Here is a 138,298-nt window from a genome sequence, read left to right as displayed (position 1 = left end):
AGGCAAACAGGAGAGGGGATGGGAAGGGGGAAGCCCCCAGCATATTACAAAGGAGGCAACAAAAGAGCGAGGTGCCTCGATCTCAAAAGCTAGCTAAAAGGGATATTCACCAGCACCACTGCCCTGTCCAGTTTTCCCATAAAGGGCACTCATGCAAAGAACGTATTTTCTTTAAACATGTAAGATTTCAGCAACCTAACAAGAGTTTTCCTACGTGAAGGGTTCAGTTGCCACTGCTGACCTAACAACATTCATCTCCAACTGATTCTTCACGTGTCACCAGCTACATTTAAGAGTCAAGGCCTGAACTAAGCAAACAGGGGTGTTAGTGCAGAATGCTCTCACTGCTCCCAGCAGATAAAAAACAAGGAGGAAGTAGATAACAAAATATTGCAACACCTTTGCAGGAAACTACTTGTTTATACAGTTCACCAGGGAAACAGCAACACCCTCAAAAAACCTCCCTGCAGCATGCAGCACAGGGTGGGGGAACACGTTTGCCAGAACTATCATAATCTTATTCTCACTGCAAAGAATTTTACCTGCCAATTAAGTTGTCTACAGTTTATACGAGGTAATAAATTAATAAAGACTCCTATCATGTTATTTTCTGCTTCAAGCAGGAGATAACACCCAATAGTAAATGGAAAGAGGCCTTCTGTTTCAGGCACTAACAAAGACTCAGCAGTTCTTCCTGGACTTCCAAAAGGTTTTTTGCAAAACCTCCCAAGATCCTAAAAACCTGATTCTGCAGAGGAAAACAGACTCGTTTCCAGGCACCAAACGAGGCAGATTTTCTCAGGCCACAGACAGGGAGTTTCTCACGTCACGCAGAGGCCAGCAAAACAGGGGGGCAGCCTGGTGAGGGCAGGCTCCCCAGTGTCGACTCACCTTCCTGCTGAACTGCATTGGCCACGGCCTTTTTCACCCGTCCCGATTTCACGACAGCTGGGTCTGAGTTAGCGTAATCTGCCACCGTCACTGCAGGAGAGTCGGGAGACAGGGCATCAGCGGGATTACGGATTATAAGGGAGGGGACAGGGCGGCTCAGAGCCGCGATCCCTCAAGGGGACACTCCCCAGAGGGACAGAGGTTTGAGCAGGAGGTGCACGAGCACTAAAATGAGCCCCAGCAAAGAGGTGCAGGCCAGGAGCCCCCAGTGGGCTGCTACCCAAGCCCATGGGGCTACCAGGTGCAGGGGATCCACCCGCCTGCCCAGTTCTCCCTCTCCCAACACCAAACCCCACACCCCCTCCCCCAGCCTGGCTGACCCTCCAGGCCCGGCTCCTCCTTCCCACACCAGGACGGCTCATTCCCTCACTCCCAGCTCGGCCGGGCCCCCCACCTCCAGCCGCAGGCAGCTCTCTCCCTCCGAAAGCCCGAGCGGGCCCGGCTCCCCTCCCGGGGGAGACCGGACCGTCCCGTCTCCCCTCCCCCCGGCCAAGCCCGAGCCCCTCCGGCGCTTCGGACCCCAGGCCCCGATGCAGGCCGAGGCGAGGCCCGTGTGAAGGCGCTCCTCTCCGGCCACCCGGGCCGCCATCCCCGCGCAGGGCCGGGCCCCGCTCCCCCTCCCGGGCCCCGCTCCCCCCCGGGCCGCCGCCCCCGTTCTCACCGCGCTCGGAGCACACGTCGTCGGCGCGGAACTTGAGGCGCTTGCGGGCGCCCCGCTTGGGCATGGCGGCGGCGGCGGGGCGGCCGCGCGGGGCCATGTCCCGCCCGGGGCCGCAGCGGGGCCGCGGGGACAGCGGGGCCGGCACCGCCCCCGCCCCGCGCCACACCATGACGTCACGCGGCCGCGACCCTGCCGGCGCGCAGCTTTGACGTCACGGCGGCGGGGAAAGGGGGAGCTCTGCGTGGCGAACCCCTCCCGGTGAGAGCGGCCCCTGAGGCGGTCAGCCCGGTCCGACCGGTACCGACGGCTGCGGGTGACCGCCTCCCAGTCCTCCCAGTAACGGGGCTCTGGAGGGACTGCCTCCCCCCAGTAACGAGGGCCTCTGAGGTAATCGCCCCTCACAGGGATGAGGGCGTTGGAGGGGATTTCTCCAGCAATGAGGGTCTCTGAGGGGATTGCCCGCCAGTCCTCCCAGTTACAAAGGCCCGTAGGGTAGTTGGCACCCCAGTGCTCCCAGTCATTAAGGCCTTTGAGGTAATTGGACCTCCAGTCCTGCCAGTAACAGGGATCTCTGAGGTAATTGCCCCCCAGTCCTCCCAGTAATAAGCCTCTGAGGCAATTGCCCCTCCCAGTAATGACTCTCTGGTGCCCGAAGCCCCCTGAGCACTTCCCCAGTGCCAATGCTGGCGTGGTCCCCTTCCCGCTGCCCCTCCAGCCCCGGGGCATGCCCCTGACCCCGGGTGTCTGCCCCCACCCCGGGTACCCCCGCAGAGCCCCCTCCACCCCCCTGCAGATGACAGCCGACCGGTGCCCGGGAGTGCAGCCCCCGCCGCTGGCTCCCGGTGCTCACTCCACGCCTTCATGGTGGGCGACCATTCACCTGCCGGCGCGGTGACGGGTGGTCACCAGCTGTAAACTGTGTTTACTGTTTCTTTTAGGGCTCAATCGGGTGCCCAGTGCTTGTGGAAGAAGTGATGCCACCTCCCGGGGCAGGAATCGCTCCAAGAGGATCTGCAAAGGGAAAACAGGAGCAGCAGCCCAGAGCCTGACAGAGATTCCAAGGCCTGGGCTCCCCCGAATGCTCATGCCATGCTGAAACAGGCACCACCAAGAGCAGGTGCTGGTTGGGATTCCCAGACAGTCCTGCGGGTGCCTAAACCGGGAGGCTGGTGGGGTCCTGCTCCCCTCCTTTGGGATTTACACAATGGCAGAAGACCCCTCGGGGGTCACGGAACAGCTGCCAGTGTGTGTTTTCCAGCTGCGCTCCTTGACTCCAAGCCCACTGGAGATGATCCGGCTCTTGGGAGGTCGGGACCGCAGCAAAGCACTTTCAGAGCTGTGGCTTCAGTTCCCGCCTTTCCAGGGTGAGGGAACGCGCAGGCTACGGAGAAATTCCCGTTTCTTCTGTTTTCCAAGCGTGGCCAGGAGCGAACGGTGTGTATAACTCCCGTTCCTGACCGTGTTTCTTTCTCTCAGTGTTTCTTAAAATATGTTCAGAGCATTTTATCAGCACTGACGATTTTATCACTCTCTGACGATTGAGCAGACTTTCCATGTCCCAGCCAGGAAAGGCCATTCCTTGACAGAAATGCCGTTTCTAATCCATCTGTTTTAAAACAGTGGATACGAATTAAGGGCAGTGGCAGTTAATGCGACCAGATCCGGGCACTGATGGCTTTACCCACCTCTTTGGTACTTGAAAATGTTTTCTTTGGACTATGCTGTTCACCATTGTTATTTGAGGACTGTATCACAGTGTTATTTTTAAAAAGTAGAAGTTGTCTCGGCTTGGAAGACTCTGGCACACAGGAAACAATTTAAATTTTACCAGAATGTGGCACAACCAACGCGAAGGCCGTTGTTTCCGAGTCTGACCGGCGCTCAGATCCAGCACACTCACTCCTCCAGCGGGTCGGTGCCGTTCATCCGAGACCTCCCCAAAGTCCTCCAGCAAAATTGCTGAGGAATGAGCTCCATGTCCCCAGTAAGCCTGGTGAGATGAAACAACCGGTGCAGCTTCAACCAGTGATCCCACGCGTTCCCAGCTGCATTCACTGGGAAGGACTCTTTGGTGACAGCCTGGGTGAGGGATGCCCGAGGGATGCTGATGGCTGTGTGAGAGCAGGAGCAGCATCCTGTGGTTCCAGGGGTCCCAAATTAATCGCGTATCTGCTAATGACACCTCCCAGTGCTGGGCAGGGTGCTGGGGCAGGTGTGCCCTCTGGCTGCTCCCACTGCAGTTCCTGTCTCAAATCCCGTTTTAGGCTGACGGAGACTCCCCAGGGAGGGAGCTGACAGTGATGGGTTTTGCCAAAACCAGAGGGGCGACACGCCCCGGCCCCCCACAGCCCGGGGCTGCTCCTGCCTCCCTGCCTCTAGGGCTGGAGGAGGCTCCCGGGGGGGTCCTGCCCCCCCAAGGGGCTTCCTGCCCCCCCAGGGAGGTTATTTCCCCCCGGGGGTTCCTGCCCCCCCCAGGATTCTCCTGCCCCCCAGAATCTGCCCTGTCGCCCCCGCCCCCCCCGCCCCATGCCCCCCACACCGCGGGGCGTGGCCAGAGTGGAGGGTGTGGCCGGGGGCGTGGCCAGGCGTGGCCGGTGACGCAGTGGGCGGGGCGGGGCGGTAGCGGCGCGGCGGCGGCGGCGGCTTCCAGCGGCTTCGGCGGCCGGTGAGTGCGGGCGGGGCCGGGCGGCTCCGCGCCCCCCGCGGGGGATGCTGTGCCCCCCACGGGGCCGGGAAGAGGATGCTCCGCCCCCGTGGCCCCCCGGTGGGGCCAGGCAGGGGGTGCTCAGCCCCCGCTTCTGCCCCTCGGTGGGGCTGGGCTTGGGGGGCTCGGCCCTTTTAGGCCGCCCCGGGGAGGCTGTGCGGGACTGGGCTGGGGGGGCTTTGCTCCTTGTTGTCCCCCGGGTGGGGCGGGAGTGGGGATGCTCTGCCCCGCCGTGCCCCGCGGGGATGCTCTGCCCCCCGGGAGGGGGTACCTCCGTTCGGGGGTGCTTTGTCCGCTACCCCGTTACGCCTTGGAGGGGGTGTCTGAGTCAGGGGCTGTGCTGAGCTCCCCCGTTTCACCTGGAGCGAGTCTGGGCTGGGGGATGTCATCCTCCTCCCCCCCAGCTGGGTCGTGGTGGACTTGCTGTCCCCCGACATTGCCCTCACGCCAAACATCTGAGCCCCCCACACCGCTGGTCCCTGGCCTGGGGCCTGAGCCAGGCAGAGGTGCTGCCCCATCCCTGCTGGGTGTGCGGGCGGGAGGGGTGAAGGGGTGGGCACGTGAACCCTCCCGGGGGCTGCATGGTATGGGGAGGGGCAATGATTCCTGTAACCCAGGAGTGGGGAAGGGGGTTTCCTTGATTTTCAGCTGCTCTCTGCCCCTGACACCCCCCCCTAGTATGGTCTCAAGCTGTCCCTTTGCATCCCCCTTCACCCCCATGCTTCCACCTTAGACTGAGGGGGAGGGCAGGCATCCTGGTGAGACTGGTCCTAGCCTGGCCTTCTCCTGCTCCTCTGGTTTCCCAGCACTGTGTCCTCCTGCCTCCCTCAGTACTGTCTCCAGCCCTCGAGCATCCACCCGGTGCTGAGCTCTGGGCTGTATCAGCCTCAGTGAACATCTGCCTGGCACCAAGCTCCGGGCTGGACGGGCTCATGGGGATGCTTGCTAGACAGATACTCATGAGACTGGTTCAGGCTGGAGCTCAGCACCAGGTAAATGCCCACCAAGCTGGTCCAGCTCAGAACTGGGCAGTTGCTCACCAAGCTGATCCAGCCTGGGTGTTGGCACCGGGCAGATGCTCACTGAGCTCAGGGCTGGACCAGCCCAGTGAGCATCCAGCCAGCTTGGCTAGCTCCAGCTGTGCTCACTCTGTTTCCCATCCTCTGTCAGCTGGTGCCATCTCGTCATGGCGGTGGCAAGCTGCCTCCAGACACCGTGATTTTTCTCCTGAATAACACCAGCCTTTAAGGGCTTGTTTATCCCCTAAATTGCATCATTAGCACAGCAATTGGCTTAGGAAGCTGGGTTTTGTTAAAGCTGTGCAAAACCTTCCGGGACGCCCTGGTTTTGGCCAAGTCAGGATTGGCAAAGTATTCACTTAAGCTCGTTTGCCACCATCTGCTTCTACACTGGAATGAGGTTCTCTTGGTGGGTTTGACACCCACCACACCACTTCACGAGCACAAGCTGGTGCAGAGGCAAGGTGTGAGTTGGAGTTTGGTACCTGGATGAACACGCCTGTGTGGTTCAGGAGCTTCTTGGTTGTGGTGCTGCCTGGGCTTTAGAGGAGCTGGAATGTTGGTGTCTTCGTTGCTCCGATGGGCTGGGAGTCTCGGGTATCTGTGCTCTTGAAGATGTGCTGCCCCTTGCGTGGCATCAATGATGCTCGTTGGGAAACAGGACTGATCTCTGGGGACTTCCCTGGAGATGTGTCAGGGAGCTGCCAGCACAGGTCACTGGTGCTGTCCCCCTGGCACCCAGAGGTGCTCAGGTGCATGGATGACTTCCCAGCTTCAGTGCAGGCTCCTCCTGCATCTCTTTTCCAGAAGACAGACTGGATGTTGTCCAGGACCTATATAACCAACTGAAGCATAGTGGGGAGCCCCTAAACTAGCAGGTTCCTGAGACAGCGGTGGTGGGACTGATGGATGGATCTGGCTTTCCGGGGTGGCCAGCTCAGTTGTGGCTTGGCAGATATGGGCTTGAACAACTCGTCATCTCTGTGCAGCTTTCTGGCCTTCGTGGCGAGGGTGAGCGGTTCTTGCTCTGCACCGGTGGCTCGGTCCAGCTGTGCCGCGGCGCTCGCCAGCAGTTGAAGTGCAGATGCTGGAGGATTGAACCTGCTGGAGATTTGGGTTCCTGCCTGTCTCGATTGTCTCAGAAGGTGCTGGGAGTAAAAACCACCCTGAAACCTCCCTGTCTCTATCTTTCGAGGGCCGTTTTTGCAAGCTTTGTCCTTTCTGGCTGCTCCCGCTGGGGTGCAGGGCGACAGGGATGAGTATGGTGGTGGGAGGAGGAGGGGGCTGAGTGAGTGCGAGCTGGGCAGGATGATGGGGTCGTGATGTGTTGGGTGGGGAGATGTGGCCATGAGTCAGTGCTGGGAAAGAGCCTGGCGTGTGTTAGAGGTGGGAGTTCACACTGAAGATGGTGCTTAACCCAAGCTGGGACCCAACTCGAAATGCTTCTGGAGGTCTTCACTCTCTGGAGACAGGGAGTGACTTTGGCCTGAGTGTCTGTCCACTGCCTGGGTGGTGCCATTTCACGTTTTCCAGCAAAGCAGAAAGGTACTAGATTCTTTAGCAAACCTTGGAAGTTTATTTTATGATTAATTTCCCCCTAAAGAATGCTTTGGTGAGCCTGAGGTTTCCCAGATGGCTCCTGAAAGTGAGCTGGGAGGTCTCTGGGCTGTTACCTGGAAGGGAAGGAAGATGGATCCGTTGGCTTTTCTTCCTAGAGAGATGTTAAATGCAATAATAACCCCTCCACTTCACAGATGCTTTCTGTGAAATGCCAAGCGTGGGAGCGGCAGTCCTGACCAAGGGCTCCGCAGGTGAGTCCGAGCCCTGGGTGGGCTCCTGAGGGATGTGGTCGGGAGTTTTCAGCACGCAGAGGGCTCCTCTGTGAGCAAACGATGCCAAAAGGCTTGGAGGTGGGTGCACGTGTGGGTGTGCTCGCAGAAGTTGGCATTTGGGAGGGAAGGAAAATATCACATGGAACAACTGCAGTGTTGGGGGACAGGTCTGCGTTCGGGCCCGTCTGGAGCAGAAGTCATGGAAGATGATTCAAGGCTCTTTGCTAGAAAAAAGTTGTGCTGATATAATTGTCTTTTCCTTCTCTTTGTGCCGTGGTCAAGCAGGTTGAAGAATCCTTGTGGGGACACCGTAAAGCCCTCTGTTTAGTTCACGTGGTGGAGGAAGGCATGAAGCGGGTGTTCAGGTCTCTCTTTTTTGTGCGGAGCTGTGCACGGAGCAGCCCTCGCTGCCCCTCAGCCCCTGTGCAGCGCTGGCAGCGCAGCGATTTCCATCCTGCAGGGGGGAGCTGGAGCGATCTTGGAGCAAACCTTCTCCAAAAGACAGGACCAAAAGTCACCGGCCAGGAGGGGCCTGACCCCGTGTCCTCCACGTTGCTCTTCCATTCCTGAATCTCCACCCTGGGGTTTTAAATCAGCTCACAGGTCGCTGTCTCCAGCGCTGTAATCCTGCAGGACTGACAAGGCTGGAATTTATCTGAAATGCAGATTTTTTAAATTTTTTTTTTTTCAGCTCCCGGTTTTCAGTTTCTGCCACGCTTCCCTTAGCAAGCACGAGGAGGTACCGGCTGGGTGGCTGCCTTTAATTGCATCCAAAGAAAAAAAAAAAAGAAAACAAGTGGCAGATGAGAGCTCATTTTCCTCATCCTCCTGTCCGTTGCGACCGATTTCCAGGAGAGGGCAGTTCCCAGGGATTTTTGCTGCGTGATGCCTCTCTCCCCTGCAGCCTCTGAGCCAGCATCAGCTGTGCCGATCCCCTGCCGCTGCGTGCTGGTGGGTCATGGAGGCAATGCCACACCGGGAAACGCCAGGGCACCGACCCAGCTCCTCCACGGGGAGGTGAGACGTTGACAGCGTGCGGCTGATTAAATAGCGAGCGCTGTGCCGTGGGGATGTGCAGCAGGGAAGGATGCTCTTCCCTCCTGGACTCTCCATCCAGCCTCCTGGAGAGGAGCCAGGGCAGGATGGCACAGCAGGGGAAGAGACCCCCTGCCAAAATCGCTGCCCATCCACCAGGTGTGTTAATTTAATCCTCTCGTTTTCACCCTCTTTTGGTAGACATGAATTTTCTCCATAGTTACAGGTGGGTTTTACCTCCCTGGCTAGCATTGTTTGCGATGTGGCTAATGTGCTGGGCCAGAAGAAACGCGGGGCTGGCAGCCACACGGTGCCCTGGGGCGTTCAATAGCCAAGAGGTAAGAGCTGGGCTGCACATCAGATGGCCGGAGCCTCAGAAAAGGGGGATGTTTGGCCATGCTGCCAGCCCAACGCTCACCTTTCTGGGTGTCTCATTAGAGCAGTGCATCCTCAAACGGATCCTCTTCTGCCAAAGCTTGGCCTTTCCGGCTTCCAAAATCAGGAAGGGTGTTTATAGCCTTGCTGTGGCGTTAACACAGGTGTCATAAACCTGGTCTCAAGCTCTTAATCATGAATTAAATAGGCTTTGTGGTGGTGCCCGCTAGTATTCCCCATGCAGAAATTCATGGTGCCAGGGGTTGCAGACAGTGAGGGGAAAGATGGGCTTGTACAAAGTTTACAGCCTCAATAATCCAGTTAATCTGCTCCGTAATTCGGTGCCTGGCAGCTGTGCTAACTAGATCTTGGCCTCTTTCTAGCATCCCCCCAAAACTGTTTTACAGGAAGGAGTCAAAAAAGGTCCAGAGGTTATTTTTGGCTGTGGCTGACTTCTTCACATGCTGATCAGCCAGGAGAGGAAGTTATTCTGGTCCTAAACTGTCCCACATAATGTGCAAGTACCTTGTGCGAGTGTGATTTCTGCGGATGAGGTTGGGAGATGACGTTCTCGTTTTGGGGGAGCGAGCTCTCATAAAGCACCTCGATGGCTCGCTGTCCTGCCAGCCCACTCGGGGGGCTCAAATCAGGCCAGAGCCCCACAGCCGGGGGATACGGGTTCTGCACCCAAACTCGGGGAACAGACTCGAGCCCTGTGTCCCTGCGGTGGTGGAAAGCACTACGCCTTGAAATTCCTGCTCCGGCCAGGGGAGCACCCGGCTACATCATGGGTGTCCTTGGGTAAGACTCAGGTTTGGGGAGTGCAGGGCAGAGTTTCAAGGCTTGTTCAGACCCAGCATCATGTTGAGGCTCGAGAAGCACGGCGGTGTCCTGAACAGTTTCTCTGCAGGGTGAAGTAGTTGTGGTGCTGATGAAGATCTCCCTGTGTTTACTTTCCCTGGCAGGCTGTGAAGCTGAGCTCCCCACTCTTGGGTGGTGGGAATGAAATGTGAGGGAGGCATGGCCAGATCCTGCTTTACTCCTGTGTCTGCATGAGGGATTGTTTTCATGGGACTTCCCAGTGTCACCGCAGCTGGTTTCTGGCCAGGGCTAGTGTGGGGGTCAGCCAGGGTGGGCATCACTGGGATGTGGTGCTGCCAAGGCCTTTGCCATCCTGTTGTGTCCGTAACGTGTTTCTCACCCTGACTGAGGATGACACCGCTGTCAGCTTCATCCCCCTGCAGAAGTGCTGGTTGCAGCGGGGATCCTGCCCCCATGCCACCCTCCTAGTCGCTGCGGGCTGGGGGCATCAGTGATGGTGATGTCCGACCATGGATGCACTATTGGCATGGACGAAAGGAGGCCTGATCCCCACATCTCCTGCAGCGAGGAGGCAGGCAGGGCTGAGACTGCGTGGTGAAAGTGAGCCGGGTGTTTGGGCTGAGGCAGGCTGGGGAGGGCAGGAGGCTTTGTGGGGCAGAGGAGCTGTGAACTCAAGCCCCTGAAGGACCCATGGAGGTGTAAAGCAAACTGAATGTTGGCTGCTGCTTTGCTGCTTGGAAAACCTGGCTCTGCTAGAGGGTGGATGGGTGAAAACCCTGGAGATTCCCGTCTGCCCGTAAGAGTTGCTGTCCTCACTCCTCACCAACATCGCAGCAGGTGCCTGTGAGCTTCATTGGGACACAGGGGACGGAGTGGAGTCTTTAAAGTCACTGCCAGCATGCCTTGGAGAGACACCTCCCTGAACCCTTCCAAGGCTTGGGCTCTCCAGTCATCAGGTGCAGAATAACATAGAATCATGGAACCGTAGAATGGTTTGGGTTGGAAGGGACCTTCAAGATCATCCAGTTCCAGCCCCCCTGCCATGGGCAGGGACACCCTCCACTGCACCAGGTTGCCCAAAGCCTCATCCAACCTGGCCTTGAACACTTCCAGGGATGGGGCAGCCACAGCTTCTTTGGGCAACCTGCTCCAGTGCCTCACCACCATCATTGGAAAAAATTTCTTCCTTAGATCTCATTGAAATCTCCCCTCTTTGACTTTAAAGCCATTGCCCCGTGTCCTGTCACTCCATACCCTTGTCCAAAGCCGCTCTCCAGCTTTCCTGTAGCCCCTTTAGGCACTGGGAGGTGCTGGAAGGTCTCCCCGGAGCCTTCTCTTCTCCAGGCTGAACAGCCCCAACTCTCTCAGCCTGTCTCCATAGCAGAGGTGCTCCAGCCCTCGGATCATCTCCATGGCCTCCTCTGGACCTGCTCCAACAGCTCCGTGTCCTTCTTGTGTTGAGGACTCCAGAGCTGAACTTATGGCTTAACTCATTTTAACCCATTAAGTGTTTAATTGGAGCCAGAAGGCTCATCGCTCCTGATCTGAGCTGTCCTTCCTTCAAGCCCAGATCCAGAAAGAGTTTGCTTTGCTGCTGTTACCTGTCTGATATCCAGATGTGCCGCCGAGAGAGCAGCTAGTGTTTGATGGAGAGAGACTTCTCTTTCCTCCTCCCTAGCATCAAAACCTGGATGATAATCACTTGATTATTGCCAACTCTTTGGGACTGCCATGTTAAAAAAAAAAAGAGCATTTTTTTCTCCCTTTTGATCATTTGCTTCCAGTTAATTTAGTTACAAGACTTTTGCAGTGGCCATTTTTGGAGATGGCAATCAGAGCATCTCTGCAAGTAGAAATGGCTTTCGTTCGTCTTGGCCTTTGTGTTTACGTGTATATAAAGAAATTTTGTCTCTTAAAATGAAGCTGAAACAAGCCCCAGCCGTGCTAATCACTGCACGGCTCTTCACGAGGGCTGGTGTCGCTTTCAAATCGCACGTCGTCAATAAATCTCATTCTAACTGCCCTGCAGCAAATGGCATCAGCCTGCACTTGGAGATCTCTCCCACACGTACTCCTGCTGCCTAAAAATACCAGCGCTTTAATTTTCAAATGACTTGGCTATTGCACAGCCACCGTTTTTTATTTAAATATTGCTGCATGGCTCAGTGCAGGACATCTGTTACGCTACAAAGGGTAAAATTCTGCTCTCGAGATCTGGTCTTTAAGTAATGCAGCAGCCGTGTCGATCTTTGGGGTAAATGAACATTTATTACTTCTGCTCTCCATGCTGTGAGGTGTGTGAATTGGGAGTGGAGCAGTTTTTAGGGAAGCAGGGTCTGGGAGGGGAGACTCATCCCCAGGGTGGTATCAAGTGAAATACTCCCCCAAAACTCATCCTTTCACCAGTGGCTGCCACAGAAAATGCCATCGTTGCTGATGACCTTCCCGGGGAAGTGTTGGCCAAGTGTGCTGGCAGTGGCCAGCGAGGGCTGTTCCCATCTCAGGCCAGGACATGGGAAAGGCACTTCCAAAATCCCTCCCAGCCCATCACAGAGCCCTCCAAGGCCCTGAGCTGTCCCTGCAGAGGAGAGCAGAAGTGAACGGGCCCGCCTGGCCCGCGTTCCCCGTGAGGGTGCTCTTGTGCCCAGACAGCTTTAGGGGCTGTCGGAAACGCAGTGCACTGCGCTTCGTCCCTGTTAACCCTCCCCGGTGTGTCCCCGGTGTCTACTCCATCCTCTTTGCAGCAAATATATAATTCATGTTCCCATGTCTGGCTTTTGAGATGTGGAATGCAGGGAAGGGGACTGACTGCTTTGGGTCAAGCAGCTGGGTCTCTCTTTAACGGGTGAATGCCGAGGGCATGCCGGTGTTTTCAGTTCATACAGGGCACTGGGCATACTGGTGTGTAACTCAGAAGCAAGCAGGCTTTTTTGTCCAGCAGATTGCTGCCTCTCGACCTTACTGGCTTGCTGGCAGGGCAGGGAGAGCTCGTCATTTGGTCTAGAAGTGAAGCCAAGGGCTAATGTCACGTGCTGAGATCTTGGGGTGAAGTGGCAAACTGGCTTTGTGGCATCGACTGGGGGATTCTGGCGCAGTGCTGGATGCGATGGATGTGAAAACTGAAGTTCAGCATAGCTGGGAGGTGCTGAGGCTGTAAAATGTGAGTGATGCTTTAAATGGATATGTTTCTTTAGGAGACTTTGGATTGAAGGTATTTGGATTTTCCTCTCTCCATCTCCGAGCGATAAACTCTTGCACTGCTGGGAGGGTTCGTTGCTGAGCTGTAAACGCAGCCTGGAGCAGTGGGGGAGCACAGGCTCAAGCACACACCGCTAACGGGGCCGGCTGGTAGCTAGGAGTCCTACACCCTTCTGTGGTATGGCTGAGCGTTGATAATTCCCCAGTCTTGCAAATAATGTATATTTTGGAGGCTGAAAAGGTGAGGAAACCAGCTGCCAACTCCATGTAGCTGGCAGACGCTGGCCACTTGATTTCCTCCTCTCTCCACTGCAAGCAGGAGGAAATCCAAGCACTGGAGATGCCAGGGAGGTGCTACCACTGCCCCGAGGTGGGAACGAGTGTAGTGACCCATCAGGAAGAGCCACCCTGCTCCATCAGACCAAGATGTGGCAGGTCCTCCATCACTCAGTGCCCAGACTTTCTCCTTCCAAGGACTCTCGGCTCCACGTGGGCTGACCTGGTGTGCCTCGGAATGCCAAAACCTGTTGTGGAGAAGGAAGCAGAAGGATCTTCTCATGCCGCTACCTTCACCCTGAGCTTTTTTCTCCCTCTTTCCTTCAGTGCAGGTGTGTACGTGAGGAGAGTGACCATGGGTCAGCTCCTGCATGGTTGCTGTTGAGCTCGAGGTTTGCCTGAGCCTGTTCTTCCAAAAGCATGAGATTTTGCAGGACTTATCCCCAAATAATTGGGAGCTGCTTATGAGCAACAGGTTAACCAGTCTGGGGCAGCTGTTACCTTTGTGGTCTCCTTTTACTCCCCTCCATCCCCATTGGTTTGGATTGAGGGCACTTGGTGGTACCCAAAGCTTTTGTAAATCTGTGAAGACTCATGGGCACCAGAGTGGGTTGGCTGGGGGGAGCTGGTCCAAACTGGTGATGGTGGGAGAGTGCTGCTAAGGAGAAGGCGATGGTGACTGCTGTGACAGCTTTGTTGCCTCCGTATCCTTCTCCAAAGATGAAGGTTTGGGTGCAAAAGAGTCCAGCCCCTGCGCAGCTGCAGCTCCCGGCCCTGTCCTTGCTCCGGCAGGGAGACGCGTGCAGTTTGGCTCTCGCTTCTTGTCATTTTCCAAAAAGCGAATATCGTCGGATTCAGACCAACTCTGGCCATACTGGGCGCGTGTGAACGCGGAGCCAAAGCAAGGCTGGGCACGCGTGCGTCTGCCCCCGTGGGTGGCTGGGGTGGGAGCTGGGTGTGTGCCCGTCGGGGTCGCCGCCGGAGGGGTTCGCAGGGATGTTGTCTGCCAGTGCAGCTCACGGACGGCTGGGGAAGCGGCGGAGAGAGGTGCCAAGAGGGGAGGCTGCTGCGGGGAATCTGAGTCTCTCCCGCCTGCAAACTCGCGCCGCCGCTGCGTGTGAGATGCCGGAGAGGCGGATCGGCTGGGGAGGGCCAGCTCGTCTCTGCGCTGGGAGCAGGAAAGGGGCTTTGTGTCAGCGCTGGAAGAGCAAGAGCAGCAGGATTTCAGCTCAACCTCCCGCGCTGGGATGGAGCTGCCTTTACTCCGGAGCAGGAGCGCCCGCAATGCTGCGTGACACTGATACAGCCCAGACACTCCTCTCCTTGGCCGTCACCGCGGCAGCCTGAAAAAGCCGGGGCCGTGCGAGGCCACGCTTGCCTAACGCGGCCACCGGCTGCTGCTGGCTGCAGCTGGCGGCCGCGGCTCTGCTCGGCCCTGGCTGCGGATGCTCCGGCTCAGCTCCTCTGAAGGTGGGATGGTCCCTGGGGTGTGGGTGTCCCCTGGCAGGGTGATGCTTGTGGGGCTGCTGGAGGGACTGCTCGATTTGCTTTTGCGCTTAAGGTTCTGGCAGCTGGGTTCCTGGTCGTGCTGATGGTGCTGTGAGCACCCGGAGAAAGCGAGGCAGCGTCCCCGCTCCTCTCCTTGAGCAGTTGGAGCAGGGACCTTGTGATGTGCTACAGCAGCAACGTGGTCCGGGAGTGGCAGGAGAGCGGGATGAAGGCCTCTGGAAAGGATGCTTCAAAACGTAGAGGCATTTGATCGCAGCTCCCAGGGGACTCGCTGGTCTGGGTGGGGTGAGGACAGCCTGGGGCTGCCTTCTCCTGCAGCTGCTGTCACCCTACTTGCCAGCACAGCATGTCAGCACCCCAAATTTCTCACAGGTCACCCCAGGCCTATCTCCAGAAGTCAGCCCACCACTGTAGTCACCAGGGTGGCTTTCAGGGGCGAGCAGAACCATCCTAAGGTGCTTTCACCCCATCCTGCTTGTTCTCCACCTGTTCCGCTTCCCCTGCCATATCCCTGTTCTCATCAGTCATTATTTCTCTCTAGGTGAAGGCTTTTTAATAACATCTGACATTTCAGCCATTTTTGAGTCATTTCCTTTCTTCCACTCCAATTTTCTTCCCCTTCTTCATAAGTAGGAAGCCTTTCTTTGTCCTCGGCCAGAGGGGAGGTGTCTGTTATTGCCTCTGTTATCATATTCCAGAAGGTTTGATCGGGTTAATGAAAATCCTTCTCTCTCTCTTGTGTCACTCCCATCTTCTTTCGCGTGGTTTCTTAAGGAAATGAAACTGAAGGGTTTGTGTTGTCACGGCCTTTTCTCTCCCCCCCGGCTCCCTCTCGAACGTGTTGGTCTCTCTTAGCAAATCTAATGGGGTGGAGAGCTCCAAACGCTTGCTGGGACTTGTGGTGGCTGCTGTGGAGGACAGAGCTGGGTGATGCCCCGGAGGGGTGAGCTGCAGGGGGCTGGTGGTGGTGCAGCGAGTTGGGGCCCATCACCCAGACAGCAGGGCTGCGGATGCCAGCGCGAGGGCTGCCGGGGCTGTATCCCCACGCCCCTTAGCTGGATAACGGGCTGCATCGCCTGGCTGGTTTTGCTGCCCAGCTGCTTTTCTTGTGTTGGGGAAGGGAACCAGAGGCGGAGAGTCGCTCCAGCCGCGCAAACGGAGCATTGGGCTGTGTTTTGGGAGACCCGGGCTGTGCTTCCAGCCGCAGACTCGCGCGTGGCTGTGCTCGAGGGCTCCTCCTGCAGCAGCAGGAGCTGCAGCTGGTTTGAGCTGATCCGCTGGAGTGTGAACTGCAGCGACAGAGGAGCCAGTGGAGATTTTTTCCGTCATTTCCCGTGCTACAGCGGGGAGAGGTGGTAGAGCTTTTCCAGCGGCTGCTGCAGAATCTGGTTCCCTGGTAGTGAAATGGGGATTGTAGCACTGTTGGTGAGGGAAATCTTGAGGGTCCTGGGAGAAGCACAATGTGCAGTTGGTAGTTCAAGTGCATTGGTGAAAAGGACCAAAGTGCTTCTTGGTGTGTCTTTGGAGCTCGTTGCCCTCTGCAACAAGGGATGGGGTATCTCATGAGCGTGTCCCCTCCTTTCCCAGCCTAGCATGAGGAGAGGGATCATGCCAGGCTGGGAGGAGGGTTTGCTGAAGTTCTTCAGCATGGAAATGGTCTGTCCATGTCTCTCATTGGGGATGCAACCTGTCTGCTTGGCAGTTTAGCCGGGGACTCAGCTTTTCTGTGAGTGAGTTACTGCTCATTGGCACCAGATCGTGTTGTAGAGCTGCACTCTGAAGGTTTCACCCTCGCTGTGCCAGGTCCTTCACTTTGCAGGTACATCTGGTATTTCTTTTTGGCAGCCTCTTCTGCTGTTCTCTCTTCAGCCTTTGTCCCTCAGGCCTGGAACCTTGCTGAACCTCAGCATGGCACCTGCCCAGTCCCACTGCTGGAGAAGGAGACTGGGCTTGCCATCAGGAGCCATGCCTCGTTCTTAGCCTGGTCCCACCAGGCACCTGCCTTCCCCTCTCCCCCGTGGTCCTTCCCAATTTGAGGGCGGCACCAACCCTGCAGAGAACACAAGGACATTTGTAGCCCAGCAATGAGTGGGGTCCTCACCAGGTCCCCATGGGCTCCCTTCTCCTAGGGGATCCCCAAACATGCCATCCCATTGAGGGGGACGCACAGCAGTGGCTCAGTGTCCCAGCTTATGGTGCAGCCCTTTCACGTTGCTTGGCCTCTCCACCTACTTCTGGTCTGCTGGGTAAGAAGGCTTGATGGTGTGAAGACAAGACCAGCCTTGATGCCACCATGGTCATGCATGATGCAGATGTTTGGCATGTATTTTGAAGCTAGATTTCTTAACCAACTGTGAGACATGAATAAAGGTAGGAGAAGGGCTTGGCAGTGGCCCCTGCTCAGGAGCTGGGTGCTTGCGTGGTTTCTTTTCCCAGGAAGAGTTTTGATTTTCCTTTGTTCCCTCCAGCCTTTCTTTTGATGGCGGTGAGGTGGGCTCTGTAATTGAGGAGATCCCAGCTGAATAATCCACTGAGGAAGCTGCTAATTTGGAGACATGTCTGTAATAATTAAATTGTTATCTGGAGGGAAGTAGAGAACAGATACCGAAACGGGGCTAATTAAAATCCAAACCCAGGATGACTTGGGCTCCGGGCCAGAGCACAGCATAGTCTATTGGGGATGTCTTCATGTGTAATTGCTTTTCAGAACATCAGTCCCACCAGAAAACCCATCTGTTCCCCCTCACGAGACCCAAGACTGACCCAGAAACCCTCTTGACTTGTCCTGTCCCATGTTCCCCAGACCCGACACAGCTAGAGGATGGCCATATGCTTCACAAAGGACAGAGGGGATGGTGAGACACGATCTGGGAGGATATTCAGTTCTAGGGCCTCAGGAACTAGATTCCTCCATGTCTCTGGAAGATTTGGCCCTTATCTTCTTTCAGCTGTCAGGCTTGGCCTATGCTCTTTGGAAATCTCTTGAGATCTCGGAGCAAGATGGGCTCATATCTACACCTACTCCATGCATGGAAGGATTTGGACCTACAAAAATGCCACAGGATCCAGTGCCTGGGAGGAAGGTGGCTTTGGCTGTAGGAAGAGATGAGTCTTGTTCAAGCTGACTCCACATCTGGGTGGGAGCACCCTGGGAGAGGTTTTGTGTGCTGCATCGCCTGTAAGGATGCCGTGCACTGCTGGATAAGAGCCCAGCCCGTGAGTTATCCTGGGGTGTCAGCTCTGAGCAGGTCCAAATAGGTGGAGATGGCTCTGCCAAGATGAAACGTCGTGCCCGGCAGGTGTGGTTGTGATGTTGGAAGGGAGAAAGGGTCTTTGGACAGCACTTCATGCTGTGCCATGACAATGGCAGATCTACAGGGTGGCTGTTAACGTGTATACCCAGAGGTGCTGTGAATGTTTTGCCTGAGGCTGCTCAAGCTTGAAGTCCACCACTTGGTCCTTCAGCATGGCCAAGCCCTTGGGAAAGGACAATGCCTAAAAATCCCCCCTCCTGTTTTCAGAATGCTGGGACCAGGATAAATTCAATCCTTTTGTGCTCCTACACTGACATGATTTCTGCGTCAAGGAGGTGTTGCTGCTCTGTCTGCGTAGACTGAAGGTCCTAATGTGGGTGGCAGCAAGGTGAAAGCCAGCAGCAAGCATCGCTTCACACGAGCTGGCCCTGAATCGCTGTATTTCAGCAGGGAAGGGCTTGCAGCTGTCCAAACCAGGCACCTTCCAAAATGGGTTGAGATAAATTGGTGCCGTTACCTTGTGGAGACAAGGTCAGGGAGCTCTGTCTCGATCAGGTGTGCACGTCCTGAGCATCACTCGGCGAGTGCCCCTGTGTCGGCACGGCAGGTAAAGTTGTCTCAGGTGGGCTGGTGGCTGCAGGCAGCACCTGAACTTGGGAAGGTGGGAGGAGGGCACGACATGGGAGGCTGGGCAAGGAGCCACTTCTGCTCGGGTGAGCATCCCACCAACTCCTGACACATGTTGGGTTTTTTTTTTCCCCCTACGTTGCCCTGGAGGGACTGCAGCATTGCAGCAGCACAGCGCTGGCACTGCGACGATGACGTGGTGGATCTCAGGGACGGGCTGCTCCAGGCTGAACCATCCCTAAGCCAGTGCTGGTGGAGCTGGCTTCTGCTTGGTCTAACATCTGCAGGGCACTGTACGATGCCCAGGGTTCAAAATCATGTCGTAAAGAAGGCAGAAATTTAAAGCTGTCTGCAAAACAGTCACTAAACCTTCTAGAAAATGTTGGCTCAGCTGCTGTGTTTGAGTTGTGTGTGGAGAGGGACTCCCAACCCCGTGTGAAAGCTTGTGACCTTCAATATTGTGCTTGCTTTTAATAGAGAGCGTGCACAACATTGTCATCTCAGGCAGCAGATGTGTTGCCAACGCATTGGGCCACCCCCTTTCCTTGATCCCCACTCCGGGGATTTTAAGGTTTCCTGGCCACCATGTTGTTGTGTGCTCACAGGAGCACGGCTCAAGCAGAGGGCCCAGGATGGAAACCACCACACCTGTGTCTCTTCCAGCCAGTCGTGCACTAATGTAATTACCTACATTTAATTTCTTTAAAAGCCTGCTGGGCTGCAAACGTGGTTCCTCCCTCTTCTGGTGATGTCTCACATGGGTCCTGCTCTCATCTCCTCCTGGGGTGGTTCTGGAGATCGTGGGATCCCCTCCTGGGATTGTCCCTGGCACCAGTGCTTGGCCATGGGGCCACTTGCCATTCCAGTACCTAAAGGGGCTACAGGAAAGCTGGAGAGCGGCTTTGGACAAGGGTATGCAGTGACAGGACACCAGGCAATGGCTTTAAAGTGAAAGAGGGGAGATTTTGATGGGATCTAAGGAAGAAATTCTTCCCTCTGAGGATGGTGAGGCACTGGAGCAGGTTGCCCAGAGAAGCTGTGGCTGCTCCATCCCTGGAAGTGTTCAAGGCCAGGTTGGATGAGGCTTTGGGCAACCTGGTGTAGTGGAGGGTGTCCCTGCCCATGGCAGGGGGGTTGGAACTGGATGATCTTGAAGGTCCCTTCCAACCCAACCCATTCCATGGTTCTATGAACTCATTGTGTGCAGGAGCTCCTCAAAGCTGGGAGGGATCGCGAAGTGCTGCGTCAAGGGGCTTTGTGCCCATGGGCGTAACGGGGGTGGATGCTTCTTGGACGCCCATTGGGTGTGCTGGAAACACGGGCCAGGCTCGATGATGGCACGGTTGAGGCTACCACCTTTGCTGTCTTCTTGAGCCAGCTGGGCATGGCTGTGAGACCTTGCGGGAAGCACAGTGGGGACAGGGGCACAAGCTCCTGGGGCTCTCAGTGCCAGGCACGGGGCTTTGCCCGGGGTGTGCTGGATGCTGCCAGTGAGGACGCAGAGCTCACTGCATTAGTTTAGCTCCATGGAGCTGACATTTAAGAGGGAACGAGTTGGAAATTGAGCTGAACTAATGCCCAGTACTGGTTTTTGTGACAATAAAAGCTCAGATGAGAGCTCTGCTGCCACAGAGGAGAGCTGCCACCTCACTGCAAACCACGACCCTCCCCACGCTTTCTGGAACAATTTTATGTTAGTTCCCCCAACCTGAAGCTTGCACTGTTTTTTCAAATCCCCAAACCACGGGAGCATCCCTAGATCGGATGTGGGTGCAGAGGAACAAGGATGAAGGCAGGGCTGGGCGTGCACCATTGGGACTGTGGCAAGCGAGATGGGTGCCAGGATCATGGAATGGGCATGGTGATATCGTGGGCTGGAGCACGCTCACTTATCCCTGGATGCCCCATAGTGGCAGCACCTTCTCTGGCCTTTTTGGGGACATCTCGAAGGGACAGTTGGCCTGTGGCATCCCTATCCCTCCCCATTGATATACCCAGGCTCCCGGCTGGCACAGGAGCCCTGTCCCCACTGGGACTGTGCAGGACAAGGAGCTGACCGGTGTTGATGGCTGCTCTGCCCTCCAGGCCACCCAGTCCTGCTCTGCTTGCCTCGGCTGTGGGAGGTGGCCTTTCTGCCCCATAAGCCGTGGAGGTCGTTAGCTGGGGTAGAGGGGTGCTAGTTAATGAAGAGAGAGGGGAAGGAGGGGGTGGTGGAGCTGAGTGAAGCCCTCAGGGGCTCTGCTCAAAGCTCCCTGCTGGGTCTAACACAGCTCATGACCTTCACAAAAAGCCTGATTTATTCTTCCTGATCTTCTCCAGTGCTTGGGATCTCTGGGGGGAACCAGACTTATATCTCCCTTATATCTTCCTCCTGGACTATATCCAGGAGTGATGAGCTCCAGATGGAGCTTTTTCCATGGCAGGATATTTTTGAGGTGCTCTTTGTGGTTTCTCTGATGGCTAAATAAGGGTTGAGCCTAAAGGGCTTCATTCTCCTAAAGGGGAATGACTTGGATTTTCCTTCTCAGTTCAGTTCTCAAAGCAACAGCATCTTCAGGATCTCCGCTTGCTGCTGCAGTGAGCTGGGAACATAGTCCTCTGCTTCACGGTGTTTGGGGACGTGCAGGGGCAGAGTCACCACCAAAAAGTGCTGCTTGTGAGAAGCAAGGCTTAAAATGCAAGACAAGTGCAGGAGAAGCCTTTCCTGCAGCGCCGTCCGGCCAAGGCCACCACTTGACGCTGTTCTGCCGCTATGGTGGAGGCTGTGTGCCAGGTGAGCTTCATCCAGGGCTAATTTTGCGTGATGAAGAGTGTGGGTTGAAGACACGGACTTGCTCGGCGCAGGTTGGACAGAAGCAGAGGGAGCTGGAGTGGCTGTGCCTTGCCCCAAGCGCCTTTTAAATGTCACTGTCCTCGGATGTGCCCGCTGTGGCTGCCATGCCATGTCCTGTCCTGTCGCTCGTGGTGAACCGTAGGGATGAGGCACCGGGGTGACACCCGGCTGCCTGGGCCCTCGCCGCACGGGCACCGCGGGAGCGACAGCGGGGTTATTCCAGCCTGGGGTGGCGTTGGACAGGGGCTGTGCTGCGGTTTGTCTCTGTCTGCTCCTTGCTGGGACCAGTCCTGCCTTCTATGCTCCTCTGCCAACTTCATCCACCTCTTCCAAACCGTGTAGGGGGATGGCCAAGATGCCAAAGCACCACAACTTGGCCAGGGAAGTCATCCATGAGGATGCTTGGCAGGAAGAGCAGGTTTCAACCAGGTGGAGATTTAACCCCACGATCCTGCCTTGCCCTACACAGAGCTGAGCACCACAAGCTCTGAGCTCCCACCCACGTATCCCAGTGGGAGTGGAGATGCATGGGGTATGTCTGTTTTTTTTCCCTGTGGATGTTGCAGGGCTGTCCTGGTGCTGGATCCTCATCATCCTCGGAGCCTGATTGCACAGAGCCAATAATCGTGCTGATATCCCGCTCCCCACCAAGGCACATCTGCAGCTGGGCAAAAGCTGTTTAGAAGTTAGCTGTGCCATCAGCAAAGGGATTAATTAGCACAAGGAAGGGGATTAATTAGCACAGGGAAGGGGAAGCAGAAGGGATGTATACAAGGATGAACCTTCCACATCTCTTGAGTTACCAAAACCATCTGAGTTGCTTCTGGTTGGGGTCATCTAATGCCAAAGCCAAGATGTTGGCGCTCTTCTTGACTAGGAAAGACTAAAGCCTCCTGTGTTTTGGGAGGATGGAGGAAAGTGATGTCTTGATGCATCTGGGGGAACCTCTCGTTGCTTGCGGTGGGATGGGATGCACGGGGAGGGCTCAGGGTGGTGGTCTTACCGCCACTGTCTCTGCTTGTGTGCTGAAGTGGTCAATGGTGGACTGCTGAGCTCTGGGGCCTCCCCATGGTGTGGCTCGTGCTCTAGGACCATTGCATTTCCCTTTCAGGTCGTGTTGGCTGCAAAACCTCTCTGAGCGTGGCGCAGGGATGTGTTCCTGAGTCTGCTGCGGTCCGAACTGGAGCCAGCAGCACTAGGCATCTCCCCAGTCTGTCCTCTACAGCTCTGAATACCCACTAATAATTCCCAAATTTCACATCAGAAGGCCAGGCTGCCTCTTCTCTGACCCTCCCAATTACCTCCCATGGCTCTTCCTCAACACTACTCAAAATTTGTGGTCTGGTGAAGGAGAGTGACAAAATGCTTCAGACCTGCCTGAGCGGGGCAGGGAGCGGGTGCTGCTCTGGACCCCGGGGTGCTCACGGAGCCACTTTCCCTTTCCGCTGTTCATGGAGTTGGTGGCCAAATTTTATAATGGGAAACGGGCAGATGTGCAGCAGATGTGGGGGAATGATTAGTATTGCTGAGGCTGGTTGCACAGAGGGTTGTGCTCGGGGTGCAGATGATGCTCCTGGGGTGTGGAAGAGATGCCAGCGAGCCAGGTGGTGCGGTGGAAACCCTGGATCTTGGGCAGACGATGCTGCTTAGGGTGAGCAGCCGCTGTGTTGGGATGCACACGGCGTTTGCCACGGGGTTTCTTTACAGGTCGTGGTGGCCTTTGGTGTCCCCTGGGCTGGGCACGCAAGCCCAAGCTGCCCGTGCAGCGTGGGTGCCAGGACCTGGGTGAATGAAGAGGCACCCCTGCATCTTTTCATGGGGCTTGGGTGCACCCGCAGCGCAGATTTCAGCAGCTCCCCTTCGTGCTGGTGACTCTTCCTCCATCGCTGAATAAATTAGCACCAGCAAGTGCTCACGGTGTGTGACTAAAGCAGGGCAGGGGCTGGTTTGGCAGTGACGAGGACAGCCCCCGGCTCCGGGGCGTCAGGCTCCCAGATGAAATAACTCCTCATCAAAAGTGTCGTGGGGGTGGGAGGGATGTACCCATGGCAAAAGCTCAAGTGAAATGATGGAAAATCACCAGTTACCCCTTTGACTCGTGGCAACGTTGACGTTACGCCCTGGGCTCTTCCCTTCAGTCCCCACTGCTGAGAGTGGCTCAAGATTTCACCCTGCTAGTGGGGAAACTGAGGCACAAAGCCTCCCTTTCCCAAAGGTGAAGAGACTTTTGCAGTGATGCTGCCTCTGTGACAAGCGCACAATTTTCTCCCGATGGTTGTAGACTGCTTCCCCGTGCCTTGTTCCCTCTCAAAGGAGTTTGCATCCACCTTGGGCTGGAGACCAGTCTGATTGCTGGGGTCTCAGTGCTCACCTTCCCTTGCAGATTCATCTAAGGGCTGCCTCACCTCGACACTGCTTCTACACGAGCCGTGGCTATTGCGTTTCCCTCTGCCGCGTGTTTAAACTGACCTTGACTGAAGCAGAAGTCAAAGGCTTTGTCCTAACAGAGCAGAGGACAGAGGTTTTGGTTGCAAAGTTATCGGAAAAAAAAAGGGTGAAACAGCCACGTGCACATGGACAGCGAGCGGACCAGCTGTTGAGAAAGGAGATGGTTGTGACCAGCGTTGTGGCTTTTTGTGTTAACGCCCCTCCTTGTCTTTGTGGATGGATCGGAGTGCGGACGGCGGCCTGGAAGAGGGATGGGTGCGAGCTCGGTGTCATGCATTAGGCACATCCTTCTCCTCCCTTCCAGGGAGTCCTGCTCACAGCACAAAGTGGTTTCCCAGCCGCTCACCCGCTCAAGGAATCGGTATTTCTTCGGCGTTGCTGGCAGTCCCGGCGTTTGAGCGATGCTGCCGGGTTTTTGTAAAAATCCATTACAAAACGTTACCGGTGCAGGTGACTGGAGTGGGATTGTGGTGACAGGATTTGAGGGATTTGGTGTGCATTTCTAATGGTTTTGAGTAACCTCTTCTGCCTGCTGGAGCAGGTCTGCAGCAGGGTGAAATCCAGCTCATGGGCTTGTTACGGTAACCATATGCCCTTGCTTCACCAGTACACTTGCTGGGCACCCACTTGAGCTCCTGGCCACACTGGGATCCTCATGACTTTAGCAGCAACTTCAGACCTGTTGTCCTCTCTCCTCTCCGTCGATGTTTTTGGCTGTTGCAAACCCAGAAATGAAGCTCAAAGGTGAGTCTGGGCTTGCTGAGTCTCTTGCCAGGCTTTGGGATCCCACTTGTCAGAGGGGTCCTCCAGTTTGGAGCCACTCCAATGCTCGTTCCCATCTCTCATCTCACCCCAAAGTGCAAAAGCAGGAGGTTTGCGTGTTGGTCTGTCCTTACCCCAGCGGTCCCTTCCCCTGCCAGATTTCTCCTTGCAATAAGCTGAGGTGACACCTTTCTCTGGGGTCAGTTGAGGACACGTTGCCCATTTTTCGGAACAGGGAAGCTGAGTCATGAACCATAACATGACCCATTCAACACTCTACAAGGGTTAACACGGTCCTGTAAATTGGCACACGGGACTGAGTTTAGGTGCCAGCCCCCGTTATGGGTATTCGCTGTCGTCCGCGCTGCATCCGCGCCGGAGGACCAGCGGAGATTTCGGCTCATCGTCTGACGAGCTTTTTGTTGCAGAACAATTGTGTTTCTGCACAATGGCGAGGAGCAGGTGGCTTTCTGAAAATACCCGCTGGAAGTTGTGTGTAATGCCTCCCCTCCCACTGGGAACTATAAATATCAGTTGAATACTAACACTTACTTCTCCCTGCAAAGAAGCAGCCAGATCTGGACGTTTTTCCTCCTGGTTTCTCCTCTGGCTGAGTGACTTGGAGAGAGCAAGGGCTGAGGATGGGATCTGCTTTTTGGTTTTGGAGCAAAGCTGCAGGGCAGAAACGTGCCCGTTAAGGTGAGATATTGGGAGCAGCTATCTTTTATTGCTTGCAGGGTCCTCTGTCCCCATGATTTAGGGGCATCCGCTACTTCCCCGCCACGTCTGAGCCAGGCTCCGAAGCCTGGGAATGCTGTCCAAACATCCTGTCCTACCAAGGTTGCATCTCCAGCAGGGGACAAGTTTGGCTTTGTCCCCTGGAGAGGGAAGGACACGTTACTGCAGGTGTGGGGACTCCAGGTGACTTCCCAGGCCTGGGTGGGAGATGAGGCACTGCTACATCTTTTCTCAGGGCTTAATCACATCCATAGCCCAGATCTCCGCAGTGCTGACTCTCCCCCTGCGAATCCATCTCACCTTTTAGTATGTGAATCTAATCCTTTGCTGATAAAAATTGGCACCTTATTTCTAGCCAGAATGCCTCATTTCCCTTTTTATCCCTGGGTGTCCTGGCCACGGGATGTCCCTGGCATCAGCCGGGTACCATCTGCGCGGTACCCTGCCGTCTGCGGGGCTGCGTTAGGGAATGTGGAGGCACCAACACCATATGGGCCCCATGGTAATTTGGATTCTTCCTTGTCCTTCTCAGGGGACTGGAGGTCCCAGAGGCCACAGTGCATCCCCAGAGTAAATGTAAGGATCCAGGAGAGATGCTGGGATGAGGCTGTGTCTGTTGATTGATTTTCTTATTGAAATGCAGCTTTTTTTCCCTGTGGATTGCCCAGGATGCAGAAGCCAGGGTGCTTGAGCTTGCAGACAGGGCTGCTCAGGTCCAGGCTTGTAAAACGAAGAAACCTGTGGAGCACAGGGGTCTGTGCCCAAGCACGGGGATGGGGTGAGGAAAGGAAGGATGGAAAGGTGCCCTTGGAGACTGTGGGGCCGGAGAGAGGGATGCGAGGAGCTCCTGGCAGACGTGGATCTCAGCTGGCCCTCTCTGATGCACACCAGCCCCATCCAGCCGCCGTGGCACGAGCAGCAGCTCTTCTGCAGTCTCAGGGCAGAAGCGCCTCGGGAGGTGAAATCTCAGCCTGTGGCCTGCACGAGCGTGTGGCAAAAGCGTCTCCGAGACGTGCCGCGGGTGGAGATTTCCGTTCCTCGGCTCTGCGCTTCGAATGGTAATTTCCACTGTTGAGCCAGGGCACTCCAGCATCCTCTGTGACTTGTGCACAGGAATAAGCTCCATTTTTCTCAGCCTCTAATTACCATGTCTCCCACCAAGGGTAAAATGGGAAGCGGGCTCTGTGGCCTGATGGAGATCTTGAGGATGTTCCTGCTCTGCCATCCGCAAGCTGTCCCGTGGCTCAGTGGGTCAGGAGTGACCTTTCCCGGGGCAGACCAGGAGGATCCAGTGGCTCAGCATGTCCTGACTGCTCCAAAGTGATGTCTGACTTCAACGAGGGCATTGGCTTTGCCAGGATGTGGCTCCATCTGCGGGAGCAGGGATTGGGATGAGCTTGCTGGAAATGTCAGGATACGAGCGTTTCGTAGCCTGTCCATGTAATCATGTTTAACGCAGCATCAGAAGGAAAAGGTGGGAAAAGAAGTGCTGAAGGAAAAACCAACAGCAAAAGGGCATCACCCTCCTCCTCCCTCCCAGGTCTGGCTGGGAAGGGGTCAGCGCGGGATGCTGGGAGCCCGTCCTCAGCTGGTTCAGTGGAGGGGAAGCCATCCTCCCGTTGACGAGCTGCAAGTGACTGCCCCTGGCATGGGCTCTGCCGCCAGCGTGGGCTCTGCCCCTGGCATGGGCTCTGCCCTGGCGTGGGCTCTGCCCCTGGCATGGGCTCTGCCGCCCTGACTGCGCTGCTCTTTCGAGGCCAGGTTGGGCAGCTGACGAGGATTTTCTAGGAGTGGGAAAGATCAAACTGACGTTTTTATGGGATGATCAATCTCTGTGAGCTTGTTGCCCCCGAGGTGCACGTTAAACCCTCTTTGCCAGCTGCCTGCTGGGGTGATGATCTTGCTGACGGAGCCACGGAGGTTTTTTTCCTTTCTCTTGTCAGGGCTGAGATGAGAGTGAAGCTGTTCAGAGAAAAACCATGAGTCTGGCTCTGCCTCGGTGCACAGGCGGTTTTGTGCAGGGGTAAATGCTGGATGTGCTTCTTGCCTACGTGGAAGAGGGAAAGCCAGGGTGCTCCCTGGGTGTTGGGTGGGTGCCACACCCTGCCCCGTGGACTGAGCATCCCACAGGCAGCTTGGCTCGCTACAGAGTTGTGCCAAGCAAGTAATCAGCTGAAGGGCAAAAAAAACAACCCCTGGGCTCTCCATCAGCTGCTCCATGTCTGGGCACTGTTGTTGCAAGCCGGCCTCTCCAAGCAGGCAGCGTGTGACTGTGCTGTTCTTCATCCCAAAGAGTGAGGGAAGCGTCATTTTGGGGTGGGAGGGGGGAAGGGATAGTAAAGCAAGCGTGTGTTCACTGGCAACAAACCTGCTTCCAGCAAGTCTGTGCCTGGCAGCCCCACGGGACTAAAAATACCCAGCAAAGGGCTAGAGCTGCGCAGTGTCTGTTTTCTCAGCTCACCAGCTGTCTCCTCGCATCCTCGCTCCTCTACCCAATGATTATCCCATCAGTTAAGGCCCTCTGAACCCAGGAAGAAGCATGTACGTGGTTTTACTAAATCCAGTTGAAGGGTTGAGGTTCACAGGCAGCGTTCTGCTGCTAATTGCGCGAAAGCCCAGACCCCTCCGACATCCAGCGCCGAAGGGCCGCTCTTGGCCTGGCCTCGCTGCTGCTGAAGTCACTGGCATGCTGTGTGATGTCCTCCCCGCTGACATCCTCAAGGTCCTTAAAAGTGGCCGGTTGGACAGGCAGGTCTGCCTAAGAAATGCTGAGCTTCGCTGCGCGGGGCCGGCGTCTCGTGCGTGCAACCGGCAGCTCCCGGGGGAAGGGGTGCCTGGGAATGGGTGATGTTCTGTTGGTTTTGGAGAACGGAGAAAATCCTGAGGTTCGAGGTGGTACAGAAATGAGGGGATGCTCCTGTCGAGGGAAGCTGAGCCCAGTCAGGAGCTTCCTGCACATACATGTCCCTGCATGTATGCACATCCCTACTCACGTGCGTGTCCCTGCACGCGTGGATGTTGCTTCATGGGTGCGTGTTGCTGCGTGTGCGCGCAGCCCTGCACGCTGCCCCGTGCCTGTTGCTCACCGAGCACGCTTCCCGCTCCAATAGACTTGAAGACAGCAGGTGTCAAACCCAGCCTGACCCTGGCTTCCCCACTTGGCATCACAAATAAAACCGCCCTGACCCCGCATGATGGTCCTTCCCATTAGCTGGGCAACTCCTGGGGCTTGTGGTTTTGCTGTGGCTCTGGTTTTGCAGTGAAAGCTGCTGTGGTTGAATCCAGAAATAATCGCTCCTGAGTCTGTGGGGTAGGAGAGTGGCTCAGTGGTCATTGATGGCATGACTCTGCAATGGGGATGCTGGGCACCCGGGCTGGAGGCAGCTCAGTGTCTGTCCATAGCGGTTATGGTTGTGACCGGTGCCTCCGCAGCGCAGGGTGTTCTCCACTCTTGGGATCTGCCGTGGTTTCAGCCAGGAGATGGGCACACGTGGCTGAAATGTTTCCAGAGCCACGCTCAGAGGTGGCAGAGCATCAGCCTGGATTTGCCTGCCAGGCACCTGCTGGCAGAGGGATGCTCACGGTGCAGTGGTGTCATGGGGAGTGCGCAGAGCCCTGGAGACCCTGGCTGGCTGCCCTCCACCTACCTGGGGGCTTCAGGCCAGGATGAGGAGGGCTCTGGCTGATCTTTGTGGTGGTAGGAAGTCTCATCCCTGCTTGTAGCGCTTCTTCAGCTGCAGAGGATTGAAGCAGCTCTCCTTGTCTTACACCACAGTGTGTACACCCACGCTTGGTGGCCTGGGATGCAAGGGGGGCATGTGACCACCCTCCAATGAAAACATCCCCCAAGCCCTGAGCATGGAGGAGCTTTGAGTCACTAAGTGTCGCCGTGTCCTGAGCAGTTTTATGCTGTATCACATCTTTGCTGAGCATGCTCAGGGGAGCAGAGCACAGACCCTTTTGGGGACCAGCGAGATGGGATGAGTCAGTCCTGGACCAGCATCGGTGCCATGTGAGGTCTCCATGATCCTGTGGTCACCGTCTTCAGGCTGAGGAGTCCAGGCTGTGTTTATCAATCCCAGCCTCCCTTCCCAAGCACGGCAGATGTAACAGGATATAACTGTGCAGGAGCAGGTTGCAGTGAAGCAAAGTAACACATATGGACTTAACCCAAACCGCCCCAACTGCCCCCCGTGCACAGGCTCGACTGTGGGGGAAGCAAAAAGAAAATTGGCCCTTGGTGATGCATCTGTGTCACCTGCTGCACCGAGTGGGTCCAGCCCCTTGGATTACCTCCACGGGGTGTGGGGAGCTGCCACGGCCCTGCTGGAACCGGCATCTGCAGTGTCTGCTTGTGGGAAGCGAGTCTCTCTTTTGCAGGCGGGATAAATTTCCATCTCATCATCACTCCTCTCAGATTTATGTCTTGGCCGTTCCCTGCAGCATTTCCTCTCCCTGAGTGCCCACGAGGCTCTTCCCTCTATGCCTTGATAGATGTTTCTTGATCCACCTGCTAATTCATGCAATTCCTTGCCAGCAGCCGAGGTGAGGACGTGGCCACGCGGCTGATTTTGCCATTCACGTTATGCTCGTGGGGCCGTCTGACTTTCCACGGTGTGGACGTGCTTTCTCCACGCTCATCCCACAAGCAGAGGCACAGGAGTGAGATGGGGCTTGAAAGTCGCCTCGTTTGGGTTTTGCAGCCAAATTAATAGGGCTTAGCTGTGGGGTAAGGCTGATTTCTGCTCTTCTTGGCCCCGAGTCTCCCTAGAATGTGGGGCACCTGCCCTCCAGGAGGGCTGGCAGCGTGGCTGTGCTCGTGTGCGGGTACTGCTGAGGCTGCTAATTAGGGGAAGGAGGATTGGAAAACATTTTGTCTGCTTAATTGTGGGGATGAGGCTCATGTCCAACTCAACCCAAGGAGAGCAGGGGGCTGGAGCGGTCCCTCGCTCTGTGCCTTTTCCTCTACCAGCCCCCTTTTTGCAGGTTTGCTGCAGGGATGGGATGTCAGTCGCAGTTATCCCCATCATCCATGTCCCAACGGCCAGGAAGGAGTGTGAACATGCCACAAAATTACAGGACAGTGTTAAGTGCCCGTAACAGGTTTTCTCCCACTCGAGGAAGGCAACTTAAAGGGGAAAGAGGGGGGACAGACACCTGCAGAACACCGTGTCCCACGTCCCCAGCACGCCGGAGTTGGCTTCCAGTGTAACGTGCTGAATGCACACTGAGGGGCTGGGTGCTTTTGCCAGAGCTTCTCTATTTTAGAGAGGATTTTTGTGTCAAACTTCCCATCAGCTGATGAGCCAATGTCGTCCCAAGAACGGAGCTACGGTTCCCCCGGCCCCAGCAGCGTGCATCTCCTTACGCATGCCGCCTTTGGACGGGGAGCAGTGCCCCGTCGTGCCACCGAGCTGGTTGAGACACGAGCTTTTGTTCCAGTCCAAAGGGCCAGAATGGGCTGATCCGGCCCGTGGCTTCGTGCAGGTCCTTTTTGTCTGTGTCAGTTTGAAAGGAGGGTGAAATGAGGATATTGAGACCGAACCTCCAGCGTTTTAGCTTAAAAAACTTAAAGGGGACAATCCTGTAACCGGCGTTAGACCAGCAGCCTTCGCACTGAGCTTGCCACGTCGTGTTTTGCTGCTTGGTTTGAGCCTTGCCCGTGCAAAGACGGTGAGAAGGGGTGGGCAGGTCCTTGGGGTGGCAGTGGCACAGCGACCCTCGCTGCTGGGGACCCTCGTCTGGCTGTAGCGCGCTGGAGCTCACCCGAAAGGCTGCGTCCGTAGAAATCTCTGCCTGGCATCTCGCTTGCGGCTGGGATGGGGGACATGGCAGCTTCTCGTCCCCGTGGTTTTGGGCTGCGGAAGTGGAGGTGAGGCTGCGGGTACTAGCATCACCCTGAGCCCACTGCAGGTCCAGACATGCTTTAATCCAGCCTAAATCCAGTCTGCTGCCCAAACTGGCAGCTCTGCCTCTCCCCTCCGGCCTCTCATCCCTGGCACAGGTGGGGGAACTGTGCTTGGCCTTGGGCAGTAATTCGGGGTTGCTAATGCCACCGTTCCCCGGGTAGAGGTTTGGCCGATGAAGGATGTGCTGAAGTTCAGTTAACACAGAACAGCCCGTCCCACTGCGTCTGTCCCCACTGACGCCGCAGGGAGAGGTGGGCTGAACGTGACGCTGATCGTTCAACTCGTTTGTTGCCGTGACTTCACACCAGGCTGGGGCCAAGCTCAGCTTTGAGTCTGATTTTCTGCAAACAGAGAGTTTCTGGGGCTGGAGGATGCTTGGGCCATGGGGTCCATCAGCTCCCAGGTGCCCTATGGAGGGCACAGGTCCCTGGCCCAGGATATGTGAATGCCAAAGACTATTGCACGATTTTGGGTCCTGGGGATGCTGTTGCCTGCAGCTCGGTACCATACAGGATGCAGTATGGTGACCACATGGGTGCAGGGTGATACGACCTAACACAGCCCATTCCTGTGGGTGCCAAGCCCACCTTTTGCAGCTCCTCAGGGTTTGACACAGGGCAGAGTGCTAGTCAGGTGCCCTGGGCATTTTTGGGGGCAGCAGGAGGGATCTGATCTCTGTCCACTTTCTCGTAGGTCACCACTTTGTGTTTGAAGAGCTGTGATGCCAAACAAAGACACGTTCCTGGACCAGCAGTGACCATCTCATCCAGCCTTGGGGAGAACAACCCACTGTCACCAGATTCTTCCTTGGCATGCCTAGGCAGCCGAAATGTCCCGTGGACCCTCCCTGTGCTGCTGCCAGCTTGGGCTTCCCATCGGGATGAGTCCTTGAGGGTCGCTTTTTCCCCCTCTGAACATCCCCATGGCGCATTGATGCTCCAGCCCCTCTGAAAGGCGTCAGAGAGGTGACACAAGGGACCCTGGCAGTGACAAGCAGCCAAGCAGGGAAATTTAAGACTGCAAGGGCCTTATCGGTGCCAAGGACGTCCCTCCGTCCCTGCTGGAGTGATGCCAGCTTCTGTTTAGCAGCCAAGAAGAAAGGATGGGGGATCCCTCCACCTTCACCCTGCCGTTGCTCCCTCCCGTGCTGGCTCCTCTGACCCGCAGGAGCCCGTAGCGATGTGATCAGGGCCCCTCAGCTTGACAGCACCCACCACCCGCCCCACCGGGCACCTCCAGGACCCTCACCCACCCATCGCGCCCCGTCATGATGTGCGAGGTGATGCCCACCATCAGTGAGGGGGACCCTCTGGGTCCCCCACAGGGCTCCGAGGCGGATGCCGACTTTGAGCAGCTGATGGTGAACATGCTGGATGAGAGGGACAAGCTGCTGGACACCCTGCGGGAGTCTCGCGAGACACTCTCTGTCACCCAGAGCCGCTTGCAGGAGACCCTTCGGGAGCGTGACCAGCTTCAGAGGCAGCTCAACTCGGCCCTCCCGCAGGTAAGGATCTGGCCCTGGGATGAACAGGAGCCCTCATTGAGGCATACGGGCCACTCGGATGTGATTTTTAGCTCGTGCCTCTAGGAAGGTCAGCTTGGTGTGATAGCGGTGATGCTGCTGGGTGTGTTGGAACTCATGCCAATAGTGAAACCTGTAGGTTTTCCTAGGCCAAGCCACAACCAGCTGGAACGTCTCCCCTTCTCTGTATCCCTTGTTGGTCTGTGAGTCCACGCAGAGAGGTATGGGACTGTAATCCCCCCAAGGGGCAAAACCTTCCTGAGGATGCCCGAGGGCCACAGGGAGGCAGATGCAGAGCCCATCCTCGCCCATTGGCACCGAACAGTGCTTGAGTAGCAGATCTGGCTTGCTGCCTTGAGCCAGCTCCTTGGGACATCAGGTGGTCCTTGGTTTCATGAGTCCCCACTGGCACTTACAGAGAGCCCAAATGGGGACGTTAACCACATTCCTTCCCCACTGCTGGAGGGAAGCCCCTTCTCCCTGCCCCTTCCCTCGCAGGGGGTGATTCTTTCCAGCAGCCCTGTTGCCCTGGGGAGCACTGGGGAGCACGGTGGGGCAGTGGGACTGTCTTTATCTCAAGCTCAATCCCGAGAGGGGACGCTGGAGGCAGACCTGAGTGCAGCGAGGGGATCTGGACATCAGGATGGGCTCATCTGTTCCCTGAGCTGGAGCAGACAGACAGCAGGCAGGGAGACTGCCAGAGGTCTGTGCTCAGCGAGTAGCACAGGGCACAAGGAAATCAGGGCTTGCCATGCCTCCACTGGGGTTTCTGGCTCTGCTGAGAGCCTGGTGTTGCTCTGCTCCTGGCTCCGTCACCTGCAGGTCCCACTCCAGGTACTTCAGAGACCTGGACTTGAGCTCGACCTCTGCAAACAAAGATGCTCAAGTCAGAAGAGGATGGGGGGAGTGAGTGTTGCTGGGCTGTGTAGGGTGGATCTGAGCTGCCCACCTTCCCTGTGGGATTTTGTGGGGCAGCACACAGTGTCCCAGAGCCCACACTTGGGGGAAGCAGGATACAGGAGGCTCTTGCACCACTCTGTTGTGGTTGTGATGTGGGGAGAGCCAGTGAGGAGCCCAGAAGCCAGGGGAAGCAGGAGGCTTTGAACATTTACGTCTGTGTTCACTGTGCAGGTGCTGAGACCATAGATCCTCCTGCCTTGCCTGGGTGCTGGGTTTTGGGGCACCCCAGGGAGATGAGAAACAGCTGATGGATCCAAACTGGTGGCACAAACTATGACATGACAGAGCTTGGGCTGGTCCCTGGCCAACTCTTGGCATCCCCCCTCTGCTCTAAACGGAGGGAAAGCAGCTCGGGAGGAAGGCAGCCCATGTCCCCGTCCATGGAGCTGGCCTCATCCTGGCTCTGCCTGGGCTGCCAAAATCAAAACACCCGGCAATGCTTCTGCGGCATCTCCTGGAGTTACTCTCTGCTCCTAGAGATGCGCCGAGATGTGCCCAAGTGCTGGGTGCAGACTGGGCCACCACCACCTCCCCTGTGCTGGGAGCTCACGTCCCCTCTGCTCCGGGTGCTCCTGGCTCCCCGGCCGGCTCGCTGGAGAGAGCAAGCCAGGTCACCCTGCGCACACTGCCCGCCCCGCCGCAGCCGCCTCGGATTAAGGGACCGTGCGGATTTACTCCCTGCTCCTGCTCCAATAAAGGGTCCTCGGTGCCTCGGCACGGGCAGCGTGCAGACGGGGCAAACTGGGTCAGTGCAAAGGGACTCGGTGGCAGCGCCCGCACCCACGAGCCCGCCGGGTGCTCCGCTCCAGCCGGGGCTGCCTCCGGCTCCCTGCGCCGCGCCGAGGGATGTGATCAGGGTGGGTGGCAGATGGGGAATTTCCCTGAGCTCCCGCTGCCTCCCGCTGCCCTGCCTGTCCCCGCGCGGGCAGGGGGGCTCTGCGCCCAGGCACGGCCGCCCCCGGTGCCCGCTGTGCCGCTCACCCTCGGGACTGCACCGACCGCTCTCGTGGGAGATGAGGGCTCGGCATGAATGCGGGGAGCAAACCCAACGGCGCTCACCTGCCCAATGGGATTAATCCAGCATGTGCATGTACCAGGTAAGGGGGACGTGGCGGGTCTCTTCCCCAGGGTGCATCTTGGGGGCATTCCATGGGCCTGTCCCATCCTCTTCCTCCTCCTCTGTGAGCCCTTTTGCCCAGGAGCTCTCTGCAACGTGTCAGACCCCATTGGGACAGGATTCAAGCTGGGTTACTTGAAGAAACCCCATTTTTGGGGCAGGGTTGGACACCCAGGCTCATCGGGGGCCACCGATAAGGGGTGACAGCCCTTCCCCGGTGTCACCCAAGAGCCAAGCTGTGACTGTGCGGAGGACACGCTGCCTGGGGAGGTGAGGGTGGTGAGAATGGTGGCTGGGGGATCTGGTGACATCCTTTCAGGGCACAGTGGCAGCTGGAGACCGTGTTGCCACAGGATCCAGAGAGCCGGGAGAGCCATCGATGGGGCAGGCAGGGAATATGTGTCCAGGGCAAAGCCCTGCATGGGGCAGGCAGGGATGCTCCAGGGATGCTCCTGCCCTTAGCTCCTGTTCCCCCTCGCCCATGTGGGGCTTGGCTGCCACGTGGCCAAGCTGTCCCCTCCATAGGGGCATCCCTCAGCCCCCAGAAAGGCAGAACTCCAGGGCGATTTCCCAGGAAAACTAAGCTGCCTTAATGCTTCTTACATGATTTATTTATTCATGTGGGAGCGCTGAATGCGACTTAATCGGGCTGAAAGCTCTCGGCTCCAATCCCTCTGCTCTCCCTGCTTGCGCAGGGGCGTGCGCCTGAGGACCAAGCCCTGGCCAGGGTCTGGGTGCTCTCAGCAGCACCCCAGGGCCCCGACATGGCTGCCAGCTCCCTCCTGCCCAGCCGCTCAGCTCAGCTCTCCCTCTTCTCTCCTGGGTGTAGGTGCCACCCGGGAAAGCGACGTGTAGGGCTCCAGGTGTATCCTGATGTTTTCCCGGTGTGGGGTCCCGCGTGGGATGGCACTTCTCCCTGCCCTGCCAGGGTGAGGGGGTTTGGCAGGAGTCTGTGTCCCCAGCTGTATCTGGGGTGGAACAGGCTCCCAGATTTCGCAGAGGCTGCTGTGCTGGGGGCTACCGACGGTCGCAGAAACCTCCCGCAGCTCTTCCTTCCAAGCCTCACTGTGCTGCACCTTGGCTGCCTCCTGCGGCTGCCCAGGAAGCCCAGAGCTGGGCTTTTTGGGGTGGGCAGACTCCCTAAGACTCACCGAGCTCCCTGGAGGTCCTCCAGGAGCTGGGAAGGGTCGTGGCATCAAGCAATCACCCCAAATTCCTCCCATTTAACTTAAAAATTTATCTAGAGTGAACACTTGCAAATAGCAGCATGAAAATACGAACCCCAGCAGCTCCAGGCTGGGGGAAAACACCCACCGGGTGAGACCTTTAAAGTGCCTCAAGATTTTGGGGCAGGATGGAGGGATCTGGTGGCTCAGCATTGAACCCTTGGATCTGGCCATCCTTCTACAAGACGAGGGTGCTGAGATGTTGGATTGCTCGGCTGGATGATGCTCTGGGGTGGAAATACACCTCGTGTCCACGTGTTGAGAGGCGAGGACACCGATTCCCCATGGATGGTCCCCATAGAATAAGGATGCTGTGGCAGAGAGCTCCAGGACGTGCCACCACACTGCTCAGCGCTGAGGGTGGGTGATGGTCGAAGCCCTGGGTTTACCCAGCAGGATTTAATCTTTGTAATCCCGTACTACGCACTGCTGGGGTTGTGTTTATCCCCTCAACTGTGATTTGGGCTTTCTCATAATTCTGCACTGCTCCTGGGACAGCAAAGAGAAACCAAGGTGATGGAGCTGCCAGCTCCCAGCGTGGACAGACGGACGGGTGGGGCTCCATCCCTCACGTGCTGAGTCAGCAGTGCTGATTTCCTGGCACCGGAATCTTTCCCACATCACCCTCCATTGCACGCCTGGCCCGTCAGGAGCAATCACTCCAATTAGGGGGCTTAAAATGCCATTAATCCCGCAGGCGGAGCCAGTTTGTTCCTGAGGCTCCGGTGTGTTGGAGCGGGAGCCGCGCTCCTGCCACAGTCGGGGGAATTTTGCTCGCTCTGGTGCAATCTCACTGCATCCATGTCTGTGCTGTGGACGGCACAGGGAAAGGCAGATGGTGGCTCTGGGCTGAGAACTTCTGCGTTTCAGCTTTTTCATGCTACCAGCCTTCTCCCTCTGCATTTCCTAAACCTCTCCTTGTTTTCCCAGCCGTCTCCATGTAGCTGGTTTCTGACCTCCCTCCAGCTCTTCCCTGTGCCTTCCCCATTGATGCAGCCCAGGGAGAAGACCCCGAACCTCGAACGTGCCTGACTCTGACCGAAGATCTGAGCCATAACGCCCCATTTCAATACCTCCTGTGGGGCTCCGGGTCTCCCTCCCTGCTCCGACGGTGAAAATAGCATCTGTCCACCCCGCTCCCTCCTGCCTCGGGGCTTGGGGCTGAGCCCAGCCAGTTGCGCTTTGGGTGGTTTGGGTTTAATCCAAATTAGCTGCTTTTCGGGCTGCTGGGCTGCCTGCAGGGCTCCCGAGGACTCTCCCAGTGTGGTGTCTCATCATCCATCCTTTGATTGAAGGTCAGGCACCTCTCCTTCACTTTCTAATCCGTTTATAGGTGTCCCTGCTTAGTTTAAGAGCTTATCGGAGCCAGGGGCAGGCACCTCTGCGTCTCCTGGAAGACTCCTTGGCCGTGGCCAGGGCAGAGGAAGATCACCCGGATCCTCTTTATCGCCACTTGGCTGGGACTTATGGCAATGGCATACCTGTGGATAGGGGTGAAAGCTGTGCACCACGGCGTGACACTGCAGCTGGGAGCTGGGGACAGCTTGTCCTCATGGTCCCCAAGCTCGCCTGGTGCCCACCAGTGACCCAGAAGCAAGGTGGCAGTGCCAGGGCAGACGTCTGGCACAGCTGGGGCTGATGGAGGTAGCTACAGGCGGGTGCTGGATTGATTTATTCCTATAGTTTTATTCCCAAAGCATCAAAATGAGGCTTGCAAGTGCCCCCAGCCCTGTGTACTCAGCTAACCCTTACCGCTGTCCCGTCTCGCTGCAGGGGTGTTGCTATTTTTGGTGGTAAATGCTCCTTTTTGCGGCCTTTCCCCAAGGAAGGACAGTTATCGTGGTCTGTTTGCCATGGGATGCTCCTGGCCTGGCAGCCTTGCTGGGGCACACAGCACAGGATCCAGCCAGCCATTCCTGGCGAGGTGGAGGGCTCGGAGAGGAGCACCCCGACAGGATGGAGTCAGGCAGAAGCTTCAGCTGTGCCCGGAGTGAAGCCACCACCACGCTTTCACTCACTGACCCGAGGATTGCGTTGGGCTGGCCGGGGTGGGGGCTGCCTGTCTCTCTTTTCAGCGGATTTTCTCTCTTTTAATCTCCTTGCGTTTCGGGATGAAAGCCTGATTGTGGGTGCAATCTGGACATGCAGGCAGCGCGGGCTGAGGAGGGCTGAGTGCTGGTGATCGCCGTCCCCAGCGTGGCATCCTTCTTCCTTGCTGCCTCCAGTGCCTTGTTCTGACCATCCCACACCACCCCATTCCTGACAGTGTTCAAGGCCAGGTTGGATGAGGCTTTGGGCAATCTGGTGTAGGGGAGTGTGTCCCTGCCCATGGCAGAGGGGTTGGAACTGGATGATCTTGAAGGTCCCTTCCAACCCAAACCATTCCACAATTCTATAAAGCCGAGTTCACTCCAGCAGGGAGAGCATCCACATCTCCAGCCCCAGCTTCCCCTGCCAGCCATGGGCCAGAGCAAGAGGTTTCCAGCCTTTGCAGATCTGGGAGCTTTGGATCCACAGGGTCCCTGCCCCGGTGCTGGGAGAGAGTCCACAGCCAATGTGTCACCCACCAGTACAGCTCAGGCTGCTGAAAGATGTTCCTGGGGCCGTCACAGCTGCGAGGATGCTTTTGCTGAGCTCCTTAAGCCTTGCTGCTTGTCTCCTGGCATATTGAGGAACGGGGGGGCAGTGACAGATCCCAAAATCTGAAGCAGCCAGCGGTGCACAGACATCTCTCGCTGCCGCTCTCACACGCTTTCCGCTCACCGGCGTTCCCAGCCCCGCTCTAATCCATGGGGATGCTGGTGAGCTGCTCGCTCCTGCGTGCAGCCGTTGCATAACCCGGCAGCGCGCACGCACATGGCCTGTGCCGCGCCGTAATCCCCACCGGCTGGGAGAGCACCACTCCGGGAAAGGCTTGGCTGGCACAGCGATCTCCCGGGGAAGCCGCTCTGCAGTGGGGGTCACTGCGCTTTGGGGGGCTGTGGGGTGATCCGAGAGCCGGTGTGGGATGGTGCCTGGGCACAGCAGGGGCCGGCGATGGAGGCTGGGGGGGCTGTGACCCATCTGGGGGCAACTGATGGGGACAGGGGTGACCCCAGGACTGGAGCGGTGCCTGGGAGAGTGATGGGGCAGGAGTGGGGCTGGAAAGAAGCCGGGGGACTCGGGCTCTGGGGCAAGGCTGTTGGGTGGCAGCAGCCCTGAGGCACGGTGATGGGCAGAAAAGCAGCTATTTATAGGGATGATGACTGACTTCAACCGCTGCGATTATTCTTGCTCTCCCTTCACGTTGTGGCGTGCTCAGGTCCTGACCTGCTGTGGGGTCTCTGCATCACCAGTGACACCACCATCCCCACTGAGCCCAGGCTAAAAACCACACCGGTGCGAGCAGTTTGGGGTGGGAAGGGAGAGGGAAAATCTAGTTGGGACCAACGGAGATTAAAAAGCTCTTGGTTTCTTGGAGGGACGTCGGCTGGTGCAAGAGGTTTCACTTGGAGCTGAGCAAAGTATTTGATTCAACCGAAACCTCAACGTTTTGCTTCAGTTTGAAGAGTTTTTATTTGTTTAACCTGAAAATTAAAGTGAAAGAGAATTTCACACTATAAAACCGCTCTCAGCCTCCAGTCGAAATTTGGGTTGTTAATGCTCAATCAAATCCTTCTCAGCTTCTTCTGAAACCCTTTTCCTTTTTAAGTTCTTCTCCACACCATTGTGAAACTGGTGTAAATTCATGAAGCGTTTCCACATTTGCATTTTTCACCCCAAAAAATCTCAGTGGCAAAATCTCGCTCGGTCCTGGCATCACTTGGCAACCAGAAGAGCAACTGGGAGCAATGGGAGAGTGCTCCTGGGCTAACCCAGGTACTTGGTTTTCATTTTTTAAGGGAAAATGAACCCTTCTGCATCCTAGGAACTTCACTGCAGGTTTCCTTTCCCCTCCAACACGATCACGAGTGCGACTGCTCTGTTTCTGAGGAGCCTGTCATATCCCAAAGGATGTGTTGGCTTTGCAGCTCTGCTTTGGCATCACTCTGTGCACGGCTCTTCCTTGCCAGCTGGCACCTCCCTGGAGGGAGTGGTGGCTGGAGTAAGGACCGGTGGCACCTGCCACATCTCCTGCTGTGCCCTCAGCTGTGATTCGGGGCTCGGGGGTGCCCCATAAGGAGCTCGATGGAGCCCCACATGCTGGACTGGGGCAGTCTCCTTTGGAAGGAGATTTTGGATGATGCCAGGTCCTGAGGTCATGGCAGAGGCTGGCTTGGAGCCAGGGGACCCGTCCTGGCCAGCTGTGGCTTTGCGGTGAGTTTTAGCCCGATGGGATGCTCCGAGGTGGGTGCTCTGCTGGGTTGCATCAAGGGGACAGTGGGGATGGGAGCATGCTGGTGGCCTTGACTGGGATGCTTTAAATGCCATCGAGCACCTCTGGAGCTGTAGAGCAGTTTCTTGTGCCGTTGGGCATCAAACCAAACAGATAAATATTAGGATGCTGTGTTCTTCCTTGTCCAGAGCACTTAGGGGAAGCCAGGAATAGATCACCTTCCAGCCTGGCTGTGCTTCTCCACTGATTTCTCAATGTTCCCTTTGTGTCCCTGTCTCTCACTGGTTGGGTTTGGATGGGAAATGCTCTGTCCTGGAAGTCCCAGCAGTGGGGCTGGGACACTGGCTCCGTCTCCATCCCGCTTTTCCTGCTCACGGCTGTGCTGATTTCTGCAGGAGTTTGCAACGCTGACGCGGGAGCTCAGTGCCTGCCGAGAGCAGCTCCTGGAGAGGGAAGAGGAGATCTCGGAGCTGAAAGCCGAGCGCAATAACACCCGGGTGAGCACATAAAACCTGCCGGCAGGCTTTCGGTCCCCGGAAACGTGGGACGCCGCAGGCTGCTGGGCCGATATCGGCATCACCAGCCCCTGGGATGGTGAGTGCCTCATGCTTAACCTCTTGCAGCTCTTGCTGGAGCACCTGGAGTGCCTGGTGTCGAGACATGAGCGGTCCCTGAGGATGACCGTGGTCAAGCGTCAGGCCCAGTCACCGTCCGGGGTTTCCAGTGAGGTCGAGGTGCTCAAGGCACTCAAGTCACTCTTTGAGCATCACAAGGCACTAGATGAAAAGGTGAGACAGGCTGCTAGGACCTCTCTCCTGGCTCGCTCCATGAGCATCCCCTGCTCAGAGCTGACCTTCTCCCAACCGTCCTCCTCCCTCCTGCTGAATGCCATTTTTTGTTGTTAAGCTGGGTGGTGACATGGTGTCCCTCAGGAGGAAGGTCTTGGGTATCCAAAAGCTGCAGCACCCTCATTTTAGGAGCCAGTGGAGCTCCCGAGTGGATGCTGTAGGTTTGAGGCTGTCGGGGACGGGGATCTTGCTTCCCTGGGTCACTCACATGGTGGTGAGCACTGGCATTTGGCACCCTGGTTCAGTCTTTGCGTTACAACTCGTATTGTTCCTCCTGATTCATTTACCTTGAGCAGCTCCTTGCTCTGCTAAAAGCCATCTTCAAGCTGTCCCAGCCATGGGTCTCTTGCAAGAATCACTTTGGTCTGGGCTGTTTCTCTCCAACATGCTTTTGCTCTCCCAGACGATGGGCTGGAGCATCCCTAAGCCTGTGTCCTGGACGTGAATCCACCTGAGCCTGGCTGTCAGCCAGAAAAAAGGGGCTGGGAGCTTTGCCTAGGTCCTGGGCACCCTCATCACGGATAAATAACGGCTTTTCCTGTTGTTTTACGTGACTGCAGGTCAGGGAACGCTTGCGAGCAGCTTTGGAGCGAGTGGCAACCTTGGAGGAGCAGCTCGTGGATGCCCATCGGCAGGTAAGAGGTATCTGGCAGCCAAGCCCGGGCCCTTGCTGGGGCACCCACGGGGCTGGGACCGCTCTGGGTTACATTTCTTAATTCATGTGGAATTTGCTGAAATACCACCCTCAAATGATCGTGCAGATTGGAGAAGTGGCGTTTGGGCATTTTTAATGTAAGGCTTTTATTCTAAAATTGCTGTTTACATGAAGTCTTGCCTGTGTTTAAGGAAACCTTGTAAATATTCTGAAAACTTTTGTCTCACGGGCAAGGTTGCCTCTGTTGTTTTGCTGTTTGGTTTCATTTGTTTCATTTCACTGGCAGAAGCAACCTGAACTTGAATCATTTAAGAGGGCTGAGAGTGACTTTGCTTGTTGGCTTTTCCCCTGTTGGCACCCCGTCTTACATCCCTCATTTCCTTCCTAGCTCGGGGACTCCGAGGGGGTCATGGGGAGCTGGGAGCTTTGTCCTGGCAGGGGACTCCTCTGTCCCCAGCATTTAGCCCTCTTCATCTTGGAGATGGTGAACCACTCTTTCCTTCCTGAAGTTTGTGCCCAGCCACCACCGTCGAAAGAAAAGAGCCATCCCTATAGCCTCTGCCTGGCCAAATTTTGCTCCTCTTTCCAGTTCCCAGGATATATCTCACGGTGCCTCCCTTCGGCCACCTTGCAGGGACCTTTCCCATCCTCCCCCAGCAGACCAGAGTGCGATGTCAGTGTTGATCCTCTGCTTTTTCTGGCTATGGCTATGTCTGCACCAGGTTTGGAGTCTGGCTGGCTGCAAACTAGTTTGATGAGCTGGGAGGGAATCCTGGAATGCAGGTCTCAGGTGCCCGAGGGCTCACCAGGAAAACTTTACTGCTGGGATTCAGGCTCTTTGCAAGATGTGACTTCATCCTCCGTCAGTCCTGAGCCTTCACAGCACCTCTGCCTTCCCCTGTCTTCTTCACCCTGTCCCTCCAGTTCCCCCCAGCCATAGGCACTAGCTGAGTATGAGGGTGGAGGAAGCCAGCGGGAAGCCGGTTGCAGACCTGGGTGCACCAGGGCTGGCCTCACCCACGGCTGGACCAGCTGGTCTCATCTGCCTTCGCTCATGCATTAAGCCCTGTTGTCGTGCAGGTGGCGGCTCTGCAGCAAGGCACCGCGCGGGAGGTCCCGGCGGGTGAGAGGGATGAGAGGGAGCCCAAGGAGCCAGCACAGAAGCTTCCCTGGAAGGTGAGAGCCCCAGAAACCCCTGCCCTGATCATGCTTACCGAGGCCGTTGTTTCTCCAACCCCCTTGTCACTGGCTCCAGGGTGCTGAAAACTTTTTTCCCTCTCCCCTGCATCCATCCCTCTGGGAAATGCCCTTCCCAGTGGATACAGGCCATTTCTGAGTGGAGGGGAATTTGTGCTCCTGCTTGGGTGCTCCTAGGGGCTCTGCTTCCCAGAGACGCTCGGGGAAGCCTTCAACCATCCCTATTCCATCGTCCCTGTGAGAAGCCACATCCCTAGCTAGTGAAGACTGTTGACGAGGGGTCCCAGAGCCCCACGTCCCTGCTCCCCACCACCTCACTGGGTCCCTGCAGGGCCGTGTTCCCCCGTTGAGTAGCTGCAGGCAATGCCAGCCCGTGCTCTGGGGCAACCCGGCATCCACCTCCCTCTCTGCTGCCTTGCAGCGGCTCTCCAACGGCTCTGTCCACCCGGACGATGAGGCAGGGCGGGTGGTGGAGCTGCAGGAGCTCCTGGAGAAGCAGAATTTCGAAGTGGTCCAGGCCAAGGAGCGCATCTCTGCGTTGGCTGCCAGCGTCGCCGAGCTGGAGGAGGATCTGGGCACCGCCAGGAAGGATCTGATCAAATCGGAGGAGATGAGCAGCAAGTACCAGAGGGACCTCCGAGAGGTTAGACGCTGCCCTCACACACTGCCAAGCCTGTTGCAGATGCAGAGACATTCACAGCAGCTTCCACACGCTCTGGGCTGGGAAGGGATTGTAACCCCTGTTGTATATAGGGTGCAAGCCAGTGTTCTCCAAAAGAGACCACTGCCTTTGAGAGGTTGTCCCCAAGTCCATCAGCAGGAATTCCATGAGATTATAAGCAGACACCGAGATACTCAGGTGTGCTGCAGACCTGGGGCAGTGAGCTGTGTCTGTGCTAGAATGTTCTTCTGTGATTTCCTGACTCCCTTTATTCGTTTCCCACTCTGCTGTCCCTCATTCCTGTGCAGAGCAGGGTTTGCATTGCATGCTTCGACTTGGGGCTGTCCCAGGCTCACAGGAGCTGGGTGGCCCAGTTATTCCCAAATGAGTGGTCACAGACCAGGATGTGACAGCCCCATCACTTCCCCAGGCCCTGGCTCAGAAAGAGGACATGGAGGAGAGGATCACCACGCTGGAGAAACGCTACCTGGCAGCCCAGCGAGAAGCCACTTCCATCCATGACCTCAATGACAAGCTGGAAAGCGAGTTGGCCAACAAGGAGTCCCTGCACCGCCAGGTACCAAAACTTGGACCCAAGACTCCCCACCACCCTGGGGACCTGGGAGGGAGAAGCAGGTGCTGGGGATGGGGCAAGCAGGCAAGCCTTGGTGCCAGGCACCCATCCTGCCCTGCCCCACAGTGCGAGGAGAAAGCCCGGCATCTGCAGGAGCTGCTGGAGCTGGCGGAGCAGAAGCTGCAGCAGACGATGCGGAAGGCAGAGACGCTGCCCGAGGTGGAAGCGGAGCTGGCCCAGCGCATTGCCGCGCTCACCAAGGCAAGTGTGCGGGGCGCTCGGGGACGGCCGGGACAGGAGAGAGCACAGGAGCCAGAGGAAGAGGCAGGTCTGGCTGCCTCCCCTGCAGCGATGGAGCCCCTGCCCCAAGGCACCCTGCTGGCGCTCCCAGCCTCTGAGCTTTGCTGTCCTCTGCCTCCCCCATGGCTGCAGGGACAATACACAGTTTTTAAACCCCTGACGTGTCCTGCACGTGCGGGGTTTCCTCCCTCCCCTCAGCTCCTTTCTCCAAGGCAGATATGGCTCTGTCAATCTGACCAGCCTTCAGCTTGTGCTGGGACCACTCTGGGATGAGGAGGAAGAGGAAGGACCCAGGCTGGATGTGGGAGGGTGCAGATCTGGAGGGAGGTGTGGATATGGCTGGCCCTGCCCTTCCCGGGCACTGCAACGGGTGCCAGGTCACTCGCAGAGCACCTCCATCTCCCACCCCCTTGCTGGCAGGGCTGTTTTGGGCTCACAGCACATGGTGGGCCATGGTGGGGATGCAGGCAGTGGGAGAGAGCACCGCATCCCGGGGAAGAATGTGGATGCAGGGGTGGAGGGAGGAGTGCAGGAGTGCATGGTTTTGGAGAGCATCATCCGAGAGGGCTGCTCTGCTTTTCCCAGGCAGAAGAGAGGCACGGGAGCATCGAGGAGCACCTCCGGCAGCTGGAGAGCCAATTAGAGGAGAAGAACCAGGAGCTGGCCAGGGTAAGCGCTGCTCAGCCTGGACCAGGGAGTCCTCACAGGTCCTGATCTGGCCTTGACTCTACTTTGCCGTGACGGCTACATGCCTGGGCCCACCATGAAGGGTGGGCTCACTGGTGTCTCTGAAGCAGGATGGGGAGAAGGACCTGGTTAATCCTTTCCCATCCAGGATCTCTTAATCTAGAGTCACCCAGGAGCTCATGACACTCTCTGCTGTGATTTCCCTCTCTCTCAGATTCTAAGTCTTTCTGTTAGTGTGCCACATCCACTCCTCTCCCAGCAACACCTCCCGGGGCAAGCTGGGACCCCAAATGCAGGGTGGAGGGGGAAGCTCTTCCCCCCAGCCTGGATCAGCAGCAGGGTGAGACTGATGGGCGCTGGGAGCAAAGGGTGCTGCCCCTCAAAAAGGCAGGGATGTGGCCGGTGTGTCATGGGGCACAATCCCTGCTGTCTTCCTTAGCCAGTGGCTGGGCTGTCCATGCAGGCGGTTGTGATGCCTGTTTCTCAAGTTGCCCAGGTGGCATTACAGTGTGTGCCCTTGGGGAAGCCCCTGGTTGTTTTGGCCTAGGGCAGACGTTTTGAAGAGACTTTTGCAAATCCAGAGGATTGGCACCCTTTGGGGTCTGGAATGTGCCCCCAGTGTGGCTGTCCCTGGCAGATACACAGGTGAACCTTCCTTGAGGATCAGGCAGGCAGGCAGGTTCTCTTTGGATCCTGTCCTCTCTGCTGTTCATCCTTGCCTGGGAAAGGGTGGAGACCAGCAGAGCCCAGTGGAGGGTCCGATCTGTGCTGTAAGAAGTGGATTTGTTCCCAAAATCTGAGCCTGAGAGATCAGCTCTGCCACCACCAGCGGGCATGGGATGGCAGGAGGGCACTGAGCCCCTCATGGCAGGAGGAGCAGATCCGATGGATCTGACGTGGCCGGTCGCTCGCTGCCGTTGCAGGCCCGCCAGCGGGAGAAGATGAACGAGGAGCACAACAAACGGCTCTCGGACACCGTGGACCGTCTGCTGAGCGAGTCCAATGAGCGGCTGCAGCTGCACCTCAAGGAGAGGATGGCGGCTCTGGAGGAGAAGGTAGTGGCTGGGGGGCAGGGGGTCCTGTGGGGGGCTGATGGGGGGGTTGAGGGGTCCGCAGCCCCTCCGACACGGAGCCTCGGCCAGCCACAGCACAGGGGTTTGGAAGTACCTGTGCAGGGATGCAGAAACGATCACATGCAGGATGCCAGCCAGGTGCTGGGGCTGGTGGGAGCGCAGGGACGCGTGATCTGCATCGCACCCTCGCCTCCAGCCGGCCCTCGCCCGGTGAGACCCGCTCCCCATCGCCTTTCCCCTCCCGCAGCAGCAGGGTTTGTCCTGCTCCGTTCTCTCGCTTCCCTGTGTCTCTCCCGGCGCAGCCTTGCCTGCAGCCCGCGCCCAGCCGTCAGAGCAAAACCCTGCTGCATTTTGCAGGAGAAAATGCAGCGTTCATCCTCTCCCACCTGCCCATCTCCTCCACATGCTGCCTTGAAACCGTCCTGTCCCCCAAGCCTGGACTGATTTGCCTTCTCCAAGCCAGGGCAGAATCCATGAGCAGCCTCCCAGCTCCCACCTCCCTTCTCCTGGGGAACTGGGCTTTCCTTTGTGGAGCCAGCTGGAGTTGCTGCTGCCCAGCGTGAATGCAATTAGCTGAGAAAGCAGGAGGCTCAGAGCAAGGATTAACCTCTCAATGCCAATGGGCTGTCAGGCCTTGATAATTCACCTCGATCTGGGTTCCTGCAGGCATCAGGCTGCCCTTAGCAAGTCAGAGCACAGAGGGGTCGCATCCCCCAGCTGATGGCTCCAGGACTGGGTCTGTCTGCCCTGCTGCTCTGCGCCTCCTGTCTCCAAGCAGCCCTGGCTGTGCCAGCGTGTCTGTGGACCCAGCATATGGGGCTGAGTCCAAATTCCCACCCCAGCAAGCAACAGGGACCAGAGCAGTGGCACCTTGTGAAGGGGCATCATCTCCTCCCCAGCCTGCTGCTGGCACTGGCACACTCAGAGAGTTTCTGCAGGTCTTCCATGGGCAAAAATGATTCTGTTTGACTGCCAACACGTCCCAAAAAGGAACACTAGGTCAGGCAGCTGCAAACACATCTTCTTTTCCCCCTGCCTCTTCCCTAGCTTAGATGTAGGGGACATTTTTGCCCTCGATCCTGCTGCTTGAGGAGTTGATCTCCTCTCAGATGCATTTCCTAATCTTGGAGCCCTGTCCATCAAATCTCTAATCACCACTTGCCCTTCGTGGCCATGCCCCGGCCCTGGTGTTGGGCAGGAGTTGAGCTTGAGGAACAGGAGGTTTGCAGAGCAGACTGGTTGGCAGGCGGGTATGTGAGGAATAGATCAGGGAGCCACTGCCAACCCTCCTGCCAGGCGTCCGTCACACTGTCCACGCAGCAATTCCGCGCTGGCCATTCCCGGGAGGCCGCGCAGCCGTTTTCTAAACGGTCTCTCTTTTTCTTTCCTGTTTTTGTTCCCTTTTCTTTTGTTTTGTTTCTCAAAGAACACATTGTTACAAGAGCTGGAAAATACCCAAAAGCAGATAGAGGAACACCAGCACGACAAGGTAAATGCTGCTGCAGGGAGCCTGCCCTAATGACCGTGCTTCCTCGCTCCTAATCCCCGGCTAGTGGCACTCACACCTCCTAAAATACCCTAGTTTCGGAGGAGCTGGGATCCCAAAGCACCCAGCACCAGGAGGCCACAAACTAACCCACGCAGTGGCTGGATGGAAGCTGCCACCCACCTCCCCGGAGACCCCCGGTTCGGTTCCCTAACAGGCACGTTCAGTCCCGTCTCCGTATTTTTATCACGCTCATCCATCCCTGACCCCCCGCCGAGGACAGCAGCGAGGCCGGGTGGCTTCGCCCGCGTGTCTAGAGGAGGGTTTACCCCAGTGCTCCTTGATGCAGCCTGGCTGCTCAGGCAGCCACGTCCCCTTCGCCCCCGAGGCTTTCTCAACCCCCTCACTCAAACTGGGGGGGAAGATCTGCTCTATGCCCAGCGTGCAGAAGGCCCCGTAGGTCTTTGCACCTTCCCTGCTCTCAGATAAAGCATCTAAGTAGGGTCTGCAACACGAGTCCACGTTGACCTGTGCTGGAAAGCTGGAAGCTTGCAGCTTTTTGAAGCAACAGGAGCTTTGGGGATGTGCCCCATGCCTTGTGCATGGTTGGGGGGACTGGGGGGCTCCTTTCCCCATTGCCCAGGGCCTTACTCTCCCACATGCTCCCTGCCCAAGGCTGCTTGGCTCCAGGCAGAGGCAAAGCTCGGAGACTCGCATGACGCTGCCTGCATGTTGCCGACCCCGGTTCAGCCCGTTTACCCACAGGCCTGGATCTTGGTGTGCCTGGAGGGTCCCATCTCCCCTGCCTCCCTGCCTGCCCGCAGCCTCCCCCCTCTCATCTCCCGCAGGACAGCACGGCCACTTAGCACAGGGGCGGGCTCCCGATGAGGACAGGACTGGCAGCGGAGGGGACAGGGCCACCATCAAGTTTGGCTAGCAGGTCCCTCACTGCCAGCCCATTGCCAAGGCGAACGCGCACGTGCATTCTGGAGCAAAACCAGAGCATCTTAGCGGGACCGATTTTCCTTCATCTCTCAAACCAGCATCGCTTCGAGCACGCGTGTGTGTCTGTCTGTCCGGCCTGCCATCACCTCCTCCCTTCGCGGCATCGCCCCGGCATCGTCATTCACTGTCGCCTGCATGAGCTGTTTCTTTACCGATGTGTCAAAGGTGCTTTAAACCTGGGCTGGGGGTTTTTAAAGGGAATATAAACCTGGAAATAGCTAAAGATGTGGATTGCCCCAAGCCTGACTGCCCTTCAGAGCAAAACCAACCCCTGCCTGTCTCTTGTCTCGCCCTGAACAGCGGCGGTTGTCCGATGAGATCGACAAACTGAGGCTGGAGGTCGATCAGCTCAAGACCAGAAGCGGGACATTCGTGGAGAGTGTGCACGCGAGGTGAGGGTCCCCACCAAAACCCCGCCAGCCTGAGCGCACCCTGCTTGCGTCCCGCACCCACGGCTCTGGGGGCCTTTTGCTTCTAACGTCCCGAAACGCTGCTGGCATCAGGCGTTTCTGGTTTCACCAAGCCTCCGTGCAGGGCTGCAGGGTGGTTCATCGCACCTGTGCTGTCCCCACCATGGATTTGTCCTGGGGTGGGACACAGACTGTTGCAAATAGCCCAGCCCAACTGAATAGCCCCAGATTTGCTCTTCTAAGGGTGAAAAAAACACTGGGCATCGAGGTTTTTTTCTGCACAAAGGTCTTAGGACTTAATTTTCTGTGAAAGCTGGATGTTCATCAAATGCCTTCCCCTGTGGAGTGCTGGGGATGGGCTGGTGGAGAAGGAGGAATCTCTTTTGAGGTGTTGCAGGCAAAGAATGAACTTCCCCCACTTTTTCCTCTCCTTTCTACAATGGTCCTCCCACACCCTTTCATTTAAAGTCAGCTGGGAGATGAGGAGGTCCCAACCCAGAGCACCAGGAGGAGAGGTGAGTCTGTTGGGTCTCAGCCTCCGGCACTGACCGGGGTACCCAGCACGGCTATGGGAACCCAGGGGATTAGAGAAGGAGGGTGCCAGCACAACGTGCACCCTACTGCATCGCTGCGGCCGCCTGGGAGACCGTGTCCTCTCCTGAATGCTTTCGATGTGGGTTAGAGGCAGCAAGGGGTCAATGAGAACGAGGACCAGTGGGGAAAATTCCATTCTTGGGAAGGCTGGAAAAGATGGAAAGGAGCCGGTGTAACCAGCTTCAAATCTGTCAGCAGCTGGGGCAGAGAGGAGAAGGCCTGGAGGCCCTGGATCGGTCTTGGTGAGAAGGAACAGGGGAGTGAGGAAGAGCTTGTGAGGATGAAGGATAGTTGAGTACCAGAGGAGTGTATGGAGCAGGTGCGGGACCTCTTTGTAGGGGTCTGTAAGAACAGGATTGGCCAATTTTTATTTTTTTTTTTTATTTCTTGGAGGGAAAATCAGCAGAAAGCTTGAGTTACAGAGGCCGGAATAATCCCCCAGCTGAAATGTCAGCTTTTGTCTGAGGCACCTTTATCTGTTTTTAGCTTGGGAGCAGCTTGTCAGCGACTCCACAGCTTAAATCCCCTTGAAACTTGGGCTGTGCCTTCGTCTGCAAACACCAGGCTGACGCCAAGCCAAGCTGCTCGCGTTAGCGGTTTCGTCTGGGCTTGGTAGGATGCTGGGGTGGGGAGCCTGGACCTGTATCTGCTCTCGAAACCAGACCCATCGTGGTGGAAAAACACTAATCTGCCTCGGACAACTGCTTTCATCATCTTAAATCAAAAAAACCTCATGCCTCTTATGGCTGTGTATCTAGGGAGTAATGACCCCGTGCTGCGAGAAGGCGCTTTGCTCAGCTGCGTGGTTGGGTCTTCAGGGTGAGGAGGAGCAACCAGGCAACGTGGAGATACGCGATGAGTACCACGAGTGGCAAAAAGTGGCCTCGTGTCCAACAGCGGCCACTGCATTGCTCAGCCTGGCATGGGGACCTGCTCCCGAGCACCAGCCCGAGCACGGAGGAGGAGGATGAAGAAGCGCCAGCAGGTTTCTGCTGGGAGATCCCAGTCAATGCTCATGTCCCTGCACCTGGAACATCGATTTCAAATGAGATTTTATTCATCAGGGTTTTTTTTTCATGAAAATGTTGAAGAAAACATAAAAGGAAGGAGAAAAGCTCCCTGGCTGGCCCCTGTTCCATACCATGGGGATGGAGAAGACAGGAAACGTGCTGTACATATTGAGAAGTGCAAACTGTTCTCGAGAGGGGAGGACAGGAGGGGACTGTTGAGCCCATGGCTTCACAGCAGACCCACTGCATGGGGTGGTTTTGGTCAGACCTTGCTGGATGCCCCAGTGGGTACTGCAGTGAAGGGGGAGGTGGCAGCAGGATAGGGCCCAGGGCTGAGCTTCCTACAGTCTGTGAGCACATCTCCAGGGCCAGCCGGGGGGAATGGGGCACCTTTCTCCAGAGCCTGGTTTTCCATTATTTCATGATGCTGGGGTGGGCTTCCCAGAGTAGCCTCATCCCCCACCTCTGTGCTGAGCAAGCCTGGGCTGCAATGGGAGCAGCCCAGGGTTGGGGACATCCTCGCATGGAGCAATGTCCACAACAGGGCTCTTTGTCCCCAGGTCCCATATGGGCAGCGCCACGGACCTGCGCTTCCCACTGAGCGCCGTGGTCCATGCCCCCACCGAGCCCTTCGGGACAGCCCCGGGCCTGCCTCGGGCGCAGAAGGGCCGATTCGCCGCCCGGCGAGAGGAGCCAGCCAAGGTAATCCATCTTCATGCCAACGTGGCACCAGGATTGGGGTCAGGGTCTCCTCCTGCCTTGCGCACAGGTCTCACCTGGCCCTGATTTGGGGGCGTGGGGCGATTTCCTTCGCCTGGTGCGTGGATGGGGGAAACATGGTAGGAAGAGTTTTCCATTGGGATTGTGTTGAGGTATGACTGTTGCTTGGAGGCCTCCAGTTTGGCTTTTGGAGACATGAGGGTGTTGTGTGGGACCAGTGGACCTTGTTCCCCCAGGACTGGGAGCAGACCCAGGCAGGCAGTGTCCTGGCCACGGGGCCTCACGCCTTTGACAGCGACCCCGAGATCTCTGACGTGGACGAGGATGATCGCGAGACACTCTTCAGCTCTATGGACGTGCTCTCTCCTGGTGGGCACTCGGATGCCCAGACGTTGGCCATGATGCTCCAGGAGCAGCTGGATGCCATCAACGAGGAGATCAGGTAGTGGCCATGGCCAAAATTCACCACTGCTGTGCTCTGAAATGGCTCCAGGGGGGGCAAAAATTAAGGTCTTGGTCCAGCTTCAGCAGGGAAAATTGCTCCAGGACATCAAGGTGCAGGGCTTGGCCCTTCCTGCATGTGGCTTCCTGTCTTTCAGCTGCACCAGTGCTGGCTCACAGAAAGGATCATCATTTTAAAAAAAAAAAAACCCTCTCATGAATATTAAAAGAAATCAGGGTCCTCCTCAACTCTGGTTTGTGCAGATCCTGATGGATCTTGCTGCCTGTCTTGGAGATCGAGGGCTTGAGTCACAGCACCCAAGGTGCATTTCCCCAGGGTAGGGAGATCCTACAGCTGAGAGGTGTGAGATGACTCCCCAGGAGCCCTGAGCCCTGCTACTCCCCCAGGATGATCCAAGAGGAGAAGGAGTCCACCGAGCTCCGCGCGGAAGAGCTGGAGACCCGCGTCACGAGTGGCAGCATGGAGGGCCTCAACCTCACCCAGCTCTGCAAAAGGGCTTCCATCCCCACCTCGCTGACGGCCCTGTCCCTGGCCAGCTCATCCCCCCCGCTCAGCGGCCGCTCCACCCCGAAGCTCTCCTCCCGCAGCGCCGCGCAGGACCTGGACCGCATGGGGATCATGACGTTGGTGAGGAGACGCGCGGGGCAGGCGGGGGGGGCTGGACAGGGGGTGCGTGTGGCTGCCTGGGGTGGGAGCCACGTCCTGGAGTCCGCATGGGTGTGCGGGAGGGTGATGTGGAACGGGGGTGCCCGTGTTTGCTGTCTCCCAGCCTGGCACGCCTGGCGCCGGGGCTGCTCTGTGGGGGGGTTCTCCATTAACTGCCCCCCTTTCTGTGTCTCTCTCGCTTTCCCCCTCGCAATCAGCCCAGCGACTTGAGGAAGCACCGGCGGAAACTGCTAGTGAGTGGCTCCCATCCCGTTGGGTTTTGTCCAAGCCCCTTTTCCAGCCTGCTCCTGGCTTTGTCCACACCAGGTCAGGGTGCAGCAGGCGCGGGATGGAGCTGGGGACCCCAGGGATTCTGCAGGAGGATCATGGGGATCCTGTAAGGTGCTTGGAGATGTGCCGGCTGGCAGCCTGGGGGGTTTGGCAGGACATGGGGAGGTTCAGAAAGCCTCTGGGTCCTCAAACATTGTGCGTCCCCTCTGGCGACAGGGTGTCTTTGGGACATTCTCATCTGTGCTCCTCAAAGCCCTCTGGTGAAGGCCAGCAGCTTCTGTCCCCATACCTTGACCTGGACCATGGGGCTACATCCTCTCTCCTCCCTGTTCCCAGGATCTTGGCCATACGGCCACATCCTCCCCATCTGCTTGGGCATCTCGAGCCATTGCCAGAGCTCTAGTTCAGGCCAATCCTGGAGCGTGGCAAAGCCTCAGGGCCCTGGTGGCTCTTTTGACCATGCCTCCATGGAGCAAGAGAGAGGCAGGCAGCAGGGCAAAGATGGAGCTGGGCTTTGGCCACCCAGCCTCATGGCTTCTCTGCTTGTTCAGTCGCCCGCAGCTCGGGATGAAAGCCGAGAAGATAAAACCACCATCAAATGCGAGACGTCCCCCCCATCCTCACCCAGGACGTTGCGGCTGGAGAAGCTGGGCCACCCCGCGTTAAGTCAGGAGGATGGGAAGAGGTACGTGGAGCACCCTTTGGATGTCACACCAGTGCCCGCTCCTTTGGTTTGAGGATTCACACAGGGCGAGCGTGGGATTATGGGATGGGCTGGGGTTTGCCATGGCTTGTGCGCTGCTCGGGAATAACCTAAAGGCTTTGCTGTTCCTCTCCCTCCTCCGTCCCCAGCTCGCTGGAGGAGCAGGCCAGCAACCCCAGCAGCAACAGCAGCCAGGACTCCCTGCACAAGGGCTCCAAGAGGAAGGGGATCAAATCCTCCATCGGGCGCTTGTTCGGGAAAAAAGAGAAGGGTCGCTTGATTCAGCTGAGCAGAGAAGGGGCCACGGGGCAGGGTCCGTGAGCAGCCCTACTCCTGTGCGTGCCGGGCGGGCGTCCTCTCGGGCCAGGCTCTCTGCACGCCGCCGGGCACTGTCTGGCTTTGGGGGGATGTTGGGGTGACAGGCAGAGGAGCAGGGACACCCCTGCTGGTTTGGGAATGCTGGGACCGCTGGCTCTGGGCTCACTGCAGCTTCAGGGGAGTTGGGTCCTGGTGCTTTCTGCCCCACGGCCCCTTCTGGCCTGAGCGTGGTGTCACTCCTAATGCTCTGCAAGAGCTGCCATGAGGATAGTGACCCCCCCCCCACCTCCCATCATCACTGTATCTTATCTTAATGTCCCCAAATCTGCTTCCCTCCCTGTGGGACCTTCTTGATTTTGCACAGCCCGTTGGTGGGAGCTGCTTTTTCCCTCCTAAATCCTTTACTGCTTCGATGTTGAGCGTCTGGAAATGGGAGGGATGGCAGATGGGGATCCCCTTGGGCTTCCCAGGGATGCAATGGGGCTGCGGCGGTGGGTTGGAAAGGAGACTGTCACCTCCTGTGCTTGCGATTGTGCATCGCCAACGCCCTGGCATGGGGACTGTGGCAGTGCCCACGCTGAACCCATGGGATGCCCCACTGACCTGAGGATGTCTTGCTTGCTCAGTAGTGCTGCTGACTGACGTGGAGGTGGGCATGCAGGACACCCTGGGACTTGGCAAGCTGGGTGCTCAGGCTGAGAAGGATCGGCGTCTGCGGAAGAAGTGAGTGAACCTCCTTCCCTGTCCCAACAAGAAAACGTCCTGCCTGATGACTAAGAAGCATTGGCATAGGACTGGGAATTGCTGGAAAGCCTTCTCATCATCACCCTCTCTTGAGCCCTGTTACCTCCTTTATTGCTTGGCTGCCAAGCTGGTTATTACTGCCCGTGGTCTGTTCCCTTTCAAGATCTGCTTCCTTCCCCTCAAGCCCCCAATAAATCGCTCTTCTGCTTCTGTTCCCTCCAGGCATGAACTCCTGGAAGAGGCTCGGAGGAAAGGATTGCCCTTTGCTCACTGGGATGGCCCCACCGTTGTCTCCTGGCTGGAGGTGAGGCAGAGTGTGCCCGTACATCGTCCCCATGCACCAACGGCCTTGCAGTCACCACCGGTCTGTAGTGTGCTCCCCCGGCAGCGGTGCAGCATCCCGCAATCCCACCATGCTTGGTCCGTGCACAGAGTTGGTGGTTGCAAAATCTGGAGGAGCAGAGCAGATCCCCAGATCCCTCACATATTCTGTAGAGTTGTTGTTTGAGTAGAGCTTTGAGTGGAAAGGCTCAGTGGGTGGTCTTTCGCTGTGCTGTGTGCATCAGATCCAGGGATGCTGGGCAGCCCGCAGGCCATCTGTGCAAGGTACAAATGCAAAAGTAGCCCCACATGGGTATCTGACTTCGATATTGAGCTTCAAAGTGGCCTTGATCCTACCAGAGGAAGTTAGGGTAGGTCAACCAGGCAGTCACTGGCTTTGCTCCATTTTGGCAGCTCTGGGTGGGGATGCCGGCCTGGTACGTTGCCGCTTGCCGAGCCAATGTGAAGAGCGGAGCCATCATGTCAGCCCTGTCTGACACCGAGATCCAGAGAGAGATCGGCATCAGCAATGCGCTGCATCGCCTGAAGCTGCGTCTGGCCATCCAGGAGATGGTCTCACTCACAAGCCCCTCGGCACCACCCACCTCCCGGACGGTAAGCGCTCCATGCCATGAACCCACTCTTTCCCCAGACAGATCCTCCATGTCGAGGAGGGGGGGACGACACACTTGTTCCCCTCCTTTCCCCATCTCCTTGGGACCACAGTGGTCCATCAGTCCCCAGGGAGTCCCAGTGTCACAGGCAAGTGTGGCTGTGGAGGGGGTGACGTTCCCTCATGGATTGATCAAACCACCGGACACTTGTCCTTTATAACACCACAAGTTATAAAGGCAGCCAAAGGGCCAGTGGTCCTCGCTGCGCTCGCCATGGCTGCATGGACAACCCGGGATCCTCACGGGCAGCGTGGTGCCACCAGCCCAAGCTGCAAGCACACTGCGAGATCCCATGGCCTGATCCTCCATCAGCCCAAGCCAAGTTTGTTTCCAGCACAGTTGTGAACCAAGGCCACGGCTCTGTGGTGGTGTGCCCTGACCACTGTCCTTTTTTGCCTGCAGTCTTCCGGAAACGTCTGGGTCACTCACGAGGAGATGGAGAACATGGCAACTTCCACCAAGACGGTGAGGCTGGCCGGCCCCACCGCCGCCACACGGCGTATCGGTTACCGCGCTGAGCTCCGGGCGTGCATTAACGCGCTAAACCCCGGGAGGGAAGGGGATCTTTGCTGCATCTCATGTGTCAGCTCTTGGCTGGCACCATGCACCTGTTTAGAAACCATCTTTCAACCTTTAATATCCCAGCAATTTCCAAAACTGGCTTAAAAACCATCAGATGCATTTTCTTTTGTCAGGCGCCTGTGGGTTTTGCTGGGTTTCTAGAGTAGCTCGTCTGTCAGTTGTGAGTTAGAGGAAAGAAACCGAAGACAAAAACAAGAGTGATCTCAAGATAGATCCATGAGGTTGAGTCCCACATTGGTCATTCTGCACACAGAGGAGTCACTGTCTAATCTCCCGTTGACTTTAGCTCACCCAAATCTGTCCCCACTGTCTGTCCCTACCACTGGCTGACAGCTTGGGGTCCCTCGGAGGGATGTGTCTGTGTTCCCAAAAGCTCTGACCCTTTTGGAGAGCTGTAGCCATGCTCCCCTCTCTGCAACTTACTGACCCCATGTCCGTGTCTCAGAGCAGGGGCAGAATTTTGGATTTGTTATGTGAATTTGGCATTTTATTGAAGCTTTTGTCTGCTGGTCCTTAACTGGAAGGTGTCTTTTGGGGAAGGAGAGCTCAGAGTTTCAGCAGGGACGGGACACTTTCCTTTGGCAGGTTTTGTGAGGTTGAGCAAAACCAGCACAGGTTGACAAGGCAGGAAATAGCTACAAAATCGACAAATTGAGTTGTGACCTGTGAGCTGAAGCTTGGGTTTCTCTCTACATCCATCTGTCTTTGGGGGACCCAAGAAGTACCCGTATTTCCCAGGAAGGATACGTGACCCCCAGTGTCTGTGCCATCTCCAGCCCAAGGCCCACGAGAAAACCCTCGTCCTGTGTCCTCCTCACTTGTCTGAGAGACGGGGTGAAACCTGAGCCCAGTGGGTTGGGGTGTCCCCAGCACCCTGTCACCAAGGCTGAGCTCCCTGAGCCGTGAAAACGAGCCCCATCCCCTCTGGGTCGCGCCGTGCTGAAGGGTCCCACACTCAACGCACGTGGCACAGGCTTTCACGGTGCGGGGCCGCTGGGTACTGACTTTACCTGTCCTTTCTGTTGACATGCTGCATGTGTCACGCTTAGGACACAGAGGAAGGCAGCTGGGCACAGGTGAGGTCCCCGTGTCACCGTTTTTCGCGGGCGGTACATGGGGTGGTTGTGGGAGGGAGAGCTGGACATCACAGGGCACCCAGGGGATGAGCTTGGGCCATCAGCATTCACTAAGTCCTGCCTGGAGTCTGAGCCTGCACCCTGTGGTTGCTCCTCTGAACTATCTCTGGAGCATGAGGTGGTCCTCCAGAGACCTTGCATCAAGCAGCATCCTTCTCTGCTTCAGGCAGAGTGACTTTTTCTGTGTGGGACACAAATCCTGTGTTAAAACCCCAACGTAAGAGTGACCAGCCACCCTGCATGGGAGGCAGATTTCTCACTGCATAGGCATTTAGTTTTCACTTTTTTTTTTGGCCCCAAGTTCAGGATATAGACCATTTTCTTGAACTGAAAAGGTGGGAGGAAAAAGTCCTACTTGGATCCATCTCCTCTGGTTTGCATCACTCTTAAATGTTTTACTTTTCTTCTGGTGGATTTTATTTCAGTTTTGGACCTGGAATCAGCTTGCAGTGAAAGTGAATGGATGTTTTTCTGCCCAAAACTGACATTTTTTTTCATTTTGAAGTCATAAAGTAGATCTTTTGGTGATTTCTAAGCTGCTTAAAAATCAGTTGTGAATCCACTGAAACTTATTTCGTTATTTCAGCTTTCGTAACTGTGTTTTTTTCCAGAAGAACCAGGTCATAAAGTCCAGCCATCTCTTGTGCTTGTTTTTTGGCTACTGCCTTGTCTCCTTGGGGGACATCAGTAGGACACAAACCATGGCCAACGGGACTGTTCCCTCCAGCTTATTCAGTACAAACTAGGGTTAAACTTCTCTGGCCCAGGTTTGGTCCTCAGGACAGTGACCTCTAGGCTGCAGCACTGAGTCGTCACTGGTCTCCTGGGAGTCGGCAGCTCCACCAAGCCCTGGTTTCTTCCTAGCTTCTCCATTTGCTTCTCCACAGACACTGGCGTATGGGGACATGAACCACGAGTGGATTGGGAACGAGTGGCTGCCCAGCTTGGGTCTCCCGCAGTATCGCAGCTACTTCATGGAGTGTCTTGTTGATGCACGGATGCTGGACCACCTCACCAAGAAAGATCTCAGAGTGCACTTGAAGATGGTGGACAGCTTCCACCGGTGAGTCCTCTCCTTTGGGAGATCCCTGGGGTGCAACATCTGCACATGGAGCAGAAGGTGGAGCAGTTTGAGGGATTTTCTCCTGTCTTGACCGGTCCTGGTGCTGGAGGATGGCTCTTCCAGGCTAAACTCAACCACCTGGTCTGGGGCAAATCATATGGGTAAATGTTCTCCTTCAGCACACTCCTTGCAGCAAAATTGCAGAGGGCCAAGCCCTCTCCTGGCTGTGGAGCAAACCATGGGCAAAAGTAAAGGCTCGTCCCACCTGGTACCCCACTGGCAGGCAGAGCAGTCATCTGCCAGCAGCCCAGCTTGGAGAATGTTTATGCCATCCCAGCCACCTTGTTCAAGCACCAGTATCCAGCGCTGTCGTGGGGTGCCACCATCCACCTCGACCTGTGAGGTGGTCTGTGGGCCTGCCAGGGCCCTCCCTGCTCTGGGGATGACATACCCTTCAGCCTGGAGCAGCCCCCATGGGCTGGTTCTCCCTTCCCTCTCCAGCCACCAAGCACCAAGTATCATTATTTGGATCCATGTGCTCTCAGGCAGGTAGAACAGGGTAAAAACGATGGAGTGGGGAATTACCATGGAAGGGATGGAGGGTCATTCCCCGTTTTCTGGCCAAGATCTCCCCTTTGGGTTGTGTCTGTCCTGTCCTAACCCTGAACCAGAGCATGTTTTGGGCACATGGAGAGCAAGGAGGGAAGTGAGTCCCTCCAAGCCACCTGCCCCATGATGCTGAGCCCTCCTGAGGGCTGGGTGACATCTCATGTCCTTGCAGCACCAGCCTGCAGTATGGCATCATGTGCCTGAAGAGGCTCAACTACGACCGCAAAGAGCTCGAGAGGAGGCGAGAAGAGACCCAACATGAAATCAAAGGTCAGCAGCCACAGAACACGCTCCAGCTCTGGAAAAGGAGATGAGAAACCTCTCAAGAAACACCCAGTGATGGTCTCTCTCCTGTCCCTTATTTTTAACACAGCATTCGCCCAGGGAGAAATCGTTATTTCTGAGCAACCGTGCCCACAGGGCTCTTCTCCAGAGGGGACCTCCCTGCAGTATTTCCCCAACAGATTCCCCTTTATGCAGCTTACCCCAGTCGGGCATGAGGAGGGAGGAAGGGTGTCAGGAAAGATCCGGTCTGAGCATCAGATCATCTTCTCCTGCCCATTTCAGATGCTCAGGACATCCCCCAGCTTGCTCAGCCTCCCCTTCCTCATTGGCTGTCCTGAGATTCCCTGTGCATCTGGCTGCTGCTTAGATTACATCTCATTATGGGTAATGCCCCTAATTACACCAGCAGCCGTGGGTTCTTAGGATTAATTTTCACAGTTGTTTTCCGCCTGTTATTTCAACATTCCGTTTGGTAAACTGAAGTGAGCTGTTCCTGGCATGTGAGCACCCGGTGTTGAAGCCTGGGGCTGTGCCAAAGAGCTTCAGAACATCATCAGGTCCCCACACGACCGAGAGCGTGGTCTGAGCTGGCTCTAAGACCTGCCCTTGCTCTTCTGCAGACGTGTTGGTGTGGACCAACGACCAGGTCATTCACTGGATCCAGTCCATCGGGCTTCGCGAGTACGCAAACAACCTCGTCGAGAGCGGGGTGCACGGGGCGCTCCTGGCCCTCGATGAAAACTTCGACCACAACAGTCTGGCGCTCGTGTTGCAAATCCCCACGCAGAACACGCAGGTACGAGCATCGTGCGGGGGGGATTTTGGAGGAGAGTGGCCAGCACGGGGACACGGCTGCAGTGAGACTCCACCAGTCCCACCGACTCAACTCTGCCTTTCGAAGCAGAGCACCCAGATGGGCTCTTTCTCTGTCAGTCTCAGGGTTTCCTGGGATGGGGGTTTGTACTGGGAACTGTTCCCACCGATGGAGAATGCTCATCTGATGTTGTTTTCAGGCTCGACAGGTGCTAGAGAGGGAGTTCAACAACCTGCTCGCCTTGGGCACGGATCGGAGGCTGGACGATGTGAGTACAAAATCTCTCCCATGTCCAGATCATGCTGAGCACCTGTTCTTGTGCAAGAAGCAGGAGAGACAGGACCTCTGCTTTCTCCCTCCATGTCCAGGGGTGTCAAATAGTGCATCACAAACTCTCTCTAGAGCAGTTGCATGAGCAGCATCAAGGGAATAAGCTAAAACTAGTAGAGAAGGCCATGAGGAATGTGCTGCCAGGCTGCGGAGGCAGGTGAGGAAGGGTCTTGTGCATCATTTCTAGCCTCATGCTTGGTGGGCTGAATTTCAAGTAGACTCACCTGGCATTCCTTGCCAGCTGTTTTAATGCTGCCTTTTAGAGTCACAGATGTCCTGGGCATGACACATCTGCAGCGGGTAAAGCTGGTGGGTTGGAGATGCCCCTTTGGGCAGCCAGAAAGCTCTTCATGTTGAGTCACTGAAGGTGGGAATTCATCTAAATCTCTCCTACGTATAGCCTTCCTCCGTGAGATATGATAGCAGAGCTATTCAGGGCTCTTTTTGGAGCACAGAGAGAAGGAGGCACTTCCAGGTGCCATTATCTGGCTGAGGTTAGATGCATCCCTTGAGGTCTTTGTTGGAGCTTGTGTGTTGATGTCTCCAAGGCGTCTTTGCAGGGAGGCTGGAGAGAAGAGACAGGCAAGCTGGAAAGGACAAAGCCTATGTCATTGGATCCCAGAGAGGTCTCCTATGTCCTTGGACCAATTTGATCACATGCTTCTGCACTGTTTGAGTTGATCTCCATGTACAGGCACACTCTTAGTTAGGTGGAAGCAGTGCTGGTATCTCACAGGGGTGGAAGGTCCTGCTGCCAGGCCCATAACCTGCTCTTCCCTTACAGGGTGATGACAAGACCTTCCGTCGAACCCCATCCTGGCGAAAACGCTTCCGCCCACGAGACGTTCACAGCATCAACATGCTCAGCGGCTCGGCCGAGACGCTGCCCGCCGGCTTCCGCGTCACCAGCCTGGTGCCCCTGCCCCCTCCGTCTGCCCCTGCCAAGAAAATGCCCCCGGAAGGTAGGTCACCCCCTTCTCCCCACAGTCCTCTCCCACCCTTGCTCAGACCTCATGGGGAATGATGTGCCACCAGGAGAGGGAGAGAGGCTTCTGATCGCCCGTCATGCTAAATCCATGTGATCCTTGAGCCGTTGTCTGCTGTAAATGTTTCTTCAGCAGGTTTATTTCAGACTCTGCTCTGATGTGCGGTTTCTTTGTTTCAAACTGCCATGATGAGGGAGAGGGCTGGATGAGAGCATGAAAAGGGGACGTGTCACCCGCCCTGGCTTTGGCATCCAGGTCAGACAGAGCCTCTTGGGGTAGTGTTGGGGGCTGTCAGCCAATCTGGGCCAGTCTCATCCATCCTGCAAAGGAGACCGTCCCCAGTGGGACTGAATTAACCAGCTCGATGCAGTCCGAGCGCTGCTGAGCCGCTCTCCCAGGGCTGGCAGGGACCTGCTTTGACACACTTGCTGCCCGTGCTGCTGGCCGTCATGTCATTTAGCTGAGCGCACGTCCCACACTCTGCCCTACCACCACACGACTCCTTTCTGAAAGTTATCTTGGTCCCTTCCGAAGCTGTAGGGAGGCACGAGCTCCAGCCAGGTCACCCCAGATATCCTGGTCCCACTGTCCCAAACCTCCTGCCACATCCCCAGTGGTGCAGGGCTGGCTTCAGCAGGCTCAGAAGTGAGTGTATAAATGAGAATTAAAAATTTGTGCTGTCACTTTCCGGCTCCAAGCCCCAGGCTCAGCTCTCCTCCTGTCTCCAGATTTGCTCAAATTTCACAGCTTTCCATCCAGCAGTTTGGATCAAACTTCTGCTCCACTTTTTTCACGCCCTACCTGGAAGCTGCATTTCCCACCCAGCTGAGGACAATGAAACCTGAGACAAAATCCCTAGGTCTGACAGCATCCAGACATGGGTAGCAGGGTGCTCGCTGCCCAAAAGTAGGGATGGATCAGATGATCCGAGGGCTGGAGCACCTCTGCTATGGAGACAAGCTGGGAGAGATGGGGTTGTTCAGCCTGGAGAAGAGAAGGCTCTAGGGAGACCTTCCAGCACCTCCCAGTACCTAAAGGGGCTACAGGAAAGCTGGAGAGGGGCTTTGGACACGGGTGTGTAGTGACAGGACACAGGGCAATGGCTTTGAACTGAAAGACGGCAGATTTAGATCAGATCTAAGGAATAAATTCTTCTCTGAGGGTGGTGAGGCACTGGAGCAGGTTGCCCAGAGAAGCTGTGGCTGCCCCATCCCTGGCAGTGTTCAAGGCCAGGTTGGATGAGGCTTTGAGCAACTTTATGTAGGGAAAGGTGTCCCTGCCCATGGCAGGCGGATTGGAACTAAATGATCTTTGAGGTCCCTTCCAACCCAAACCATTCAATGATTTTATGATGGTAAGTGGCAACTTTCCAAATACTCTGGAGCCTTGGAAGCATCAGAGCTGGGCAAACATGCCTTTTCCTTTGACCCTCATCTTCATGTGGCTTCAGTGCGTAGATGCTGCTTAATAAATAGAATTTTTATGAAAAAACATTGGAGCAGTCACTAATTGCACGTTCTGCTCTTTGACTCACTTCCAGTTGGTGCCTCTGGGTCGCCAAGGCTGGAGACCTCCACGGTCCGGACGTACTCCTGCTGAGGGTCAGCGTGACGGGAACCAGCCCAGCCCTGGGTAAGTGCGAGGAGGACCGAGGCCTCAGAGCTGGATGGGGACCGAGAGGAGAGCGCGAGGCCCAGCGTCCTCTGCCTGACATCCCCCAGGCAGTGTGTCTGCCTTCACCTTGCCATGGAGGACCATGGAGACCTCCATGGTGGAGGAACAGCCTGCTGCTGCTTGAGGCTCACAAGACCCTGAGATGATGCAGAAGGGATGCTCGGCATCCCAACCACGTACAGTTTGTCCAGTCTCTGGACAGACAGCTTCACTGGGGACCCCAGGATTGGGGTAGGGGGTCTCACTGGGATGAGGGAAGGATAGTCAAGCACTTCAGAGGGTCTCCTGGGACCCCTGGGACATTGTTCCCCTGTGCCAGGAGGATTCATTACCGACTCCGCCTGGGTTTGTCGGTCTGTGGATGCATGAGCGGAGGTGAGCCGCCATCCTCACAGGGCATTCCCCACTTCATTTCTCAGCACATCCCCACAAAGGCCACGTGCTGGCTGCCTTTCAGGACAAGAGCCCAGCCTGCGCCTCTTCCTCGGCCCAAACCAACAGACGCTGCAGTCTCGCTGCTGTGGACCGAAAAGGATGCCCTCCCTTCTGCTTGTGCACCCCACCGCTTCCCCTGGCTCCCCGTGGCTCCCGCCTGTGGCTTGTCCGCTCACCCCTTCCCATGCTGGCCGGGCTACGGATGTGCCCGTTGGGTGCCCACTCCGTCACTGGCAGAAGCGTGGTGCGATCCGACGGAAGCGACAGAGACACCCCAAAAGTGGGCTGCAGTATTTGGAACCCTTTCTCCTGCCTGGTTCTTGTTGCCAATACACCGTGGGCTGCTGCACTGACTCACCCACGCCCCGGGCATCAGGGACGCTGCTGCCTGCAGGACTCGAAGCCAAGGAAGATTCAGGCTTGTGAAAATCCTCACGCCAGGGCGGCCGGGCAAGGAGCTGCCCCTGGGGAAACCGGGGCCAATGCCAGGGTCAGCACTGCACAGAACGGAGCAGGGACTGGCCATCGTGGGGGCAGGGAGAGTGGGTGCCCAGAGGTGGGAGGTCGGGGTGCTGCGTTTTGGGGTGCTGCCAGACGCCACGCGGGAGGGAGGCTGCGCCTGCACGGCGGGTCCACGAAGGGCTGCGTGGGGAAGGGCTGGAACCGCCCCATACGGCTCGCTGCCGGCCGGGACGGTACCCGGCACCCACGAGACAGAGGACCCTCCTTGGGCGCCCAGGGAGACATGACTGGGGCACCCACCGCCCCGGGACGTGCCCATCCCTTCCCCTCCAGGTGCAGAGGAGATGCTCTCCCCTCCTGCCTCCAAGCTATGGGCAGGGTCAATCCAGGAGGTTCTTAACTCTTCCCATTTCTTCCCTGTAGGGTAGGATCTCTTCATCTCCTCATGCCACGTTTGCCTTGTGTGGCCCCTATTTCTGATGTGATATTTATTGATGGCTGGAATGACCTTATACTTATCATGTGCTGTCTGGAAGTGCAATATCTGAGAGGCTCTACAGTCACCATGTCTTTTCGGTGTATTATTTGCCTAATACAGTATTAAATATTTTTTTAATTTGAAGAGTCGGTGAGCCCTTTATATCGATGCCCTATTTCTTTCGTCATATTATTGGTACTGCATGGACTCCAAACCCTGGATCGGGTCAGGAAAGGATGTATGTGTGTTCCAATAAACAGGATTTTAAAACAGCACTGGCTTGAGCCTTCTTTCTAGAGCCCAAATTTAAAAATATAATTAATCTTTAGCTCCCTTGAGAGTTTTTGGGGTACAGGACTGAGCCCTGGTTGAAAACGCTGGGCTTTGCAGGGCTGATTGAAGCCTGGGACATCCAGTTGAGTGGCCACGCTGAGGTCCAGTTGAGTTACCACGCTGAGGTCCAGCTGGATTTTCTAACATGGAAAGCTCCACAACCTGGGAATTAGGGGAGACCTGTGCAGAGGAGGACAGCGGTAAAGGAAGCCTCGAGCCATTCAAACAAGAATGCCTTTATTTAAAAAAACAACAACCAAATTCCAAATAAGTTAGCAAAAATAATAATTAAAAAAAAAAAAAAAACACAAATGGCAACTCCACACAGCGTTCAGTAGAAAAGACGGCGCGGGCAGCCTCCGCGGGGCTGGGCGCCGTGGGACACAGCCGGAGAGAGGCGTTGGTCAAAGAGCATCTTGGAAAAACAAAAAATCAGCAAGCGAACCCAGCACACACATTGGCCCCCAAAAACCCATCGCCCCCGGGCGGGGAGCGAAGCAGACGCCGGGCGGCCGCCCTCGCTGGAGCCGGGGCTGCCGGCGCCGCGGCGCTGCCGAAATCCCACCTCTCCCCATCGTTTTTGTTCAGCCGGCCAAGCGGGAGCGTTTGGTGAGAGCGGGAGAGGAGACGCGTGGTTTCAGCGGTGCAGTCCACGACGCCGGAGGGGTAAAGACGATTTCCAGCGGCTGGACCCTTCCAGCATCTTATTCCCACCCCGTTTCCAGCTCAAAGTGTCGCTGGGGTTTGCGCCGGCTCAGTTTTGAACCCGTTCCTCCTGGAACGTCACGGCCACGTCCTCCACGGCGATGCTCTCCACGATGGAGGAGAGCGAGTGGAGGTTGCGGTCCTCTGCCGCGTCGTCGGCCAGGAGGTGATCTGCAGAGAGCAGGGGGACGGTGACTGCTGGGGTCGGGGCCGTGTGCTGGGGACGGCTCCTGACTCCACGCAGGAGACACCTCACCATCTCCCACGTGGCTGGAGTGACCCGAGCACCCGCTCCCCACTCCCACCCTGAGCAGGGATGAGACCTTCTCCTGAACGGGGCAACAGGGAGTAAAACTTTTGGACACTTTTTTAGGTTTAATTCTCTGTTGGAAAAGGAGATTTAAGTTTCTACCTTCTGGAAGGAAAAAACAGGTGGATTTGGGGGGAGGTGACTGCGATAATGGAAAAAAATTAGCAGCTGCAGAGGGGCTGTGGGGAGGGAAAGGAGCCCGGGACAGCGATGCTCAGCGCCACGGCGGGCAAAGCCAAGGGACGATGATGGGGACCCTCGATGGGGAGACCAAGGCGCTGGGGCCCAGGGCTGCTGCAGTCCAGTTCTTTGGCTCACCAGGAGCAGGGATCTCATGGAAATCAGGCAATGGGAGAAGCCTGAGCTCACTGAGCAGCGAGCCAAGGAAGCGCTGGAGGATTTATGAGCTCGTTTCTCTGCAACAGCGGGGTGGGGAGAGAAGGACAAGGCTCCTTTTGTCCTCTGCTCCAAGCATCTCCTGCTTGGAGGGGGTTGGCTCTGCCCGAGGGCTGTGGTGTCCCCCTCTGCTGTCTCCCCACCCAAAAGCCCAGCGAGGCTGCAGGACATCAGGACGAGGCGGGGAGGACCTTACCCGCAGGGTTGGTGCCGAACTCCAGCTGGCTGCTCCACTCAGGGCTGCAGGACGAGCTGCCGGACCCGCACTCGCTGGCCGCCTGCAAGGAGCCAAGATGCCAACCATGGGTCTCACCTCCTCCAGCCTGGCCAAACCCCACCAGCCATCCCAAAAACACCCCGAGGTGCCCCATCACCGCAACACAACGGCCCTACAGAGATGGCCACATCCCTCCTCACCCTCCCTGCAAAGCTGCTGGGGGAGGCAATGACATTCGGGGTCGCCAGGACCCATTCACGGTTGGATGCTTCGTTAACCATAAAGGCTGGAAAAACTCTTTTTTGGGCTCTGGAAACAGGAGAAATGGGGCCATTTGTGCTCTGCAGGTAAAAAAAGTGTCTCTTTACCCCGTGACTATGAGAAAGGGCTAGAGACGGATGAACATCCTTGGGCAGAACAGCTTTTTGCTGAAAATCACCTAATCAGGCTCATAAAAACCGAGAGACGGGCTGGATGCCCTCAGGCCATCCCGAGGGGGTTTCTGGGGAAGATCTTTCGGCAGTTTGATTTGTGGATTTGGGGCTGCGCGGCTATTTCAGAGAACAGAGCTGACAGCCTGAAAAACGAGCGCGTTACTCAGCAAAGCTCCGAACTAACTTTTTTTATGTGTGTGTCTTTTTCTGGAAGTGGATGCCAGCTCGGATTAAACCCAAAATATGATTTATAGGAGCAACTCCAAGGACCCAACTATTTGTAGCAGCCTAGAAGTGGTACTTTGGGTCTACAAGCTCATGGCAGCACAAGCTGATTAATTAACACTTGGATTTATTTCCCACTGAAGTAGGAAATTCTTGCAGCTCTAATTTTTCTTTTTCCTTTTCCCCAAATATTGGGGTTTGTTCTCGATATGTGAACCCCTGGCTACGCCTGGGAGAAAGGACAGCTCGGAGCAACAGTGCCACAGGAACAGCTCAGCGCCGTTTGGGGCACGTTTGCAGGTGCAGCCAACAAGTCCACTCGAATCAAACCTAAGTGGATATATGGGGTTTACACTGGGAATTCCCAGGAATACACAGGATGGAGCCTAAAAGCTGTTTCAGTCCTTTATTCAACTAGAAATGTTGGGCTGCCCGGGCACCTGCTGTTTTGGTCTTTAAATTCTATAGTCTGAAAGGAGCTGGATCTCTGTGAATCCCAATTTCTGTGACTCTTATGAAGTCCTACATCCATAGCCATACCTATACCATCTATATCTATCTCTGCATCTATCCATATAATCTATATATCTATATCATCAATGCCTATACCTGTATGTACATCTAAGTCTACATCTACATGGAGATGTACATCTACATGGAGAGGGGCTTTGGACAAGGGTGTGTAGTGACAGGACACGGGGCAATGGCTTTAAACTGAAAGAGGGGAGATTTTGATGAGATCTAAGGAAGAAATTCTTCCCTGTGAGGGTGCTGAAGCACTGGAGCAGGTTGCCCAGAGAAGCTGTGGCTGCCCCATCCCTGGCAGTGTTCAAGGCCAGGTTGGATGAGGCTTTGGGCAACCTGGTGTAGTGGAGGGTGTCCCTGCCCATGGCAGGGGGGTTGGAACTGGATGATCTTTGAGGTCCCTTCCGACCCAAACCATTCCATGGTTCTGTGATTCTATGATCTATTTATATAATTTTTCTCCGTATGATCTCTAGCTGTATCACCTATAGCTATATATCTATATATTTCAATATACAAAGCCTCAGAGCAGCAGGGAAGTGCACGCTCGGACATCTCCCCAAATACCAGAGGGCGGATAAAAATGTCTCCCAAAAACTTGGTTAGACAACCAAAATCTTGTGGTGTGACGGAAACCTGGCTTGCAGTATCTCCACCCGGGGCTGCAGCAAGACGCAACTGCCACGAGCATCCTCGCTGGTTCTTGAATCGGCACCTTCGGTCCCAGAGACCAGAGGTGGCCCCACACCGACCCCCTCAACCCCTGCCCCGTCCCCTGCTCAGATGTGCTGTGTCACGCCGACCGTCAGAAAAAGTCCCCGTGGCAGGGGAGAGGTGGGGGAGGCTGCAGATTTTTTTATATTATATTTTATTTCACTTTATTTTATTCTATTTTATCTTATTTCATCTTATTTTAATTATTTTAATTTTATATTACTTATTTCATTTTTGCCTTTGTTATCCCTCCCAAGCCCAGACACACGTGCCACGCTCAGTGCAGTGGCCAGCACTGGACCATGCAGCCCCCACTACATCCATACACAGGGAAAGACCCCCCCTGCGATCGACCCTTTTGTCCGGGGATCTGAGCACACACCTGGGGCTGGATCATCCCTGCCCTGAGCCGTTATGCAGGACACGTTCATCAGATCACAATAGCGGCATCTACTTTGCCACCAGGGCTGGGGAGTCTTGCTTCCCCCAGCAGGACCCAGTGCCCCAGAGCTGCCCATGATTCCTTTGACGGGGATCACCCTCACAGAGCAACACCCCCATAGAACATCACCCCCATAGACCATGACTCCCATAGAAGATTATCCTCATAGGGTATCATCACCCCCATAGGGCATGATCCCCATAGACCATCACCCTCATAGGGCATCACCCCCATATACCATCACCCCCATAGACCTACATCACCCTCATAGGGCACCTCCATAGACCATCAACCCCATAGGGCATCACCCCCATAGGGCATCACCCCCATAGACCATCACCCCTATAGACCATCACCCTTATAGGGCACCCTCATAGACCATCACCCCCATAGACCATCACCCCTATAGACCATCACCCTCATAGACCATCATCCCCATAGACCATCACCCTCATAGGGCACCCCCATAGACCATCACCCCTATAGACCATCACCCTTATAGGGCACCCTCATAGACCATCACCCCTATAGACCATCACCCCTGCGCTGGTCCCCAGCCCACGTTTGGGGACCCCAGGGGATTTGCTTACCCCGGGCTGGGGAGCGGCAGGGCGGAAGCGCAGGTCCCTCTGCTCCCGTTCCTGCTGGTTGAGGGTGCTGAGCAAGCTCTGCAGGCGCTCGATGTACTGGATGGCGCTGCGCAGGATCTCCACCTTGGGCAGCCGCTGGTTGGGGTTGAGCAGGGTGCTGCGTTTCAACGCCTCGAAGGCTTCGTTCACCTTCTTCAACCTGCGCTTCTCCCGCAGGGTCGCTGCCCGACGCCGGTCCATGGAGACCGTCTTCCGCTTGCAAATCTTGCAGGCCCAGGGCAAGCATTGCCCGGGACAATGCTCGGGCAGGGCTGAGTCCTTCTCCTCCAAAGCCACCCTGCCCTCGGGACACAGGGCCACCTCGGGCCGCTCGGGGAAGGCCGCCGGCTCGTAGCCCTGTAAGCGGGAGCCCAGGAAATTTTCCCCATCGTAAAACCTCTGGTCCGGGAAAAAATAAGGGTTGGTCTCGAAGAGCTCCATGGGCGCGCGGGCAGCTCGGGGACGTGTGCGCGGCTCGGGGACGGCTGCTCCTTCTCCCCACGCCAACTGGTTGGTGCCATTTAAACCCCGGCGCTGGCATTAAATCACGGAGATAAATATAGAAAACCTAAAGGAAACCTGAGCCCGCCCTAAGCTGCTGCCTCACATCAAAACTTGTCCATCTGATTTCATGTGCTCTCCCCGCGGGGATTACGCTGCCCGGACCGCGGCCATGCCGGGCGGAGGGGGGGTCTGGGGGAGCTGGCACGGCGGGGAGGGCGGCTTGGCTGCCCCACGAACGAGGGCTTTGTTTGAGCCCAGCGGTGCCAGCGGGGACGGCGGGTGGCTGCCGGCTCCCCCCGGCATTCCTGCATCATCTGGTCCCTTCAGTTATGGCTGGGCTGGGGGGAGCCCACGGTGGCCTCGTGGTCAGCCAGCCCAGCCAGGGCACCCTCGTCCCTTCGTGGTGTCCCCCGCTCCATCCCATGGCACCCCGCATCCCCACCGTCACTGCGGTTGGACCCGACATCAGCACAGCGATCTCCGCCACTCGGCCTTCCTCCCCGCCTTGCTCTTCCTCGCACTGCTCCCACTCACGCCCGTATTTCCCGTGGCCTCATCTTGCTTCTGCTGAAGCCGTGGGGAAGGGGAGGAATCCAGCCCCAGGAGGGACATCCCGATGCAGGGAGCACCCCGGGGTCCAGCCCGTTCCCCGTGGGCACCCCTCGCCACGCAGCGTCCGTCCCGGTGCCCATCCCTCCTGCCTGTCCTGCAGGAACGGAGCAGGCAGGACAGGGCCAGGCTCAGCCTTTCCTCCACCATGGCCTTCCTGAAGGTCCTTGGCCAAGTCTCTTATCCCAGAGTGGCATTTTTGATGCAAAATCCACATTTGTGGCTTCTCCCATGCACCAATCCCAAGGGACGCCTTGTCCTGCCTGTCTCCCTGCCCGCCCACCCCAGCTCCAGTTCATCTGAGCTGGTGTCCGGTACCAGCCTCTGGATAACCAAAGGCCCCTCGCCATCTTCTCCCAGCAAAGACACATCGCTCCCACCTTCCCAATGGGGAAACTGAGGCACAATCACAGACCCTGCATGAGCAGCAGTGTGGGTGGAATTTTAACCTGTCCCCGGCCCTTCCCTACTGACTCCAGCCGCATCTCCAGCTTTGTCTTTTCCAAAGGGATTTTTTTTTTCCATCAGGAACGTCAGAAACTGTCTCCCATCTCCTCCTATTCCTGCTCCCGGCCAGATTCCAGCCGAGGGATCGGTCAGTGGAAAGAATGTCAGCAAAGAGCACAGCCAACCCTGCCGGGATTTTCCTTCCCCAAATCCCCCCTCCCTGGAGAGGCCGTGCCCCAGTGCATTCCCTGCGCCCACTGCGGGCACCCTTACTCACTCTGAGTTGATTTCTAGCCTTTTTGGAACCCACCACGACGCTCTTCTCTTTGCAGGGATTTCTTTGGGGCCAGTGGCTTTACACGGCATCCTCGCCCTGATTCCAGCTCTCTCGGGGTCTCAGTCCTGGGGATCTGCTCTCCCCACACTTTTAGCACCGGTAAAAAATCTGCAGCGAGGGAAGCAGGACCCCCAGCCCCGAGATTCACCCTCGGCACAGCCCCTGAGCTCCCTGGGATCAACCGAACCCCAAAATACTCAAAAAAGGAGAGAAATCAGGGCGCTGGCTTGGCCCCTGATTTGGGTGAGAGCCCTGAAACGGTCCGGAAGAGGCAGGATTTGTCCCTGGGAGCGCGCAGAGGAGCCAGCGGCAGGCGTGAAGCCGTCGGGAAGGGATAACCTGAGCCTGAGGGCTTCACGTCAGCTTCATGTCATCACGTCACGCAGATTGACTCGCTCCTGGGGACCTTTGTCCTTGGCACGCGCTGGTGGGCAGCACCCCGCGAGCCCCTCGAGCTGCAGCCGGGTCCCCGGGCGAGGGGCGCCTGGCAGGACCACCCCGGCTCTGCCGTACAAATGGCGATTCCAGATTTGCGAGAAGGTGTTTGGAGGACGAGGAGCCCGGCGGTGACATAACGGGCTCCGCGGGGCGCGGGGCGGACCCGTCCGAGAGCGGCCAAGCATTTCGCACTCCATAAAAGAGGGGCAGCACCGGCGGCGCTGGTGCCAGCCACCACGGTGGCCGTTCCCCAGCCAGGAGAGGGGTAGGGAGGGATGCGGGGCGAGCCGGCCCCAACGGGCCACCGAGGCCACCGTGTCCCTGTGGCCGAGCGGATGGTGGAGGCAGGAGGCAGCCCGTGGAGATGGGGAGGGAAGGGCACCCAGTGCCAGTGCGGGATGGGGACTGGGGAGGAGGGACCCCGTGCCGGGGTGGCAGCCCCAGCTCCTTTTGGGGGGTCTCATCCACGCTGCCACCAATACAGGGAGCTGGGATAACGCTGTGCCCAGCTGGCAGCGCCTCTGCTCATCCATCAGACCTTCTTTGCCAAGGATGACCCTAATCCCGGACTCCTTGCAGGGACACAGCGGGGTCTGGGGTCCGAGGGTCCAGCGGGCTCATCCCAGCGGGTATCAAACCGGGTATAATGATAACCGCTGGGCAAGTAGCCGTCACCGATGGCCACCAGTGCCCAGGCTACTGAGGGGCTCTTGGCATGGCCCACATCACCCTGAGCACCCCGCACAGACGGCTGCTGGGGGACGGAGGGGTGAGGTGGGTTTTCCCAGGTCCCATGGGTGCCCACGGCGGCTGCTGGCTGCGCCCCGGGTAATTCGGAGCCGGCGGGGGATTAGGGCTCCGCTGCCGGCTGTCAGGTTAAGCCGTGATGGATGGGGGCGGCTGGGAGGCACACAAAGGCGACGCTGTGCGAGCCCCGGGGCAGAACGTGCTGCCATCCGTCACGGGGTGACCTTCCCCCGGCTGGCGGAGGCCTCGCAGGGACGGCTCACCCCGTCACGGCCAGCGGGCACGGGCGGCCACCAGGCCCGAGCTAAAAATACCCGTCCATTGAGAAAAATCTCCGCCAGGAGGGTTTGTCCGTGCTTCTCTGGCTTCCCAAGCCAGTGGCCAGGTCCGTGGCGCGGGGTCATGGAGAGACGGCCGGGGGCTGCCCCGGCTGGTTTGTTTTCCCACCATGGCCAATGGTCTTGATTTCCTGAGTTTTGGGGAAGCACATAAGCGTGTTGCAGCTCAGTGCATGATCCTGCCCAGTGCACGGAGCTGCACACACTGGTCGTACATCCCTGCTTGGTGCACGGAGCTGCGTATACGGTTGCACATCCCTGCCTGGTGCACAATGCTGCAGTCCCAGCACTGGAGCAGGGGTGGTGGAGATGGTGGCAGCTGGCTCCTTCCATCGGAAAAAGTGGGAAAAGTAGCAGGTTTTAGGGGTTTGGCAAAGGAAGCCAAGTGATGGAGGCAGCATCTACACCCCTGGGGTGTGGGCACCATCCCAGTGATGGGGAAAGCAAGGCCAGGGGTGGCCAGGACCCATCAAAGAGATCATCCCACTGGGATTTCAGCACGGGAAAAGAGTCCCACCAAAACGGCACTTCCAATGGGACCCACCTCCCCGTCCCCCCTCCCCGGGCACCCCACTGCCCCGTGTCCCCTCTCGCTTTCCAGGCTTGCCAACATCCCTTCCTGCCGCGGTGACAAGTCGTAACATATTTGGGAGCAGCTGCAGGCGGCGGGGAGATGCTTGGCCCTCTCCCCGCTCCCGGTCGAGGAATGCGGAGCAGACCTCTCCTCCGACACCCGGGATTTCCGACGTGCCTGCTCGCCGGAGATTTGGGACGGCGACAGCTGCTCAGCCGAGATGGGGCCACCACGGCAGCGCCGGCCGTGGACCCTGTCCCCGCCGGCCGGTAGCTTTGCGCGGCCACCGCTCGGTCTGCTGGGGGTTCAGGATTGGTTTTAGGTCCGGCCGGTGGGGAGCAATGGGGGACGGTGTCCTGCTGTCTGTCCCCAGCTGGGATGGCAGCAGTGACAGCAGGACCAGCCAACAGCACTTTCCTCACCTGTATGTGCCAGCTCGCCCGGTTTGGGTTCACTGGTGGGTTGGGAGGATGGTGGGATGGAGCGAAGGTGGGATGGGGCTGCTTGTGCCCCAGTGGCACCGTGTCCCCACAGGGCTTGGTGTCCTTGGCCCCCACCTCGCCCCTCATCCCCACAACCCCAGACGCCAGCCTCCGTGCCTCAGTTTCCCCATCAGGAAATCAGGGATAACGATGGAGGTAAAAAGTCCAGTTGGGAAAAATTTTATTTTATTTTATTTTATTTTATTTTATTTTATTTATTTTATTTTATTTTATTTTATTTTATTTTATATTTTATTTTATTTTATTAACTGTCTTTACAGGTTTGAGCTGGGACGGGGGGGCTGGGTACCAGCAGAGAGGTCCTGGTGCTTGAGCAGCCCTCAATGTAGGGACAATACCGGGTGCCCCAACGTACCAACCCACCAGATCTCAGTCTGGGGCTATTAGTGGGCACCCTGTCCTACAGCCAGTTGGATCCCAGTTCAGGAACCATCCTGGGTGCTCTGACTCATCAATTGTCAGGATCCAAGTCCAGGGACCACGCTGAATGCCCTGACCCCCTCCGCTTGCCTACACTCTTCTGGTGACCCTCTGCCCACTACCAGCCCTAAACCTCCTGCCATTCTGCCCCACCATGGCCTCCCTTGCTCCATGACCCCCATGGCCTGGACACAGCTATTCTCCTTCCCAGCCCCAGCCCCAAATTGCAGCTGGAGGAGGGATTCAGCCAGCAGGACCCTGCACTAACGAACCCCCACCATGGGTTCTCCCATCCAGAGTCCCTCCCATGCCAGGGGCATTCCCCGGCATGCAAGAGGCTGCTCTTCCATCCCCGGCATGGTGGCACCGGCTGGGCTGTCCCCACATGTGTCACGGAGGGACTGGGGGGGTAGGAGGGGGGACTTGGGTTGTCAACAAGGGGCTGTTTTCCCTGGAGTGGGTCTGGCTTCGACAAGCTGGAGGACAGGTGGGTGTTTGGAGGAAGACCATGAATGCAAGGGATTCAGCAGTGACATATGGTGGCTATTCGGCCCCCCGAGAGGGACAGCTGTCTGGGCCAGGGGGATGGCACCAGGCCCAGGGACGGGACCTGGGGACAGTGGTGTCCCTCGGCAGAGGACAGCCCTGAGATGGGACACCCAGAGCCCCGCAGAGACCATGGAGGGGTCTGGGATGGAGCTGGGTGGCTGCAAGCCAAGTCCCCTGGCTGGGGGACCATCACCTTGTCCCCATGGCGGGGGACGTTCCTGCTGGGGCTTATCCAGCCCCTATGGCCCAACTGGGGGGTGATTCTACAGGATCAGGGTCCAGTGAACAGGGATAAAAAGGAGCCAGTGATGCTGATCTGGGACTTTCAGGACATAAACTGGTGACTCCTGCATTTTTCTGCCCCCACCCCATGGGACGGCAGAAGGAGGGGTGACTCCCCCCATGTAGGGCACATCGTGGCAATGTGGAGAGCCAGGGAGGGAGCATTGTGGGCATTCTGTGGCTTCAGGGTGGGATGGCCAAGGGGAGAAGGGACAGCAGACCCTCCCCATGACGTGCCAGCAGCGATGCCCGACAAGCCGGTCCCCAGGGAGGGGCACCCAGCCCTTCCGGAGGGACCTCACCCTGCAAATTCCCATCACTGTGGTGGGGGGTGAGGCTGCCCACCCACCCCTCCAGGCTGGTTTTCCCCTTCGCTGGGTTGTTCAGCCCCGTTGGGGGGGGTCATGCTCAGCAACACCCTGACTCCCACTCGCGTGCTCAGCTGTCGGCCGCTCCGGCACGCGCTGTCGGGACTGGTCAAGAGTCTGGAGGATAATCCCGACCCCACAGCGGGAAGACCCGGGGCTGGGCAGGCAGCGCTGCACCCCATGGGGGTCCCCGGGCCACCCACCCCGGGGATGTCCCGCACCCTACAAACTGATGGAGGTGGACCGCAGCCATGGGAGATGAGAGCCAGGAGGATGAAGAAGGGCTGGGAGGGGTGAGGAAGGCTGGTGGGGTTTGGCGTAGGGAATAAAAATGGGGTAGATGGTTTTGGGGTGCTCCCCACACCCCATCGCAGGGGGTCGAGCCCCTTCCAGCCCCTCTCAGTCACGGAGCAACCAAATCTCCTGGCTTCCTGCCAGGAAAAATGCCTTGAAATGCAAATTTTCAGAGCCCTGAGGTTGTGACCCAGGATAACCCTCCCTCTTCCTTGGCCGGGTCACCCGAGGGTCCCATGGGGCCGGGGGGGGGGGGCCGAGGTCACCCATTCCTTGCCAGGAGGGATGCAGAAACCATCAGCCGCCGCGGCCGTGCGGTGCGGCCGACGGGAGAGGGCACCAGCAGCCCGGTTATCCGCACGCCGAGTCCGGATTTGGGACTGCGCGCCCCAAGTTGGAACTCCCCCTTTTTTTTTGGGGGGGGGGACCCCATCACCTCCCCATGCAGGATCCAGGGTGCAGACTCAGCCCTTTGCCTGGGGGCTGAGAGGGGGGATCAAGACGTGGGAATCCTCGGGGCGACCCCCCCGTATCCAGCACCGATTCCCCACCAGGGATGAGCCCAGTTATTCACTTCCCACCCCTCGGGGAGAAAATCTCGACGTTTGTTTTTTCCTGCGGCGTAATGACCCCAGCAGGTGCTTTTCCTGCCCAAGGACTGAAAATAGCAGCCAGGGTTTGGCTTCCTCCAGTTCCTGCCCTCCTCCCAGTCCTCCCGTTCATCTTTCAGATCCAAACATCCCAATCCGGGGAGGGGAGGCTCCGGGGACATGGGGGGACTTCCCGGAACCCCTTTCCTTTGCATTTTTGTGCTCGGCTGGAGCTGAAACCATCCCGGGGAAGGAATTTTTGGCCTCAGCTCCAGCAGCAACACTTGCCCTCAAGTCTCTCCTGGGGAGCAGCTCAGCTTTCACCCCGTCGGGAGAGACGGGAATGTGCCTTGAGAGGGTTTTTTTCCTCCCTTTATATTTCTCCTGTGTCACATCTGGTCCCTTTGGCCCAATGGATTTAATCGTTTTTGGGGAGCGAAATGGCTGGGGGGGAGCCAAACCCCTCAGCCGCCGGCGCCCGTGTGGGTCTCTGCCTTATCAAGAGCATTTATTTAGGGAGTTTATCCCGGAGCCCCAGTTGCCCCTGGGGCTGGGCAGGTGCCTTGTCCCCAGGAGGGGACCCTGGGGTGCAGCTGGGGCCACATCTGGATTTTCCTTTCCTGCCTCTGGCTGCTCTGGGTCTCGGCTCCTCTTTAAACCCAGGGGATACGCGGAGGCACAGCACCCCAGCTCCTCGCCCCGATACTTGGGGAAGGCCCAAAATGCAATGGGGTTTCACCCTCTTTCATCCCCAGAGGATAACAGAAGGGATGGGGCCATGGAGGGGAGCTTCCTTCCCCTGCCCCATCCCTGCACCTCCAGCCTAGATAGAGGAGATGGACACGGCCAGCAAACACCGCTCCAGCCAGGGTTTTTCATGGGAAAGGGCTTCTCCTGGGGGAGAGGAGAGGAAATTTGGGGTTATGCACCCAGCTGCCTTCACAATGCCTGTCTGAGGTCTCTGCCCTTCAGCTCCGTGCTCTCCTGGTCCATCCCTCCTCTCGGCCTTTCCCAGCAAGGCGATGTCTGCATTCCCTCTCACCACTTCTCTCCCCCCTCGGAGCTGGAGAGCACCTGGGGGCTCTCAGCGCCCCAAAAGCTGCAGCCAGCCAGCTGACTTCTGCAGCACCGAACCTCCAGGGCTGGCTCCCCACTTCTCCATCACATCCAAGACCTGGAGCCATGCAGCATCGCATCATGGCGGCAGGTCCACGGGGCATCGCTGCACCGAGTCATCTCCTCCCAGGGCATAAATTCATCCAAGGGCTTCCCACCAGGAGGCTGGGTGAGCCCCAAGCTGGGTCCTGCCCCCAAAATCCTCCCCACCCGTGGGAGCAAGGGGAGGACAGGCAGCCTCCGCGTCCATCGAAGCCGATACGCTCGGAGCTCACGGCAGAGGACTTCTGCTCACATGTCCCCAAGGAAGGCAGCCAGCTGTGGGAATGTCGCCGCCGACCATCTCGGGGTTGCTCCGTGCAATGCAAAATGTCACATGTCCCGCTGCAGCGTCACCGTCCCGTCCTGGAGAAGTCATCCCCTGGGGATAAGGGACTGTTTTCACCGGCGCTTGGATGGTTCGGGTGATGTTTGTGCTGCTCTGGGACCAGGGGGAAAGAGTCCCAGCTGGAAGAGGAGAAGGGGAAGAGGGCAGGAGGTGGATCTCCTCTGCTGATAAGGAATTTTCCATGTCTTCAAGAGGAATCTATAGGTTTAGGCATGTGGGAAGGGTTTAAACAGCTTTTCCTACAATATAGATCACCCACCCAGTGAATTTCTGTCCTGACTTAAATTCTGGAAATAAACCGTTTCAGCTGAGATCGGCTGGAAGGAAATAATTTGGGTGGCAGCAGAGCACCGGGCCTGGAGGCTGCAGGAGCCGGACGGAAGAAAAGCTTTTGCGCTGGCGGGCAGCGACGTGGTCACGGTCCGTAAGTGTCAGCGCGGGGAAAGAAACGCCGTCACCGAAACCGCGAGCTGCCCGGCCCGCTGAGAGAGGGGCAGCTAAGTGACAGCTGGAAGCTAAAAGTGAAGAATTTTGAAATAAAAAGACGGGATGTGTTTCTACGGCGAGGAATATAAGCTTGGGGAGCAGCGGCCGTGGGGACGTGGCTTTCCTTTATGCCCCACGCGAGGGGGGACCGCTCCGTCCTCACCCCGGAGGCACCGAACCAGCCCAGCCCGGTCCTCCCCGGCTGCTTCCCTCTGTCGCTGTCTCTCCTTCATCCCCTGCTCCTTCACCTCAAATCTTCGCTTCCCTATGGAGTACGGGGGGTAGGAGCCCATGTCCTCAGGTCACCACAGCTCCAGGTCTGGGGCTGGCCCCTGAGGTCTTCCAGGCGCAGAACCCGCTTGGCTCTTCATCCCCTCCCCAATATTTCCCCCCAAAAATCGATCAGAAAATGATTACACCATCTCGGAGATCCGTCGAGGGAGGACGATCCCCTCATTCACCTCTCGTAGCAAACCAGGACTCGCAGCAGCCACGTTTTTCCTTTTATGTTTTCCTCCCTTTTTTTATTTTTTTTCCCCTTCCTTTCCTGGGAAGTCGCTGTTTCCTCACGATTCTTTGCCCCAGAAAGATCTGTCATCACTTCTGCGTGCTTCGGAGCACTTACACCACCAGCCTCCCTCCTCCCCCCCACGGCCACGGCTCAGTGCCCACGGGGCTGGAAGTAGCAAGCCCCATCCTGCCATTCCACGGGCCATTTCCAATAAAAAGAGAGGCTGAGCAAATTTTGGGGCTTGTTTAAGGGGTGACCAGGGAGGGGGGCAAAGGATTTTAACCATCTCCTCTAAATCGATTTGCAGCAATGGAAAGGTTGAACCCCCCCCTGCGCCGCCGAGCCTGACGCAAGGGGTGGGCAGGAATAGCTCTTGGCTGGCAGCCCGGCTCGATAACGCTCCCGGGGCTCCCTGGGGATTAAAATAAACCCAGCACGTGGGGAGGAAGATCCAGAGGTGAAGGGTTTGGATCAGGGCGCAGGGACGGACGCCGGCACCCAGCTGCGGTCCCGGCCGCACTGCAGAGCCGGCGAGCGGGGCGGACCTCTGCTCTACCCCGCTGCCGCGCCAAGGACAGTGATGGTGAAGAGCTCGCCGGGTTTTGGACGTGTTTTCTCTTCCATCGAGTGATGTCTCAGTCGTTCCTCCCCACCAGGGAAGCTCAAAACCCCGTTAGCGTCCTGCTGTGCTGAGGCACCCAGGTTGGCTGCAACCCAACTGCCTGCGGGCAACATCTGGCTGGCATCTGGCAAGGCACTGGGCAGGATTTGGCCCTTTCAGCCATTTTGTGGGAGCCACCAGCCTCATGAAGGTGGCATCTACCCAGGGCAGAGGGGAGCCAGGACATAGAATCATAGAATCATAGAATGGTTTGAGTTGGAAGGGACCTTAAAGACTATCCAGTTCCAACCCCCCTGCCACGGGCAGGGAAACCCTCCACTACACCGGGTTGCCCAAAGCTTCATCCAACCTGGCCTTGAACACTTCCAGGGATGGGGCAGCCACAGCTTCTCTGGGCAACCTGCTCCAGTGCCTCAGCACCCTCAGTGTAAAAAATTTCTTCCTTAGATCTAACTGAAATCTCCCCTCTTTCAGTTTAAATCCGTTGCCCCTTGTCCTATCACTACATGTCCTTGTAAAAAGTCCCTCTCCAGCTTTCCCGTAGACCCCCTTTAGGTACTGGAAAGCATGTACTTGTGCCAGCACCCGCTTGCTGAGAGACCACAACCACCATCCATGACTCAGTTTCCCCCTCAGGGCACAGGCAGTGCTGCCAGCCAGCATTAAAACCCGCTCTGGGCAGCAGGACTGAGATGCCCTTGGTGGAAAGGGTCAGTCCCCGGGGAAGTAGCCATTCCTCCGTCCATCCTCTGGGACTCACTGGTTTAAATTATCTCCCAGGACTTTTTTTCTACACTGCTGAGTATCTGCTGCAGAGCGCAGACGGGGCTGCATCGCCCTGCAAAAGCGCGGTGCTCCTCGCTCCCCAAACGGCTTCCCGAGGGCCTTGTATCCCGTTAAACGGGAAAGAAACGGAGCACAAGTCCTGGAGCAGCCCCTGTACCCCGAGTGCCCGCCGGGGCTCTGTGCCACCCGGCACACACAGAGCGGTGGCCCCAGGGCTGGTGCTATGGGGTGGGCATCGCTCCGCAGCATCTCAGTGCCGCAGAGGTGTCCAGGGAAAAGCTCTGGGTTTTCCCTGTGTTCACTCCTTCTTTTTTCGCCTTGTGCCATCTTGTCTGGAGCCACCGGACCGTGGCATTCAGGAGGTCACTCATCCTAATTAATATCTCGCGAAGACGTCAGCCCTCTAAGCACACAGCCCTGTGCTGCTGGCACCAGCCACGCTCCTAATTAACTTTCCTAATTAAGAGGCCCCTTTCTGTGACCAGAAGGGTTGTGGGATGGGCCCTGTGATGGAAGAAGCAGAGCAACTCTCAACTTCTCCTGCTCTGAGCACCTGGGATGGCAGCATGGAGCTGCTCTTCATGTAGGTAAACTGAGGCAGGAGGGGGAAAGCTCAACCCCCCAAGAAAGGTCGCAGAAGATATGGGTGGAAATGAGCTCCCCATGCCCTGACTTGTCTCCTTGGAAAAGCATTTCTTGGCTGCTGACGAGCCCTGGGGGTGTTCAGTTGGGGTTTGGTCTCATCAGTCGAGCAGGTTGGCTCAGCCGGCCCCAACACGCCAAACCCTCCAGTGCATCACGCTGGCACGGAGCCAGACGCCAACCGTCGCCTCCTGCCGTGGCCTGTCTCACAGGGGGTGCGAGGTGGAAAAGCTGGTGCAGGAATATTGAAGCCACAGCATGTCCCCTCTTTGTTCTCCTCCATTCCATTTCTCCTGCTGTGCTGGGGATGGCAGCGGGCATTTGCCCACAGCAGCATCACCCAATGCTTCTTCGGCATGATAGAATCATGGAATGGTTTGGGTTGGAAGGGACCTCAAAGGTTATCTAGTTCCAACCCCCCTGCCATGGGCAGGGACACCTTCCACTACACCAGGTTGCCCAAAGCCTCATCCAACCTGGCCTTGAACACTGCCAGGGATGGGGCAGCCACAGCTTCTCTGGGAAACCTGTGCCAGTGCCTCACCACCCTCAGAGGGAAGAATTTCTTCCTTAGATCCCATCGAAATCTCCCCTCTTTCAGTTTAAATCCATTGCCCCGTGTCCTGTCACTACACACCCTTGTCCAAAGCCCCTCTCCAGCTTTCTTGTAGCCCCTTTAGGTACTGGAAGGTGCTGGAAGGTCTCCCCGGAGCCTTCTCTTCTCCAGGCTGAACAGCCCCAACTCTCTCAGCCTCTCTTTAACATGATCATCACGACCTGTTACAACTCTCAGGCCATTTTTCTCCTTCCAAACCCCAGGAAAAGCCTGGAAGACCCAAACAACCAGCTGGGTATCTGATGTTCACCACAGAAGCCCCTTTTACGAGTTTTTAAGGAATCTCCAACACTTGCCCAACACTCGTCCAGGAGGACGAGCAGATGACGCCACGTCTGTCAGGAACAGACTCTGCTCAACCACCCGCAACGACCAGCAACCACCTTTGCTGGCCCAACCTTTGCAGCCTTGGCCAAAGCCCTGCGCCGGTTTGTTCGGGCTGGTGGGAGAGCTCCTACCCCGCTTTGGTAGACCCCCAGCCGCCAGCTCATTTGTGGCCTAATATGGGGGGGCGGGGGGGGTTAGGGGTGCTGCTGAAATGAGGTACGCTGGGGCGTGAGTCCAGGGAGGGAGAGCAAACCGCAAACCCACTAAGGAAAAGGAGTGGGTTTAACGGCTGTATTTGGGCGATTTGCATACAATTAGGCGGGGACCTGCCCGTGTTTGCTTCCGCCTTGCACTTTGGTGAGGAACCTGCCGGTTCTCCTGCTCTGCTCCCAGCCAGAGGCTGATTGCAAGGACACTCACCTGGGGAAACCTGGGGGGCGAGGGGTTTCAGGGCTCTCTGGGGATGCCTTTTTTGCTCCTGGTACCCTGTCCGAGCACCCTCATCCTCTTCGTTACCTCTGGCTTCAGGACTTGAGCCCTATATTGGGGTAACAGTTTCCTTCCCGCAGTGGAGGATGCGTGAGGAGATGCGCTGGGAGATGCTCCAGCAAACGCCTCCCATAAATAGCCCAGTGTCTACACGACCCCACTGTCCTCACTTTATTTTTTCTCTCTGCAGAGCAAACAGATCACTGAAATCCAAATAAGCTCTCCTGGCCCTGCTGCTGGCACAGCCAAATGGCCAGAGGTGGCATGTTGCCACAGTCAACAGCCAGCCCTCAGGTGCTCAAACCCCCCAGCTCTATGCTGGCCACTTGGCCAAGGAGGTGAGGAGGAAGCCCACAGGCCACCAGTTGATGGAAGAGCCCAGCACTGGGTTTGTGATGGTCCCACAGCTGTTCCTTGGGGTGCTGCAGGCTCTGATGGAGGAGACAGTTGAGCATCAGCCTCAAGGGGCAAATCCAGGTGTTGGGACATCTGTCACTGAGGCAGAGCAGAACAGGAGGGGACAACTCCAGCCCCAAGTCTCACCAGAGGAAGGAGAAAGGATGGGGAGAGGTGCAGATGGTGTTTGGAGAGTCCCCTTGCCCCAGATCTGAAGTCGTAGGTGCTCCTGGTCTCTGCAGCACACGGATAAACCAGCCCTGCTCCTGGGGAGCGACTTACGTGGGACAAGCCTTGCAGGTGGGTGCCTGGTCCACACCTGGGGGGGCTTGGAGGGCTCAGCTGGTTCAGATCCATCTTAGATCGAGCCCCAGACCTGTTACCTCTGCACTACCCAGCCCAGGGGGGAAATTTTGAGGGTGGCCATTTTCCCCCAAACTTCTCCAAGGACCTTAAACGGGGTCCGGTCCAGCCCCTCCACCAGTTTGGGGCCACTATTCATCCACACACCGTACCTGGAAAGACCTTCTGCCTGCCCCAGCAGCTCTGCTTCCCACTGGCACAGCCCCACCCCAGCACCCAGGGGTGCCGTTCGGAGGCTGAAGGGTGCTTTGGGGCTCACCCCTGACCCACCCCTGCAGTGATTTTGGGGGAGCCCCCCAGCTCTTTGGGCTGATTTGGGTCTAACTTGGGGTGCTGGCCCCATCCTGGGGTTGAACCCAGAGCAGCGGCTGCTCCGTGGCCGGGTGATGCGCTGGGTCCTCGCTCACCCCGAGCTCCGGCTCTGCCTCCGTGCTCCCCCCACCATCCCCTCCCCGCATCCTCTGCTGGCAACCGGCCCCCCAAAACCTCTTCTGCTGCTAAAACCGGCACCGGACCCGTGTCGGGAGCCGGGGGGGGGTGGCGCTGGCACCGGCTCCGCTGCTCCCACCTCTGCCACCTCCCACCCCGCTCACCCTCCCGGCCCTTCCCCCCTCCCTCCCCCCCCGGTTCCCCCCGCCCGGTTTTTCCCGCGCCCGGCGCACCCCAAATGGGGTCAGTCGCTCTTTAAACGCCTGGAAGGCGGCACCATGTGATGTTCCAGCTCCGGCTGGGAGCTGGCAGAGCCTGCGGGAGCCGAACGGTGCCGGGAACCGGGCACCGGCCACTGGGCACCGGGCACAGCCCCGCTGGCCGCGGCGAACCCGGTTCCCAGCGCCCCGAGCATCCCCCCGCCCCCCCCCCCCCCCCCCCCCCCCCCCCCCCCCCCCCCAGCATGTCCCCCGCCTTACCTGGCGGGTGAGAAGCTTTCGCTAGTTTGGGGTGAGGGCACCCCAAAACGAGCCCCGGGCTTGCAGGACAAGGTGAGGTGGGTCGGGGCCGGGCGGGGCCGGGCGGCTGGGGCCGGGGCGCGGTGCGAGGTCGGCGGCAGGAAGCGGCTGGGGAAGGCGGTGGCGGGTGCGGGGAGGAGGAGCGGGCGGCCCCGCTCCGGCTGCATCGGCCCCGAGGGGCTCCGGCAGACGCCCCCGGGGCGGCCCCGAGGGGCGGGGGGGCTCCGCCGCTCTCCCCGGGGCTGGCCGGCGCTTCCCGCTCGCCCCGCAGCTCCCGCAGCCGTTGGGAAGCGGGATGGAGGTGGGTGCGGGATGAGACTCAGGGGGCTGGGACGGGGTGGGGGGGCTGGAGCCCCAGGGGATGGCACAGACAGGAGAGGGGTTGGTTTTTTCCCACCCCCCCACCCCCCCGCCCTCCCCCCCGCACAGGCTCCATCCCGGCTCGCAGCGCAGTTCCCGGTGCCGGTTGCCGATCGTCCCCCTGTGCCTTTGCAGGTGACCGAGGGACCCCAGAGCGAGCGGGGAGGGGACCGGAGCATCATGGCACACCCCGTCTCAGCCTTCCAGGCTGCCTACATCTCCATCGAAGTCCTCATCGCTTTGGTGTCCATCCCAGGGAATATCCTGGTCATTTGGGCTGTGAAGATGAACCAGGCGTTGCGGGACGCCACTTTCTGCTTCATCGTCTCCCTGGCGGTGGCCGACGTGGCCGTGGGGGCCTTGGTCATCCCCTTGGCCATCATCATCAACATCGGACCGCAGACGGAGTTTTACAGCTGCCTTATGGTGGCCTGTCCCGTCCTCATCCTCACCGAGAGCTCCATCCTGGCACTCCTGGCCATCGCTGTGGATCGATATCTGCGGGTGAAGATCCCTGTCAGGTAGGAAAACACCTCGGGATCGACTCTGCGGTGGCCACTGTGGGGATTAAAAGGGAGCAAGGATGCCCCAAACTCTCGGAAGAAGCACTGGGATAAAAGTCTTCCTCCACGCTGCACATCTGGCTGCAGCAGCAATTGGGGCGGGCTGGGCTTGGGGGGGTCCCAGAGCCTCCATCAGCTTTAATTGGGGGTTCAGGGGGGTGCTGGGCATGTAGGCAGAGATTTCAGTGTGGCAGCAGGCAGGCAGGGCAGCCTCCGTCGGGGTTCCCGAGGCCGGGACAAACATGTCCCAGCACACACAGGAGAGCGCAGAGGGGTCCTCAGGGAGTGGAAAGGGGATCATAGCTTTGTCTTCAGCCTGGGTTTTCCCTCGCCATGGGGATCCCAGGGGTGATAACCTCCTTGCTCACGGACATGTGGGACACGGCTTTGGGGTTCTGAGGGACCAGAGGTGACAGCACAGCATGTCTTATGGGGCAGGCTCACCCAGGAGAGACTCCCTGGCTATGGGGCTGCCCCACAAATGACTCCTCTCCCTATTTTTCCCCTTCTCATCATCTGTGTCTGTTGTCAAAGCCAAGCCCAGAGCAAATACTTGAGGCGTAAATGTGGGGAACGCACTTTATTTGAATTCTGCTGCTCCTGGAGGATATGTTTAACTGCTTCATGGCCGGCTCCCTCCCCACCACTGCGGTGCTGCAGTCCCTGGGGCTGGGGGGAAACAGCCACGGGACCAGGGTGCCACAGTGGGACCGGGGGTGTCAGCGGGGCTGGAAGGGGATGTGAGACCTGATGTTGGTGCCACTTGAGTGCAGCCCACACATCCCGGCTCAGCCTCTCGCTGGTCCCCCTTGCTCTGTCTGAGGACATGCCTGGGCTGCAGGGACACCTTGGTCAGGCTTGTTGGCTCCAGGAAGGCTCCCGCTGCTGAGACTGTTGCTGGAAAACTCAACCCAGCCAGGACAGCTGAGCACACACCCAACTTGTGTCACCCCACTGATCCCTTTGCAGTTCAAACACGAGCTCCAGCCCGTTTGCTGGAGGGGTCTGCAACCCTTCGTCAGCACAAAAACCCTCCAAAAGGGATCCAGCCCCCTTGTGTTAGGTGAATGGGTGCAGGACCCTTCCCAGGGCAGGAATCCCCTTGCTGTACAAAGAAACAGGGACAGGAGGCACCTGCATCAGGATCAGCTGACCGGGCAGGAGTGCTCGGTGTGCCAGGATCCACTGGATCTGGCCAGAGATCCGTTATTTCAGGGATTTTCCCCCAGCCGTGGCCAGCACAGGCTGCTTGGTGAAGGAGCATAAGGCAGAGGGGAGGGGGGCACAGGATAAAACCATGGTCCCTGCCTACCCGCTCCGCCACACACGATTTCACAGGCAGTTCCCAACTTTCTCCTGAAGTGTGATTTTTTTTTGTGATTTTTTTTTTTCCCAGCCTGAAAAATTCTTGTCTTCCAGCCCGTCAGTGGAACCCAAGCGGTTCTCACCTCGTTGATGCTCTCGGTGCTTTTTTGGTCCTCCCGCATCCCCTGCGCGGCGGGAATGGGTTCAGGAGTGGGAGGACTGTGGCTTTATACATAGCAACGCTGCCTAGCTCGCGTCTGTCATTTCTTCTAACAAGCCCAAGCTTCTTTTTTTTCCTCCCTTGCTGCCTCTGAACATGAAATGGGCATTTTTGGGGGAAGATTTCTGCCCTGAGCCCAGGAGCTTTCTTGGGAGTAATATTAACTTGGGGCTCCCCCCATTCTGTATACAATTTAGGTGTTTTTTGCTCATGGAATATTGACCCTGAATTTTGTCATCCTATTTTGTGCCCAATTTCTTGGCATTGTGAGATTTTCCCCTGGCTTTTTGTAGTTTTCTTTAAAATTGAAAGGCTTTGTAGTGTCAACAAGAAGGGTTCAGCTTCGCCAGCTCTCCTGTTCACTTATCCCTGGATATTTCCTTCTTTCCCCTGTGTGAATTCCCAGCAGTTGGCAAATGCAGTGATTTTAGGTGGGTTTTGCACCCTTGACACGGCAGCAGCAAAACAACATCAGAGATCACGAATAGGACAGAAAACCCCACTAAAGAACATTCCTGGAATCCAAAATGCCTCAAGTTTCTCCCGACTTGTTGCTAGATGCTGAAAAGATGGTACTAAAAACGTTTTTACAGCACTGACAGCTCGAATCACAGCTCCGTGGTGTTGTTCCTCACCGTGACACCAAACCCACCGGTGTGTAAATGGGTGCTGGGTGCCGAGTGTCACCTCGGTGGGACTCGGGTCCCTGGCGAGACACCCACCGTGGGGCCGTGTCCATCGCAGGTGCCCTGCAAGAGCCCAGCTCCCTCTCTAGCAAAGCTCCCCCCAAACCCATCACCTTTATATTTGGGCTCTGTGGTTCTGTGGCTGTGGACAGGACCAAGCAGGGCCCAGGGGTAACACCACAGGAGAAGGGGATGCTCCGTGCCCACGCGTGGCTGCTCGTGCATGGGAGAAGCCGGGGAGAGCTGCTAATTACCCAGAGGTCCGTGAGCAGAAGCCATCCTGGGCAGCAAAGATAGCCCACAGAGATTTGCGGGCAGGTGGGGAGCACCGGGGGTGGGTCTCTGCCCTGGCACATCCCTGGGGCAGCCAGGACACAGGGCAGGGACATCGCCTCCGGCACGTGGCCCATCAGCATCAAGCACAGAGGGGACAGAGTCAGCAGAAAACGGGCACACCACAGCCTGCGCCTGTGCCAAAGAAGGTCCCCAGATAAGCCTGGTATGGGGGGGTGCTCGCCAGTGTGACCCACACACGGCCGAGGGGGTCTTGCTCCATCCCCATGCGGACCACCCCGCAAATGCCGTCTCCACTCTGGGGGTCCCCAGTGCGTCCCCACTTGCATTTCAGGTGCCACGAAGGGATGCACAAAGGTTTTGACATCCCTGGCACGTACTGGCCGACTTGGGGGGCGAGAAGTCAACAGGACCATTGGCTGGGAAGGGTTGTCTGAAGGAGAAGCAAAGTCACCACTGGATTTTCTAGGCTTTCTATTTAATTAGGCAGAGCGAGGGCTGGGTGCGCAGCTTGGCAGGGAGAGGGGGACATGATGCATCGCGGCCCGGCTCCGGCTCCCGGCTGCCCGTGCACATCCGGGGGCTGCGAGCCTGGGGGAACAGCCGACAGGTTTGCTCCTTCTTCCAGCAAACACGTGGACCCGTCCGCTGCCCGTACACCTGTCAGAGAGTGAGACCTGGGGGGAGATCAGGAGCTTTGTGGTCCTGGGGGGTGGGTGTTTGCCGAGCAAATGTTGGCCTGAGACATTTGTAATGTATCTTGAGATGACAGCGGGAGATGCCCCAGTGGCACCCGATGCTCTGTCTTGGGCATTCTCCTCGCTCCCACGGCCATGTTTCCCACTGACACAAAGACAGAGGAGCGTGAACCACCTGTGCAAGGTGGAGGCAAATTTTGGAGGATGGAGAGGGGTCTTGCGTGGCTTTGAGTTGGCACCTCCTTCCTCCTGCTCCTGGAGGTAAACCCAGTGCACACCCAGCATGGTGAGGGGACGGGAATATCCCACCGACCCCCTCCCTCTGTCCCAAACCCCTGGCTAACATCCCTCCTGGCTGCTGGGGTCTGAATGATGCCATCCCCCACCCCAAGGGGCCTTTTCTCAGCTATGAAGGGATGCAAGAGCATCGCTCGGGTTGAGCAGATTGGAGCAGAAGGTACCACGCTCCTCAACCTCCACAGGAACTGCCATTAACAGCTGGAAACCACCTAAAATAGGTTTGCTGCCTTCACTCTGGCGGAAAAAACTCCCATCTCCCTTCTCGCATCCTTCCTTCCCGCCCGGCGGCGAGGCAGGAGCCCGTCCTGTCGTCCCCGCGAGCCGGGCGCAGCAGGGTCCCTCAGCCCAAACTTCCCTCTCACAGCCACGCTCGAGGAAGATGAGTTCAAAGGGAGGGGAAGCAGCCGGCCGGGGGTGTCCGGCAGGAACCGGCCCCTCGGCATCCCCGCGGTGGCGGTTGGCGGCAGGATGCTGCGGGGGGGACGGTGCTGGAGGGATGTTTGTGGGGGGACGTAGCTCCTTTGGCACCAGCCTCTGCTCCAAGACTGATTTGGGGGGTTCCAGCTCTGCTCTGAGATGTCGTGTTGGGCTTTTCAGAGGGGTCCATGGCTGGAGGAGTCCGTGTCCTCGGGACACGCTGAACCACAGCCCCTGGGCCGGGGACGCTGGATGCACAGATGCAGCCTGATCCCAGCTCAGGGATTCCTTGGGGGTCCTACCCATCTGCTTGTCTTGGACCACCATTTTTTTTCCTCAAATGATTTGCAACATGCACCAGGAAGAGAAAACCTGGACAAACCTGTTGGTAGCGAGAGCCCTCGTGTTGCTCACCAGCCTGGGCTGCGGCACCAAGGACGCTGTTACATCTTCCGCAGCCAGGAGGAAATGGCCTGCCTCTTGTAGGCAGGGTTGGTACCTTGAGTTGATTAGTAATTAGTTCATTATCTCAACTCAGTCCAGCTGGGTAACAATGACTGGATGCCATACCCTCGTACGTGGGGCCTCTCACTCTGCGACGGGGACCCCCACCCTCTGTGCCTGGGCCACTGACGTTAGAGTCGTGTCCCCCCCAGCCCTGCCCTTCCCACCCTGCGGCATCCCGAGGAGAATCCCATCAGGGCAAGCTGCAGTTTGTGTTGCTGATGGTTTCGGACACACATGTGAGGTTGCAGAGCCATGGAAATTAGACCAAACCGGGCTGGAAATTGCTAGGAAATGGAGGGGACAGGAGGCTGGGAGCAACTGGGGGGAAGCCAGGGTAAAGCAGGGTCTGTGGGTGGCTCTGCGGACGGTGCTGGTGCTCTCCCACGGTTCAGAAGTCCCCTGTCCTGAGCCTTTCTGAGATAAAACAGCTCAGGGATGGCAGGAGCATCCCTCAGCCCTGGAAGGTGGGAGGTGAGGAGGACTTGCAGATAGGCTGAGGGCTCTCGGATGGACCCGGCGGTGGAAAGGAGAAGCTTTCTCTCCTTAGCCCTGCTGTTTTTCAGGCTTCTGCCTGAGCTCGGGCTCTTGCCATGATTGCAGCGCTCTTTCCCCTTCTCTCCAGGTCTGCCAAGAGCCGCAGGCGTGGGGCCAGCTGGGGCTGGGTCACAGGGAAGTCTAGAAAGTCCCGTCACCCTCAGCCAGCTGGGTCACGGAGCAGGGCATGCGTCTGACATGGTTTTCTCCCCTTTCCTCCACCGAGAGTTCAAGGAGAGTCTTGGCAGGAGAGTGGTGGGCACCCCTCTGCCATGGGGTGGGGGATGAGGAGGACGTTGGGATCAGACCCTGCTTTGGCCCAAATTCCCAGGCACCAGAGCACCTAAGGCCCCATGGGAAATCTTTCCAGAACTCCCAACACTAAGTGCCAGGAAACCTCCATAGTCACTTGGGCTCTGAGACCCATCAGATGCGTCCAGGATGCAGATGGGGAGGTTTTGGAGCAGGCTGGGATGTGTGATGGCCCCAGCACCTGTGGGAGCTGGTCTCCTGCAGATGGTGCCCACGGAAATGGGGAGGTATCAGACCTCAGAAGCTGGCAAAAGGGTTACAACCTAGAGCAATGGAATGGAATTAAGAAAAGGCAATGTATGCCGCATCTGAGGGCAATCTGGCAGCCAGGTGATGGGTCTCACATGTCCCCAGCAAGGCAAAGGTGGCTGGAGAAGTCTCTCGCCTGGCCAAAACAGCAGACAATAAATGAGAGCAGCAACAAGCGATCCTGCCCAGCCAGGCAAGGGAATAAACCAAACGGTGGCTCTTCTGAGGCTTATTTTTAAATTTGGAGGAAATATTTCAAAGAATCACAGAATCATGGAACGGTTTGGGCTGGAAGGGACTTCAAAGATCATCCAGTTCCAACCCCCCTGCCATGGGCAGCGACACCCTCCACTACACCAGGTTGCCCAAAGCCTCATCCAACCTGGCCTGGAACACTTCCAGGGATGGGGCAGCCACAACTTCTCTGGGCAACCTGCTCCAGTGCCTCACCACCCTCAGAGGGAAGAATTTCTTCCTTAGATCTGATCCAAATCTCCACTCTTCCAGTTTAAAGCCATCACCCTGTGTCCCATCACCCCACACCCATGTCCAAAGCCCCTCTCCAGCTTTCTTGTAGCCCCTTTAAGCGCTGGAAGGTGCTGGAAGGTCTCCCTGGAGCCTTCTCTTCTCCAGTCTGAACAACCCCAACTCTTTCAAATTCCAAAAGCGTCCAGGTGACTCAGAACGGGAGCGTGAGCTCAGAGAGCTGCGGGGGGGCTCTCGTGCCCGCGAGCTCATCTAGGTTTCTTTCAATCAATTAAAAGATGCCATCCATCCTTACAGACCCTGCCTCTGCAAAAGATGACTGCATTTCCAAGGAAAACATTCCCATTTTTCCTAAACTAGAGAAATTTTGGGCACTGGCAGGTCTTTGCAGCCGCCTTTTTCTCAAAGCGATTTTTCTCTCTGCCCTTGCTGCCCTCCACCAGGTATATTTTTAGCAAACGAGGGTGACCTATGGAGACCTTCATTCCCAAGGAACAGGCAGAACTGAACCAAGGATGGAGAATAAAAGGCAGAAATCACAGTCCAGAGAGGTTTGCTGGAGACTTCAGACTGTTTCCAAGCTGCAGTTTCCAGCACCTGGCATCAGCTCAGCGTGTGGGTGCTAAATCACAGCCAGCGTTTCACACCGAGCTCTACCCAAACCACATCCGGGGCGCACGGACGAGCTGTGCTGGTCCAGGACCAGGAGCTCAATTCTGGCATCACCCAAATATTCAGAGCCTTGGAAAGGGGCAGGGATTTACCAGCAGGTTATATCGGTCCCATGATCCTGGTTAACAGCCAGGTGAGCCGGTTTGCGGCACGACTCCGTGATCCGCAGAGTGATTTTCGGCTCCGAGCGCGCTAAGGCAGAGATCAAAGCTCCGGGGGCTCTTCCCTCGGCGGGGGGACGTCTGGATCGGGCTCGGCGGGAGCGCGCGCAGCTGCCGCAGCGGCACCGCGGGACGTTTGCCCCCGGCCGCAAAATCAGGTCACTCGGAAAAGCTCCAGACGCTGCCACGCCGGCCAGCGGGAAGCGATGGGGGCTGTGAGCAGCGTCCTCGGCTCCTGGGATCTTTGGGAAAACGTTAGGGTTGGCGGGTGTCCTCCTCCTTGGGACACGGTGAGGGGCCGACCGTGGGATGCTCCGATCTCGGAGCACAGAGGGAAGAGGAGAAGAGCGGAGAATCCTGTGCAGGGATGCTCCGGGCTCATGGATATTTGGAGTTAATTCCCCAATTTTCTGGATTAAAAGGGCAGGGGGAGATGCGTGACCTCCAGAGACCCTGGCTGGGCTTCCCAGGCAGCAGTGCCCGGTCTCATCCCAGCCCTTCTCCCGTGGCTCCGAGCAGGGCGAGACGTGGGCTGCGTAATCTGCCCAGGGCGTCGTTCTGTCCTGACCCCGTTAGCTGCGAGCCGACATCTGGCCCCGTGGCAGAGCTGGCGAATGGAAACCAGCTCCTTCCGGCTGGTGTTCGGCCGCTACATGCTGAAATCATGCTCTGGGAATATTTTCTTTTTTTTTTTTTCCCCATTTCTACCAATTTTCAAGCTAAAGCATTGACCCTTGACAATGCATCACCAGTAAATTCAAAGGCATGTTCCCAGAAGAAGCAACAGCATGTTTGCAGACAGGGAAACTGAGGCACAGAGCAGCACCGTGGCTCATTCAGGGTGATCCCACCAGGAAAGGACAGAGGCTGGGCCACCACAGCAGGTCTGGAAGCTGAGATATGCCAGGACTACCTGGCCTTTCTGGTCATGCACTGTGCGGCATGACCCAGGGCACTCGGCAGCCAGGTTCCTCCATGGTCCCAGCCCATGCCATGGTGATCCATGCAGGAGTAACTCAATGAAACGAGGTTATCCAGGAGGCCAAATGTTCCTCCTGGGCTGCAGGTCTCCGATTTGCAGAGCCTGGAGTCAAGAATGCCAAAAGTCACCTTTGTTGGCAATCGGTCCTGATTAAAAGTGACAACATCTCCATCCACTGCGACACGTCTTTAGGGACAATGCCTTTGGTGAGGGATGTCCTGCCTGTGAGTTCATCCTGCAGGGAACACAGATGTGAAACCAGGTGGGGATGGGTGGATGGAACCCAGCATGGCTCTGCAACCCTCATAGCAGTGATTCGGATGTCTTGGATGCCATCAACCCAAGAGGACCTCCTCTACAAAGCGGGCAGATGGGACAATCCCATGGCAATATAAACTGACCATGAGGTCCCCACTGAGCAGAAGGTGAGGAGCACCGACAGCCAGGACCACCCAGATGTGGTGGGATGGACAGCAAGGTGTCTGCAGTGAGTAAGGTGAGGTGTCTCACTGCAGGTGACAACCTCGTGTGCATGGTCCATCAGAGCTGTGGTTGAGCAGCAGAGCCCCTGAAAACACCTGGGAACACCCAGATGGCCTCTGTCACACTTCTAACAGCACCACTGAGCACTTTGGAGATAGTTTTCCCTTTTCTGAAGTGACTGGGGTCTTTCCAAGGGTGCTGGGTTGGTGGAGGAGATGGTGATGAACATTAAGGCTTGGTGTCCAGTGCTTTCCAAGGACCTTGTGCAGCTGCTGCTGGCAATGAGATGAGTGAAACACTCTACAGAAGGAGGCTCTGCCAAAGCAAAAGCTGCTGATTCAGCCTAGCTGGTCCCCGCCAGCCCAGCCCGGCCCTGCAGGCAGCATGTCAGGAGTGAGTCAGGACCAGCTCAACATGGTGTGTGCCATCATCACAGCCATCTGGTGCTGGTCCTGGCTCAGGGCATGCAGGAGCCCATTGATGGGGGTCCTGGGTCTTCCCCCACCCCTGAGATGGAAGAACGTGACTCCATCAATGGAAGGTGTTGTCATCACCTGGCCTTTACAGAAATGGTTCTCACCTCTGCTCCACACCAGAGCAGATGATAGAGCAGAAATAAGTGACTCACGGTGTCAGGGCTGGGTGTGCAGGCAGGCTCAGGCACTGCTCGGCCGCGGAGCCAGCTCTGGAGCCGTAGGCTGGTCTCCATGTCATTGCCCAACCCTTGGTATACGCATATGATGTCTGGCTCGCTCTGGTCAGACATTTGGCATGTGGCCACCACCAGCCAAGCCACCCTCAGCGCCTTTTACACCCCAAGGTGCATCACAGCAGGGTTTGTCTCGCCCATTCGTGGCGTTAGGTTGAACTTAAGTGTGTCTTAAAAGTGGCAGGTTGACTCTGTTGACCAGAAAGGGGATTTTGGCCATGAGCTTGGATGGAGACAGTTGGCACAAAGCCCACCAGGCTCCATTTCCAAAGTCTGATCTGAAGGGACCACCAGATCCACAGCCTCAGTTTGCAGTCAGTGAGGCTGGACCCAACAAGATCTCCTGTCCAGGGCATCTCAAAGCAGCTTGTACCCAAACACAAGGGACTATTGGGCATGGGGACGGGCTCTGAAGGGACATGGGCAGGCAGGGCTGGGCAAAGGCTCAGAGATGGGGGCCACGGAGCCACTGCATCCAAATGACCGTGCTCGACATCAGCTTGACAGTGAGGAGGAATGACTCCTCCCAACGGTCACAGCATGAACCTCAGTATGGAGAGAAGGTTCAGTGGGACCGGTTGGAGCAGATGTGAGGGAGTCAAGAGGGATCTGAAATTCAGAAATTTGGCATATTGGCAGGTCTATATGCTGGTGTGGAGGAGGAGGGGGATAGCAAGGTCACTACATCACAGAGAAGGATGATAAAAGGGAGGAAAACGTGGTGGGGTCACCAGGGTGAAAAGACCTGGGAGATGATTTTGTGACACATGGGAGTCATTTTAGAGTGGAAACTGATGAGCTGGAAGAAAAACCTTTGTCTGGAGGAAGGATAAGGAAAAAAACCCTGCAGGACCCTGCCCACAGGGGTGTGAGGGAAGCCCAAATGCCCCCCCAGATTATGGGGGTTGTGGTCCCTGCAAACAGCAGAATATGAAGTGTGGAGGAGATCACGCAAGAGACTCCTGGGAGGGACGGGGACAGCTTGAGAGACTCGTCCCCTCGGGGACAACAGCACCGTTTCCGAGCCTGGGGAAATGACAGCCAGCCCAGATGAGCTAATATGAACCATATTGGTTTATCCTGGAGATAAATTGATGATTTTTCAAGGTGATCCCACTGGATGCAGCAGGGATGGATCCAGGAACAGGGAGACCCCAGCGTGTGGGTTGCTGATGGGCTGGGAGGAGCAGTCCCAGGGAGCTGGTCCTTTTGGGACACATCTCATCCAAGGTGCCCTGAACTTTCAAGCCCATGAAATGGGAAACCAGCCATCCCAGAGGCTGTCCAGGCTCCTGGCAGGGAGATACCTTCTCTGGCAGCACGACTGCCCAGCTGCCGGGGCAGGCGCGCAGCTCTTGCGTGGGATGCCCAGTTGCAAGAAAGAGCTATTGATGCTCTCCAAGACGGCCACAAAAAGGCCCCACAGCCAGCGGGGTGTCCTGCAGAATAGCAATGAGCCGAGCACCCCCTGCTCCGCCAGCACCCAGCCCCACTGCAACTGCCGCCGGGCACGTAGCCGCCTTTCCAGCCGGAGGGCGGCTGGACGGGCAGGTCTGGGTATTGAGGAGACATCATTGGTGACACCATCAGTGCAAGAGTATGAAATAACCCCGATGGGTTGGGATCCTCCTTCCCATAGAGCACAGGCAGTATCACCTATGGACTAAGAGCCAGATGGGTGATGGGAGAAAATAGGGGAGGAAGGACCATTTTTGGTGATGTAGGGCAGCGCAGAGCGGGATCAGCCACTGGAAGGTTTTGGGGCATCTGGGTTTGTCCTTCATCACACCAAGCCTGGTGGAACCCAACAGCTTCTGCTTTCACCCTTGTCCCGTCTCTCACCACCTTTTCTATCCTTCACCCCATCCCTTCCTTGCCTGGGCTTCTCCCCTGGCACTGAGCAGGGGACCGCTTCCAGCAGTCACCACAGTCTTGGTTGGTTTGGTTGGATTTTTTGTGAAGAACAAAAGCCTCTGACCACAAAAAGTGGCTGGAGGAGGAAAGGGGACTTGTTCTCTGGCCCTGTTCCCTTGTCTTCCTCATCAACCTCCCTCTGTGCCGTCCCAGAGACCGGCTGCAGTGCTCTTGCGTGCAGCCTTGGGTACCAGTGATGCCCGAGCAGGACCACAGGGACTCAGAGGCAGAGAGGTGACATCCCCCAGTCCCAGACCCTGCCTGGGGTGACAGTAACACCTTTCTGTCGCTCCTCAAAGGAGGACCAGAGCACAGAAAACTGGGACATCGCTGGCACGTCTGTCTATCCGCCTTCTCTGGGCCATTTCTCTCCCTGTGTCCAGAGACCAGGGAGATTTTTCTTAGTCTCCTTCAAATAAGGCAAGTGCCAGCTCCTGGCACTGGGGATGCTTTCCGTTCAACTCAGTTCATCTCGCTTCACTTGGCATGTCATAGCTCCCCCTCTGTGACTCGGTTTCCCCATCTGTTCACAGAGGGACTGATGCTACAAACTCTCCGAAGGCACCGAGGGGACGATGCTGAGAAATGCTGCCTCAGACATCGCCGTAATTAGCGCAGTCTTACAGACTAAATTATTTCTTCCTTTTCTGCACTGGCGACAACAATCAGTGACTTAAACCTCATAACACGACAAAACGAGACGCTCGTTTTTCTCAGCGCAAATGGGAAAAATGGCTGTTTGCTCTGTGGCACTGGGCGGGCGAGACTGGGGGAGAGCTCTGAGCAAAGGCTGCATCCAGATGGACACGGCGAGCCCCGCGCGGAGCCAGGCGGACGCCCACGTGGGTGCAGGCGAGAGGGGTTTATTTTAAGGGAGATGGTCGCCCACGTTCAGCGCTGCTGGGACACAGGTTCTTTATGGGCTCAGAGAGATCTGTTTGCTCAAAGCGAGCTCAAGGTGCTCTGATACCAGCAGCCAGCCCCGTCTTGCTTTTACACTCACTCCCACCATGATTCATAGAATCATCGAACGGTTCGGGTTGGAAGGGACCTTCAAGATCTAGTTCAACATCCCTGCCATGGGCAGGGACACCCTCCACTACACCAGGTTGCCCAAAGCCTCATCCAACCTGGCCTTGAACACTTCCAGGGATGGGGCAGCCACAGCTTCTCTGGGCAACCTGTGCCAGTGCCTCACCACCCTCAGAGGGAAAAATTTCTTCCTTAAATCTCACCAAAATCTCCCCTCTTTCAGTTTAAAGCCATTGCCCCGTGTCCTGTCACTCCATGACCTTGTCCAAAGCCCCTCTCCAGCTTTCCTGTAGCCCCTTCAGGTACTGGAAGGTGCTGGAAGGTCTCCCCGGAGCCTTCTCTTCTCCAGGCTGAACAGTCCCAACTCTCCCAACCTGTCTCCGGAGCAGAGGTTCTCCAGCCCTTGGATCATCTCCGTGGCCTGCTCTGGCCCCGCTCCAGCAGCTCCATGTCCTTCTTGTGTTGGGGACCCCAGAGCTGAATACAGCACTGCAGAGGGGGGTCTCATGAGAGCAGAGCAGAGGGGCAGAATCCCCTCCCTCACCCTGCTGCCCACGCTGCTGCTTTCTTCCAGCATCAGCAATGCAGATGGCCACCCTCCATAGTGCCACCCTGTGCCCTAAGTGCCACAGGTCCAGCCACAGTAAAGCACCTCCTGCAGCCTGGGGACCTTCTTGCAGCACTGCATGTCCCTTGTGCACCAGAGAAGGGGGGCGCCAGGGCCCTCGCAGGCTTCACAGGCGCTGGCACAGTCCTCATGCTTGGGGAGGACTCAATCCTGCCTGGCCCATGCGTCCTTCATCTCCATGCCCTGCGCCAGCCAGGCTGCCTGGGCAGACTCAGGCTGTGTCTGCCCGTTGCTCCTTGCCTGGATTTAATTGCCAGAGTAATTAGGAAGATGTACAGGGTGTAATTTATGCCCAGCTGATGCATTTTGCAGCAATTCTTGTTCTTGAGTCTCAGGTCTTTCTCTCCACCATCCTGATGGAGATACCAAGCTGCTTCCTTCTAGGCAACAAGGTCAACCAGTTTTCCTCCAAGGAAATAAGTAACATTTTAAATCTGAAAGAGGAAACAGAGTTTAAATAATAAACTTGAGGTTTGCTTCACATTTTCACTTTTTCTATGTTTTTCTGGAGAAAAATCGATTCTCTGTGGTGAGGGAACACTCGATTGAGGTGTCAACTGGAGCCTTCACTTGCAGTTTGCCATTTCGTTTGACGGATCGAGATATGTAGATCCGCACTGGGCAGATTCATCCCAACGTAAATAACTTCATGGCTTGACACGTATGTTCTCTGGTCCTCACTTCACCTGTTTTTGTGGTGTTGTGGAGGGGTAAAGAACACAGATTTTACTCAAGCTTTGTGGCAAGTTGTGTTCGGACAGAAGTTGGAAGACGAAACGGCGTCTCCAAAACGATTTTCACTAATTGAAAGTACATGTAGCCAACTCATTAGCAAAAAAAAATTAACTTAATCTGACTGCTTTTTGCATTTGAAATTGATCTTTTAATCAGGGGAAATATGCATTGGACAGAAGGTGCTGAACTGGTTGTTTTGGTTTATCGTGTACTGGGAGGTCTGGAAACAGTAGATTTCGCCGGCACTCCTAATGCTCCTTTAGACATTGGGCGGAGGAAAACAACCTCCCGCATTTTATGAGCTTCCAGCCAATTTTTCAGTCTTGAATGTACTAATCTTTGAACTGGGCTAAGTGCAAGAAGGGAGATGTTCCCTTTACGGTGACAAATTGTGCTGTGAGGATCCTGGAGAGCGATAACAAGTTGTAGCCTGAGAAACTGAGGAGTTCAGCTGTTGACTGCAAGATCAGGAGTCGGGTTAGCAAGCAGGAGCGTAAAACCCAAGAAATTAAAAGGCAAACGATATTAATCTCTTGTTCCAGCTGTATTTTAGGATATGTCTTTTTCCGAAGAGTCCTTCTGCATTGGAGAGATAAAGACCCACCTCAGCCCTGCTTGGTGGCTGGGTTAATGCCTCTTAACAACTACATGGAGATGCTATCTCCGTTTTCCTGCCTGCCATTTATCCAGGGAGCAGAGCGCGATGTCCTGTCGAGTGCAGATGAAATGCCAACAGGAGGTCTCAAGACCCCTCTTGTTTCCCTTCTAGTTGGGATCTCTGATTTGCTTCTGCCTTTTAATGGCTCTCGGTGCTTTTCAGACTCACCTGGTTGAAGGTCTCTGGGTACTGGCTTGTCCTTTGATTTGGCAGGATTCGCAGAGCATGGTGGTGGCATGCAGGGGAGGACGGTGGCACTGGACAATCTGCCCTGGTGATGTACAGATGGCACCTTAGTTGGCATCTCCCTCCTGGCACGGCAGCTTTCTGCAAGCCACAGCGTTTTGTGGGATGTGGTATGAGCCACAGAGGCTCTCGGAGCCCAATCGCATCAGGCATTTTCTATCTGCCATCTCATTTCAATCTCTTGTAGAGCCCACAGTTGGCAGATTTGGCATTTTAAGTGGTTTTTAGAGCTGCCTTCTCTCTTCGTCCTCCCCTCTTCCTCCTCCCTTCTCCACTTCGGGGGCTGACTTTCCAAGTCCTCATTTCAAAGAAGTTCTTTTGCATAAAGAACAAAAATACGCGATGCATAGGAAAATTCAAGTGCAATGCAACCAGCACTTGAAAAAACACTGCTTTTATCCAGCAAAGTCCCGGATTTGCACTGAAGATAGCCAAAGCTGCCTTTTATCCCTTCTCCTTTGAACTACACGAGTACGTCGCCCTGACTTCTTTAATCACACAGCGACACGCAGAGACACGCAGGATCAGCCGCTGAGCCGGGCCTGGGAAATCAGCTCCCAGCTAATCGCTGGGGCAGGGGCAGGGCTGATGAGCCCTCGATGGAGCTGGATCCACACGGTGATGGTCCAGCGTGGCGAGGGCAGATGACCTGGAACTCCTGGCCAAGCTCATCAATCTCCTCATCGCGATGATGAGTGAGAAACACCTCCAGCACACTTGTCCAGAGAGGTGGACGTGGGTTTTGAGTGTCTCCTCCTGAAACCTTCTTGCCCCTGAAGAAATAGTCTTCTGCTGGAGGTGGGGTTGCTCCCAGCAGAGCAGGGGCTCAGTTGTGTGATGGGGTTGTGCAGGACCCGCCCTCAGACTCAAACCCATACCCCTCTCCAAGGAGGTGTTGGGGCACCAAATTTCTATTCTTGACGACAAAACTGTTTAGACACTAAAAATGTCCAGTAAATGGATTGCACGGGGGTAATGCTGAAAACAAGTCCATCACGCCCATCACGCTGTCCATCAGCGATGTAGTCAGCTCTCATAACTTCCCCCCCATCTTTTAGGGACTGGGCTATTCCTTTCTGGGTGCCCTATTTCTCAAAGTCCTGGTGCTATAGAAGAACTTCATCTTCTGCTTCTTTTCTCTTTTAAAGCAGCACTTCTCATGCTTTGCCTTGCAGAGGAACGTTCAAAAATACTGCTGCCTGAAAGCAGGAGCCAAAAGACAAGAACATCACATTTTTTTCCCCCCAGTTTTCTGAGATTCTGCAGCTCGTTTCATGATTTTGCAGCCGTTGCCAATAGTGCTAAATCATTTCCCTCCCACCTACCTCAGGGTCCTGGAGGGAGAAGCCAGCGATCCAGGGAAATCCTGGAAGGCTGTGACCACACATGGCGGAGCTGGGAAGGAGCCTTGGAGCTGCCTGGGTGGGGGAGACCAAATCCTGCCTCTTACCCCAGAAGAAAGCAGGCAGCAAATTTGTGGCACAGTGCAATTTGTACCCCTTTGAGCTGGGACACCAGGGACACCCCCAGGACTGTCACACAGCATCAGGATGGTGACACATCTAGGGCATGGACACCTCAGCATGGTTACTCGGCATCCTTTGGGGCACCCAGTGCTGCCCATGGCGTTGGGTGGTCTCATGGCTCCCTTTGGGGCGTGGAGGGTCTGCCTGGGGTCAGAGGGCAGAACTCCCTGACGAGTACATGTTAAATCATCGTTTCTATCAGGTATCAGATGCCCTGGGCATCCCCAGCCCCCTGCTTAACCCCCACCCACCAACATTTGGGATGAGGGTGCTGAGCGGCGGGTGAGTGGTCCTTGCCGAGAATTGCTGCTTACGCAGTGACAGAGCACTTGGAACGTGTCAGGACCCGGCCACAGGCTGTAAACCAAGCCCGGTTGGAAAACAAGATTAACTTTATGTGCATAAAAGATTTATATTTGCTGCTGGGGTGAAGGATGCTGCTTGAAGGATGCAAGAAAAATTGCTTTTCTCCTTGAGCAGCGGCAGACGACACGCGCTCCTTTGCCTTCTTTGGACAACAGCAGTATCTGCCCCGCACCCGGTGCAGAGCCTGAAGGGCAAGGACATCTGTGAGGTCCCCATGTTTTCCATACTCCACCTCTGTGATCTCCAGCCCTCCCATGCTCCCCCTTCCCCTTGCAGCATCCCGTTGCAGTGAGAACCATCAGGATGTCCAAGGCAAAGCCATCACCGGTCCACGGTGGAACCGCCGTGGAGGTTACACACATCCCACCTCTGAGATGAGGACACCTGGGCAAGTGATCTGAAAGAAGCTCTGCAGTTACTGGAAGCTGTGGTTTGTTTCCAAAGATGGGTTGTGATTCATCACCAGAGCCTAGGGAGTCCAGCAGCACAGACATCCCGAACGAAGCAGGCTGCAGAGATCCGGCCAGCAGCTACTTCTCCGTTGAGGCCAGGAGCAGCCCCAGGAGGGGTGTGCGACTGCTTGGCAATGAACTCATCTGGGCTGGTGGGATGTGGCTGCTCCTAACATCGCAGGGACCAGAGACGTGATAAGACAAGTCTCTTTGGCTCAGCAGGCAAAGATTTAACTCAGTCCTCTATCTGGAACCCAAAATATGGCAAGTGTAGACTCAAAAACCAGGTGGCCAGCGTGGGCATGTGTACGAGTATTGGGCAGCAGGGAAACAAGCCCTTAAGCAGCCTCATGAGGCTGTGGGTGATGTCGCCCCGTGGGAGATGCCAAGCTTAAGGTGGGCTGAGCTGTGTTGTGTGCTTGGGGGCTTGATCCCACTAGGGCTGATGGCATCAGGAGAGTGGCAGAGGTGAGGGGATGTGTCTGGCCCCTGGGTCCAGGCTGTGGACCACTGGAGCAAGGGGAGGACACCTTTTCCCACACTTATAGCCATCCACTGGATGGACGTCCCTGATGGACTCTCATGTTTTTCTACTGCCAGTCCAGAGTGAAGATACCCTGGCACAGCCTGGCTGCCCTGTAGAAGCATCACTCCCCATTTCCAGGCATTTTAGCCCATAGAGACCTTTTCCACCTTATTTCCTCATCTTCTTCTGGGGATGTTTGTGTCCCTAGAGCTGCTTTCGGATGTGCCCACATCCCTCTGCAGTCCTCAGAGATGCTAGGGCTGCCACCAAGGTCCCGGGAGATGTGTCAGGGCAGGCTGAACCCACTCTACAGCAGCATCTTCCCAGATCCTGTTGGGGGTCCAGGAGGGCTGCAAATGGTCCAGGTCTCTGCACAACCTGCTCTGCCAACGCTCAAAGCACAAAATCTCCTTTTTCTGTCGCTTTCTCGCTGTTTGCTGGAGCTGCAGCCGGCTCCGGCTTCACCCGCTGCTGAACAAAGCACTCACCAAAGCCCTGGGGACGCCGCGTCTCCCTTTGTGGGGACCAGTCAATTTTGGCAGGATGGGTTTGTTCTCATAAGCCTCATCATCACCCTCGCCTCTATCCATTAAAGAATTACTGGCTATTAAAAGCGGTTAGAAGCATTTGGTGGACTCGCTACCTCCTTCGCCCGGCCATAGCCGCTTGTGCTTTGCAGTCAGTCATTGCAGAATAATTCTGATGCAGAAAGCTATCATTTTAGGACAGTAAAACCAACCCCTGGACACAGACTGGGCCGGGAGGAACTTCAGTGGGCCACAACCCAGTGCACTTCTGGATCTATACACCATGCACGTGCTTTTGGCCTCTCTCATGGTGGCTTTGGACCAGGTTTGCATTAAGCAGCCTCGTGGTGCGGTTCCGTCTCCTCTTGCTGCAGCGGAGGAGACCTGAAGTGTTTTGGGAGCAAAGATCCTCAAAAAAGAGGGTTGGTCATGCCCAGCTCCTCTCTCTGCTGAGCCTAGGGTTCTGAGCTGCTGTGACTCCAGGTCATCATGTGTAGGCTGAGCTATAGGGCTTAGAAAGGTGCCAGCTGCTCCTAGAGCTGACGCCAAGCAGAAAGGACACCATATGGTGAGAAAATCCTTCTCTGGCTCTCGATAGGGTGGTCCCAGTCCCACTCTGCCCCTCCACAGGGTGCTGCTCCAGCTGCGGTGACAGCTGTGACCTTTGAAATCACGACTCATTGCATGCAAGGGGCCTCATGGCAGCCTAGCAGGGATGACCTGGCACCCACTGGGGACACCCACCCCAGGAGCCCCTCATGGACTCCCAGCTTTGAACCCCCTACTTTGAACCTCCCACCTCTTCTTGCAGCACACAGCTCAGGGAGCACCGAGCACCCTTCTCCCACAGTCCCCTAGGCTGTCCCAGTGCGTGATCTAGACTGGGACAGCTGGTGATGATGGGAGCAGGGCAGCCCTGACCTGGGCTCTGCGTGCTCGAGGGGTGCCAGGGGGGTTCTCGGTGGAGATTTAGGATGCAGCTCCATCCGCATGGGTGGTGGGTAAAAGGTGTCTGTTCCCGTCGGAGCCTCTCCTGCCATGGGAACCCATCCTCAGCCCATCCGAAAGTGTGACCTGCAGAAAATCCAACCTTGTGCTTGCCCGACTGTCCCCTCCAGCTGTGCTCTCACTCTCTCTGAGCCAACAGACATGGGTGCAAACCACCTTGCCGCAGTCACCTGGCCTGTCTGCTTGCATTACGGCCCCATCCCCTCTTGTCCCAGGGGCCTGATGGTACTTCTCAGGTTTCTCCTGCAGCTAGAATTTCTTGCAAACCAAGTAACTGGGAGGGCACAGTGCACAGGGCACCTTGGTTCCTCCCCATCCCTTTAGAGCACTAGGAAGTATCTCCGTGGTAGGACATCAGTGTCAGACTGGAAGTCTCGTGCTGATGGAGGCTGCTGGGCTGTTTTGGCACAGGACAGGGACTCCATCACCAAGCAGCACCAATGTCCTTGCTGCAGAAGGTCACACTTCAGGCTCACCAGGAAGAATCTTCATGGGTTTTGGACCAGTTGTTTAAGTCTTTAGATGACAACTGGCATGTGACAAGCAAGAGGTCTGGGACTTTGAGATCAGGACAATCTCTCACACATCCCAGAGGAGATGCCAAAAGGGTCAGCCTCCTCTCTCCTGAGCATTTGTAGGAACAGGCTGTCTTGTAGAGCTTCATCCAGTTGCCAGCTTTGGCTGATGTTGGTTGACATCTGTCCCTCCCAAGGCCACCGCTTACATGGCCATGCACCCACCAGCTGTCACAAACTCACGTTTCTTCCAAGGTGGAAAACCAGAAGTGATATGGTCACAAGAGTAACATGCTGAAACAGTGTCAGCACCCCTCTGCCCAGGAGATATTTTCTCACATCACCTCCATGATTGTGTCATTGCCACCTGTCAGCCTCGCCCTGGCTGTGAGACTTGCTGGGATGACGTAGGAGGGTGTGAAATGCCTTCGTGGTGGGAGCCATCCAACAGCTCCAGCCCTGCTTGCAGACAAGGTGGACCCGTCACTGGCATTGGCTCTCTGCAGTTGTTGGATTGATGTTGTTGGGAGTGTGAAGGGCTGAGCAGCTGGTGTTTGGCCCCAAAGAGCCGCAAAGCTCCCAACGGTCACATAGGAGGGATGAGAACAAATAGGAGATGCACTCAAATGATGCAAGAGGGATGTTGCTGCTAAGTGACATTTATGCCAATGCTGAGACCTTTTTAGACATTGTAATACACCTACAAATCCTTGGCAACCTTCAAGATTTTGAACTTAGGGGTTTTACCTAAATGAAGCCTAAAAGAGATCTGAAGGGAAGGAGGAAAGTAACCAAGACAAGAGACTGGAGAAGGAATCAGCTTTTCACAGCCAGGGTTAGAGGCGACAAAGGAGCCATGACCAGAGTCCCTCTGTCATGCAATGTCCCTTCTGCAGCACTTCCCACCTGTGTCCTGTTTCTCAGCAGCTTTGAACACCAACATCTGAGTTTTCCCACCCAGAGGCCTCCAGGACACTGAAAGATCTGAAGCAAAGATACAGCCAGGAAAAAGAAGCAGAAACCAAAATCCTCTGAGATCAAAGCACTTTTGTCTAGAGATTTTCAATTAGATCAGGACATGCCCTGGCTGCTTTTCCTCGCTGTGCTCATAATGCAGATGAGCTTCATGTCAGCTTGGCCTCCTTTCCTCCTTCTACGTTGGCTCCAGCTTCATTTCATTAGCGATGGCCTGCCTTCATTAGCGAATTAATTCCCTAGGAATTGCACAGCAATAAACCCTACCAGAGCAAGGACTAGCAAAGCTGCATCTTGGGTCTGGCTGGACAGCTGCAAGTGTTTTCTGGGCAAAAAGGTTATTCACAGAAATATTGAAAAATGAACGAGTTTTATTCAAGCCAGACCTGGAATCTTTGAAGCTTTTTCAACCAAACCAAGAGGAGATGTTTTGTGAGTGTTAGATTTGGACTGACCTGTGGGTTGGAGATCGAGGAAATGAGTCTTCAACCTTCTCTTGGGGGCCAGACCCCAAGACCAAAGTCAAATCAATAGAAGTGCAATGGATACGCCGCTCTTCGTTTGTTTTCAGATGTGTCCTGATACGTTAAATGGCCAAGGGGGCTTTGTCTACCCAGTGTCAGACACCTAAAGGGCAGGTCCTGGGCTCCCTTGGCTGCAGCAAAGAGGGATGCGGAGGTCTGGCCTCATCAAGATGTGACAGAAGAAGTTGAATCTAGTCTGGGAATGATAAGTGAAGGGAAAAGAGGGTGGATATCGTCCTTGGGCGGAGGGCCTCGGGAGCATTTCATGGTCTCCTGGAGAACAGGGACTTCAGTGTCTCCATCCTCAGCCCAAGAAACTTTGTTTGACTGCAACATCTCCTGGAACATCCATCACGAGGCAGCATCTCTCCCTGGAGGAGCCTGCTCCATGTCTCCCCTTCAGCTCTGCGCAGCCCTTGGGGACAATTTGTCTGCCTCCACCTCTAACCATCACTTCTTGCCCTTCCTCTGGGGATGCAAACAGCACTCTATCAATAATTGATATTTTGCCTCTTCACATTATTTTCCAAACCCTCAAAGACGTTTTTGTTCCACACCAAACCGAAGCTCCTGCCCAACCCATTTCACCAGGAGATCAATGAGGCAGGGTGGTTGCTGTGCTCCCTTTGGGCTCCTTTCTCCTGGCTTTGGAAGGGTGTCCAGGAGGACTTGGGGCGATGCCCATCTCTGTGGGGAAGGGATGGTGCAAAAACCACCAATGAGGGAGGGCGGGAGGAAGGGTTAGCAATTATGGTCAGGCTCAAAACCCCACAGATGAAGGAAACAAACCCAAATTGTATGATGATGGCGGTGACTATTAGCACGGATGTTTTAGTCACAGCTGTTAATAAAAATAATAGTAGTAATAAAATTGCAATGATGCTAGTGATTGTTCCGATGCTGATCATAATAATAAGATTATTTATTAATTGTGAGCCATTATCAGCATTTTCTAGTGCTTCTGCCTCCAGACCCGTCCCAAACTCCAGCCCTATCATATTAACGCAAAATGAGGTAGATGAGAAAGATTTTTTTCTTTATGTCATTACCAAGACAGAAACATGGGAACAGCAAAGTCTGTCCCTGACCCCTCTGCTACTCGCCCCCCACCGAACGCGCTGTGCCAAGCGCTGGAGCATTGTTTGGGATCTTGTGTTTCCCTCCTTTAAATGGGGTTTGCAGCCTTCAGAGCAGCTGAGCCCCATGAGAGCTGCATGGCCAGACACGGTGGGGTGGACGGAGGAGGAGCTCAAAGTCATTTTACAGCTTTTGCCATTCTCCTTGTAGGGCTGACGAGGGTGGTGGGCATCCGTAAGACCCCGGGGAACACATTTCTCAGCAGGGTCCTGCAGCTGCCTCTGCCCTTGGCTTGTTGCTTGGAGGAGCAAAGGGGACAAAAGCCCCAGCACCAATGTTGCTGATTTCTGTATATTTTTTGTTGCTGATTTCTGTATATTTTTTGGGTTCATAGAATCATAGAATCATAGAATGGTTAAGGTTGGAAAGGACCTCAAAGATCATCCAGTTCTAACCCCCCTGCCATGAGCAGGGACACCCTCTACTACACCAGGTTGCCCAAAGCCTCATCCAACCTGGTCTTGAACGCTTCCAGGGATGGGGCAGCCACAGCTTCTCTGGGCAACCTGCTCCAGTGCCTCAGCACCCTCAGAGGGAAGAATTTCTTCCTTAGATCTAATCTAAATCTGCCCTCTTTCAGTTTAAAGCCATTGCCCCGTGTCCTGTCACTGCACGCCCTTGTCCAAAGCCCCTCTCCAGCTTTCTTGTAGCCCCTTTAGGTACTGGAAGGTCTCCCCGGAGCCTTCTCTTCTCCAGGCTCAACAGCCCCAACTCTCCCAGCCTGTCTCCAGAGCAGAGGTTCTCCAGCCCTCGCATCATCTCCATGGCCTCCTCTGGACCCGCTCCAACAGCTCCATGTCCTTCTGATGTTGGGGACCCCAGAGCTGAAGGCAGCACTGCAGGGGGGTCTCATGAGAGCAGAGCAGAGGGGCAGAATCCCCTCCCTCGCCCTGCTGCCCACACTGCTGTGGATGCAGCCCAGGACACGGTTGGCTTTCTGGGCTGCCAGTGTGGTTCTTGTGACCATGTTGCACACGTGGAGGGGGACACACGGACAGGCTTTGCTCTCAGCTGCTGGCTGCTTCTGTAGCACCACGCTTAAACCTCACAGCGCGATGTGAAGCGAGGAGCCGGGAGAGCCGGGTCCGGATGCTCGAACCATTGTATGTGTCGGGCCAGGGCTGTTCAGCGAGGTGGCGGATACGGATGTGCAGCAGGGAGGGATGGATGCAGACCATGGCAGAGAGATGGTTGTGCAGCGAGGGGGAAGGGATGGATGCACAGTGAGGTGGGGGCATCCATGAGAGGCAAAGAGGAATGGATGTGCAGCAAAGAGGAGAGATGGATGTGCATTAGCAAGGGATGGATGTGCAACAAGGAGGGAGGGATGTGCAACGGGGAGAGAGGGATGTGCAGCGAGGAGGGATGGATGTGCAGTGAGGAGGTGGGAGGGACGTGCACTGAAGCGAGGAGGTGGATGAGCAGCTGGCGACGCGTGGGGCGATTGCTCTGCTCCATGTGTGTTACTCTGGACCACGCAGGCTTGTGTGCACCCGGGGACCTCAGGTCTGCGCGACCTCCGCAGCTGCCCTGATAGCCATCTGCAACAACACACGATGTTCTGGAGCTGCGGGGGGTCAGGACCATCCGGCTGGGCCCCCTGCAGCCGTTCCCTATCCCCTCTGCCTTGGTTGCAAGAGTGAACACTGCGTCCTCTGATCTGACCCTGATTCATGGCTCGCAACGGGGTCTCGGCGCTCCCCCAGCCCAGGCATGAGGGCAGGAGGGGAAGGGGTGGGTGCTCTGGGAGCAGCACTGTGCCTGGGTGGTGGCTGTGAGCCCCAGGAGTGTATTTGGGGACCACGGTGGCACTGCTGCTGCTCAGCAGCCTTGTCTCTCCGGCGATGGCTGTTGCCCAGCTCTGCAGGGCAGGGAGCACCCGGGATGGCAGCGCGTTCAGCAAAGTCAGTAGAAGACCCTCAAAGCCCCTGGGAGTGGGGAGATGGGACACAGCTTGCAGGGACTGCCAAGATGGAAGGCGCTAGGGCAGGGAGTTGGTGCTGTTATTTCCAGTGTCACCCCCACCCCAAAGCTGCTCAAGCCTGGGGAGGTGGGAGTGGGGTGGCACATCAGCCCCCCCCCAAGGACCTGTTGTCGGTGATGTGGGGTGCAGGGGCCAGCACACAGCCCCACAGGAGCCTCCGGTATCCCTCTACCACCCACCGCTCCCATGGCTCCCCCCACCTTGCCCTTCGCCTGGCCCACAGCGCTGGTGTTCTCCCACCACCCCTTGTCCTCCCTGTGCCCCGGCTCTCCCTGCCCTGCCCCTTTCTCAGGGTCTCCTGCCCTCTCTCCTCCCACAGGGAATAAATCACCCTCCAGCTCCAGCCTCGGCTCTCAGAGGAAACAACAGCCCGTGTTGCCACCCCCTTCCCACGGGACCTGGCTGCCTCCGGGATTCTGAGAATCTTTTCCCGGACCAGACGGGGTTCATACGGGAAAGCTGTCATGGACCAGTGGCACTGGAGCCTCCGGACTCACGGGGACTGACATCCACCCCCTCCTCCTTGTGCCCCTTCATGCTCCCATGCTCCCACCCTGACACCTTACCCATGAGATGGGTCTTGAGAAGGGACCTTCAAGGAGAAGGGAGAGTGGGTTTGGGTCCTTGGCTGTATTAAAAATCCACGAAATGCTCCATTTTTCCAACACAGGTAAAGGCTGCTGATGTGCAGCAGGGAGCTCTGAGCATCAGGATGGAGATCCAGGTTTGCCATATCCTTACATGGTCCCCACGGGCCAGGTTAACACCGGCACCAATGAAAAATCCAGCAAAGAGTCAGAAAAACGTTCTTTATTCAATCCCCTCCGGCGGAAAGCAATAGCATTTGGGCTGCAAAACTTCTCGGTCTCCAAGGAGAAGCTTTCCTTTGAGGGCGGGGGAAAGTCAATCTAGCAGGCTCCACTTCCCGCTTGGAAAGCTCTGGAGAGACGAGCCCAGCCCCGGCGTGCTCCCCAGTGGCATCAGGGAGGGAGCAGAGCCCAGCCTGAGCATGGCTTTCCTCCTCCTTCTCCATCCCTTGGCACCGCCCATTAGGAAAGAGGGTTTTGTCGATCGGCCCAGCACATTAGGAATGAAACAGGCTGTGCCCAGAAGCTTCCCGGGGGGTCCATTAGCACCAGCGGATCCTTCCTCCAGCCCGGTGGGTCCCAGAGGATGCTTTCGTTGGTGATTTCCTCCTCCAGTGCAGGGGGAATTGTCTGGGACAGGGTGCCAGCAGGGCTGGCGCATGGCAGGAGGAAGGGGTGACCTGCTGCTCTGGGTGTAGGGTGCTTTAATCTAAGGTGGGCTGCCAGAGAGACATGAAACCCCTCCTAGATACGAGAGTTGAACACACAGGCATGCTCCAGGTTGTTAATGCATTTTCTGGCTTGGCATCAACCCCCAGAGCTCCTAGAACGTGTCTGAGGTTTCTGTCCATCCCTGGGGCCAGGGGTGGTGGTGGGAGGTAGGGTGAGGTTCCCCAGGGCGCAGGCAGAGAAACCAGTCTGTTAACACATCTATCAGGACAAGCTGCTACTTACTGCCAAGGAAGGGAGCGAGGAGCATCATAGCATCTCAGCACGGGCACTGCCACCCCAGGTGGAGCAGTCTTAACCTCCAGACAGAGCATCCCACTTGTGTTTCATTCTTTCCTGTGGTTGTTGTTTCTTCCACAGGTACAAGAGCGTGGTGACACCCGGCGGGCAGCAGTGGCCATCGCTTGCTGTTGGATCGTCTCCTTTCTGGTGGGACTCACCCCTATGTTTGGCTGGAACAACCTGAACAAGATGCGGAGGACTCAAGAGCTGAACAGCAGCCACACGGAGTTTGTCATCAAGTGTCAGTTTGAGACAGTCATCAGCATGGAGTACATGGTGTACTTCAACTTCTTCGTTTGGGTCCTGCCTCCCCTGTTGCTGATGCTGCTCATCTACCTGGAAGTCTTCAACCTCATCCGCAAGCAACTCAACAAGAAGGTCTCCTCCAGCTCCAATGACCCCCAGAAGTATTACGGGAAGGAGCTGAAGATTGCCAAGTCATTAGCACTGGTCCTCTTTCTCTTCGCGCTCAGCTGGCTCCCCCTGCACGTCCTCAACTGCATCACCTTGTTCTGCCCGTCCTGCGAGACGCCGCACATCCTCACCTACATCGCCATCTTCCTCACCCACGGCAACTCGGCCATGAACCCCATCGTCTACGCCTTCAGGATCAAGAAGTTCCGGACAGCCTTCCTGCAGATCTGGAACCAGTACTTCTGCTGCAAAACCAACAAAAACGCCAGCACCACCACAGCCGAGCTGGGCAACTAGGAGGTGGGAGAGAGCAGAGAGGGGTCCTCCGTGCCCAGCCTGGACCTCGTCTGGCTGCTGTCCCTGCTGTCAGGGAAAGGGGTGGTGAAGACCCGGGAGGGTTCACCAGCCCCGTGCAATCGGAACAGCCGTGTCCCCAGCTGCCCCAGGGGGTTATTTATTCACAAGCATCGTACTGTTTTGATATTGTAGCCTGCACTGTTCCTTTCCTTCTTTTTTTTTCCCCGTTTTTTTTTTGTTGCGTTTTTTTTTTGTTTTTTAACGGGTTGCCAAGTATTTAAGGAGAAATTGTACAGGCGAAGGCGCGGTTTATCTTCATGCAAATAAAGTAAAATGAGAAAAACCACCCAGGAGGTCCTCTGCCGTTGATGGAGACCTCTGGCTCCTTGGAGCGCAGCAGGCGGTGATGCTGGGGGCACCTCCCGCTCTGGGCCCCGTGTCCATGGACCCATAGGGGTACCTGGGCACTGGGGCAAAGGGGTGCCCTGGTGGGAGTGAAGCTGCTGAGAACCAGGAAAGCCCAGGACAATGTGATTTCTGCAGCTCTGAAGCTGGGAGCTTTCAAGCCCTTTCTTTCCCCTTCCATAATCAGGGAGCAGTGAGCCAGAATGAGATTTGGGAAGAGATAGGAGAAGGCATCCCATGGCAGTGAGAGCACCCACAGGGTGATGAGCCCACCACCCCACAGAGCAAAGGGTCAGTCTCCAACTCTCCACGCTACCAGAGAGGCAGGTAGAGGGGAAAGGAAACCCTTAACCACAACCCCAGATTACTCTGCAAGAAGCACCCTTTGCTGCCCCGCTGCTCCCCAGGGACCCCAGCAGTACCCACCACCCCTGCGAGCTACTCCCTGGGAGCTGTGTCCCCTCCGTGTGTCTTCTCTCTCCTTTTACTTCAGCTCTGAGTTGTTTTTCCCTCTGTTCTCCTGCCTTTCTTCGGCGCGAGGCAGTAGCCAGTCTCTCCCAGCCCGTTTGTCTCACCTCTCCCACGTCCCCTGCCACCCTCCCTGTGCAGCCAAACCCTTTGGACCCAAACTTTGTGGGGTAACACAGCCACTTCCACGGCCCAGGGGTGCAGAGAGGCACCTGCGCCCATTTGGGGGGCAAGTAGGAGACGGCTGCAGGCCACCGTGTCCGTGTTGATGTTGCCACAGTGGCATTTCCCCACTCCCATATGTCTGCCTCAGGTTTAGGCCGTGGGCAGGGGTATTGTGGGTCGCATTTGAGGAGAGGGTGGCTGGAGATGGACCATCACCCCCTGCCAAGCTCTGTGGTCCCTATGAATGTTGGCCAGTCCCTGTTCTGCAGCAGGATCTCTTCCAGGGCTGAAGAGGTGGTGGGAAGAGTTAATTTGAGTTAATTGGGATTCTTTCTTATCAGCATCCCTGGTTCACCAGCCCTCCCATTGGAAACACATTTCCTATGACCCTTCCCCTGCCCCAGGAGGGTCGTGCCCCTCGGACGTCACCGATGGGCAAAGCGAGTGCAGCAAGTTCCGGCAGGAGCTGGGAGGGGGTGCAGAGAGGAAAAGGACCTTGGATGGGTGAGATTTATGATGGCTCGTTAGCTGGCTACGGAGAGCAACGCTGTGCTCGTGTAGCATGGACAAGGGGGCTGCTGGGTGTCCCCTTCGCCCACCGCTGGGGAAGGAGAGCAGTTCCTCCATTTCTCTGAACAGAAGAGGGGGACAGCAAAGAAGAGGGCAGACGAGGGGCTCAGCCTCCCACGTTTTGCAAGGTCTTCCTCGCATCCAGGCTCCTGCCTCAGACACATGAGGCAAAACGGGAGCAGAGCAGAAGAGCAACGGCAAAGACCGGAGCAAATCCTTCCCTTGGGCCTCACCACAATGGAGGGGCTTCGAACACCCTCCCAGCCTCCTCGAGGTGAACAAGCCAAAATCCTTTATCCTTTTGAGGGTGCTGCAAGCCCAGGCCAGTGCAGAGAGGACCCTCCCACCCCATGCCCATGGTCCCTTTGCGCAGCAGTAGCTTGGCCTCGGATTAGGGCTGCTGTTTACCGAGCGCAGGTCTGATTCCCACTTGCATCTTGTTTCTGCAAGAGGCTGCTTTCCTGGAACTGATGCCTTTGCCCAGTCCTTGCTAAGGTGCCCAGAAACCTGATGACTGGGATGCTCATAAATTAAAAGACATGTGAATGATTGCTTTCAGAAAAAAAAAACAAACATCTGGTGGATTTTTCCACTCCGTGCTCTCCAGACCTTTCCCGGGGAGAGCTCGCTAAAAGTGGATGCTGTTACCCACCCTGGTCCCCTGTGGGGTTACAAACACAGTCTCTGCTCTGCAGGACTGCATTAAGAGTCTGGAAAGGGCACGGTGTGCAGCATGACACAACCCTGGAGATGCTGCTTCTCCCCTGTGCTAGCAAACCCCCGGCTAATCCATTCCGCTCCCAGCCCCTGTCTCCCAAGGCTCCCACTTGGGAGCCATGATGCCAAGATGCCAGGGACATCAAGGGGGCCAGGACATCCTCATCAGTGTCCAAGGCCAGGTGTGACCATGCCAGGGGAAGACCTGCTCTCGACCTGCCACCTGGACTGCAACCTCCACGCCGGCAGCATCACTGCTAACCCCAACCACCTCGATAAACCAGCCTGACCATCAGCTGGGATAAAAATTAATCTGACAATGCCCTCCAATGGTGGAAATGATTCCTGGTGTGGACAGTGCTGTGCCCCTGGGAACAGCAACACCCTCCTGGACTTCAGCTTGGGCATGGACAGTAGGTGACCAAGGGCAGAGGGGCTGCAGGAAAGATGCTACAGAGAGGGGTCAGCTATTTAGCCATAGGCACTGCCTGGCTTTCCTTGCTGGTGGCACCAAGGGTGGTCTGGGCTCAGATCTACAGCTGCCCAGGCTGGATTTGCACCCACATTTGCAGTGCCAGAGCCCACCTGCATATGCCTTTCTCGGGGCAGGATCTGGGTCTGGCCCCATGTCCAAGCTGGGAGAGCTCCTGCCCTCACCCGTGTGCCAGACCCGTCAGCCCGAGAGGGAGGTTGTGCTGGCGGAGGGGGCACACCGCACCGCTGACCCGTGGTTTACGACGCGCTTCGTCAACGTGATGGATCTGTCTGGGCTCCCTGTTGATAAACAGCCCCTGACCCGAGCTGTCTCGGAGCTGGAAGTAACGAGTCATCTTTCTGCACATGTGCTATCGGCGGCCAACGGGGCCGACTTCTCCTCCTCCGATAACACATCAGCATGTCCTGCCCCCGCTGTCTCGTGCCGTGGGGAGGGGATGCTGGTGGCAGCACGTGGCTGGATCGTTGTGTCACTGGCATGAATAAAGAAATTGTGCTTCATTGAAGAGGCATCAACATGCCACAGTTCTGATGATGCTATTTTTTCTCCCTGCCAGCCAAAATTCTCCAGCTCCAGAAGGAAACTCTTCTTCATCCTCCACATCCTCCTCCTCGTTGGGTTGCTTCTGCTTTAGTCATCTTCATATGTGTTGTATAAAGCTGGTCCTTTCTTTCCAAGCTCAAAAACCATCTCCTCCAGCCATGGTTGGGTGTGATGCTCTATGAACCTGTAGCATTCCTGGCAACTCTCTCCTCTCTACCTCCCCCCGCCCAAGCCAACCCCACAACAAGCAGGACAGAGAGATTTGGTGGTGTTTATTAGGACCAAAGCCCCTCAGATGGGCTTGTTTTGTTGTTATAGCTAAGGAGACATTCAGAGAGGACCACGCCATGACAGGCTGAGGTACAGGGCCCCCCGCAGCACTGCCAGGGAGGGGGCAGGCCCGCAGGCAGCAGAGGCCATGGCCAAGAGCGTCACCATGTGCCACGCTCCTGCACAGCAGCTGCAGCATCCACCTGGGGTAAAGGAAGGAGATCTGAGACCTGTGTGGGCACGGCTGCCGAGAGACCAGTGGTCAGGGACGAGATGGGAAACCACATCCCAGCCATGGCTCTGATGCGAGACAAACCCAGCCCAGCTCTTCCACCCTCTCCTGCCCCACGAAATTCAGCTGCGGCCCTTTAACTCCACTTTTCCACCCCACAGCCCTGTTTCACCTCCCTTTATACCTGCCCCCCGCCCCAGCACCTGCCCCTCATGTGCATCCAACCTCTGGTGCCCCAGGTCTCTGAGCTCTGCCTGCAAACTGGGGCTCTGCTGCCCACGCATCTGCCAGGCACACCAGTCTCCACGTGCATCTTGGTCCTCCTGGCCCTATTTACAGCCCTCCCTTCACCATGCAAAGGGGCACGTTCCTGTCAGGCTCTGCAGCATCCCACCCCCATAGTGCTTCTCCAGCCGTGGGATGAGGAAGACCAGAGCTGGGGCTCCATCAGCAGGTGACAAGGGCTAATCCAGGACACTCAACCCACTCCCTCCCTGATGAAATGACCCAACCTCCCTCCATCCCACAGCCCCAGCCCAGACCTACCTCGCTCTTCGTCTTGCCCTCCGACCTGTCCTCACTGGGGCACTGCAGGAGAGCACGGGAGATATAAACGCCCTGAACTCCCCTCGTCTTACTCCCCTTTTGACTTCCAAAAGTGAGCCAGGGGGTAACCACCCCGCTTACATCCGCACACCAACGTGCACCCGAGCACACCATCCCTGCGCACGCACGCTCCAAGCAATCGTGCACACCACCGTCGCTGCCTGCTCCTGGCCAGCTTGCCCCCCAGATCCCAGCCTGGATGACTCCCAGGTGCTTTTTGTGTCCCCAGCACAACGCCAAGCTCATCCTCCTGTCCGCCTTCACCGTGCCGCCTGCATGGCTGCACTGACAGCCCTGCCTGCAGGGCAGCGGGGCCGGGGCCGGCTGGGTCAGTGCTCCCTGCATCAGATGGAAGCCCTGGCACCAGCTGCCGCAGAGCCAAGCGCCGACCCCGTGCCACGCCGGCAGCCCTGTAGCTCCAGCAGGGACCAAAGGTGCTGGGCACCTGCCGGATGGGAGCCCTGTCTGCGTGGGAAGTAGGACAGAGCGTGTCTTGGGGCAAGAGTGTGCTGGGAAGGAGAAATAACAACAATGACACGCGTTTAAGGACACAACGTCACTTGAGGAACGTGAATATGGTGTGTGGGCATGTGTCCTCCTGCACGCCGAGGTGGGTCTGCAGCACGCAGAGGTGTCTGCGGAGAGCAAAGCGGGGCACCTCTGTGAAAAGGCTGGGCTGGGCACTCTGCTGAGGCAGGGAAATGTGAGCCAGAAAGTCCAGGCAGGACCCCAAGACATAAATCAGGACAATCCAGGTGCAAGCAGAGGGGGTTCAGCACAGCCCCACACGCACGGCTTGTGGATGGCTTGGGACACAAGTGCTGGTGGAGGCAGTGAGGAGCAAGAGACTGGCCCAGCCTCCACCAGTACCCCTGGTTCTTTGGCTCTGCAGTTTCTGGTTTCCTCCCCATTTTTTGGCCATGAATGAAGGAAGGCAATTTCAAGATGCTACAAGACCATAAACTCAAGGAGCCTGAAGCTCCAGCTCCACATGCCTGCCCAGAGTCCTTCGGCTCCCCCAACAGCAGGATCAACAAAAAACAGGGATGAACCACGCCACTGCAGAAGTGAGAAGAGGAAAAGGCAGGCGAGGAGACCTGTTCCTCGATCTCCTCCGCCAATCTTACCTTTCACATCAAGTTTGCAGTCTACCGAGGCTTCCCCCAAGGGGTTCACAGCTTTGCAGGTGTAGATGCCCCCATCGAAAGGGCTGGGCTTGCGGATTTCCAAGGAGCAGACACCCTGCTCGATCATCGCTATGTATTTAGGGTCTTCCCGTATCTCCATCTGATTTTTCATCCAGATGATTTTGGGCTGGAAGGCAGCAGGATTTATTTATTTGTTTAAAGCAGGGAGAGAAATGAGAAGTCTAACTGGCTCCAAAATGCAGCCACCTCCCTCTGCCTTTGCCTTGGCCCTGCCAGATACTGCTGGCCATGGTGGGATTCACAGTCAGAAGCAGTTTGAAGAGCTAAATCTCCCATTCTTGACCCCGAACCACTGCATCACACTTCCTCACCCAGTGCAGAAGGAAATAGGATATGGCTTGAATTTAGATTGGTCTCCCATCTCCATGCAGAAACACCCCAAACTGGCCCCAGTTTTTGACTCAGAGGACAGCTGCAGCCCCCTAGCCTCAGCCAACTCTAACCCAACACGACCAACCATCTCCCAAAACCTCCACCCACCTTGCAAAAAAACCCACTGGTGGCTGCCCACACACGGAGATGATGCTGTCCATGGAGGAACCACTGACCTGAGGGAAGCCCCGGACGGAGCAGAAGAGGTGTGTGCTATAGCCCCGGGTGGTGGTTCGGTCTGTCAGAGGCTGGGTGAACTTTGGAGGTTCCATCATGTCCCGTTGGGGGATCTTTTCTGGCTGGTAAGCAGTTTCTAAGAAAATAATTAGTTCTAGGTTGAGGCAGAGCTCAGGCTCCAGGGCTGACCTAGTCAGAGGGATTCAGCCCAAAGTACCCCAAAATACTTCCGCTGCATCACACAACAAGCCAGACAGCATCTAGAGTGACCCGAGGACCTGGCCTTCATCTCAGACCATCCCTGTCTATAAATGCCTCCTCATCCGACTATGCCATGTTAGCGTCCAGTCCCCGCGGGGGAAAGGGAAGATGCCAATCTGCAAGCCAACACCACACATGGCATGTGCAGCATGTCAGGTCTAGTCCAGGAACCTCTCTGGATCTCCTACTCCATCCCCAAAATGTGGGGCACAGAAATAGGAGCTGGAGGTAAGCTCTGCAGGTGGCAAAGACCCCAACTCACTGTGTGTGCTACCAGGGAGCAGGATGGAAATAGATGGAGGCTAGAGCAGGCTGAGGGATTTGGGATTTGGAGATTTGGCCCTGAGATGGACCACTGCAGGGGTCTCTTCCGCTGCTGTTCCTCACCCCTCCCAGCTCCTGCTTCAATTTCACCCCAGGGATGTCCATGCCTTGATCCTTCCCAGGGGGCTGACCATGGCACAAGCCTTCCCCAAGGGGAGAGGAGGTGTAGAAGGAGGGCAGACGACCTCTGGGCCTCTGCCTTGGGGATGCACAGCCTCATTCCTGCAGGGCTCATGCTGGGGACCAGTCCAACATCATCACCACAACACTGAGGAAGCCCCACTAGTCCCAGCGAGGACAGGACCCCTCTTGCCCACCACCACCCCTCATCCCTTAGCCAGAGCTTTGTCCCCACTTGTCTTCTTGATGTGGGCCACCCCGGAGGCGACAGCTGCTTTCTCGCTCAGCCCGCAGGCGTTTTCCGCGAACACGCGGAAGGAGTAGGTATTGCCGATGATGAGGTCGGAGATGGTGCAGCTGGTGCGGGTGCAGCGCTCCAGTGCCGTGAACCATTTCTGGGAGGGAAAAAAAGGAGTGGTGAGGAAAGGCAGGCTGTGCAAAGGATGGAGAAGGCATGGGGGGAGAGAGGGATGTGCAGGTCCCTCTCTCCCATCAGGGCATCCCCAGCATCAGGACGTGGGGGCCCAGGAGTACCCACACTCACCCCACTTTTCTTGTCTGACTTCTGCACCAGGTAGCCCTTGATCTCAGAATTCCCGTTGTCTACCGGAGGGGTCCACTCCAGGGCCACGTTAAAGCCCCACACATCCACCAGCTTCAGGTTCTGGGGGGGGCTCGGTGGCTCTGTGAATACAAACCCTCGCAGGGTGACATTCTAATTTGTTCCCACCACATTTTGTGCCTTGACCATCCCCTCACACCTCACTTATCATCTCTTCTCACCCTGTTGCAGCACACAAGACATGAAAAGCTGTGATGGACATGGGATGAAAGAAGCCCTGCACCCACAACCTGAGGAGTTCACCTCTGTGATCCTGGGGAAGATCCCACTGGAAGAGTGGCGTTGTTGCTGGCCTTGTCCCATCCCACCCAGAACAAGAGCTGCCCTCAACCACGGGGCGAAAATAAGCCACAGAGCAACCCTGCATGGTCCCATCCCCAGCCTTACCAATTACTCGGATGTCCAGGGTAGCCTTGTCCTCCGCCCCGTTTATCTGCACGGCAAGCTCGTACTTGCCCGAATCACTGCGCTGCGCCTCGCGGATGTAGAAGATGGTGTCCTTGTCCGTGTTGCGGATGTTGACACGGCTGGTGTCCAGGGGCTGGTCACCCTTGGTCCAGATCACCTTGGGCTGTGGCTTTCCCTGGAGCAACCCGCACAGGCAGGTTAGGAGCCACTCAAGCTCACGGTCCCAACGGGTCCTGCTGGGAAGGACGGGTGGGCAGAACCACCCCGCTTTGTCCAGGCGGTGGTGACCTGGATACGGCCTATCCCATCCAGCAGTCCCCAGGGAAGCAACTACACCCAATCCCTGCCAGTCCCTCTGATGGGAAGCCACCAGGCTCCAGGAACGATGCTCTGGAACGTACTGGTCCCCCAAAGTCCTCATGGAGCAAGCTCAGCTTTACTTGTCCAGGTCATTGCAGGCAGAGCTGTGCTCCTGTTGCCCAGGCACTGAGTCCATATTCAAGCCTAGCAGCCAGGACTTGAATTCAGCATCCAGGGCCAATTCATGCCTGGAGCATGGCCAGTGAAGCCTCTCAACCACCTTTGAGACATGGCATGGACATGTCTATCATCTCAGGGGCAGTTTTCTGCCTCTCGCTTCTCCCTGCTTGACCAGCATGTTTCAGGGCTGGTTTTCTCCGTCCCAGACACCATGATGGAGATGCTTTACTGATGCCCCAGACAGTATGCAATAGATCAGTTGAGGAGAGGACCTCCAGCTTGGACCACCAGTGTCAGCATCGCTCCTCCCATCACACAGCCCTGGGGCTGCCCTTCTCCAAAGGCAGCTGCTCTCCCCAGGGAGAACCCCACTGTTGTACTGTGGGGTCCTGTGGTATGTGGCCAGATCCCTGCCAGGCTCAGCCAGGAGCATGGGCTGAAAAGGGCTCGTAGGCTGAGACGAGACAGCAGCAATAGCTAGCCCATGTCCTAGTGTGTTTGGGCCCATGTCCTAGTGTGTTTGGGGTTGTCTCATTGCCAGCACCATCAATAAAGACATAGCAGAACAAAAATGGGAGCTAGACAGGAACAGGAGAGAGGTTCCCACCCCATCTTCCACTCTTGGTCCATGAGACACAGGAACCAGGACAAGACAGCCCATAGTTCGTCCCAGGCATATCATGGTGGCTAGAAAAGTCACTGCAGAAGCTAACCTGCAGTGAAAAAATCTGGGAGATTAAGTTCCAAATCATCAACCTACCTGGAAAGGGATCATCATGTTCACGGCATCCCCAACACGCCTGACATAAGTCTGCCGCAGGTGACGGGGCATGCGGATCCTCGGGAGCTCTGAGAACCAGAAAGTCATGCTGTGAGGCCAAGGAAATCACAGTCCCCAACTGGCTGAGCCACCCCATGCATCCCTCTGCTTGGCCATCGAGAAGTCCCACCCAGAAACATGGCCACGTCTTCCCTCTCATCTCCTGGACAGTGCTTCCTTCCCTGCAGGGCCATGCCAGCCCGCCCCACCACCTGCACCTCAAGATCATATCCATCCTTGAGATACCAGGTCCCCAACCCAACAGCACCATCCCAATGGACCATTCACCCCCTTCATTATAGCCAGGCCATGGAGTCCAACACCAGCGTAACCAGAAGGGCCACAGCACAGCCTACACGGTAGTGACGCAGAGGACAGCATCTCCCAGTTAGGAAATACTTCTCCCCCAGCTCAGAAAGCAGACTTTACAGAGGCACTCAACCCAACTTCCAGCAAGGACAAGGCTCTCCAGACCTCCACCTTCATTGTGTGCTCAAGGCCATTGACAGACCAAGGTGGTGCATAGTTACTCACAGCAGAGCTGTGAAAGCCCCAGGCTTAAAACGAAGGCGAACATCCCCAAGGGAACATAACAAAGATAAGCAAAAGACCCACTGGAGAATGCTGATGGAGCGTGTGTCTCCTTCCCGGGGTGAAAATAGCAGCCGTGTAACCCTACCGGCTCGGTGCCACCCGGTGATCCTTCTGGAGAGGCATTGGGTTTACGTGAGCCCCTCGTAAAAGAGCTGTGTGTCTCTGCCCGGATTAAACGTGCTGGAGCTCAGCTCTGAGGAGGGGGCACGGCCAGAATTAAACTGGGACCGAGCAAGGGCTAAACAGCTGTGAGCACGAAACACCGGCGGTGGGCTGGGAGGGCAGGGAGATGCCCGACGGTCCCAGATGGCCCCACCGACAGCTGAGACGGTCTCTCCTCTGCTCATGCAGCTATTTGCTCCAGGGATCCATCCATCCACCCCGCCACTTGGGCTTATCAGTCTCAGTGGGGCAGAGAAACCCGACCTTGATGGAGGAATGTTAATTCATGGGTGTTTTCCCCAGCTCACGCCGGCCTTGCTCAGCCAGAGAAGGCTGGCCAAGGTTGGTGGCCCTGGTGACGTTCTGCCACCGGTGGGAAGGCATTCTTCCTGCCCCAGCTCCCTACAGAACGCAACTCCCACACCGAATCTTCATCTGGTTGCTCCTCTTCTCTCACCACTTCTCAAACCCACTTGTCCCACCTGTTTTTAAACTCTCTGCCATCTGTATGGCCGCTACGTAAAACCCCTCGTGATGCTATAAACGAACGGGTGAGAGGTCCGAAATGCAGTCCCAAGTAAAACGTGAAGACCAGAAGCTAACAGACGGGGCAGAGAGGAGCGGACTCGTGCACCCGCCGCACACCAGCACCGTTGGGGTGGACACGGGGAGGCATCGAGGGCTAATTTGTTCCTCGGCAAAGCCAGGCGGCGTGCACAGGGATGTATTTCAAACGGATTGCGGAAGCGGGCGAAGAGTTTCAGCTGGCAAAAAGAAAAGAGCGAACAGAAAACCCCACTAGCACAGAGCAAGAGCGAGCCGTGCGTGGGTCTTTCGGCAATTTTGGGTTTCACACCTCTCAGGCAGTACATGTGGCTGAGACAAAGCTCAGGCTTTGAAAGCTCAGTTTGAACTGGTGGGTGCAGCAGGAGACTGGAAGTGGGAAACAAGAGTTATGTGTCCGGCATCTCGTGTCAGTCTCCCATGCCTCAGTTTCCCCAGTCCCACAAGGTATGGTGGGATGCCTTTGAGATCTGGAGGTGAACACAGCAGCAGACACCAATCACTAAGCCATGTTCACCTCCTCCGAGCAGACCGAGAGGATGGACCCTGCAGGATCCTTTCCAGATGTTGATAGCCTTCTCCAAGCCTTTTTCTACGAAAAGTTGATGGTTCCTGGAATAACTTTTGTTATTATCATTACTATTTTTAAGCAGCTGAAAAATCCGACGTGTTCTGTGAGTAGCAGGAAAACTTGCGTATGAATAATTCCTTATAAGGGGAAAATAAGTCTGCATTTGCTGTTTGAGAAGTGCAAACCAGCCTTGCAATCCTACATCAGCCCCAGCACGTTGGCAGCGGCCCGGGAGGACTGCGAGTCGCGCTAAGCATGGGAGCGAGCCACCCGTTAGCGAGTTGGGCACGATTAAAGTTCCCGTGCTCCGCACCACCGGCTCTTGACTGCCCTTGGCTAAACAAACAGGCTGTTCGGTGCGCGTGTCACGGCACGTCGGAGATGCAGGCATGGCCAAGGAGGGGAAACTGAGGCTGCTTCTGAGCTCTTGCGATGAAATGGGGAAACGTGGCTCTGCATTTTGAGTCCTTCACCCCCAGAGCTTCACCATCTGCAAGATGGGTGTCTCGAGGTCAGGAAGCTACTCCATCCCACCCCAAGGGAACTGGACACGGCTATTGAGAGTAACATCTTGGTCAAAGGCTGGATTGCGACGTGTGAGGCTGCTCAGGCTGGAGGGATGGACCGTGATTTCTACGTCCTGCTAACGAAGCACATGGGAATTCTGCTCGGTGGGAGCAGTACTTACGGAGGATCTCTCTGATGAGGACTGGCTGCTCCAAAGTAGCCGGAACACCGGCACCGCTGGCGCTGACAGCCTTCACCCGTACGTGGATCTTCTCACCGGAGCTGAGGTCCTGGATTGTGTACCGGGTGGAAAGGAAAGGCTCCTTGTTCACAGCTGTCCACTCCGTACCTACGACGAACCCAACGGAGCACTTCAGGCGTGCAACGGACAGACAGACACACAACCCAAACAGCAGGATCAAGCCACAGGGGTGAAACCCAGAGAAGAACCTCTTCCTTGCAAAGGCTGAATGATTTGGGGCACCAGAAGAAAAAGGTATCGAGGGGAGGTTGGCCACCCCACCTTGCCAAGGAGCGCGGGGTACGAAATGCTGGCAGAAGCTCAACTGTTGGGCAGGAGGCTATTTGCAAGGAAGAAAAGGCATTAGGTCAGCAAACATGGTCCCTGCTGACCTTCCAGGTGCACTTCTGGAAATAGTTAAGATCCTTTGACCTCTCTGCCAGCCAGCCTGCTCCTCTTACTGCCCCAGGGTAACTCATTGGGGCACACTATGTTCCCCAGCACATCCTCCATATGGAGCAAGGTCTGCTCATCACCTGCCACCAGCCAGCTAGACCTCTCCAACTGTTCTCCCTGCTTGGACGGGGCGTCTCAAACTCACCCCGCAGCCAAGACCTAGAAGCCCTCCCACATGAGCCAGCTAACACAGCCTTGCAATATGACCAACCTCCTAAGAGGATTCTCAGCTAGAAAACAGACTGCCCCCATCACCAAAGGACTGGGTGTCCCAGGCGGGCAACGAGAGCAACCCACGTGTGCCAGGGTTTGCCAAGCCACCATGTGCACCTTCAAACCAAGAAGGTTTTCCTGTCAGTGCCGTCAGACCAGCCAAATCCCACCAGCTTCTCTTTCCCTTCACCACTGGCATTACTCAAACCAGCCCTCGCCCAAATCTCACCATGTTTTAGCCAACCAGGATCTTACGCCAGCCCAAACACAGCAATCACGGAGCCCACATGGTTATCACTGAATGACTAGAGCTCTCCTGTTGCCCAGCCAAGCTCAAAGCAAGCTAGGAGAGCATCCAAAACTGTGACCTTTGGGTGGCTGTCAGCCAGCACCCTCCAGGAACGGCTGCATCTTTCCTTGTCCCATTCAAGGGGCTCCTCATGCCTCGCATCCGGCCGGAGTTACCCCCCCAAGCTCCAGTCCAACAATGCAAACCTCCCACAGCCGAGCACGTCTTGATCGTGCCTGCCACAAGCTAAACAGCCAAGCATCATGGATCAAGCTCCCAAGGCCCACGGACCACCACCAAACCACTCCAGCCTCATGTAGCGCTCAGCCCACCAGCCCCAGCCTCCCCTTGCAGATGCCCCCAGCCTCACAGATCATTTGGTCTCACCCCAAAGCCAAGCAGGGTTTCAAGAGAGTGCCCAAAACACATCTCATCCACCTACTCCATTTCACCCACCAGCAATGCAACTGGAGAACCATAGATAATTGTTCCCACCCACCAGCCCACCTCCATCCACTGCAGCCATTCTCTTTCCAGGCATCTCAAGCCCCTTCTTACTTGGACAGGGCTTGCCTGCTGATGCATGCCAGCCATCCTGCACTGCCCAAGATCCTTTCCTCCCTCATCCTCCCACCTTATCCCCATTCCTTTGGCACTTCCTTTTGGCCAAACATTGGAGAATTGCATCTTCTTCCTCCTGAGGTTTTGCATCACCATCCCAGCCCCAGGTCTCTGCAGAGCTGAAGTTCATTAGAGACCATCCTCAGCAAGTACAGTCTCTCCTCCACCCTCTAGCTGGACATGCCAGTGACATTAAACTCCCCACAGTCCAGCCCCCCGCTAAAGAGATCGCTGCTGTCAGAAGGCAATGGGAAGCGCCTCTCCTCCATGGAAGAAAAAAAAAAAGACCATTTAAAACGAACTCATTTGGGCAAAGAAAGGGAAATGGTGCCCTGGGCAAACGCTCTGCTGGGTCCTGCCCAGCTCCATCCCACGCCTCCGCGCAGCACACCCGCTCTCTACGCTTACGAGGCAGGAAAGCCCAAGCCTACTTCCATCTTTGCAGATCTCCACCACGTATCCATCCAGGCTCGACCGGCCCATCTGCTCTGGGGCTTTCCAGGTCAGCGTAACCGAGTTTTCGCTCACTTCTTCCACGGCCAAGGACAAGGGGCAGCTGGGTGGCTCTGTAACAAACCCGCAGAGGTGAGCACAGGCTCTCGAGTACCGGGGCTGTTGGAGGGCAACCACCCCTTCAGCCCCCCCATCCTCCTAATCCCCCAGCCCAATCACACTCCAAAAATATCCTTGATGACTTCAACCCTCCATTCCTTCACCCCAGCACCCCCAACATGCCCCCTCCCAGCTTTGCATATCTCCCCTCCCCACTTCAGCGCCCAGTCCCGTTCTCACCTTCTTTTGGTTTCTCAGGCTCGGGTTCAGGGGCTGCGGTTTGGGGTTCAGCCGGGGCAGCCGGGGGACCTTCTTCAGGGGCTGGAGTGGGGACTTCAGGAGCTTCTGCCGTGGGGACGGGAGCAGGCTTGTCTGCGGGAGCTGTGGGCTGCTCTGCGGCAGGGGGATGCTCCGGGGCAGGGGGCTCTCCAGCAGCTGGGGCTGGGGCTGGTTCTTCCTTTGGGGTTGGCGCCGGCTCTTTCTTCGGAGCTGCCGGAGACGGGTCTGTGGCTGGAGGCGCGGTTTTGCCGGTCATTGCTGCAAAGCCTGGGGGCTGAGGAAGAGGATGTTTTGGGGTCTTTGCTCCGGGATCTCCACTCTGTTTTGGGGTCCCTGCTCCAGATCAAAGGTCTGTCCTCCAGATCTGGGATCTCGACTCCGAAGCTGGGGTCCCTGCTCTGGACAAAGCGTCTCTACTCTGGACGGACAGTCTCTGCTCCGGGACGGCTGTGCTGGGAAGGGGGATCCAGGTCACTGAGCCAGAACAGGGGCTGGGAGATTTTTATAGGCTTCAACTGGCACTTGTCACCTCCCTGCAAACCAATCTGCCTGCGCAGGCGGGGGCTGCCAGGAATAGCCACCCAGGACCTGCACATTCAGCAGCACGCCCCTACCCCCTCCTATGGGACTGCAGCATCTGGTCCTGCCCCCCCGCCATCCCCCTTGGGCTTGCACGGGACTGGGCAGGCCAGGGCCAGGTCACCTTTCTTTGGGGACACAGCTCCTGTCCCCAGCACCAACACCCCTCTAGCTAAGGAATTCCCAACTGTCCCCCGCCACCTCATTAGCCACCCACTGTCCCCCAAGTCCTCTCCCTAGCCTCTCCATTGACCCTGCATCCCACATGCCTTTCCCCAGCCCCTGCATTAACATCAGACCCTCCCACCCCAATTGTCCCTGTTAACCCTACATTGACACCCCCATGTCCTCCCATAGCCCCTGCTGTAACCCCCGACCCCTCTGCTCCCCCATGTCCTCCCCCAGTCTCCACCTCAATCCCAGAACTGTTGAGGTTGGAGGGCGACTCTTGGGATCATCCGGACCAACCCAGCTGCTTGTACCCTTGACCCACGTTCCTGGAGAAGATGAATCACTGACCAGCCCTGCACCGTGTCCTCCAACCTCTGCCCTGCCCGTATGGCCAGGACCTTGTCCATGGAGTTTAGTCACTCCAGGACTTGTAACCTGCCACCCTTCTGTTAGCCCCAAATTCAGATTCACCCCAAAGCCCCCCAGTGACCCAGGGATACCCCATTAGTCCTACAGGATATAACCCCACTCAACTTGTCCTTGTTTCCCTCACTTGCCGTGCTACGCACGAGATGCTGTTAAAAACGTCTCTGTAACCTACGGTCTAACTCTTTAACCTTCCTGAAATTCAGGCTGACAGAGCATTTCCTCCTGTTCCCCAGCTACTTGCCTGTCTCCAGGAATGCTGCTATGGAGGAGTCAAGCAAGCATGGTTCTCCTGGGTGTTGGTCCAAAGGCTCACATGGTTTCGTGGTCCTCAGGAAACACCTCCAAACGTGGACGTCATGATCAAGAGACATCTCTGAGACAGCCAGAGCGTGAAGCTGTGTGCTCTGATCAGGCCAGATGATCTGAGCTTTGCTAACAAGGGAGTTGTTTTCCAGGTGGAGGGAGATGTGGTCAGCCAGGAAGGGGATGAAGAGAAGAAAGAGCAAAACCCCATTGGCCAGGCTGGTCTTTAAAGGGACGGTGACATCCCAAAAAAGAGCCACAAGACTCTGAGGGATGCATCCCAGCTGGAGCAGAAGCCATGGACTCGATGGAAAGAGGAGATGGGGAGAGGAGGACAGGGCAAAAATGGTCCCTCAAGGTGGGCTTGGCCGGACACCAGGCTCAGTCTCCGGCTGCAAGACAGCAACAAGCAAGCACTGATGGCTGCATGGAGGATCGTCCCGAGGACCTCTGCCCATGGTGCTCTACACTGACAGATGGCTGCAGAAAGAGCATAAGGGAGACCCCACACTTTCTGCTAGCCCTGCTCCTCTTGTAAGCTGAGAAGAAAGCTTATCACAGCCACCAGCCTTGCAAGTCACATGGGGATCAGGTGGCGCAAGTGCAAACCTGGTCCCCCATGGGCTCTGATCCTGCTCGGAGGCTGCAGCCTGGCAGCACGACCCACCTGCTCCAGGGTGGGATATTTTTTCTCCCTGGATATTTCAGAAACAGCATTTGGCAGTAGGATGAAGCCAGGATACCAAGAGATGGTACCAGAATCTCGGGGAGGGCATCGATGTTCCTCGATTACTTTCACCAGTGAGGAGGAATATGACTAATAAAGGCTCCTTCTTTCCCAAATACTTTTAGGATGCCCGAGGGATGAGCTCCCTGAGGCAGGAGAGGATGACATGGGATTCCTGGGTGTTTTTGCTGCCTGTGGGCCATGGACAGGTACTGGCAGTTCCTCGTGCTCCCTGGAGCAACTTGGAGCAGCTCAAACTTGCCAAGTGGGTCATGAACCAGATAATTTTATGAAGCTGCTTGCGCAAAAGAGAAGACAGCCCTGCTCCCCAGCACAGAGATTGTCCGTCTGTCTTTCTCCAGCTGCCTTTGGCTCTCTGGTGGGTCTGGCATCCAGAGGGGAGGACTGGAGAAGCTCTGGTTTCTCCATACCTTGACCCACAAGGATTTCATCCTGTCTTGGATGATCTTGGTATCTCCTTGACCCCTCAGCATTCACATGACCCATGCCCTGATGACGTTTTCCATCAGCTCACAGGTGGCCACCTCCAGACTCCCACAGCCATCGACTGCTCAGAAGTCTTCTGTGTGTCTTTCCCAAAGGCAATCATGATGCCTAATCTAAACCAAAACACTTTGCAACAAGCAGGTTACTTTTAATTATTTATTAAGAAAAGCAAATTCAAGAGGTCTGAAAAAAAACCTCAATACCAAAACTCTAGTTCCTAAGGAAATGAAAACTCAGATTTCTCTGCTATATCAGTTCGGGTGAGAGTGGTTGAAAATTAAACACTTTCCACAGGAAAAGAATATCAATGCAATTCTCGATTTGACCAAAACTTGAGTTTTTCAATGTGGTTGATGATGTTCAGACAGTTTTCTCCGTTGACTCACAGGGTGACTCATAGGTTAAGAGCAGGTGAATCAACATGGTTTATCATCCAGACTTATCTGGGCCACGTTACTGTAGTATATTGGCATCTTGTTTATTCACACATTGCTGGCAAGACCGCTGCACGTCCAGCAAACTCAAACATGGAAACTCTACGCTGCCTGGTGTAGATGACAAAGGCATTGTGGCAGTTTGCCCAAGTCCAAAGTCAAAGGGCTTCCCTGAGGGACCAGAGTCGGGAGCCGAAGGTTTCGTTACCCACCGCGATGGCTTCACTTGCGGAGGCACAACAGGGAGGGACAAACTGGTCCCATGGAGTCATTTCACCACCGAGGACACAAGTGGGGTGTCTCAGGCCCCTCGACTTTGGGGTGACAGAACTAAAATGAGTCTGGCGCCGGAAACAAAACAAAATGCCCATCAGTGAGATCTCTCCACTTCGGCAAGAAAATGAAGAGTGCACTGAGTGGGCTGCACCAGCTGTTCCTGCAGGCAACTGGGAGGGCTGAACATTAAAATTTCAACAGATTTCTTGCCTGAAACTCCAAATATTTCAGGATTTAGCTGAAATACTGGTTGGTTGTGTTTTCCAGCGAGAAAAGATCTCTTCTCTACAGGAAGTAGATACTTTTTATAAATTGGTTTTGACCCACATTTCCAGCCCACTGCACCATTGATATGTTGCCTTACTTACCTTCCAGGTAAAAGATAGGTCTAAATAACAAGATCCTCATTTCTTCCTTAAAGGATCAGATCACAGAATAATAGAAGGTTTGTGTTGGAAGGGACCTTCAAGATTATCTAGTTCCAACCCCCCTGCCATGACTACGGACACCTTTCCCTACACCAGGTTGCCCAAAGCCTCATCCAACCTGGCCTTGAACACTTCCAGGGATGGGGCAGCCACAGCTTCTCTGGGCAACCTGCTCCAGTGCCTCACCACCCTCAGAGGGAAGAATTTCTTCCTTATATCCAATGTAAATCTCCCCTCTTCCAGTTTAAAGCCATTGCCTCGTGTCCTGTCACTCCACACCCTTGTCCAAAGCCCCTCTCCAGCTTTCTTGTAGCCCCTTTAGGTACTGGAACGTGCTGGAAGGTCTCCCTGGAGCCTTCTCTTCTCCAGGCTGAACAGCCCCAACTCTCTCAGCCTGTCTCCAGAGCAGAGGTGCTCCAGCCCTCGGAGCATCTTCATGGCCTCCTCTGGACCCTCTCCAACAGCTCCGTGTCCTTCCTATGCTGAGTGCCCCGGAGCTGGACACAGTACTGCAGGTGGGGTCATCCTCATGCCACTGTTGTCCAACCCCCCACAAAGGACGCATCATGGTCATCCTTCAGCTCAATTTATTGACAGGACCGCATTGCAAAGAGATAAATCTGGCTGTACCCCAGAGGTATCATTCCTACCCATTCACCCAGATTGGCCAGTTTAGGAAATGGCATCATCAAGGACCTGTCGAGTGGGACAGGGGAAAGCCTCGGCAGCGCTGTTCCGCAATATGACAGCTGATGTGTCAGTGCGGGAAGACAGAAGATGCCTCCGACAGCTGGGGCAAATCCTGGAGGCTTTCAGAGATTAGGACCAGCCCTAAAACAGGGCTCCAGGATTAGACAGGAGGTGGCGAGGTCTTCCCACTTGCACATCGTAAAGCAAAGCGGAGATGCCAAGAGTCCAGAATAAACAAAGGGCTCCTTGAAGCTGTAACGCCCTCCGTGCTTGTCTCCTCTTGCCCCTGTCCCCATGAACATCTCTGGAAAGCCCAGTGGGCTTTTTGCACCCCAGGAGGACTGTGAAAGCAGGAGGGGGGATGTCACATGCTGTTACCTGGGCCACCGCTGGTTCTGAACATGGCATCATGAGGTCCTTGGCACAAGTGATGTGCTTCATCGGGGCAGAGGACATGGTATCGTAGGTGTCGACAATGAGCAGTCACCCATAGCCTGTACCAGGGTGGCGAAGGGGACGCACAGGACTGACAGGGTCCCCATTGCCACCCCTCAGCAGGATATATTCAAAGCTACCCAACGGGAGAGTGCAAGAGCCCTCTCCACCTCACCGCGGCCACATCCAGCCCTGTGAACATCGTGTGGACTGTGAGTCTATGGGAGACACCACAAATGGCCAGAAAAATGCCCGAACCCCCTGGACTTCAGCAAAAAGGAGGTGCCCAAACCCCTTTGGGGGAGGATATTGCTGCTGGTTACTGATGCCGCTGGAGATGTTTCTGTGTGGGGCCGTCCCCTCCTTTTGGCTGCTTCCCCCCTCCTGCCCTTGCCTGTCCCCTCTCTGGGGGGAGTTAAGTCAGACCTCCAGAAAACCAGGGAGGTCACATGGAAAACACACAGCGGCCAACCACACATGCCAGCAGGGCTGGGGCCCGGGGCAGCTCAGCGCCTTGTCTGCCGCATCACGGCTCCCCGGCTCCCCGCGGCATTTCCAGCCTCCGTGTCACCGCGATATTCGCAGCGTGCTGAGTCAGGCAGCCGGGGCAGGCGGCAGGTGGGCTGGGACACAGACAAGCTTTCCGTTTTGTGTGTCGCACGCAAGCGGACGCTTACTTCACCCCAAAGCAATGACCGCAGGCTGGAGCTCCTGGAACCCAACCGGGACACAGGCCCGGCCCCTCTCCCAAAGCCCCCTGGATAGTGCCTGTTGTGGTGCCACCCTGAGGCTGGGGCTTTAAGCAAGAATTGCTTTAAAATGTCCTTGTGTGGTCTAGAAAACACAGCCAGGCAATAAAGAGACTTCATCAGCGATTGACCATGTCTCCAAGGTCCATCGGGCACCCCTTGCCAGGCGCAGAGGTAGGGTTCGCGCAGCCCAGCCGCACGCTCCAGAGTTATCCCCGTCACATGGTTGCACATCAGCTCGCACCACCAGCACTCAGCATGGCCACAGTTTGATTCTTTGAATCATCAATAACCCTTTCTTTGCCAAAAGGGTCGTCAAGCATCGGAATAGGCTGCCCAGGGAAGTGGTTGAGTCACCATCCCTGGAGGTATTCAAGAGATGTGTAGACATGGCACTGAGGGACATGGTTTAGTGGTGGACTTGGCAGTGTTAGGTTAACGGTTCGACTCGATGATCTTAAGAGTCTTTTTCCAATCAAAATGATTCTGTGATTCTACGATCAGTTGAGCAAGCAACAGGTTCACCTACCATCGGCTTCCCTGGCATCAGCTCACGGAGCAGCACAGCAGGTGCCTGGACCTGTGACCTGCCCTCTGGACCAAGAGCTGCTGGATGCGGGCAGGACTCATGGGTGCAACCACCCAGCACCAACGGCACCTTTGGGGTGTTATTTTGGGGCTGTGATGGGATAATTCTCCTCTGAGCTATCAAGGGGAGAGAAATGGAGATGTTCAAGGCCAGGCTGGATGAGGCTTTGAGCAACCTGGTGTAGTGGAAGGTGTCCCTGCCCGTGGCAGGGGGATTGGAACTAGATGATCTTTGAGGTCCCTTCCAACCCAAACCATTCTATGATTCTGTGATTCTATGAAATGGAGAAACCCATGCACAGATGCCCCAGTTTTGCCCAGTGCCTTGCAGGAGCTGAGCCAGGGAGCTCAGTGCCAGCTCCATGACCCTCCAGCCCGGGGCCAGCACTGCAGGGGGAAAACCATCGTGAAGTGGCATCACCCACTGCCCTCAGCCGAACTGGTCCCCGCAGCACTGTCCGTGAGGCCATCACACGTCGCAGCCACGTGGGTAGCACCCTCTGAATGGGCAGCTGGACCCGGGGCCTGATGGGACAGAACGTGACAAGCTGGCAGGAGCCCCCACCCACCTTGGCACCGCATCAGTCACCTCCTGCATCTCCAGCGCCCAGAAGCAATGCCAAACCGGGGGCATTGCTCTGCCTTTGGTGTTTTGTTTTTTTTTCCCAGTCCTGCCCTACCTCCGGGGCTGTCAGCAGGAGCTTACCTAGGACGGGCAGGCAGAGAGCCCGTGCCAGCCCCGCTGTCCTCAGCCTGCCAGGGGTCACCTCTACCAAGGCTTGGGGACAGCAGCTGGGGACGCCAATAAGTCTCTGTCACCACCTGCCCTGCCTGGTCCCTCTCTGGGGCAGGGACAGGCTGCAAAGAGCAGTTTGGGTTTTCCCTTCTGCATTAAAAGCCCTCGGAAAGCCCCAAAGTGCTGCAGGTGCTGTTTTATCGAGGACATTTACACCCGGGGGATGCAGCCACACGCCTGACTGCTGCTGTCCCCGAGCTGTGGCAACCCTTGGGCCAGCAAGTGGGGAGCCGGGAGGCTCTGCAAGGGAAAGGGGAGGAAACAGCTCAGCCTGGGCTCCACCACCACCAAGGGCGAAATTCTTGGTCGTCAGCATCAGCAGGGAGCTCAGGTGTTTGCTCTCTACTGCACAAGGGCGAGAAACGCTACTCAGAGCCCCACTCTGCTCGTCTCCACAGCCACAGCCCCAGGCAGTGGTGGTAACTGCTGGTCCTCGGGAGGGTGTCTAGCCCTGAATCCCCTGCCGGAGTGCACCGTGCTGTTGGCCAGTTGCACCCCAGGCACACAACTCCTGGTCTCACTTGACATTCAGCATCCTCTTGGGTCTCCTCACCTCCATCGAGGACTTAAGGCCACCTTAAGGTGAGACTTTGAGATGTCCTCAAGGCCATTGCTCCTCTCCAGTCCCTCCTGTAGGACCAACACTGGATGCTGGTGTCTCCACTTCCCCTCCCAGCTCCTCCCTTATTTTCTCACATCCACACCCTCCCTCTCCTTCTCTTAAATGCTTTCACTTGCACCTTCACCTGCCTCCTTTCCCTCTGCTCTTCTCCTACCTGCATCCTCCAAGCTCCTCCCCACCTCGTGCAGAGTCCCTGCGGAACGCTCTCGTGCTCCACCCCACCGCAGCCAGAGCAGCCAGGGGCTTGTTTAGCTGGAAACATCACAGCAGGTGAGGACCAGCATGACGTCCTGCAGCCAAGTCCCAGCCCTGATGGCCCTAGGACCATCCATGTTTTGGATGGGGCAGCTGACATCCCAAGGAGGTCCCCGAGGCCGGCATGGTGGTGGCTGGCACCACAAGGGCTGCCAGCATCTTGCCATGTCTGAGGGGTTTGGGGAGGGCCCTGCCTTCCCAGGATGCTCTGAAGCAAATGGGATCTGCTCCATTAATGGGGGAGCATGTCCCGGACCCAACCCATGTCCCTCTCTAACCCAGGTACCTTCACTTGTGAGCCTCCCTGGTGTGCCCCCTCCCTGGACAGTGTGCTGGATCGGAGGGACTGAGAGGTGTTGGAGCATCCCCAAATCCCAGTGACTCCCTCCAGGTCTCAGTAAACTGGGAGGACAAACCAATTTGGGGTTGTCCAACCGTGGCCCGGCTGCACCCCTTCTCTGCTGCCACCAGGGAGCATCATGGGGACATTCAATTACAGGCTGTCCTCATCCTGGCTACAGCTGAAATCCTCCAGATATTGTGCCAAGCTTTGGGAAGATGCTGTCCCCTTTATACCTGGTCCTTACTGTCCCCGGTGTCCCCACAGCCAGATGTGGCCCAGCCCTGCTCTGGATGCACGGACCCACCCTGCCGCAGGGTGCCTGCTGCTGTGGTCAGGGCACCTGGCTTCTTCTCCCTGTCCTGCCCCATCTCTGCTGTCCCCATTCAGCCTCGTGTGACAGCCCTGTGCCTTCCCTGGAGGAAACATCACCCCAAAGCACCTCCAGAGCAGCTGGGCCAGGACATGGGCTTCAGAGAACAAATAGGTTTTGATCTGTTGAGCCAATAGCCTGCAAGGAAAGAGCCATGGAAGAGGACGCTCCATCCTCATCCTTCTCCCTGTCCATGTGCATCTCAGTGCAGAAGGGACACTCTTGTATTTTTGCAGGAGAAGGCCACCTCGTCCAGCCTGCTGTGACCAAGGGACATGAGGGCCAGGGTGGAGATGGCTTTCGCCACCAGTGCATGTGATGGGCTCATCCCCATCTCCTGGTGGTTGGACATGGCAGAGATCCCAAGGGACCTGGGGAGGAGATGGAGAGATGGAGGGTCCTGTGCCTCCCAAGTGCTGGCCCTTAGGAAGTAGGAAGACTTCTCCAGCAAACAGCGAGCTGAATGGAGTGACCCACCGCCTGCTGCATCACGCAGCTGATGTGCATAGAGAGCCCACCCTTTCTACAGGCTGGAAACGCCCCGAGGTCCCACCAGCCAACAGTGGCTGGAGGCATCATTCCTGCCTGGCACCTGTAAAGCCCTGGGGTATCCCGTGGGGTGGCAAACCGCTGCAGGAATGCGAAGCGACGTGCAGGGCTCCAGCCCAGCCCTGGGTGCCACTGAAGGTGAGAAGCTGATTTAATTTTACAACCTGCAAAGCCCTTGGGGAGGTGAACATGGCCGGGCTGGACACCAAGGCTGGTTATTTTCTGTCCCTGGCAGTGTGACTTGCAAAGCAAAGTGTCGGGGCTCTCCGGGACTTCCCATCTTCCTGCAAACCAGTCCAGGACTCACATCCCACCGCACTGCCTGGACGAGACAAAACGCTCTTGGTGGACCCTTTTTTCTGTTTCTCGTGGCCGTGGTCACCTCTTCCTTGCGGGGCACAGGAGAAGCTGATGTCCTTTTGCACCTCGGCATGGCAACCGGGAGCGATGGGGGGAGGATGGAGGGAGAAGCCAGCGACCGGTCATCTGATCCCGGCAGCTCCGATGTAAACTTAGCATGGCCTTTCGGAAAGTACTTGCTGTGGCAAAACACGCAGTAAATCACTGTTCTGGATGCCAACAATATTTTGAGATTAGCAAATCTTACAGAGCTCCTTGGGTTCAAGCTCGGTTTGGGGTCATGGTTTGCAGCCCTACCAGTGTAACTGGGGGGCTCTCACTGCCCCAGTCCTCCCCCAGCCCCCGGGGATTGCGCCAAGCTGCAAATGCTTCTAGTTTTTTGGAGGAGATGGGGAAAAGTCTGGAGTCAGCACAAGGCGTTGGGGCTACAGGACCCCCCACACCCACCCTGTGCTGCCGAGGAGCAGGACCTGCCCTTCCCTTCCCAGCCTGCTCAGCCCAGCTTGGAAAATCCCCAACTTCCTCCTTTTTTTTTTTAATCAGGTATCAAAACCAACTCTCCACTGGCTGCCCTGACCCGTTCCAGCATCATCCTGCACTCCCCAGAGTGAGCCACCGTGACCCCCAGCACCATCCCCCCTGGTCCCCAGTGTCCCCAGCACCCCCAGCACTGAGCCACAACGCTTCAGGGTGGGGATGCCCAGGACTTTGCAAAAGCCACCCAGGAGGTCAAACCCCGGTGCCACCACCTGCCCCCAGCCATGCCATGAGTTTCCCAAGCTCAGCTGAGGGCTAATTCTGCGCCAGGGCCCTGCCTGTGGGAGGGAGAAGCCCTTTGAATTGAGCAGAAAAAGGAGCAGCAAGAACCTGGGGCCTCCAGATGGAAAATCAGCCACAGGCTTTGCAGGTGATTGTCCCTGAAACACACTCCCAAGGCCAAAGTAGCCCAGAACTGGCATTTTAACCCGGGATGAGTCGCTGGCTCAGCACAGGGAGGACTGGGGAAAATCCCGTGGTACACCTGAGGCCAGGCTCTGTGGCTCGACCCTTTCCATCTATGGATCCCAGCCTGCAAACAGCAATGCCAGCCCGGCCGGGAGCCTGTAAACTGAGATGTCTTTGCACCTCTTGACCATTAAACAGTCTTGGAAAGAAACAGTTTCCCTGCACTGTACGTGCGAGGGGGCTGCAGCCCAGCACCGGTCCTCCCTGACCATCCAGCACTGCCCAAACCCCTCCACCAAACACTGCCTCCAAGAAACAGAATCACAGAATCATGGAATGGTTGAGGTTGGAAGGCACCTTCAAGATTATCTAGTTCCAACCCCCCTGCCATGACTACGGACACCTTTCCCTACACCAGGTTGCTCAAAGCCCCATCCAACCCGGCCTTGAACACTTCCAGGGATGGGGCAGCCACAGCTTCTCTGGGCAACCTGCTCCAGTGCCTCAGCACCCTCAGAGGGAAGAATTTCTTCCTCAGATCTGATCTAAATCTCCCCTCTTTCAGTTCAAAGCCATTGCCCCGTGTCCTGTCACTACACACCCTTGTCCAAAGCCCCTCTCCAGCTTTCTTGTAGCCCCTTCAGGTACTGGAAGGTGCTGGAAGGTCTCCCCGGAGCCTTCTCTTCTCCAGGCTGAACAGCCCCAACTCTCTCAGCCTGTCTCCAGAGCAGAGGTGCTCCAGCCCTTGCATCATCTTCATGGCTTCCTCTGGCCCCGCTCCAACAGCTCCATGTCCTTCTGATGTTGGGGACCCCAGAGCTGAACACAGCACTGCAGGGGGGGTCTCACGAGAGCAGAGCAGAGGGGCAGAATCCCCTCCCTGGACCTGCTGCCCACGCTGCTGTGGATGCAGCTCAGGATAGGGTTCAGTCCTACAGGTGGACTGAAATGCGATTAAAACCATTAGTTGGAAGGAAACGAGGCCAGATGAGCTTCGTTTTCTAAGCCCTAGGAGTTTGGCAACCCTCTCTGCAACCACCACACAAGAAATGGTTCCTAAAGTTTTTTCATGCAAAAATGTGCAGCCTTTGGGGTCTGTGACTTGGACTTGGGCTCTCTGCACCCCAGCAATTGGAGCAGGGGTGGTTTTGGGGAACAGGGGATGCACCTTGCTAAGAAGCCATGATTTCAGTGTCCCAAGGGAGCTGGCATCTCTTTTCCTCACCCAGTCCGTGGTCGCTTTGCTCCTGGTCATGGGCTGGAGTGCCCCAGCTGGTTCTCGGCCCCTCTGTCCCAGCAGGTCCCCCAGCACCCACAAGCATCAGGAGGAAGAGGAGCAGGTGAAGGATGTTACATAGCACCCCATTTTGGGAAGCTGGGAGTGATCACCCAGCACCAAACAGGGCAGCGAGTGAAGCATCAGTGGCAGGAAAGGTGCAAACACAAGTGAGCTGAACCCACACAACCTCAGCCCAAGCACACACCTTCCCAGAGCTGGATACCCAGAGAGAAAAGTCTCTCCAGAGGAAGGTTCCCTCTCCCACAAGATCTCCCGGAGACATTTCTTTGCTTTAATGCTGCCATCCAGTGGGGGAAACTCCCTGGCATGGGAAAGGCTGGAAACAAGGGCCTTGGGGTCCCACCATCACCACCACCGGCCTCAGGGACCTCCCTGCAAGGATGCTCCAGCCAAACCCGAGCCTTCATCTCCAAGCTCCGACCCCAGTCTGGCTCTGATGGGAAAAATAAAAACTGCTCACACGCTGCACGCTCGAGCTGCTCCAGCACCCTGACCCCCTCCTGAAACGCAGCACCCAGCGAGGGGACGGGGAAGGGGTGAAGATGTACTGGGATGAGGCAAGGGGCAGCAAGTTAAGCCTTCCTCGAGAGGAAGAGGAGGAGGAGGAGCTGCAATACAAGCAGGGTCCCGGGGGTGAGGACACCCTGGTCCCGATGCGATGCGGCCCCACGGGATGCTCACAACCGTGTCCCCCAGCTATGGGATACTGGCAGTCAGAACACACCGCGCCTGCAGAAAGCCAAATTCCAGCTGTATTCATCAGCACTGGGGCTGTGAGGAGGGAAAAAAAAACAACCCTCAAACACAAAACTCCCTGGACTTTGTTCGGGAAAGCGAAACGACTTTGGCAGCGGCGACAGAGCAGCACGACGGCGAGCGTGGCATCCGCGGTGGCCAGCGGCCCCGAGGGTCCCACAATGTGCCCGTTTGTTGTCCCGGTGGGTGGTTGGCTTCCCGCAGAAAGGAGCTTTCAGCAGGAATACTCAAAAGTTCAGCCTCTTTCAGCAGCGCAAGGTTCGCCGGCTTGTGCGACGGGGACAAAGGGACAGTGTCTCCTCGGAGCGGGGAGGTTTCGTGGCTGGGAACAGAAGCTGCCGGAGCGGAGCGAGGGCATCAGTGAGGCGGGATCGTAGTCAGAGACTTGTCTTAAAGCCAGAAAGCAGAAAAGATTTGTGTATACGGGG

The 138,298-nt window shown here is 56.6% G+C and overlaps 6 protein-coding genes across 8 annotated transcripts in view; 3 read left to right on the top strand and 3 right to left on the bottom strand.

The window, feature by feature from the left end:
* The window catches only part of TMEM183A (transmembrane protein 183A), a 14,373-nt gene extending 12,664 nt beyond the window's left edge, over positions 1-1,709 (bottom strand). Inside the window, exons 1-2 of one of the 2 annotated variants that reach the window (XM_086627289.1) lie at positions 1,613-1,709; positions 892-981 (exon numbers count right to left, since the gene is read on the bottom strand). In XM_086627289.1, coding sequence (XP_086483415.1) covers positions 892-981; positions 1,613-1,709 — 187 coding nt within the window. The remainder of the gene's footprint in view (positions 1-891; positions 982-1,612) is intronic. The other variant, XM_086627290.1, reaches the window with a different exon arrangement.
* Positions 1,710-32,185: 30,476 nt separating this feature from the next.
* Positions 32,186-63,407, top strand: PPFIA4 (PPFI scaffold protein A4). Its single transcript, XM_086627465.1, has 30 exons — positions 32,186-32,457; positions 40,489-40,590; positions 40,717-40,881; positions 41,502-41,576; positions 42,677-42,772; positions 43,215-43,436; positions 43,885-44,031; positions 44,155-44,293; positions 44,918-44,997; positions 45,939-46,070; positions 47,515-47,577; positions 48,880-48,971; positions 51,154-51,295; positions 51,550-51,755; positions 52,163-52,403; positions 52,640-52,675; positions 53,264-53,397; positions 53,565-53,728; positions 54,363-54,456; positions 54,700-54,781; positions 55,213-55,413; positions 55,875-55,937; positions 57,104-57,130; positions 58,078-58,253; positions 59,035-59,132; positions 59,768-59,943; positions 60,161-60,229; positions 61,076-61,253; positions 62,818-62,909; positions 63,371-63,407. Exons 1-29 carry the CDS (start codon positions 32,221-32,223, stop codon positions 62,874-62,876), a joined length of 3,696 nt encoding a protein of 1,231 aa, XP_086483591.1. The 5' UTR covers positions 32,186-32,220; the 3' UTR covers positions 62,877-62,909; positions 63,371-63,407.
* Positions 63,408-65,413: 2,006 nt separating this feature from the next.
* MYOG (myogenin) lies at positions 65,414-84,487 on the bottom strand. Of its 2 annotated transcripts, XM_086627258.1 has the most exons (4): positions 84,416-84,487; positions 69,218-69,655; positions 66,267-66,348; positions 65,414-65,535 (listed from the first exon to the last, which is right to left on the bottom strand). In XM_086627258.1, the coding sequence occupies exons 1-4, from the start codon at positions 84,485-84,487 to the stop codon at positions 65,414-65,416; spliced, it is 714 nt and encodes a 237-aa protein (XP_086483384.1). The 2 variants fall into 2 exon arrangements, with proteins under 2 accessions (XP_086483384.1, XP_086483386.1); XM_086627260.1 differs by lacking the exon at positions 84,416-84,487 and having other exon boundaries at positions 69,218-69,697.
* LOC104376639 (adenosine receptor A1) lies at positions 84,486-84,830 on the top strand. The gene has a single exon (XM_086627261.1). The coding sequence runs from the start codon at positions 84,486-84,488 to the stop codon at positions 84,828-84,830; it is 345 nt and encodes a 114-aa protein (XP_086483387.1).
* ADORA1 (adenosine A1 receptor) lies at positions 84,486-110,945 on the top strand. The gene is made up of 2 exons (XM_086627257.1): positions 84,486-84,826; positions 110,313-110,945. The coding sequence occupies exon 2, from the start codon at positions 110,397-110,399 to the stop codon at positions 110,943-110,945; it is 549 nt and encodes a 182-aa protein (XP_086483383.1). The 5' UTR covers positions 84,486-84,826; positions 110,313-110,396.
* Positions 110,946-114,639: 3,694 nt separating this feature from the next.
* MYBPH (myosin binding protein H) lies at positions 114,640-125,514 on the bottom strand. Its single transcript, XM_086627134.1, has 10 exons — positions 125,220-125,514; positions 124,859-124,993; positions 122,789-122,956; positions 120,150-120,238; positions 118,889-119,084; positions 118,424-118,563; positions 118,115-118,274; positions 117,174-117,310; positions 116,545-116,731; positions 114,640-114,782 (listed from the first exon to the last, which is right to left on the bottom strand). Exons 1-10 carry the CDS (start codon positions 125,512-125,514, stop codon positions 114,640-114,642), a joined length of 1,650 nt encoding a protein of 549 aa, XP_086483260.1.
* Between the last annotated feature and the right edge of the window lie 12,784 nt (positions 125,515-138,298).

Source organism: Tauraco erythrolophus, chromosome 27, assembly GCF_009769465.1.
Source record: "Tauraco erythrolophus isolate bTauEry1 chromosome 27, bTauEry1.pri, whole genome shotgun sequence".
NCBI lineage: Eukaryota > Metazoa > Chordata > Aves > Musophagiformes > Musophagidae > Tauraco > Tauraco erythrolophus.
The sequence above is the reverse complement of the archived record's forward strand: the minus strand, read 5'-3'. Positions and strand labels throughout refer to the sequence as shown.

Coding starts and splice junctions, on each gene's coding strand:
- ADORA1 (XM_086627257.1), top strand. CDS start 110,397: ATGTTTGGCTGGAACAACCTGAACAAGATGCGGAGGACTCAAGAGCTG.
- PPFIA4 (XM_086627465.1), top strand. CDS start 32,221: ATGATGTGCGAGGTGATGCCCACCATCAGTGAGGGGGACCCTCTGGGT. Junction 41,577..42,676: donor TCGTGGATGCCCATCGGCAG/GTAAGAGGTATC, acceptor GTTGTCGTGCAG/GTGGCGGCTCTGCAGCAAGG. Junction 58,254..59,034: donor ATGGTGGACAGCTTCCACCG/GTGAGTCCTCTC, acceptor ATGTCCTTGCAG/CACCAGCCTGCAGTATGGCA.
- MYOG (XM_086627258.1), bottom strand. CDS start 84,487: ATGATGCTCCGGTCCCCTCCCCGCTCGCTCTGGGGTCCCTCGGTCACC. Junction 69,656..84,415: donor AAGGCACAGGGGGACGATCG/GCAACCGGCACC, acceptor TTCCCGGACCAG/AGGTTTTACGATGGGGAAAA. Junction 65,536..66,266: donor GTTCGGCACCAACCCTGCGG/GTAAGGTCCTCC, acceptor TGCTCTCTGCAG/ATCACCTCCTGGCCGACGAC.
- MYBPH (XM_086627134.1), bottom strand. CDS start 125,514: ATGACCGGCAAAACCGCGCCTCCAGCCACAGACCCGTCTCCGGCAGCT. Junction 122,957..124,858: donor GGAGATCTGCAAAGATGGAA/GTAGGCTTGGGC, acceptor GGTTCGTCGTAG/GTACGGAGTGGACAGCTGTG. Junction 118,564..118,888: donor CCTGGACATCCGAGTAATTG/GTAAGGCTGGGG, acceptor TTGTATTCACAG/AGCCACCGAGCCCCCCCCAG.
- LOC104376639 (XM_086627261.1), top strand. CDS start 84,486: ATGGCACACCCCGTCTCAGCCTTCCAGGCTGCCTACATCTCCATCGAA.